The sequence below is a fragment of the Motacilla alba genome, chromosome 9, assembly GCF_015832195.1.
Source record: "Motacilla alba alba isolate MOTALB_02 chromosome 9, Motacilla_alba_V1.0_pri, whole genome shotgun sequence".
NCBI lineage: Eukaryota > Metazoa > Chordata > Aves > Passeriformes > Motacillidae > Motacilla > Motacilla alba.
The window spans coordinates 1,336,589-1,476,267 of record NC_052024.1 but is presented as its reverse complement, the minus strand read 5'-3'; the positions used below and the strand labels follow the sequence as shown (position 1 = coordinate 1,476,267).

General features: G+C 48.7%; 5 protein-coding genes across 11 annotated transcripts; 4 read left to right on the top strand and 1 right to left on the bottom strand.

The window, feature by feature from the left end:
* Positions 1–20,315: 20,315 nt before the first annotated feature.
* On the top strand, positions 20,316–63,326 carry ST6GAL1 (ST6 beta-galactoside alpha-2,6-sialyltransferase 1). 6 transcript variants are annotated; one of them, XM_038145600.1, is made up of 8 exons: positions 20,316–20,501; positions 34,742–34,908; positions 48,334–48,459; positions 49,565–50,230; positions 53,666–53,763; positions 58,589–58,690; positions 59,893–60,067; positions 61,872–63,326. In XM_038145600.1, the coding sequence occupies exons 4-8, from the start codon at positions 49,606–49,608 to the stop codon at positions 62,111–62,113; spliced, it is 1,242 nt and encodes a 413-aa protein (XP_038001528.1). In that variant the 5' UTR covers positions 20,316–20,501; positions 34,742–34,908; positions 48,334–48,459; positions 49,565–49,605; the 3' UTR covers positions 62,114–63,326. The 6 variants fall into 6 exon arrangements, with proteins under 6 accessions (XP_038001528.1, XP_038001525.1, XP_038001526.1 ...); XM_038145597.1 differs by having other exon boundaries at positions 20,316–20,554; XM_038145598.1 differs by having other exon boundaries at positions 20,316–20,554; positions 49,503–50,230.
* A 6,570-nt stretch (positions 63,327–69,896) lies between these two features.
* Positions 69,897–104,658, bottom strand: LOC119704399 (pinopsin-like). The gene is made up of 4 exons (XM_038145602.1): positions 104,206–104,658; positions 101,631–101,959; positions 84,994–85,227; positions 69,897–81,483 (listed from the first exon to the last, which is right to left on the bottom strand). Exons 1-4 carry the CDS (start codon positions 104,519–104,521, stop codon positions 81,301–81,303), a joined length of 1,062 nt encoding a protein of 353 aa, XP_038001530.1. The 5' UTR covers positions 104,522–104,658; the 3' UTR covers positions 69,897–81,300.
* Positions 104,659–104,732: 74 nt separating this feature from the next.
* On the top strand, positions 104,733–122,322 carry LOC119704600 (G-protein coupled receptor 35-like). The gene is made up of 2 exons (XM_038146079.1): positions 104,733–104,860; positions 121,206–122,322. The coding sequence occupies exons 1-2, from the start codon at positions 104,733–104,735 to the stop codon at positions 122,140–122,142; spliced, it is 1,065 nt and encodes a 354-aa protein (XP_038002007.1). The 3' UTR covers positions 122,143–122,322.
* A 2,615-nt stretch (positions 122,323–124,937) lies between these two features.
* Positions 124,938–129,318, top strand: LOC119704763 (G-protein coupled receptor 35-like). The gene is made up of 2 exons (XM_038146441.1): positions 124,938–125,267; positions 126,860–129,318. The coding sequence occupies exon 2, from the start codon at positions 126,872–126,874 to the stop codon at positions 127,811–127,813; it is 942 nt and encodes a 313-aa protein (XP_038002369.1). The 5' UTR covers positions 124,938–125,267; positions 126,860–126,871; the 3' UTR covers positions 127,814–129,318.
* Positions 129,319–132,891: 3,573 nt separating this feature from the next.
* On the top strand, positions 132,892–136,535 carry LOC119704764 (G-protein coupled receptor 35-like). Of its 2 annotated transcripts, none has more exons than XM_038146443.1 (2): positions 132,892–133,139; positions 134,376–136,535. In XM_038146443.1, exon 2 carries the CDS (start codon positions 134,514–134,516, stop codon positions 135,447–135,449), a length of 936 nt encoding a protein of 311 aa, XP_038002371.1. In that variant the 5' UTR covers positions 132,892–133,139; positions 134,376–134,513; the 3' UTR covers positions 135,450–136,535. The 2 variants fall into 2 exon arrangements, with proteins under 2 accessions (XP_038002371.1, XP_038002370.1); XM_038146442.1 differs by having other exon boundaries at positions 132,893–133,139; positions 134,488–136,535.
* The last annotated feature ends 3,144 nt before the right edge of the window (positions 136,536–139,679 follow it).

The following is a 139,679-nucleotide window of genomic DNA, read 5'->3' as shown; positions in this document are numbered from 1 at the left end:
GGTGCCCTGGTGTGCTGGGCTCAGATCCTGCCACCTTGGCATCACTGGAGTCTCCTCCTGAAAAAGCTGTAGAGCTAGACAGGCAGGTGGGAGTGAAAGTACTCCTATATAAAACACATTTTCTGGTACTCCTTTAGGGGTTTTTAATGTGATTCGTATGTCCCTGCCTGGCCCATTGCCCACGGCCAGACACTCCCCTCCCTCCTGCTCCTCACTGCAGTGTTTTCTGTGGATTGGGTTCAACTGGATAATTTCATCTCCTTTGTATTTATAATCCCTATGAGGGTGGTGTCTTTAACAAAGGCTATTCCTTCTCATTGCTTTGGCAAAGCAAGCAGCAGCTCCCTGCTGTGTCTCTGCTCAGATGACACAGAGGTTCTCTGAATAGCAAAGAGAAAACAAAAAGAAACAGCTTAAATGCTTTCTTTTTCCAGGCAGCTGCACATATCCACCTCATGATACCCATATCCACCTCATGGAAAATTCCCCCCAGTACTTTAGATTTTTCCTTTTCATGTGCCTGCATCCACAAGGCTCTGCCTGTGAAGCACACTGCTGGCTCATAGATGGAGGTGGGGACATCACAGAGAGTGTCTGACAGGAGGAGAGGAGCGAGAAAGGGCCTTTTCCCCCCACAGCTAAAGAGGAAAGAGTAAGGAAATTCAGAGAATCCAACTAAGGTGTGATATAGGTATTCTTCATGAGAAACATCCCAGGGCCTGCAGTCTAGGACTGCACTGGGCAAGTGGTTCAGCTAAAAAGTAATTTAATTCCTATAATGGCAAAAGCCATTCCTCCTTGATCAAGGCTGCAGACGGGAGGCAGAAATGGCATTGCCTCATTTTCCCCCAGCAGGACAGGGCACCGGTGCCCACTGACCCCAGGCCCTTTTCATCCCACTGGCTCTCTCAGCAGGGAAACCCTTGGGCAAACTTCCCACCAGTGTCTTTGGAGGGGACTGCTGGTGGCATGTGGGCACTGAGACCTCACCTGCCCTGTGTAGCTGTGCAGCTCTGATCTGCCTTCCCAAAATGCAGGTGTCACTTGCCCCAGACTTTGCCAGTGCCATCCCTGTCCCTGCTGGGTTTCTGGGGGCATGTGCAGCAGCATGGGGCAAAATCCAGCCCCTGAACCCCACTGCTGGCTTCTTTGTGTGTTGTGTCTTGGGTTTCTCTGCAAATATTTGTAAGCAGCTGAACCAGAAATAATTGCTCCCAGCTCTGCCATGGGGGTTTGTGATGAGCCTGCAAGTGCCAGCATGTGTGCCACAGATAACCTGGGTGCTTTTGTGCTCAGTGGCTCTGGCATCTCCCACTGCATTGCTTTTGTTTCTGGGTTCTTTTGTCTCCCACTCTCCCCTCAGTGCATGGTGCTTTCCTGATACCTCTGAAAATAACTGACTTCATGCCTTGGTCATTCTTCTGTATTTGTTTCTGAAAAGCAGGAAAGCAGCATCTCTGCGTGTGTCCCCCGGTGACTGCTGCTCACACAGCGTGTGTCTTTATGGTTCAATTAAAAACATTATTACATTTCCCCAGCAGACCCTGCCACCATCCTGGCAAAGCATTTGCTACCTCGATAGTATTTTCCAGTTTGTGAGTGTGAGGTATTATACCAGCCCTTCCCTCTGGGACAGCCCACTGTGGCTGCACTGCAATGACTCCAAAATGCAGTGTTTCTGATGCTCTGAAATAGACAAAACATAGCCCCAAGGATGCTGCCAAAGCATTTCTCCAAGAATGAGATTACCTGATTTTTGAAGAGGAGTAAGTACAATAAATTAACCACAAAGTTCTCTTCTTCTGCCAACAGACTTCCACCCCCTCACCTGGGACACAGCATTCTCCTTGGCTGTATATGTCCAAAGTTTTGGCTCTCCTGCCTCCCAGAGCAGCTTTGTCACCTGCAGAAAGGTTTCATACATGCTTTTCAAACAGGAGCATTGGCCATGTTGCATTGCCCAAAAGAAATATTCTTCTGTCCCTGACCTGATAACTTCACCCAGCTTCTCTCCATCACTTTGTTACTCTTGCTTCTGACACTGTTTGGCCAGTGTTCCAGTGTTTGCTTTTTCCTCACCTTCTGCACATTCAGTTTGTTATTTGCAACCAGTTCTGAGCATGCCATGAACTTGGCAGGACTGGAATAATATTTTCCATTGCTAGTGTCAGAAGGCAGCATAAACCAACCTGCATGGCCAATGACAGGGCTATGGTGGAGACCTTCTGCATGGTGAGATTTACTAGAGGTGGGTAAGGAAGCACTGATGGCAAGGGGCAGGAAAGGAGTGTGGGTGGGAGCCTGGCTCAGCTGCAGCTCCTCTCCACCTCTCAGCACAGCTGCAGCTGCAGCACGGTAGCAGCCTCAGGTACAGAAAGGCTCCGTGCTGCTGCTCCTCTCTGTAGTTCAGCCTGGTGAGTCAGCGGCAGCACAGAAACCTTTGCTGTGGTCTGCTCTCAGTATGGCTCAGCTCCCTTCTCCCCCTTGGGGCTGTCAGTTCTTCTGCAGCCTCGCATGCTGCTGCACTGGGAACGTGCTTCCCCCAGAGCCTCCCCTCTCCTTCATTCCGGGAAGGCAGAGAGCGAGCAGCTGCAGCAGACTGGGATGTTGCATTTCATGGCAAAACCTTCTCTTCCCAGTGAATCCGGTTTTGAAGGTGGAGGCCTCTGGCTGACTCTTGCAACTGATGGGACTTCATCCACAGTCATCACTCAGTTACTCTGTTCTCTAAGAAGGTTATTAATATGCTGCTGTTGGCTTTTAAACCAGAAGTGGTCTTTCAGAAGCCTCATGAGGTTTTGGTTGTGTTTTTCTATTGCTTATCAGCACATCAGTTTATTGGTATATTACCCTGAGGTTTATGGTGCCCCTCCTGCCTGTGGAAGGGCTGAGGCACAGGGTGCAGCCCAAATGGCTGTTTCCTAAAACAGCGCCTTCCTAAGAGCACAGAGAGATCTTAGAGTGGGATGAGGTTGGTTGTTTTTACCCCTGGAGGAAATCAGCTGAAGCCTCCAGTGTGGAAAAGCGTCTGCTGCCTGCCTCACCACAAATACAACTTTTCACACTAAGCATAGGGAAATGTCTGCTCTGCATACTTGTTTAGCTATCAACACAGGCAAGCATTGTCATCCTTTGATTTTTCATAGAAAAGGAGCCAACTCTGTTGTCTCTCAGACTTTTCTTTGAGATGATTATTTTAACCATTCCCTCAGGTTATATCTGCACCTTGCACACGTGGCAGCTCTGCTCCGAGGTTGGCCCTGCTCTGGCCTCTCTTTATTCCCACCATCTCCATGCTCCTTCTGACTGTCTCCTGCCTTTTTGCTTGGTGTGGAAGGAAGCATTTTTCAGGAAGCATTTCCTCAGAGCTCCTGTTTCTACCCCCTTTGGCACGTTCCTGAGGTTTCCACGCTGGTCTGCTGTGATACTGCTCTGCTTTCCCAGCCAGCCATGCAGCCCCACTCCTTCTTGTGCTGAGCACACTTCCCTGTTCCAGCTGTGGGTTTCTATATTTGAGGAGGAATATCCTGGCAATCTCTTCTTTTAAATTTCTGAGCCCATTGTACCCTGAGTGAAGAATTGCCCTGTCTTCCAGAAGAGAACATATAATTTGGTTGCTTTTGTGCTGTATATAAAAGCTTACAAATTTTTTGCTCCTGGTGTTTCTCTTAAAACCAACATTTTTCAAAGTTTGATCTACAAATGCAGTATCTTTGAAATCTATGTGGCACACTACAATAACCTGCTTATTCTTCTCCATTTAACTTTTGAGCAGAGCTCCTGCCTCTGATTTAGACATATTAAATAAAAAATGTGGCTTTTATTCATCTCCCCTTTCAGGCTCCCTTGCCTCCTTGAAAAGCTGAAGTTTATGCTTGAATCTTTTTCAACTGTCACAAGTATTTTGTGGAGGCTTGAAGGAACGCGTGGGTTTCGGGCTGTAAATCCCCCCGGCTAGCTTGGGATTTACGCCCGCACGGATCCTACATGGACGAAGTAAAGGACGAGAAGCGCTCTTTCTCCACGTGGTTCTGATGTCCTGTTTATTAGCTGGAAGGGGACATCTGCATCGTAGGGTTTCCAGGTGAAGAAGAGAGGCCGAAGCCCAACTCAAGGGACATTTATACCCGCGGAATGGGAGGCGGGGACGGAAGGCCACACCAGTGGGGAGGGGCAAAGGGAGGGGCTTCAAGGGACAAGACCACAGGTACAAGACCTCAGGTGTATCTGAGGGATACACCCTCTGAGGAAAGGGGGGAAACATTTGTATAACATAACACCCAGTGCAGAACATCTAAATACCTATACAGTGCATCACAACAGAGGCTGAGGTAGATTCGATTTTTTAGGTACTTTCTTCCACATTCCATACCTGCTATTCCCACCTGTTGCCGTGTTCTGTGATTAGAGCCTCACTTTTTGTCCCCTGCAGCATTGTGATCTCCAGGAAGGACTTTGCACTGTGATTTGGACAAGTCACTAATATAATGTAGGGAGAGATTTCTCTCAGTTTGAAAGGGAAGGTTGTAGAGAAAGGTTTGCAGCTGCTGAAATAACAGCAGCTGCTCTAAACCCAAACCCAACTGCTCTAAACCCAAACCACCTTCTGCCATTTGCAGTCCCAGCCCTTTTCAGATGGGGCTGCAAACCTCAGCCTCCTCCTGCAGCTCTGTGCCCAGGGATGTGTGCTGAGCCTGGCCCTGCCCCTGGCTCCTGGGGGTGAATATTCACATGTGACAGAATGGGGCCAGCAGCTGCAGGTGGCCCTCTGCCAACACACTCAAAGCAGCCTGGGAAAATCTTCACTTCTCCTCCAAGGAAGATGCTGTCCAGGCCAGCTCCCTCTTCCCAGCCAGACACACGGAGGGGGCTCTGGTGCTCGTCCTTCTGCTGCGTGGCAAAGGCTGGTGGCCACACATCTTCCCCTTGGGGACATTTGGCTTCACCAGCCCTGCAGTAAATCAGGGCCAAATCTGCTGCCAGAGGTCAGTGGGGGATGCACCCTGCCACCATGGAAACAGGAAAGGGTAAGAGGCAAAAGTTTTTTTTAGAGCTCAGTTGGCCATTGAGAAAGTGAAGGGTTATTTGTTGTTCTTATCTTACAGTGAGACTTTGCTTCCTGTGTTATTGTAGGTAATGCAGAAGTCATCTTCCTTTGTGAACCTCATTTCTGCAAGATCTTTTCTTAGTTCACAGCTTCCCCTTCTCACTCCACAGTGTAAAAGGTTCTCCAGTCACATCTGACTCTGAAGTTGTATTTGAAAAGAAGACATGCCAGAGATGTGGGCTGGGGGGTGCAAGGATAAACCCCATTCAGAGCTGTGGGGTTGGGGGATTTGCAGTCAGTGTCTTGTCTCTGCACAAACAGATGGAAGGATAAAGCTCCAGAAGAGGCAGAGAGCACCGTGCCTGGGAACAGTCTCAAGGGCATGGATGGGCACAGGGAGGGGCAGAGCCTGGGCTGGGGCAGCACATCTCAGGGTGCTGGCATCCAGGGAGTGGGTGGTGTGCACGCTGAAGGACAGGCCACTCCTGCACTGGGTCTGCTGCCTTTGCAGGTGAAAGGACACCCTGAAGGATACCCTTGGAGACTGGAATAACCAGGCTTGAGCTGAGCTTTTCTTTCATTCAGTGTTAAGAAACATCTATTTGATCATCTTCTCTGGTATGGGGAAATTCTAAGCAAATAGATTTGGTGACACTTAGAATTCTTAGGAAAAGTGATAAAGGGTGCAGGAGAGGGGAGGGCTGTCTTCCCTGTGTTCTGAGCTGGGCAGGCTGCAAGGGCAAATGCTCTGCACCCTTCTTTAATTAGACAGTTAATCACAACACCATCTTTGGAGGGCAAGCCTTGCCCCTGGGGGCCCTGTGCTCCTGCAGACATCCTGGGAGGATTGGGGGGGAACCTTTGTTCACTGAGCACTGCAAGTGTTCTGACATTTCCTGCAGCATTTTTCCATGGATCCACAGCACTGCTCACCTCCCTCCACCTTGTGGAGTCAGCAGCCACTGCCTGGCAGGAGATAAATCATCCTTAGAATGGCAGCCCCCAGATCAGGGTGAATTGCTGAGCAGATCTTGAAGGCACCACAGCCATGGGGGTGAGGGCTGTCATGGACTCCGTGCCACCCCTTCCCTTGCCTTGGGGCTGTCTCCACACAAGTCCCTGGGGAAGGCTGTGCTGCCCTTGCCCTTGAACAGGAGGAGAGGACTTGGCCTGAAGTTTGTGTACCTCCTCGTGTGCTGTACAGCTGTGGAAACAAAAAGGGCAGGAGCTCAGAGGATGCTGAGCTCCTGAGCTGGCCATGAAGTGCTCATGGCACTGCCTGAGCCTGGAGAGTCACCGCTTCCCACAGAGAGGGGCTTGGGCTTGGCTGTGCTGCTGACAGAAACTGTCAGGGATTCTGCCCATGCCTGGAAAAGATGGAAATGGGACTTCCTGAGGCTGAGATAGGCTAAGAGAAAGCAGGGAAGCCAGTCTGGCAGGGAAAGTATGGGAAAGAGGCTGCATGGGGCAGGGAAGGCATTGCTGAGGAGCCTGCAGCTCCAGAAATGCTTCAGAAAGCCATGATCACAGCCAGGCAGGCATAAAAATAACATGTGCGAAGGTTATGTGGCATGGACACAGGATCAAGTCACAAGAGTTCAGAATCTAATGGGAGCAAAAGAGCCCAAGTGTTGGAGATACAAGAAAGGCACTTTGCAAGAGAGTGTGGGCATGGGGGCTGAAGTGTTTCTTGTCAGAAGTGGGAAATAAGGGAAAAGAAAGAGGAGAAGGCTGCTGTAATACCTATTGGAACAAGGTGCTAAATGCATGAAAAACAAAATCTTCATGGCATTAAAAATAAAATATATCAGGAAAGCACGGGCCAAGCAGGCAGCACTTAAAACTTGTGAAAGAAAATAATTATAACATCTGCAAAAAAATATGATCCTACACACCCAAATGATGGTAGAGGAGTGGGGTTATTGTTGGCACTATAAAAAATCAAAGTAACTGGGGTCAGTCTTGCAGAAGCAGTGGATGATACAGAGACTGTTTTAAGAACAGGCTGAAGTTCCTCTGATACACCATTTGTGCTTCAGCAGCTAGAAAGGGAAACAGGGTAGGAAGTGAGCAGGGAATGGAAAATGTTTGCCATTTTCCTCAACTTTAGAAAGTTCCCTCTTAGTTTTGTGAGGAGGGAAAGCTGTGAATTTACAGTGAAAGCAGCAGCAGTCACCCAGACGTGTGCAGAGTGGGAGATTTCTGTATTCCTCATCAGGCTGGGAAGGAGGTGGCAGTTTTAAGTCAGTGCCAAGAGGAGACTGTTTTTTGTTTGTTTTTTTTTTTTTTTTTATTTTCCACACTGCATTTAAACCTCCTGCATCAGGCCATCCCTGCTGTGTCTGAAGAGGTGCAGCCATTCTGTGTGACAGCTGCTGAGGGGCACACAGGGCACATCCTCACCCTGCCACGGGTCTGGCAGAGCTGAGCTGGCAGAGTGAGGGGACAGGAGCAGAGGGGTGGAGCTTCCAAGCCAGGTGTGCTTTGCAGGCAGGCCAGCTGCAGGCAGGTAGCTGTGCTGGGCAGCACGGCAGCTGGGGGGCACCCAGGGTGTGCTCTGAGCACAACCCTCCGTGCCCAGGAACAGTCAGGGCTGTGGGCTGAACACCTCTTTGTATCAGGCACTTTGAACAGGTATCCACTAAGGCAGGCAGGTTGAGTATTCTGAGAGGGGTTAAGGTGGTTCTGTGTGGATGCTTGGGAGGCACCCCCACATCCTCACTTAAACACCTCCAAAGCAAACCAGAGCAAATGGCACAGGCAGGGTGGCCTTCGGAGGAGGGAGCGCTGCCCCCCAAATGCTTAGCTTGTGACTGTAGTCTTGCAGCTAAACGTACCAGTCAGTGTAAATCACTGTCTGAAATTCCTGAACATGCTTTATCAACCGGTGACATCTTTATTTGTCCTGACTCCTTATTTATCTGAAATCTCAAGGTCAGAGAAGAATCCTGCATGTTTTCCTTCAGCAGTATAAAATCACTTCTCTGCTGCCTCAGCTGCATGCTTCCCAGTGGGCTGTAGGTCCCCAGGGTAATTCTGGTGCTTTCTGGGGTACTGTGCTGTACCATAAGTGCTCTGGTGCTAGTGGGCATCCTGCAGGGCAGGGTTTGCCATCAGCAGCATTCCACAGCACCCCCCTGCAGCCAGAGCTCTCCTCTGCCCCTTGAATCCTGTACCAGCACAGGGAGCAGTCCCTCCTGGTGCCTGGAAGCACAAAGGACATGGCAGCACCAGGCACAGGTAGCCTGGCCAGCAGAGCCTGCACTTTGCAGGACAGTGGGAAGGGTTTTTTGGATCCTGGCCCACAGGTGTAATCTGTATAACTTAGAGTTCAAATATTTTATTTTGGTTACTTTGATGCCTAGAGAGGCTACCTGTAACAGAGGCAGTGTTCAAGGAGTAAAGTAGGGATTTATTTAAAGGTCTTCACAAGATACACCATGGGCAGTGCAAGAGCTGGCTGTGGCTACACCCAAGATGGGCCCTGGGTCATGAGTTTTCACACTTTTATAAGTTTTGGTCCATTTCCATATTGGGGTTAATTGTCCAATTCCAGCCCCAGGATATGCAGTCCCATCCTCCCAGTCTGATCTCCTCAATTCGCTGTTGTTTGCACTTTTTGAACCTGGAGCTGTAATGCTGTCCCTGGTTCTGGGGCTGGAAAAGGATCGTTTTGTCTGACTGAGCTGTGAACAGAAATTGCCAATACTTTATATAAAGTTCAGAGTTATATACTAATGCAGTACAGAATCTGGAAAATATGAAAGCTCAAACTTAAGGCATCAACTTTGACAAGTTTCGCTGCTGAAGTTTCATGAGGAAGTGCTGGCTCTGTCCTGCACCATGTGCACAGCATGAGTGGAGCCACACTTCTGACAGCAGGGCTAAAAATCTATCTGGATATGCTGCTTTTTCATTTTGTTTTTGCACCTCGTGAAAAACAGAGTTCACTCCTTGGAACTTTTAGAAGTTTAATTATAGGATAAAAAAAGACAATATTTCCAGTGCTGGGGTGCTTTTGACAAATGACCAAAGAGCACAGCAAAAGACTTAAAACCATGTTCTCTATTTACAGTTACATTGCTGGGATTACATGCATATTCATTAGCTTATACATTATTTCAACATTCCTGAGAGCTTTTGATGCAGGGGCTCTTGGTGTTTCGGTTTCCCATCCTGATTCATCTGCGTGACATCCTAAGATCAAGTCAATATATTTTATCCCTTCCTGTGATTTCATCCATGTTGTTTCCCACTTTTCTGATAAGAGGAGGTAAGGAGCATTTCCCCAGTCTCCTGGTGCTCTGTCTTGTGTCACTGTTATCACTTGGAGAGGTCAGTCCATGGCTGGCTTTATGTTTTTCTCTTACTTACACAAAAGCCTTTTCACAAGTTATGTTTTGCTAAAGTCTATAGTACAATTTGCTCGTCACCCCACTATTTCTGTAAGTGATACATAGATATCATGTTCATTACACTACTATTTCTATGAGCAATACAGGGCATAGTTAAACTGATGGATTATTTTATATTAACAAGCAGCTAAAAAAAGTTATCATTTGTACCATATCTAAATACTTATGAGCAATAACAACATGCAAAAGCTAATACGTAAATGCAAAAGCCAATATTAGCTGGTCATTTTTAACAACCTTCTCTTTCCTGTTTTTGAAATGAGAAACCAGAAGTCACCTGTGCTAGTGCTGCTGGGGGAGTCCACCAGAAGCATGGTGAAGAACAGCAATTTCTCTAAAACAAGCATGCATGCTGTGAATTTTAAAGGCAGAAAACTTTAATTATCCTTGTCATACAAGCGACAGTGGCCATGGAGTGGTCTGACACACAGGAGTCATGTGGTGGCCAGGCACTGGAGCAGTGACAGACTTTTCCCCTGAGAGTATTTTGGAAATCATCCCCCAAAAAGTGCATCTTGATATTAAATTATAGTAATAGACTGACAAGCTTTCCTGACAACCAACCTCCATGGTGTGCTTCTAGTAGAAGGAATTCTAGATATTTTATTAAATCATGAAGCTGTGGGGCTCAGGGTGAGCATGGTCCCAGTCCCCAGTTTGTCACATCAGGGCTCATGTGGAGCAAATTTTGCTGTGATGCTACCAATGCAACCAAGCTTCACAAGCATTGTCATTCCTGGAAAGTGCTTTTTCAGGCACTGCTGAAGCAGGTGCTGTGTGAGCGCTTTTTAGGCCTATTTTGGACACAGTTGAAAAAGTCAGCACACCAGATAGCTGCATCCTGTTGGATACCTTGCCTCCCCTTTTGTCTTTTCTCAAACAAGGATTCAAAGCATGGGCACAGGACATGCTGTAATCAGCATTTATGGCACCCTTACAATAACTTCCTCTTGCACTTCTTGAGGAAACCAACACCAAGACTGAACATGAAATGATTTTATTTGTTGATCTTAAAATTCCCTGAATAGGAGGCTCCAGAATCTGGAGGAAGTACACTTGAATTTCCAATGAAATGTCACAAAATGAGAAACAAAATACCTCTCACTACCCCGGACAATTCTCTGAAAATCTTAAAGTGCAGAATCTGCACATTGCTTGTTAAGCAACATCTTGCTGGGACTATGGGGTGGAGCCTCTGGCCCACAGAAGTGTGGATCAATGGGATAAGGGCTTTAAAATCTATCTCTGAACTTCCACATTTGTGACTTGAAAGTGCAGTTCTTTATTTTGCATACCTCAGGATGATGAGTTCAGCATCTGAAGGTATAGAGTGTATTAAGGATGCAGGTACATATATGATAATAAAACTATACCAGGAGAACCAAGGGGAAATTGAAAAGTTTTAATGTGAGTGACACATGGCAAAAATACCCTGCTGCCTCCCTGCTAGGGGTGGTGGAAAGCCTTACCCTTTCCAGCACAGGGTTGCTCAACATCAGGTAGCTGATCACTGCAGGAAGAAATGTTACGCTTCCATCAGTTCACAGCACAGTTCTGATTTACAGGAAAGGAGTGATGCAGTGTTTGTAGAAGCAGGCGGGAATGTGTGTATTTGGACATGAGCTGGCTCATCACGAGTTCACTAAAAGGGAAGGTAAGCAGTCATTTCTCAAATTTTGCCTAACACATGCTTTAATTTCAGCCCTGCTGTAGTGAGTCAGACAGCCCCATCAGCCAGATGAGAACAGCCTGCAGAAGTGTGCATGGAGCCTGTGCAAGGCCCCCATCACTGTCTCTTTGCCAGGGCCAGGCAGGAACTGTGAGAAGTGACACCCTCTGGTGAGCACAGCCCAAAATCTCTGGCCCAACCCAAAGCACTCCCTGCACAAGCTGGGATCACAGGGTGGGTACAAAAACACTCCACAGCCCAGAGGACACTGAAAATGGGTGTTTCTGCTGAGGCCACCTTTCTCTGTTCAGTGTATGCTGAGTTTTGATGCATCTTTAAAGGTTTCTTTGACTTACTGGGCTGAGTTCAGCTCAGATAAACTCCTAATTCTGCAGCTCCACACAATTATACAACAGATAGGGTATGAAACAGAGAGTCTGGACATGCTGTTTCTTAATTCTGACCTGGGCTAGAACATCTCTGTAGGAGAGGTTGCATCTATCCAGGATTCTGAGGAGTTGGATGTCCTGATGAGAGCTACTTTAAAATGTTTTCTTGAATTTATTTTTCCAATTAACTAACCTTTTGCTGGTTGTTTTGGGTGGAGTTTTTTTCCTAACAAATGTCAGAAAAATATTTTTATTAAATTCCATCAATAAAAGCACTTTAAATTGAGTGGTTTTCATGTTGGAGTTTCTGGTTTTCATTAAAATGTTCTGTTACCACTAATGGCAGGTGCTGACCAGAGTGGCTGAATTTTTTTTCAGGGTCTGACACTGGACTGCCTTGTAATGAAATGGTTTTTTGTGCACAGTCTAATTACTATAGGCTGACAATCAAACAGGATGACTCAGCCAGCCCCAGACCAAGCTCGTTGGATTTGTGAGCCATGTGGATTGTTTGCATTTCACAGGGGACAAAATTATAATATTCCTGTAAAAGCAACTTCTGGCTCAGAATATTCCTCTGGACAACAAAAGAAAGACCCTGCCCAACTTCAGGGCACTGTGACCTGTGATGGTTTGCAGCAGAGAAAGAAGAGGGGAGGAGAGGAGAGGGGTTTGGTGGGTTACTATTTCAGGACTGTGCAGATCACATTCACAGTGAAGGCAGTTGTGTCCCCAGTGACTCCTTTCCAAACCCCTACATTCCCAAAAAAAATTAAAATAGAAGTGCCAAAACAAAAACCCAAGCACTTCAGAAAACCCAGAGAGTGAGAGACCAGAGCCTGTGGAAGCTCTTCACTTAAGTGCAAAGTCAGGCAGATTTGGGTTGACTTTGCAGAGAAGCAAACTGCCACTCTCAGAGCTGGGCAAGGGGGATAATCCAGAGTTTAACTCTGGATTACCATGAATTAAGCAAAATTTTGGGACTGTCTTCAACCAAAGTCTGACTGGGGACAGTGATGGTGGTGTCTTGGCTGTGGCAGCTGCACTCTGCAGATGCAGGGGGAAGGGCAGCTCTTCTGCAGGCAGGAAATCTTTCAAGGATGGGCACTGGCCTCTGCTGACCCCCAGGAATGAACACTGACCATGGACTGACTGCAGTCAACTGCACTCTTCCTGCCAGCCCGAAAAAACAAACATCCAAGAGAAAGAAACCAGACTCTGCACAAGGGCTCCTCTTGCCCAAGAGCCTGGGCTGGGGAACTCTGTTCTTGTGCACGGAAATTTCTCTTGCTCATCTCTTGACCTCCCAGACTGTTGGCTGTGCTCCAAGGAAGACATCCTCCTCCTCTTCCAGAGCACTGCTGGGGCTGCAGCAGCCTCACTTCCAGGAAATGAGCTAGTGAAAAATTCCCAGTACTCCCAGTCCCCTTCTGCCTGTAACAGCTTCACCTGGGAAATCCCAGCTGCCTCCTGCTGCTTCCCCAGTAGGTTATGGCTCGCAGGGCAGGTGACATTGGACTTTCTTCCACAATTAGGACATTGCCTTAGATGTGTAGGCAGGAATTTAAAGATGTTTCAGTTACATTCTGAACTCAACCAGTCTACAAACTGGTCTTTGGAGGACAGCAGGTTCTGTGGCAATATGTGGTGGGTTCAGTGCTGGCCAATCACCAGTGCACTCACTAGAATGCACTCACCCATTTCTTGCTGTGAGGTAGGACCAGGATAAAGGCAAAGCAGGCTCAAAACTATAAAAGGGTATAAAGAAAAAAATTATTAACAGTAACTAAAAGAAACAGTAATAAGCATCAGAACAAAAAGTTCAGGACACTTCTCCTCTCCTTACAATCTTTTCTTCCCCAATGACAATGTAAATGAACAAAACCTAAAATTTCAGTCAGTTTATCACCTCCAGAATAGTCTTTCTTCAGTTCACTTAGGGAGAGAAGTCCCTCTTGTTAATGTTATGGAGACTTCTCCACAAGAAAACTGTTCTCTCATGGCTCTCTTCATGAATAGAAGCCACTTGGGGAAATCTGCAGTCGTGAAATCCCTCCCAAGCTTTTCCCACAGCTGTGTTTATGGGCCATGTCAACTTAGGGGTACTGTTTTAAAGATGAGCTGTTCAAAGACAAAGGTTCTCATTATCTATCTCTGAAATCATCTTCCTGGGGGCACAGGATTTTCATCACTCTTCTCTCCTTCTCTGATACAACTTCTCATAGCATCACAGCTACTTTAACATCTGCTTTACTTTGGCATGGAGGCCTTTGCTCAATATCAATTTAAACCCTTCATCTCCCTATGTGTTACAGGGAAACAGAGTCTGATGTATCAATTACATCGTTCTCCATAGATTTACAAGAGGATTTCAGCCCCAAGATCAAGACATCTCCTCATGCCTCCCATCTGGGACTTGACTTCACTTTCACTGACCTTGGTGTCTTCATGTTGCTCCTCTACATTGTTTGCATTCTTGTTCCTCCCCTCACTCGAGGGAGGATGGAAGCACTGAATGAGTTAATATCTCACCTGGGGCCTGCAGATGGTCGCCTGTCGCTGCCTGGGCTCGGTGCTTGGGCCAGATCTGTGGCCGAGGGCCGATGGTGTCTCCTCTCCCCTGCCCGGTGGTTGTGGGTGAACCCAACAGTGCTGGAATCTTGGCCGAGCCAGCCCGGCCTGGGGTTGTTCTTGGGGCCCAGTGGACCCAGCGCGGCCCCAGGCTGGCAGCAGGGCAGGGCTGAGCAGCAACAGGATGTCAGAGATTGAGCCCTGGCCCCATGGCACTGCCCTCTGAGCAGCAACAGGATGTCAGAGATTGAGCCCTGGCCCCATGGCACTGCCCTCTGAGCAGCAACAGGATGTCAGAGATTGAGCCATGGCCCCATGACATTCCCCTCTAGGCAGCAATAGGATGTCAGAGTTGGCAGCCACGGCCCGATGGCACTGCCCTCTGAGCAGCAATAGGATGTCAGAGATTGAGCCCTGGCCCCATGGCACTGCCCTCTAGGCAGCAATAGGATGTCAGAGATGGCAGCCATGGCCCCATGGCACTGCCCTCTGAGCAGCAATAGGATGTCAGAGATCTCAGCCATGGCCATGGCCCAGCACTCCCGTCTCCCTGCCCGGCAGCCGATGGGGGGACGCCCCAGGAAGGGGGCCCGGCCTGCAGCAGGGGCTGCCCAGCCCGGCCTGGCTGAGACAGGGGCTGAGCCAGCTGTGCTACCTGGTTGATGGCCCAAAGGGAAAGAGGAAGGTCCCATGTTTTTTATGTCTTTAACACGTGTTTTTCACAGAGGCGTGTACAGCTTTCCAGTGGCTGGAAGTGTTGTATCACTTCTGTAAATGATTCCTATGCAAAACCACCACACAATAGCAAGAGCCTCAAGTTTACCCGCTGATGTTGTGTAACCTCCTTGATCTGCAGAAAAGGATTTCCTTATTTTCTTTGTAGGAAGGCTAACATGTTGCCCCCTTTTCTTTTTTTCTAACTATGATCAAGATAATGTGCAGGGGTAAGAGGAAAAACGTCACTCGTAATCTGATTCTGCTAAGCTTAAAAGTATATGAGTTCCTTTCTTGCCTAAGTAACTCTCAGTGCCATTTTCTTCCCCACTTCACATCTCAAAGGGCTGAAGACATCAGTGATGTACATAATCATGGATGTTGGTTGCAGGAATCATTCTAGGTCTTCACTGTTGAGACTTCAATCTTCTCTACCATGTGAAGAAAACAAAGAAAATTCTACCTGCAGTTTATTTTTAGCTTGGCTGGAACATAACAGCAAAGGGAGTGGTGTGATTTTTCTCATTGGCATGTGTTGCTGTGCATCATGATCTGGCTTCAGAGCAACCTCCTCCAGTGCCAGCGTGGGAGGAGCTGGGAGGTGAGTGGGGCTGGGTTACCTGTGTCTGCATTTGCTGTTCTGCCCCACTGCTGTAAAATAATAATCACAGCCCTGGGAGGTTATAAAACAGCGTACATGGGGTTGTGCTGTGCCCAGAGCACAGCGTGGGGCCCCGGAGGCAGAGGAGCAATGTGGTCAGTCCCCGTGACCAGAAACCACATCTGAGAAAGCCCCAGCTTCCATGACCTGCCACACTGGGTTTCACTCATTCTGCAAAGATTCCAACACCCTGCCAGGCCTTGGATTGTGCAAAGAATCCAGCCCCCTGCCAGGGCCTGGTAAATGCAGTGCCTGGGCAGAGCAAAGAGTGACTGCTGTGTTTAATGTGTGCTGTGTACTTAACCTCACACCTTTCCCCCCTGCCCTGACCCTGCTGCTGTGCACAGAGGCAAACCTGGGCTGTGCTGACAGGGAGCTGAGCACAAAGGCATCCCTGGTGAGCCACATCCCAGCTCGGGGTCTAGCCTCCTCTCTCTCCTCTGACAGATGAAGGGATGATGAGCTGCTGTGCAATCCAAAACTCTGTGCTTGTGCTGGTAGAATTGGAGAAGAAACTGTGGCCCGCAGGCTGCTGGGATTTGTGGTGACCCGTTCATTTGCAGGCAGGATCCTAGCTCAGAGTGAGATATTGCTTTCTTCCATGGGAGGCAACTCAGTGACACAGAATTTTCCAGCCAGAAAGATGGGATCTGCCTTTTTTAGCTTGGGCTGTGTGTAGACTTGCATGTGTAACGTCTGCAACTGGGATCTGAGACAATTGAACCTGCCTAATTGTTGCTGTGTGTATGTATGCATTGCGTGTGTGCCAGCATGGATTATACATCCTCCGTTCCCCTTGCCCCTGCTGCCTGGGGTGTGCTGTTTCTGCCACAGTTAAATGTGTCATATTTTTATTGAATAGCAACGTCCCAACCGAAGAGATAAATACAACACAGGCACAATGAATCATGGGCTCTGTGGCCTTGCTCAGCCCCAGGAGGCTGGAGCAGGCCAAGGGATGAAACACTGTGGGCTAACTCTTGTTTTCTTCACTTTAGCCTGCAAAGTGCACCCGCGTGAATTCAGAAAACAATACTCATCCTGCCTGTGCAAGAATCCAAGGATCCTAAATGGGCCAGGAGGAAAAGCATGCGCAGGAGGCAAGAGGGCCAAGTGGCATAGTGCTCCTCTCTGCACAACATCCTCCTCTGAGGAGGGGTCCAGCTGCTGCTGCTGCCTGGGGAGCCTGGCCGGGGGCTGGAGGGCACTGATCTCACCAAAAAATCCTTGCTCAGGCTAAACATGAACCTCTAACGACACTCCCACGATGAGAAGAATGAATGAAATGAAGAATGCAAACAGCAGTGCACTTGGGCACACCGTGCAAGCCTTTCCCTCTGCTCACAGCAGGGCAGGCTTCAGGACAGATGTCAAAAGATAAAGCCTGACTGGGGAAGGACCAGAGGCAGGCAGCAAGGAAGAGTGGAGGACTTGGAAACATGACCTGTGAGGGCAGGAGGAATGACGTGGCATTGGTTAATCCAGAGGAAGGAGGACTGGGGAGATGAGTTAAGCCTTAAAGTGTATAAAGGACTACCACAGAATAAGGCAGTAAATCGGCCTCCCACTGGGGATAGGGGAAAATTACAATAATATTTTGGAAAAGACATTGAGAGAAACTTTCCAACTGCAGAATAAATAAGGACTGGAAAAGATATAGTTTGGCATATCTCCACCAACAGATGTTTTTAAGACCAGGTTAGACAAACCTCTGTCAAGAATGCAGGTTTTGGCAGCAAGGAAGGACAATGTGGGGTGTTAAGATTAATTTCAGGTTGGTGTTTTTTTTTTTTGTTAGCTGATTTCACTGTGCAGAAGCCAGAAGTTTCTGGAGAAAATTTCTGCCATTGCACAGGGTGGAAGTATTCATGCACATCCTGAACATGGTGGGACTTCCCTGCAACTGCTCTGTCCAGCATGTGTGGTTTCCCTGCAGTTCAAGGACAGTCAGGTCAGGCAATCGGGGAGGTGGCAACTTTTTATCATAAAGCTATTAGAGGTTTAAGCAAAGAGCTAAGAAATTGAAGATGCAGCAAAATATTTTTTATGTAAAAGCCACTCAAACCCACCTTTATGGGCCTCTCAGTAAAGGAAGGAGTCTTTGAGGAAGATTCCATTTAAAAGCCCCATAAAAGCATTATCTATTGTTCTCGACCTTCTAATATTAGCAGGCCCAGAGCATAAATATTAATCACTTCATTGAGCAGCTGAGTGCTGCTCTGTGATGTTTCTAGCACTGCACAGGTAAGTGTGCTCCTTCCCCACTGATTCAGTCATGACTGGAAGTCACACAAATGTAGCCCAGAAAATCAGTAGTGCTGGGACACAGCAGCAGCAGCTGCCAATGCTGGGGATGGTGCAGGAATCCCTGAGCTGGCCTGGGATGTGGCTGGGACAGGACAAGAGCAGGCTTGGACAAGAGCCACCTTTATATGCTGTTCTTCTTCTGACTCTGCCCATCTCTTTAGGGTGACAAATCCAGAGGGTGAATATGACACCCAGTACTTTTCCCCGAACTGCTCGTTCTGCAGCATAGGAAAAAATGACTTGGATGAAGATGCTGATGCCAGCTTTGTTCTCCAGAAAAAAAAGCTCCGCTGGAAGGTAGGAGTCATGAGCCTGAAAAAGCCAGCACAGCTCAGCACAGCCCTCTGGAATTTGGATGCTCTCCCTCACTCCCCCTGTGGTCTCCTGTTGCTGCTTGCCTGGGGGCATGGCAAGGTGAGTGGGTGAGGTTCATCCCCCGGAGGCTCCTGGGCTCCAGCACATTGCTTTTGGTTATATGCAGATTTTGTAAGTTTCCAAAGGTAGGGGAAGGGTTGTCTCCAGCATGGGTGGTCCCTGTTCAGGTACGCTCATGGTCTGAAACCTCATTACAGCAAGAAGGGAGGGGGTGAGCAGAGTGTGTGTGTGTGTGTGTGTGTGTGTGTGTGTGTGTGTTGGGGAAGTGTTACAGTGGTTTGGCCATTTCTGCACTGTCCAGGCAGGTGAAATTGTTAAATTGTGCTTCTTTCTGCAAGAAGCACAGCACAAGGGGAATCTGAGATGGAGTCAAGGGACAGTGAGGACTTCTGCGAGAGGGGAGTGGGAAGAGGGAAGAGACAGAAAGCAAGCCCTGTGTGTTCCTGACCTGAGGGGGAGAGCAGGGGGCTTTTGTGCAGCCCCTTGCACTGACAGTAGGTACCTACCTCCACACAGTTTAAGTACAAAAGAACTGAGAAGACGCTGAGTGAAGGATCTCAGCCCAGGCTAAGACCTTTCCGAGCAAACATCCACATAAACATACCCCAATTAGTGGTAAGTGTGGGCTGGCCAGCTGCCCATCTCACTTATGTCCCTACTCAAGAGAGCCACAGGAACTCATCTGCCTTCGGGTTCAGCACATATGTAAGGCTTAACTAGCTTTTAAAGGCCAGGAAGTTCCCTAAACCACTTTGCCTGTCCAGGAAAATGTCTGCCTGCTGTGAACCCCCAGCCTCAGTGCTCATGCTCCAAAAGCAGGGAGGGTGAAAACCCACCCAAGACCTGAGTCCTGCACCTTGTTCAGGCAAGCAGGCTCTGCCTCCCTGATTTTCCCGGGCAGTGCATCAAACTGCTTGCAGAGAACATCCCATCCAGCCCCTCTGCAGCCTCAGAGAGGCACCAGGAGACATGAAAGCCACAATTCTCCCGTCAGCTCTCCCTCCAGCACCAGACTCGTACCAGCCGTAAGGGGAGTACCTGGGGAGTGCACAGGGTTACAAAGTGAACCTGAATGCTGCAACAGCTCCGGGGGCTATTTATTTTCTGAGGGTTTATTTTGTAATACTTTATGTATCCTTGCAGGTGTTTCATGTTCTCTGATGTTGGAAATCCCTTGTGAAGACCTTGCTCCGTCCAGTCGGAGCAGAGAGGTACATTGTGTGAGGGAACATCATCTGCAGCCAGGGTGGGAGTAATGCACAGTGAGATGCTGATTCTGGATACAAACTAGTAGGATATAATCCCACACCAGATGCTGACCCCTTTTAAGTTGGAAAAACATGGATGAGCCCCCGAAACAGTTTGCTTGCTTTTTCCAGTTAGCATCGGAAGCACAGCAGCCAGGATAGGCACAGTGGTACCGTGTCCTGCAGCCCCAATGGGGACTGGCACTGATTTAAGCAGGGCATTTGTTCTGGCTTGCATGGCTCAGAGTCTGAGCTTTTATCGTCGCAATAATCAGGTTGCCTTGCCTGGACTCTGATTAGTACATGGCTTGGCAAAACGTGTTGCACGCACTGATCCCTGCTTGTGCTTTTGCTTGACAGAGAAGAGGCCAAAAGTAGTTTAAGGCAGTAGCCAACTGCAGGCAGGCAGTAGCCATGTGCCCCACTTCCCACACTTCGGGCATCCCAGGGGGTGCAGGGGGTGCCCTGAGGGAGCCGTGGCCCTGAGGGCTCTCCCTGGGCAGCACTGAAATAGGTGCTGGGAGAAGCTGCCTGCGGCTCGCTAGTGAACTATTGATGTATCTGCAGCGCACATTCGAAACGAGCCCACAGTGATGGAGTTAGATGGCAGCTCTGCCTGCGCGGGGCTCCGCCGAGTCCGTAACGGGGCACGATCGTTTTCTGAGCCTTTCCACACCGAGCTCCCCGAGGCAGGCGGGCAGGGCCGGCGCTGAGGCTCCCACCGAGGGTGCTGCAGGGTGCGCGGCACTGTCCCGGCCGTGTGCGGCACCGAGCCAGCCCCCTCGGCTGGGGCTGGGGCTGGGGCTGCGCTCCGCTGCCGCTCGCCGCTCCCCGGACCGAGGGAGCACCCGGGCTGGGCTCGGGGCTGTCGCTCCGGGCAGCCGCTCCTCCTCCCCGCAGCGGTGCCGTGAGGGGCGGAGGATGAGGAGGGCGAGGAGGATGCCCCGTGCCCGCCGAGCAGCCGGGCTGGCGGCGGCGCCTCCCCCGCGCGGCGGCCCCCGCCTCCCCCGCCTCAGCGCCTTAAATGCCTCGGCCGCGGCGGCAACAAAGGCGGGCGGCGGCTGTGAGTGAGGGGCCGGCCGAGGGTCGGCGAGGCGGGGCTGGCGGTGAGCGCCTTGAGGGTCGGTGGTGGCTGAGAGGCGGCGGGGCCGGCCTGGCGGTGAGCGACTGAGGGGCAGCGGGACCGGGCTGGCGGTGAAGGAGCCACCGAGGGTGGGCGGCGGGTGAGGGCTGAGGCGCCGCGGGGGTCGCAGGTGCCGCGGGAGGACGGCAGGGCCGTGCCCCGCCCGGCGCGGTCCCGCCGCCCTCGGGGGTCTCGGGGTGGCGTGAGGCGGCCCCCGGGTGTGAGTGGGCTCCGGTGGGCAGCGTGGGGCGGACGAGCGCCAGCTCCGCTGCGGCGTAACTTTTGTTATTTCTTGTTATTTATGTTCATAACCCCCTCAGTATAAACTTCTAAGAGCGGAGCGGCAGATGTGCATGGCGGCGGCTGCCCGGGCTGCCTGTCCGCCCTGCTCCTGCTGCTCTCCCCGCTCGCCGGCGCTTTGGCAGCACACAAGTCCCCGGTGGCTGCGGAGCCCGCCCGGTGGCGGCTCCGAGGAGAGGGCATGGGCGAGGGATGAGGCAGACCCCGGCCCCTGCCGGCCTCCGGCTTGTGCTCACCCTTGCCTGAATTTGACAGCTCCCTGCTGGCCTCGGTCAGCCCGCAGGGACCCGCCAGTCGTAGCAAGGGATTTAATCTGTGAGTAATTTTAGAAGTAGCTGCATTCATCTCTACTAGCGCACAGCAGGTCAGGCTGCAGAGAGAATAAATAATGTGTGTTTTTTGTGCTGCCGTGTACTAGTCTTTCAGGGCAAATCCCTGTTCCTGCATTTGTGAGCCCCCGGTAAATCAGGGCAATGGATGGGGAGCAGGGGCTGAAGGAGCGGGAGCTGCTGCTGCTTTATGCTGTTTCCATATCTGCTTGCTGCAACTGGATCTAATCACTGACAGTGTCAAAACAGAAATATCTGCAAGGGGAAAGGTGCCATGGCAGAGCAGCTGGATGTAGCAGATTTTCTTGGCTGTGAGGGAGTGAGAAACCAGAGCTGCCTATTAATGTGTGAGGAATGAGTCTAACTCTCTCTGTATGACTCTTCCTTTAGTGGCACACTCACAGAACTGCACTTGCCAAAAGACTGATAGCTAACCTGGAATACTTTTTCTGATAACTTTAAATAGATGGGAGTGCTGTGATGCAAGGCTGCATCATCCTCCTGCTCTCAGAGGGGAGTCAGTGGAAGAAGACCCCAACTAAATGGGGTAAATGTGCATAAGGTGTATTACTGAGGGGGAGAGGGACAGCTTTCTGTCCTCAGCTTGTGCTGCAAAAACTGAGTATTGTACTGACCTTGGTAGTGCATCTTGGAAAGTCCTCCTCATCTCCTGGTGTCCAGGACAAAATACAAACACTCATCCCTCGTGTTTCATCACAGTGCCCTGGGTCCCTGTGTCAGGGAGGGTTTAGGCGGAGCTCCAAAAGCCTGAGACACTCATATAGATATGAGTGATGCTAAACCTTCCCCAGGAGGAAGAATACTAGCAGGAAAAATCTTCCCCAAAAGGCCCCTGGGACAGAGGCCAAGAGTGTCTAATGAGGCAGACTTTTCCTGTTAGCTGCAGTTCTTGTGGAAGGGCGAGGGCCTGGGGGGTTGGAGTGAGCCATGTGGGGATGCCAGGGAGCGGGCAGCCCATCTCCAGGTCTGCTCTGCTCTGGGCACCTGATCACCTCAGCTGGGCATCAACCGCTGCTCTAGAGGTGATGCAGCTGCTGAGTTGAGACACATCATCTGTTTTCTTCTGGTTCAGCAAATAAATTGGTTTGGTGATGGTGCTGCAGGGATGAGCAGCTCTGTAGTGCCAAGGTGTGTGCCCTGTCAGTGTTGGGGACAGGACAGCTGTGCAAGGCTGCAGCTTGGCTCCAGATAAATCTATCCACTGCTTTTCTTCTCTCATTTAATGGTTGCTTCTCTTAGGTAAGATAAATACAATGGAAGGAGCTGTGTTTTGTGAGTGTAGTGGGAACATTGTGGGGTCCTCTGCCAAAATGTGTGCCTCTGGCAAAAGTGGTGCATGGCCTGAAAATGGAGATGCTCGCATTAGTGAGCTGCCCCATTATCCCTGGAGCTGCAGCGCTCAGCTGGGTGTGTGTGTGTCCCCTGCTGGCAGCAAATGTGAGGTTAGGTTTCAGAGAAGAGGAATATCTGATCATATCTACTTAATTCCTGGACACAAAAATATTTGTTGATGTGTCTTTGAGCAGGCTGCCCACTCTGGTGGCTGTTGTTTGTGTGCTCTGTAACTTGGTTAAAACCAAAGAGTGGAAATGCAGGTGTATCGTTGTTCATGGAGACCTAGTTTTCTAGGGACAAAATGGGTGAGTACTTAAACCTTGTTTTGCAGTGACTGCTGGCAGAGTCATCTCCTGCAGGAGCTGGGAATACATGAGAGAAATTAGAGGTGCCAGTATGAGGTGGGCAGGGGTGGTCTAACAAAGGGCAGAGCAGATGCAGCCAGTAATGTTCTGTGTCTTCATTGTCCTTGAGACATTGCTGTGAGAGGAGCTGCAGAGGAGCTGATTGCTGTGCATTCAGAGGTTCGTGTCCCTGTGGCTCGGTCAGAGGGCAGGCGGGTGCTGAAGGGAGCCCTGCACCCAGGGGTGTGTCCCCAACACCCACACAGGCACCTCAAGCACAGCACAGTCTCACGCAGCTCCTGTCCTGCTCCGGGCTGGGGGAGCCAGCCTGTGATGGTAACGGGCCAGATTGTGTTGCCCTTTGCTCTCAGGCTGACTGATGCAGAAGACACGATTGAACTCAAGTTCTTTGGCCTCCGGGACTTCTCCTCACAGCCTTACCCTGTTGCAGTGGCAGTTTATTGAAGGGCAGAAGTGCTGCTGCAGTCGTGATCCTCGTCCCTTTCCACAGGAGAGGTTCAGTGGTGCGCACAGCCCCCGGTGAAAATGTCATTTTCCTGTGCTCTACTCAACATTTGTAAAGATCACTGTAATAGGTCTGACAGAATTGTTTTGATGATCTTTTTCAGAGTATCCAGACCTTTTCCGTAGCACTCAGATTTTGGAAGAGGGATGTAAATCACAATTCTGCCTGGGATTAGCAATCGGAGAGCATTATGAATCAATCTGATACTTTGTCTTAGTCAGAGCCCTTCTTAGAACGCTGACCTACATGTTACAGCTTTCACTGTAACTGCTTCACCAAGGACGGGCTGTGTTCCCAGTGTAAGGTGGCCCAGTGGCTGGACATGCTTGTGTTTGAAGAACATTCCTGGTGGCTTCAGATGTGCTGCTTGACTGGGTAACTTGTCAATGAAGTGTGAAATACAAGTGGTTCCTTTGAGGGTTCTTTTAATTATAATTGTGCTGATAAAAAAACTAGAAGATGAAATGAGATGCTTTCTGTATAAAGTGCTCTTAGATGTCGAGCCAGCAGGGATCATTGTTATTAGATCCTCTAATCACTTGTGTGATTAAAAACCTTGGAAAAACTTACATTTTTGAGCCACTTGATTGTAAGTAAAAATGAAAGTTTATTACCTTTCTGAATGTGTGCTGTAGCTCAGCCTTTGGTGAGCTGTGAACCCCAAGCTTCTGTAAAATCCCTCCCTGTGGGTCACTGATGGCACTGAATATGAATGCACGTCTGCTGGTTCCACTTGCAGATGAGTTTTCCTGCTGATTCCCGGAGCGACGAGGTGAACGATGATGAAAAGGAGAGTCCAGAACAGTGTCTGCAAAGCAGTGACTTGGCTGATTTAAGGCAGCACTTAAGCCCATTTCTACCTGTCATTACGATTCCAGCTCTGCAGGGTAGATTCTTTGGTTTGAAGGATGCTGGGAAGCAATGAGAAATGCATGTACTGGTGTGTGTGTGTGCTTCCTAGCACGTACCAGTAGCATGGGCCATGGTGAAGATCCTGCTGGGTGGAGTGTGTGTACAGCAGCGTGTTCACGTGCAGATCTCGGGTATGGAGCATAATTTGGCTCTGTGGGTGTCCAGGAGCTCTTTTGTGAAACCAGAACAGAGGAGGTCTGCCTTGTTTTTTGTCTCAGCAGGTTCCAAGAGGTGCCTTTGCCTAGCTAGGGTTTGCTGGTCCCTCTGCAGCATTTGGAAGGCCATGCATTTGCATGGGATGCTTGGCTTGGAGTGGCTCTGAAATTAAGAACTCTGCCACCAAGTCATCCAGTGGTCTCCAGGGTTTGCTTGTGGTGTGTTACTCACAAGTTCCCACAACCTCAGTTCTCAAACAGAGGTTGGTGTTGAAAGCTGCAGCACAGCATCTTGCAGTTTCTTTTTCTATAAATAGCTAAAATAAAAAGGTCTGTTTGTGAGGTTGGAAACATTGCACATAATAGCTTACCTTCTAACAGCAGTATGCTGAAATTCAGGGAGGCCTCTGCTTTTCTACCTTGTCTCCTGTGCCCCAGACTCCTGTGCCTGGGGATGGTTTGTCTGTACAGGCAGAAGGGAGCTCTGTGCCAGACTGTGCTAACATTTCTCTGTGCTCCTGATGTGTCTTAGCTCTGGGAACTGGCAGCTACTGAAAATGAGCTGAGCAAAGCTGCTCCTGGTACCTCAGTGCTGCTGAGGCAGTGGAGAACCCGAATGCCCCCAGCACAAGATGCCAGTCTGTCTGTCTGTCTGTACATCCCACAATGATCCCTGGGCACTGGTGGGCATGTTTGTCACAGAGCCCAGCTTGTGCCCGGGACTCCTAGGGCTGGTGGAAACTGGAAACGAGCTCATGCTCCCTTCTTTAATGTTGCATCCATTCTGCTTACAGTGGCTGCAGCAGTTTGGATTTTCAGCTGTAAAATTTTGCAGAAAAAGAAGAGTTGTTGACAGCAGCGATTAATTTTTTAATATGTATTACAGCTTGCCCTTTGTGTCTTTGTGGTACAGTGTTTGATTAGGAAATCAGAGAGGTTCCAGTCAACCTGACTGTGTCCACTGGATTTTCTGCAAATACCCTATGTGTGCCAGCAGAGTCCCAAATGTGCGGGGAGCGTGTGATGACCCTCACTGGGATGGAATGACAATAGAAAATGCCGTGGCAGTTGTGCAGCAATCACAGCTTTCTAAAGTGGATCTCCTGGGGACTGAAAAACATCTGTGGTCCTGGTTTCCCCCTGGTAATCTCAAGGATCTGCTTTTACCTTGAAATAACATTTAATGTACAACATCAGAGTAATGAGGTTTTCGTCCTAAATTTGTTTGTAAGGCAGAATCTTTAGGAAAGGCTGCAAGCAGAGCTCTGTTGCCTGCTCTCTTCTGAAGGCTCAGAGCATCCCAGAAGCAATTAGTTTATATCTTAAACTAATAAATTAATAAAAAACTTCTCAGAGAAGATGTCTTCATGCTGTGAGCTGCATTGCCTTGCAAGACTGAAAATTTGGGTGTGATCCTTTGTTAACAAAGTTGGGTTAAAGTTTATTTATTTGGTTGGGTTTTGTTTTTATCTCTTTCACTCACAGTTCAGTTCTTCCTAAATTCTTGGTTTTACTTTGATCCAGGGATGGATGATCACTGATGATCACATAAGCAATTCTTGGTTATCCCTGTGACCTGACTGTGTTCCTGCCATTCTTTGTGCTTGCAAGGGGTCTTAAAAATTAAAAATTTAGATATAGAAGACAGTAATTGTTGGGATAAAATCTCCCAGTTAGTCTCATGAGACCTTACCTGGAGGGCTGCACCCACCTGGTCTGAGGTCCCTAGCACAGGAAGGACATTGGCGTCTTGGAGCAAGTCCAGAAGAGGTCACTGGGATTATCAGAGGGATGGAGCAGCTTTCCTGTGAGGAAAGGCTGAGAGAATTGGGATTGCTGAGCCTGGAGGAGAGCAGGGGTCAGGGTGACCTCATTGTGGCCTTCCAGTGCCTGAAGGGAGCCTGCAGGAAAGGGGGAGAGGGACTTTGTACAAGAGCCTGGAGGGACAGGACAAGGAGGAACGGCTTCAAACTGGCAGAGAGTGAGTTTGGACTGGGTATTAAACTGGCAGAGAGTGAGTTTGGACTGGGTATTAGGAGCTTCTTCCCTCTGAGGGTGGAGAGGCCCTGGCACAGGGTGCCCAGAGAAGCTGTGGGTGCCCCATCCCTGGAAGTGTCCCAGGCCAGGCTGAACAGGGCTTGGAGCAGCCTAGGATAGTGCAAGGTATCCCTGCCCATGGCAGGGGGGTGGAACAAGATGATCTTTAAGGTCTCTTCCAACCCAAAACCTTCTATGATACTTTATATTTTTGGGGTTGCTTACATTTTTTATAGCTTTATATTTGTCCTTCTCCAGCAGAGCTTCAGTGTAAATAATTGTCAGGGAGTTGGATACTTTTAAAGTGAGGTCCATTAGCAGAAATGTAGCAAAGATGGAAAAGTTGTGTTCTGGCTCCTCTGGGCTGGTATTTCACAGGCAGGTCTGATGAATACTTTATATGTTTTATGAGAGTCTGGAAGGTGCTGGATGGATTTTGCTCTCATCCAGATGATGGTGTCTGTGAATATGAAGCTTGTTATTAACGGCCATTCTTGCAATCTTGAAATCCACTTTTCACAAATGCTTATGTCCAAGAGAGTGTTGCTTTCTTGGGAAGATGATCAGAGTGACTGGTTAACAAATTCCTTCCAGAGCTTGATCATGTTTACTTTGTGAAGTCTGTAGCTGCCTAGGGATCTGCCTTGCACCTTTCTGAACAGAACCCATTGTGGAGGGAAACCTCCTCCCCAGGAAGGGATGTGTGATGACTTGCTTCCAACTAATGCTGCAGGGGCAGGTTTCACTTGGACAGCGGGATTCCCAAAGGCAAAAATGGAATTAGTAGAAATAAGTGTTGCTTGTGCCTGTGACATGAAAGGGTATTTTTAGAGATATAGGATCCCCAGTGAGACAGGAAGGAAGGAAGGGCAGTGGCTGGAATGCCTTGTGTGATGGGTCAGTCAGACTTTCTGCTAATGGGACAAAGTGAGGGATCACTGGCAGTTTTAGGCTCTTCAGATTTAATTCAATGCTTGTTTAAGGAACAGCTGTCTTGACTCCTGTGGACTGAGCCACTGCCTGTGGATTGAGTGGCATCTAAAGGTGATGGAGCCTTGGAGCTGGCAGTGGCTCCGGGTGCTGCGTGCAGGGACCACTGCCAGGCTGCCTGCTGTACCAGAGAGGACTGAGCAGAGCACAAAGGTGGGGGAACCGTGTGGATGCCATGTACCTTTCTGTGGCTTTATCTGCTGATTTTCAGAGCAGTTGTTACTTGTATCTTCTGTTTTATTTTCTTTTTTATAACATAGTGTGGGTGTGGAGCGGCAATTATTTTAGGTTCTGTGGATGTGGCTCAGCTATTTCAAATGTGGTTAGAAGCGTGTTTTTAAAAATTGATGTGAACTCCCTAAAGTCTGCACCTGGGGTAACAGTCATATTAATTTGTAAGTGTGATATTGCTCCCCTCTCCCTTTCCACTCTCAATCTTGGAAACTTCTTACCACTTTGTAAATCACTTTGCAAAAGACCTGTCTCTTTCAGATGAACTACACATTCCAAGGTTAAGAAGTTTGCCTCGTTATTAGGGGAGTGCAGTTGGGTAACTATTTATTAGATATTCATGGATGAATAGTTTAATTAGATAATTGCATGCTTGCAATCTAAGGAGAAAAATTCAGAGAGGTTAATTAAGGAATGGTGAGAAAATTTGATGTCAGAAATGGTGCTAAGTTTCAGCCTAGACCCTCTTAATTAAAATTAGTTTAGTTCTTGCTGGAAGTGAATGGAAATGAAGGAGATTTAAGCTTACCATGGCTACAGATGTGGGAGTGTACCAAGGTCACTAATGCATATTAACTCATACTTTTAAAATTAATTTCTGGCACTAGTTTGGCTTGATTTTTCCCATCTGTCTTCATGCAGACAATGCTCCGGAAGCCTCGCTTATTTGAGGTATTGCAGAAATACCTTTTTCCCCCCCGCTGTTCCTTTGCGACCTCTGAGCTGAAGTTTTACTGTGGGTGAGGACGGCGAGTCAAACCCTACAGGTGATGCTGCAGATGCTTAATTGCGCACCTAAACATTGTCTTGCTGCTGCCAGAGCTTGACATCTGTGAGGTGTTCTCAGGCGTGAAGGTCGTGTCCCGCCGCACGTGGGATGGGGACCAAGGACAGAAACACCCTGCCTCTGTGGGGTGTCTGCCTCCGAGGCTGCAGGGCAGGAAGGGGCCAGCTCTGTCCCTGTGTGTCGCGGCTTGTCTTGGCTCAGCCCTGCTGAGCCGAGCCTCACACCGCCTGTGTGCCAGAGCCGGTCTCAGCAGCTCGGCCGGCAGCGGGTCGGGGCTGAGCCCATCGAGCCATCGCTGCTGTCAGACCATCTCTGGTCTTCCTTCCCGCATTCTACCCACGTGGATTTCCCCTGCTTGCTGCAACTCCCTTATCTGGAGGAAAACAAACGCGGGGTGTGGTTAAACGCTACGCAGGACTCCCAGTAAGTGGGGGGAGCAGCTGTGAGTGTGTTGCCCGCCCCCCGCATTCCCCTGAGCGCTTGTGCTGTTCTTGACCAGCTAGTGCTGGAGACTGCAGGATGGTGGTGATGATTTTTGGAGAGCGTGGACCACCGTGGCTGCCCTAAGCCCACCTGCCAGGGTTTCAGTAATCACAGGCTGTGTTTGTGGCTTGCTTTTTCCAGCACTGGCTGTTTTTCTGAAGTGAGGAGCTCAGGCTGTGTGAGAAGGTGATCATATCCTGCTTCCCCTCCTCTGAGATTGCCCCAGAGGAGTGTTTTAATGCTGTGTCTTGCAGTCTTGAAGTTGTTTTGGAGCATTTCCTTTGGCCAAATTCCTGGCTGGCTGCATGCTCCTGGAAGCCTTCTCATCCTTCTGGTATTGTTCCTTGTAACCCCCTTCAGCTCCTGCCAGATTCCTAAGCAGCCATCTCTTAGAGAGCTTTCAGTCTCTCTGGTCCTTGAGCATCTTTTAGCCCTCCCACATCCTTGGCTTTTTCTCTTAGGTTTCATGAAAACAAACCCTTGGGGAAAAAAAAATCCCAAACCAAAACCAAAAATACCACTGTGAAAACCCCTACCCACTCTCCAAATGTCCAAATACATTCTGCCTCTTTTCTCTGTAGTTGCATGTATTATTTTTCACAAAACTGAATTTAGCTGTTGGTGTTATCAGTAGTTCTAATGAATTTTTTTTATAGCCAGTTACCAGGAGACTATTACATGTCTGTTTGTGTCAAAAAGTAGGTGTAATGGTTCAGAGCAGATGAGCTGCCAAAACTACCCCCTTTAAAAAAGCCTGTGGAGAAGCTAAGTTGGTGTTGCTCACTGGAGGAAGAGATTCTTTGTCTCTGGTTTGGGGAGGAGGCTCAAGGAAGTTCAGTTCATCTTGAGCAAGGTGGGTTTGAAATGGAAATATTGGTACTGCAGTCCCTGGGGAAAGCAGTGAGAAAGTTGGTAGGTGTGGGAAAAGGATCCTGCTGAGGCATTGCTGGGACGAGGCTGTGGCTGGGTGAGTTTGGCTCAGCCATAACTTGCACAGGTCATCTTTCTCCATGGCCGTGGCATGGCTCCTGCTTGAGCTGTGGCTGTGGGGCTTGGCAGTGTCCCTTTTGCTGCATCTTATCCTGGAGGCATGGGGGAGACCGAGCCCTGCTTCAGCTTGCCTTGCAACAGGTGAGTTTCTCTGTTCCTGGAATAAAGTCCAGCCACAAGGGATTTCCTCTCTAGGGATCTCAGTAATGTCCTGGTAACTGGGTCTGTGTTTCCCCGGGCCTGTGGCCAGCCTAGCAATCAGTAACTGGATTTTCAGTTCCTACCCCTGTTCTGGGTAGCAGGGGTTGAGGTCTGGCAGCAGTGATCACATCAGTCTCGGATCCCTGACTAAGGCACTGCCCGAGAGCCTTTGCTGCTCTCTGGGTTCTTGGTTCCCAGGCCTCTCTTCTGCAGAAGACATGGTTTGGGGTTTCTTGCGCTTCTGTGGTGCTGCTGAAGTTACAGTATTTGCGTAGAGCCAATTCCTCTCAGATGATGATCACTTTCTGTTTAAGCACAAGCTGCCAATTTCCACAATTAACTGCCAGTGGTCTGCAGTGGCCCTTGACTTGTCCTAGAACTTGCTTTAATAAAAGAGAATAGGTGTTTAATGAAAGTGGAAGGACTTTTGTATTTTCTCTGGAAATACAGAAGGGGTTGCAAAGCCAGGCTCTCAGAAGGCAGGACAGCTTTTAAGATATACAGCCCAAATCTGACCTCTGTGGACTGCAGGTTCTGATTGTGTGGTTCCACAGTTGCTGCTTGGCTTGATGCTGTCTTGCTCACTGTGCATCATTGATGTGTATTTGTAATCGTTAGGTGGGGTTTTCATTTTCGTTTTTGCAGCTCTGAGGTTGTGCTTTGTGTGCTTAAGCCCTGCCCCGAGAACAGAAACACAAGCTGTCCAATAGGCCCCTCTGTGGTGCTGCTCATAAATGTCTGAGCAGCTGCAGTTCATGGTGTGTTTGTGGGAAAGCAGCTCTGTAAAGGGAGAGCTGAGGCACGCACAGGGTACTCAGCCAGTTCTGGGTGCTCTTCAGGGAAGCTGCCAGGAATTCTCTCCTCTTAATTTCTGATGTCCATGAAGTGCAGTTCTGTGGCTGAGAGCTCAGCCCATGTGCAGAGTGATCATGGGTCTGTCCTCCTGCCAGGGTCTGGCAACTAAGGATGTGAGAAGTTTATTTTAAGGTTGGTTTGATTTCATAGCAACTGTAAAAGAAGCACAGCAGGAATCACTTTTTTGTCAACTTTGGTTTGCCTTTCCTGAGACTTTATCTGGCTTTTGTACCTTATTTACTACACCTTAAAAAAATCTGCTGGGGAAAAAAACCCACCCAGGGGAATGTTTTTTCAGCACTGTCATTCAGTGAGTGCTTCTGCTGTGTGAAAGGACTATGCTGTGACAAAATGAGGGGCAGGATTAGGTCCTTTTTTTGTGTGTTTTAATGGTGAGAGGAGTGGGCTGGGCTGTCCACCACACAGCTCATCCTGCTTGAATCGTCCCCAGGCAGAGCTAATGAAACATTGTCCTCCCTGTGGAACCTCGGTGGGGAGGCTAGGCTGTGCAGACAGGTTTGTTGGCTGGTTGACACCAGCGACCAGGGGTAGGAACCATGGGCTCTGCCAGTGGCTAGAGAGCAGGTATTTATTTTCTCCAGTCAATGCTTCTCTTCAAGCATGTTCCCAGCCTGCCTTCCAGTGCTTGCCTTGGTGGTCTTCATGGACCGGTCCTGGCCTGGAGCTCTTCAGCATCCCATTCCACTTCTGGTCTGTGATGTTGTCTGTGTTTCACATCCTGCTCCCCTGTGTGTGGCAGACCTGCTCCATCCTGGCTTCTTTGTTTCTCAGATTTTCTCCTCGGACTGATGTGACCAGAGGGTACTGCCGTCCCTGCCAGTGGTGGCATTGTTCGTGTCCCTGCTCCCCAGCCAGTGTCTGTGCTCTCCCAGCCGTGCTGGCCCCCATCTGAGCCTCTGTGCTGTGGGGCCTGGGGGCATTCCTGGCTGGTATCTGCTCTGCAGAGGCTTTAATGATTTTCCATTTAACTGTGATTAACCTGACAGGCAGGGCTTTGCTTATTGCATTCTGGAAGAGTTGTGGTGGCAAGATTTCTAGCTTTGGGATGAATCAGCATTAACAATGAAGCAGTAAACAAATACCATATCTTTTGCAAGACAACAGACAGCAGGATGTTTTCCTCTGCCAAAGCATCCATCAGGCTGTTGGTTAAGCTGTAGCTAGTTAGGTGGGAAGGAGAAATAATTCCTCACTCACAGAAAAAAAGATAAGTCATAAGTCTCTGTTGACTGCCAGTGGGAGGAATGCTGAATGACAGAGGAGGCTGTTGCCTCCTCCTCCTCCTGATCCCACAGTCTGGTGATTACTGGCTGTTGGTGCACAGACCTGTCACATTGGAGCCCGGATGCTACTAGAGTGTATTAAATCCCTTCAGGCAGACAAACTTTGGGCTGGTACTTAATTTACAGCACTCTCTGGGATCTTTCCATATAGATCCTCTGTCTTAGGAGGGAAGAAGAATTAATGATTGATGAATTAATGAAGACTTTTACATTGTTCTGAATTTGGGGGTAATTTTAGGCCCCTACTTAACCTTGTCATCTTTCAAGCTTTTGCCTCTTCTAGTAATTATCTGCTTGTATTCCTGATGGTTAAATTTGCCATGTAGAAATGTTGTGTTGATGAATTCCTCAAATTCTGGTTTGACCAGAAGGCAAGGAGGTCTGATCACTCTTGTGCTCACAGCTTTCAGAACTAGTGCTGAGAATTCAAGCTCTGGCAAGGGACACTGCCCACCCTGCAGCTGGTGGCTCTCAGCACCAGCCTAGGCTCTGTGCACATCTGGGAGGGGCTGGGCTCTCAGAGGTGCTCCTGAGCTGGCACTCTTGCCGTCGTGCTTTGCTCAGGGGCACATGTCCCCTTGGTCCTCTTGCCTCCCAGAGATGCTGGTGAATATTTTAAAGCATTTTGCTCTGTTAGCAGGAAGGAGTGGGTGGCTGGCTGGGAAGCTCCCTTGGCCACAGCCTGGCTGCTGTGCTTCCTCTGACAGCTCTGTGGCTGCCCAGGCTTTGCCACAGCAGAAGCTGCATTGCCTGTGGTGGCATCTTTGGACTGACTTTCCAGTCATCTATAAAGGCAAGACTTCAGCAGGGAGCAGGTAGCCAGGAGTGGGTATGTTTTTAAAACTGCTGCCTGGCTGAACAAGCAATGTGCTGGCCTTGTTCAGTTGTCTGTGCTTCTCTCCATCCCTTTTATCTCCCGTTTGCATCATTTTTCTCACTTAAATGCACCCTTTCTGCAGGCCACAAAGGCTGGTGTGAACACAGCCTGCAGCAAGGGGATCCTGCTGAGCTTGCAGGCTGGGGACTTCCTAGCCTGGCATGTGAAAGTGCTGGGGCTCTGGCTCACCATTACTCATCTGGCCTTCCTGGGCTGCCTTACAGCTGTCCTGAGGGTCTGCCTGTGCAAAGTTCCTCACTTGCTGTGATGGCTGATCCCTTGCTCAGTGAAGTGCTTCTCAAAGATGCAGCTATGCTGAGGTACTGCTGCAGGCTGGCAGACACCAAGAATGTTATTTTTCAGTCTAGCAGGTAGCTGTTTCTGGTTTTTTCCTGTTGACCTGACCTTGAAGTATCATTCTGGCTTCACACTCTCTTCACCTGGCAGGAAACTTCACCAGCCTGTGCTGGTGGGACCTCAGTGTTTGAGGTGGGGCATTGTGTGCCAATGTCTCTTTGCATGGGCAGCACCTCTCCTTTTAATATATTCCTCCTTTATTGCTTCTTACCTCTCTTTTCCCCATCTTCCTCCTCTTCATCACACAAAATGTGTAAAGCCTAAGCTTACCTTTTTCCCACTGCTTTGTCTCCCCTGCTGTGGTGTGCTGCTGTGGGTTAGGGTCCCTTGGATGGTTCCAGCTGGCAGCAAGTTGGGATATGGACGTACTGGGGCCTCTTACTCAGCTGTGAGTGCTTAGGGTTCCCTACTGAGAACAGAAAGCTGAGCTGCTGGACTTGAGGAGGAGCATATGCCAGGCCATGCACATACACTGGAAACATGCCCAGGGCAGGATAATTATGGGAGGCAGTGTTTTGTCAAGTGGACCGTGTGCTCTTGCTTGCTAAACAGTCTTGTGATTAATATCTTAGTTAAGAGGATTTTAGGACATGTGCTGCAGTTACACAGGGTTTCTTTCAGAAGTAGGGGAGGGGTTAGTAATATAAACTCTGTAAAGGCTCTTTTGTGTTTTCAACAAGGGTCACCAGGTAATTGCAGTGTATCCCTGCTCTGTTGTGTCAGAGTAGGCAGTAGGTTTTGTTATGGATAGCTCAGTGGGAGAGGGATCCTTGAAGGGCTTTGCACATGTTTTTGTACAGGCTGCATTCTTAAGATCTCCTTAGAGACCTGTAGCTCCAGCACTAAGGGCGAGTTCTTCTGCCCTGATGTCAGCATTACCGGCTTGTCCTGGCTCCTGGCATTAGACTCTGGTGAGTCAGCCAGCAGGTGTTCACCAGAAGGTTTTGCCTTCCAAACAAGGCTCTGTGTGGTGTTTTACTCAAGTAATGTTTCAAGGTGTCAGCAGCTTGATAGTTGGCCTTATCCAGGACACACAGTGTGGACACAGCACTATCTGCATGCTCTGGGTGTTTCTGTGCCACTGCTGATTTGCTGTGTGGTCTTGGCTGGTGGTTGTAGTCTCCTGTCCAGTGGTTTCTGATCAGTCCAATGTGGCTGTCTAACATCTTCACCCTAATTTCTTTCCTAGGTTAAAGAACTCAATTAAAAGGGACATGGGAGCATGAAGAATTGCATGGAGAGCACAGATGTGCTGCCCGTGGTCACATCTCCTACAGCTCGTACCTGGCAATGTGCTGCTGCCTGGAAGAGATTGACAGGAACCTCTGTGAATAGCCAAGGAACCTGGAGATGAAGGTGATGACCATGGCTCTTAATCTTTTTTTTCCTTGCCCCTTTTATCACTTCCACATGTCTGCAGCAAGAGCAGGGCTGCTGTCAGTGTGACAAGGCCACATACATTGAGGCATGGCTGTTTGCACTGGGTCTATGTCATGTTACTATCTGGAAGCATAGTAAAGAGAACGTGGAGGGTTCCCTGATACTCCCTTAGCAATTATCCTGTGTTTCCCTTTTAAAGCCAAATAAGACATTTATTCTGCTTCTTGTGGGAGCCCTTGTAGAAGTTGCTGTGTATTGGTTGTGCGCCAGAGATAAGAGTCTGATATCCAGTGTTTATTCTGACTCGCATAAAATGAATGGGATGGCTCATTTTGGTAAAGCTTTGCCTAGAAACCCTTTGGGGACATTGCCTTTGGCTCTAGGTTAGAGTAATTAGCTGCCTACTTACTCAGCTGACCTCTGCTGATCATGCCTGAAGTGCTGCTGTTGGTGGTGCCACTACTTTTCCTATCACTCCTTCCCACTGGCCTGCCCCTATCACACCCCAGTCCTTTGGCTGTTGCCCTCGAGGATGATGAGCATCATGTGAGCCATTGCAGTGACTGTTGCTGGTGCTGGGACCTCACTTTTTCTCTCGTGCATGGAAAAGCTAACTTGTTAGGAAACACTTTTAGAAGCAACTGTGAATGTAAGTATTGGGTTTATGGCTCTTTTCATGTATGAAGAAGGTTTGGGAGGACCTCATTGTATAGCTGCTTCTCTTCTTGCTGGCATCAAGAGTGCCAGCTGTTGCTCCTTACCTCCTCTTCTGCTGGAAACATGCTAATGTTTTCTCCTCCACTTAAAACCTGATCTTCAATATGGAAAGTCCACCACCCTTTCTTACTTTCTGGCTGAGTAACACTTCTCTCTCCCAGTGTTGTGTTACCTTTAGCATTGCAAACTGTAACACTTGGGCAAGGGTGGTGGAGCTCCAGCAGCCTGCTTGCCTTGGGCCTGCTGGACTTCTAATCCCAAAGAGGGCAGAGAGCAGCCAAAATCTGCACAGAGGTCAAGACAGAGCAGTATGGAGCCTGGGGAGCTTTGGCAGGACTGGGAATTCTCTGCTGGAGGCAGGTGAGTAGAAAAGAAAAAGCATAGCCCTTTGCCTTGGGTATCTCTGGCAGCTGTTCTTTTCATGGGCAAAGAAGAAAACTAAGCTGGAGACAGCTTGATTTCTGGTTAGATGGAATTTGGGTGGAGAATAAAGGATTAAAGAAGCAGGTCAGCCAATCCTCCACTGCAAAACTTCTTGTTTTGGTTACTGTACAGAAACAAAGAGTTCTTTAGTTCTGGTTTTCTTCCTTGTTCCTGTGTGGAAGTCTGCTTGCTGAACAAAGATGTGATTTGGGGTGTGATGCCAGGTGAGCTGGTGAGGTGGCTCTATCTCATGTGGACATGGGAGCAATCCTCTCTGAGGCTGTGCAGCACAGGGCACGTCCACATGTGTGTGCAAGGCACAGATAGGCAGCAGGGACTGGGACTGCAGGCCTTGTTTGGGTGCCTGCCTTAGGGACAGCTGAAACCCAAGGCCAAGCTGACTTTTCAAGCTCAGGAACACTTTTCATGTGGAGATATTCCTTCTCTTAATGAGCATTGGTAGCACTGAAGAGACACCTTCTGTTTGTGCCACAACAAAATCTTGAGCCCCTTTTGAAATGCTCAAAGTCTTCCTTGTCAAACAGTCAAACCCAGCCCTCTGTTACTGTGTCTGGTTTCAGACTAGGGAGGCCTGGTTAGGCCTGGCTTGCAAGATGGCAAGGCTGCTGGAGGAGATGGATATTTGAAAACCAGCCAAGTGATCTAATTGGTCTGTAATATCTGTATCTCTGTCCAGGCTCTTCTCAGCAGTTACGTTGTTTTATATGTTAATATCTGAAGTGGAAAAGGGACTTTCCTCTGCAATAGGGAAGTAAAAGCAAAAATAGGCACACACCCCCCTTCATGCCCCAGTGTTCCCTGTGGCTGTCTGGGAGCCTCTGAACCCCTCCTGCTTTAGAAAGGGGCAGAGCCTGCCTGTTGGAGCAGAGGGTTTGTTGTGTGTTGGACACAGATAGGCAGAGGAGAAGATGGGATGTGCTTCGGTGTGTTGTGTCCAGCTTTAGGAGTGGCTTTCCCAGGTGGATGTGCAGGCAAGTGGACACCAGCAACACAGCCTTTGACCATGTACTGAAATAGTTTCCCTTCAGCATGATGGGATGATGCACATGGAATGGTATTGTGTAAGATTAACAGCACAGTTAATTCTACTTGTGCTGAAGTGCAGTGCGAACCCATCTGCTTGGTTTGGCTGCAGTTTCATGTGTGCTTTAGAGGAGTCCCACCAGTGCTATCAGTTTTGGGCAGCTCTGTCAGGAGCTGGGTACTGGTGTATGGGGCTCTGTGACCTCTCTCCACACTGCTGCCCACTCTGTTTCTGTGTACTCGTGGCCTGTCCTCTCTCTGAGATCAGTGCTGTGGCAGGTGACACTCATCTCAGACACTGCTTTGCGCTTGAAGCATTTTATGGGACTTGGGCACAAGCTGTGAAATGCCTGGGTGAGCAGAGGCTATGAGCCCAGAACAGGCACTGCATTGCAGTGGATCTGGGAGAGATGGAGGAAAAGCTGACCAAAACTGAAGAAAAGGGAAGGACTTCCAAGAAGGAAGGTTAGTGGAGGGTGGAAAGAGCTGGTGATAGGATCTCACCAAGGCAGGAAGGCAACTTCTGGCTGCACTATGGGGAAAGGCCACAGAAATTAGGGCATCCCCTTGTGCTGTGTGGATGCTGGGAGAGATATGAGGGGCCTTAGGGGAAGATTTCCCAGGAGGAAGAAGAGAGTCCTGGAGATGCAGACAGTAGGAAAGCACCCAGTTTGCCGTGGGTAGCGCCTGCAGCCTCCCTCCCCTGCTGCACGCAGCGCTGTGCATCCCTGGACTCTGAACACAGCTCTTCACGAACCACCGTGCTTGGTGATGGGCGCTCAGCACCAGCGCCACTGCTCCACTGCCAGCCAGAGCAGAGCCTGGGATTTTCATCTGCCCTGGCAGCAGCAGCAGCAGCGCCGTGGCCACGTCCAAGGCTCTGGGGGAGCGGGCGCCTCCAGATGAGTGTGTGGGGAATTTCTGCTCTGCTCCCCCGCTCTCATGCAAATGATTTTCAGCTCTTTGGGCCATAATCTGCCAAGATTTCTGAAAGGGCTCTGATGTTCTGTCAGCTTTTAAAGACCTCCCAAAAATGGCATGGGAGGTTTGCTGCAAGTTTGTGAAGCACTGGTGCTTCCCCTGTTTGAGATGCCTCCAGATAATGGTGTACAGAGATCCAGACAAGATAAAGAACCTATGAACTAGGGCTGGCTTACAAAATTTAGCCTTGTACTTTAGGGAAAATACCCTTAAATTGCTGTTCTAGCAGACTTCAGAAAATATTCATTAGGCTGATGCATTTTAATCAGTGATTTCTATATTTGTTACTTCGGAGTGAGGAAGAAAAATTCAGAGCTAATGCCATGTGAAAGTAATTTCTCCTAACAACACACAACTCTGGCTCATATGTGTATTGGACAGCTTATGAAAAAGCTTTTATTTCTGAAATGTCACTGTATTGTGAATGCATTATTTCTTAACTCAAAAATAGAGGCGGCTATGTATGTAAATTGTAAGTACATGTATTCATTACAAATCTGAGAGAGAGTACATGTTTCAGTGGAACAGAACCACTTTAGCTGAATTGGCCTGATTCTTCAAAAATAATTAGAAAAAGGCCCCAAACCAAAAAAAAAAAAACCAAAAAAAACCACAAAATGACCAGTGAAATGCAAATTAAAAAATCCTAAAATAGTTTATGACAACTTTGCTAGGCTGCTCTGCTGTTTTTCTTTGCTTTAATATTAAAATGTCGTGGCTCTTCTTACATGAGGAGTTATCTAACCAGCATACCCAGGGCTTGAGGATTCTCTGCCAGTTTAGCCTCAGGGGATACAACATGACAGCCTGAGGAGGGAAAAAAAATTGTGTGCCTCTTGCCAGGAGATATCCAGGACTTTTTACCTTCAGATACCTGTGCAAGCTTAAAACACAGTATGGTAGCAGCCAAGTTCCCATCCTGTTAACCTGGAGGGGAGTTTGTGGAGAGGAGAGTAAGGTACATTGCTGTTGAGGATCCTTTTGGCAGGAAAAGGAAGGAGAGGGAAGATGAAGGGTCACCCAAGATCAGCTCCTGTGTGAGCTTCCCATCTGAAGTGCTTAAAAACTCCTCTCTTAGCAGGTACGCAGATTTGTTTAAATAAAATTAATGAGTAACTTTTAACCTGAAACTTGGTCTGCGCCAGATTAATTTGTTTAATGTTCGCTGAACTTTAAGCCTTGTGCTTTTCCATTTTGAGCTTGGATTGGATGTTCAGCAGCAACGAGAAATGGCCTTATGCTAGAGGTGGCATCAGATCCTCTCCCAGTCCGGAACTCCGTGGGATGTTGTGGCACTAAGTGAGATCACTGCTCTAAAGCAGTTAGGCACGGTGTCCCCCCAGGGTGTCCTGAGAGTCACCCCAGCAGCTGGCAGCCACCACCAGCGTGTGGAAAATCTCCGCTGGATTTCTGCGGCCTCCTTGTCTGCACTGGGGTGCATCCATTCCAGGAATGACAGGTGCCTGACTTCTGTGTCTGGGGAAAGTTCCCTTTATGAAAGAGGAAGTCTGGTGTCTCTGTGGCCAGGTGGCACTGGCTGGCCAGAGGGAACTGTGTGTGCTTGTGGGCAGGAGTCCAGCCCTCGGCAATAACATCCTCCTCCCATTCCTCCATGTATCATCTTTCCTCACATATCACATCCATCCTTCCAGCAAAGGGCTGGCTGGTTGTAGGAGAAGATGAGGACCTTTCATTGCTCTGGGAGGCTCAGAGGGCTTTTTTAAGTCTTACAGCCTATTTCTGAAACTGCAGAAATGTGTTGTACTAAAGGCAGTATGAGAACCAATATTGAATGGAGGAGATACTAAAAACGTCTGGTGCCTCCTTTACTGCTTTAGGGAGTAACTTCTGTTTTTGTTGGAATTATCTGTCTAGATCTCTCAAAGTCCCACGTACATAAAATGTCTTAAATGCCAGAAGGCAGAAAGCTGCCTGCTTCAAGGAGTGGGGGTTCAGATCCATGATGGATCCATCCACTTGTCATCTGCAAGCTCTCCTGCCAGACTTGGTTCTGAAGTGCTGGCTGTAGGAAGCGAGTGATGTGTTTGGGAGCAGGAGCTGGGTAGTGCTTTCCAGGCTTTACCCCTGGTTTTCTGGTGGTGAAGAAAGCAGGCTAAAAACACTGGGAGAAGGTGATAAAAGACATTAAAGTGGCGTTTATTGCCTTCTTGGCCTCTCAGAACCCCAGTAAGCTTTACATGTGTTTCAAGCATGGTGTTTTCCTCCCTCCAGCAACTGTGTAGACTGAAACTGTGTTACAGACCAATTCATGCCATGCCCATAGCAGCACTGATCTATTGCTGAGAGGCTGTCAGGGTGTGTAAGTGGGGAAAAAAAAAGGGAAGTCTTTGGCTGTGATGTACATGCACCATGGAGCTGCCAGATGGGTGGCATGCTCTTTTTGGGTGCTTACAGCTGAAGGTGGTGCTAGGCTTTGCCAGTCCTCCATCCCACCAGAGAGGCACCTATTTGTTCCTGCAAAGTGTTCTCCATGCTGGATCCTTAAGTGGAGGCCATAATCTTGGCTTTGGGTAGGAGGTACTGCTGAATCTGCTTTTCTTTCCTAAGCATCTGGGAGGATGCTGAGGGAAGAAAACAGCAAGGAGGTTTCAAATGTAGGCTTTCTCAGGAAGGTTGCATTAATGTTTCCTGTTCTTCTAAATAGGTACATGAAACTTTGAGGGTGGAGGAGTGTCTTAGGTTCTTTAAATGTCTTTTAATATGTCTAGGCACCCAGTTTTGTGCTATGCATTTGTATTGCCTATGATTTATAAACTGAATCATATTTAGGCAAGATTGCTTCCCTGGCAATATTTTTGGGGGCTTAATGACAGTAGGTGTATTTGAAATGCTGATACAGGGGCACAGTGTTCCCAGACAAATGTTTGAAAAACAGAGCAGCACTTGCTGTTACTACTGAAGTTCAGCCACGCCAAGAGCTCCCTGTGTGAGGAGGTGACTTGATGTGCCTTGGCAGAAGATATTTGACATCTGCTACTGCAGGTACTCTGACTTTTGAGAACCTGGCTGCTGCTTCAACAAAAAAATGCCACCCAGGATCGTGGGGTACACTGATTCCTCTGTGTTTGCTGCCTTGGCTGCTCTGCTGCAGCCTGACACTGAGCTTGGACCTGGGCCTTCTCAGCAACTTGAGTTGAGTTATACCTGGCTTTCCTCTGGTTGTTTCAGTCTCAGTTTAACCAGTGGAAATGGTGATGTGAGGCAGAAGTGGTACCAATTAAGCTCTTGCAGTTGCTGTGGTTATGGAGGCCAAAACCAAGTGGTTTTGATTTGTAGAAAAACATGGGGTTTTTTTCCTGCCTCCTTTCTTATCATAGACAAAATAATTAACTCTAATTTTGAAGTTTCCATTTGTCCTCCATGCCTCAATGTCCTCCATGTTCCTTTCCATGCAAGGAACTACTTTGATTTTTGCTGGATAAATAATTGAACTGCTTGTTACATGATTTTTTTACATTTTCTCTGGTAGTTATTTCCTTTACTGGGTTCTAGTGGGTGTCCTTTCTAGTGCTCTTTTAATTGCCTCTGGTTGCCTGTCTCTCAGGTCCTGCCTTTTTTTCAGCACCTGATACTTTTTGATAAACAGTCTTCACAGCTGTGGGTGTCTTTGCGTTATAAAATACTGATTTCTTAGTGAAAACCAATTTATTTGAAATGTAACACAGGAAGTGTTTTGCTTAACATAGAGTAATTTGACTAGGGCTTTCTGAAGTCAGTGGTGACATCTGACGCTTTGCTTCTTTATTCCAGTGTGGTAGAACACTGCTGTTTGTTGAGTGCCAGCCCTGCCTTCCCTAACAGGGATGAACTCTGGGTATGTAGAGAAGAATAAATCTTGCTAGTGCTATTGGACTGAAAACCAGCGTTGGTAGATCCAGACTTGAGCAAGTTTATTTCACTTGGTGAAGGACCAGGTCTGAAGTTAAATTGAATTAGAGTCTTCTTTGAGCAAGTTGTAAAGAGTTACTGCATTGTCCTTGAGTCATAAAGACGCTGTCTCCACCTGCAAAGGGCTGGTGTCAGATGTGTTATCCTGAGGGGTAGTGTCTGCAGCTGGCACACAGGGAATTTTATTGTCCTGGGGCCGCAGAACACCAGTGACATGTCTTGGCACGCAGCGATATTTGCAGAGGTGTTAGTGTTGACTGCCACACACTGTTAATTTCAAATAAAGAAGCATCCCCCGTTCATTTTGAAGGACGAACGTCATAGAGGAACACATGCTTGGGGGAGGGATGATTTGAAGGTGTAATGTTCCATGTAAAGTAAATAGCCACAAATGAGCAATTGCATCCTGGTCTTTAAAGCAGGGAAGGGTAGGGGAGTTTTTGCTGTTGGCTTCAGTGTGGGAATGGCTGTGATAAAGCTGACTAATGATGAAATCCTCACTTGTAAAGCCCTGACACTGGGGCTCTGGGTATGGAAGAAAAGGCAGCATTTTCAGGAGCTGGTGCTGTTCATGCATGTACTTTTCTCCAACTGAAGGTGAAACTGGCAGTTTTAGAAATGGAAAAGGTTTGTTGCTAAGAGGGGTCTCCAGATATCTTGCTGAGTGAGACACCCATGGGCGTGTGCCCATCAGGAAATGGCTCCTATGTTGAGCTGCCATGGTGGCCACCTGGCAACTGCCTCCAAGTGGGAGCATGCTGCAAGAGAGCAGAGCTGGCCCGGAGCATGGGGATACCCCATGCAGATGGGGTCTCGTTCCTGTCCATTGCTGTGAACAAGGAGTTTTCAGCAGCGTCTGTCTGTCTGTGGGGTAGGAAGGGGGGGTTTATAAGGGAGAAGTGCTGGTCCCACGAGCTGAGGGCTTGGTCCTGTTACGGAGTTCATAAACATGCTGTCCCTCTGGGTGAGTAACCCAGCAAAGAGGATGCTAAGCATGGTCCACTACATTCACTCTTTATTTGGCTCAGTATATTTCATAACTGGAATCCATAATATGAGCACTAGAAACACCCTCTATAGCAAGACTAAAACAGAAACCTTTAATTAGTTTAATTAGATGAAGCGCTGATAAATCTGATTTCCTGGATTTATGTGGTGTCCTGTGACTCAGAAAGCAGTTTTAATTTGTAAATATTATTATTATTGTTGTTTAGAATACTTTCATGGTAAAACTCGAATATATGTATACCACGGTTAAGGTACTAGATCCACAGAAAATACTTAGTATGTAACTATTATATATATAAAAGCTGCTGCCTGTTAATGAGGGCTGAAGGGGAGGCAGAGTGCTGCTAGGCACAGCCACCCTCCAAAACCAATATGGTACATAGAAAAGAGCAAGAATAAAGGGCTGACACAGTCAGAAATAAAGGCTTCTGACTTATATTAAATCCCAGTGCTTGTTGACATGTAAAACTGAAATGAAACATATGCTTAAGCTTTCCCCTGTGCCTCCCCCCAGAATTTGCCTCTCCTGTTCTCTTGGGAAGATTTTTTTCAGCTGTGACAGCAGCATATTTTCACTGGCACATGCAGAGGTTTTTAATGCAGGCAGGGCTAACTGAATGATTTATTTCATTACAAGTGACCTGTATAGCTCCTCAATGTGTCCCCTGAAATTTAACCATGTTTCTCATGTAAAATGCTTTTTTTCCCTTCAAATCTCTATGTAAAGTTTCCTCCTTTCGGTTTTGTTCTGTTTGGTGGCATTGGAAACGCCTAAATGTATGGCTCAACAGATGTTTTATTTTCACAGCACACTGATATTTTGGAAAGAAACCAAGAATTGCTAGAAGCAGACCTTCCCTGCTTATATATATACAAAATCATGATACACACAGTTGAATTAACAGGCTGGGCTAAATAAGATATCTGAAACTTGGCTCCAGAGGGACAGACCTTTAGCTTGGAAAGTGTTTTATCACCTTTCATCTCGTGTATCCAGCATGTGGAAAGTGTAGCTTCTTCCTTTGCAAAATGGCATGAGCATAGTTTTTTTATTACTATCAAGGGTCTTGATAAATATTTTTTTCCTCAGGATAGGAATAGGGGATTTTAAGAGCAGATACAGTTTTGAGGTTCCTTTTTGAATCCACATTTTTTCTCATCTTAGGTTTCCTTGAGTATGCTATTTTGAACAGAAGAATTCAAGCCATACATTTCCATGTCTTTCTTCTTTTCCACACACATGGGAACTCATTCACGCTCTGTTACCAGCCACTGCTCTTTTCAGAGATGCTCTACAGTGGCTGTTGGGTGGAGGAAAGGGTTAACATTGAGCATGTATCGAAAAAGAATAGGAAGGTGTAGTTAAGTATAAAGTTTTCATATAGGGCAGCATAAAAACATTCAAGAATACATCAGCAAAATTTGGGAACAAAGCTTTCCTACTTCGTGGGCAGGCACAGCATAATTGTGGGTGCAGATGGATATGCATAAATGAAGGAAATCTGGAAAGAAATGTAAATGCTCTGAGTTTAAATATGAAATATTTATCACATTATCTAAAAAAAGAAGATTGAGGAACAACTTGCCAAAGTAAAAAGCTTTTGTGTATCCATCAGAGAGAAGAAAACTGCAGCTGAATTATGCCTATGTATGAATGGCAGGACCAAGGAGAAGCATGGTAGACCAAGTAGATGTGATTCCTGCATTCCTGTAATCCCCAGGAGATTTAAATTAAATTAAAGGTGTTACTTGACATGGTTATGTTTGAGGCACTGTGGTAGGACCCATTGCTTCAGACTAGTAAACATTATAAAAATTACACCTGTAGAATATGTAAGAACTAATCAAGAAGTCTCATCATGTGTTTGCAGGAGGGTCACATTTCAAATCTATCTACGTATTTCCTCTTCTATCATTTTCAAAAGGTTGTGAACATGGAGAAAGGGAATCCTTGAATTTTCAAGGTTTTGGTGAGATTGCTCACCAGGAGCCTCAGAAAAAGCCACCCTAAGCTGTCGTGGGATGAGAGGGTTCCTGTCCTGGATTAGTGGCTGCCTAGCAGCTAGGAAAGCAAGAGGTCAAGTTTCACAACATCACAGAAGGCCTTCAGGGATTTTCTGGGATCCCCACTCGTGAATACTGATAAGGGATCTGCAGAGGAGAGGAGGAAGGGCTGAGTTCTGAGCTTGTCTGTCACCAGAGGGGCTGCTGGAACCGGGGGAAGAGAGGGCTCTGGTGATCCTGGGCGGCTGGGCAGCGCAGGGGCAAAGGGAGCTTCTGCTAGCAGGGGTAAGATAATGCTCTTTCAGGTGGATTTGTTCCTGCCCTGCACTTAGGGGCAGCTTGCAAAATAACCTGAGGTCATTGCAGACTGTGTAGAGATCAGGGCTCCGAAGTGGTCAGGAGGGGAAATAATGGAAGGAAGTTTCACAAGGAGAACACGTCAGCCCCATTGTTGTGTTGCTGCTGGACCATGTGGTGAGAGCGTGCTCAGCGGCGGTGGCCGGCGTGCCTGCCCCGAGGGACGGTCACGCCCTGCTGATGGTGCCGGGAGGCTGACCGAGAGCATCTGAAGTGCGGAAAAGGTGCTGTGCAAGGAGGACTTGGAACAAGTGGGACAGAGCGTGGAAAAGCAGAGAGAGGCGTGGTTGTCTGTGCCCTGTGTGCAGCTGCAGAGTTCATTGCCTCAGGCTGTTAGGGAAATGTGAGTTGTTTCAGGAGCCAATGGAACAGATGGGCAGAGGATGGGCATTGGTACAGCTGATGACACAACTTTGGGGAAGCTGTGTGCATTTCCTGGAAGAAACATATTCATACCTTTGTCCATACTCGTGTGGTTTGTCTGGGCACCGGCTGGTGGGCGCAATAGGAGACGGGTACAGGCTGTTTGAGGTGAGGATACTTGTTAGTGTTTTTAGGGTAAATCTGCTGTGGGATGTGGAAATCAGGATTGCTGGATGTTCTCTGCTGTGGCATTCCTGGCTGCAGCTCCCTGGGCAGACAGCCTCTGGGACACCAGATTTTCACACTCTTGTGTACTTTGCTGGTTAAGACCTGAGACCAGTGAGATAATTGGACAATAAAGGTTAAGTATTGGAGCGTGTGGACAGAATGTGACTGCCTTGAAGATATCGCATCCCTCACTTGTTCTCTGCGCAGGATTAACTGATCCTCTGAGGACTGGCTGTGTGGGCTTAACATGCCAGCCAGTGCTGTACCCTACAGCTGTGTCAGGTTCTGGGTTTCAGGGTGACAGCTGTTTGTTTAATTTGTTTTATTTGTATTTTTCTAGGTTTGGGGGATTTTTTTTTTTTTGTCCTTTCTTTCCTCATACTCTTGGCTGACACCTTGTGTTTTGTGTATGTGGCAAGCTTCCAACAGTTTTGGAAAAGTACCTTTGTACTGACCACTGCCAGACAGAAGTGCACACAAGTAGCCACTTGTGGGCTATCCTACTTAGCCAGGATTCTTCTCTGCAACAGAGGTTTGGTGGCAGAATGCTTGAGAGGGACCCCATCTTAGGGCACTGCTTGTGCAAATAAAATAATTAAGCTGAACTGCCAAGTATCCATGGGGAACGGAAGGTATCTTGAAATGTTGTGGCTCTGCTAAAACATGTTTGCAGAGCCTACTCTGCCAGCTTAAAAATCAAAGAAAACTAACTGTTCACATTGCAGCAGCGTGTACAGTCAAAGGTGGGGATAATTTGTGCAGATGAATTCTCCAGGTGCCCTTGAGTGGCCTGAAAAGGAGAGGAGTTGTTGTGACTTGCTGGGCATCCTGAGCTGTGCACCACCACAAGGAGTGTCTCAGCAGGAACTTGCAGAAAGCTGTAAAGTTGTTTTACTGTAATGAACCTGCCACCCTTCTAGATGATTCAAGCGTAAGAAGCGAAAGCTGATGGTTACTGAGATGTGCCTGCCATCACCTCCACCTGGAACCTCCTCAGGAGACGTTTTTGAAGTCAAAAGCAGGGCAGAGTCCTTCAGGGCCTGGAGCAAGGAGCTCTGCTGTGCAGGGTGGAAGGCTGCTGGGCACCCCCAGCAGTGCTGAAGCTCTGTCCCCCCTGTACAGAAGGTCTTAGCTGGGTGTTCTGGAAGCCAGATCCTTGCCTCTTGAAAAGGGATCCAGCGTGGATAAAGTCAGGCTGGGGCTGTGTGAAGCTCAGAGGGAGGTGTCTCAGTTTGGCACTGAGCTGACACTGGACAGCTCTGCTTTGGTGTTCCTCTGGATTTGGAAAGCATTGCTGTGTGTGGTTTGCCAGCAGAGCAAGGAGGCTGTGGAGGCTGACTCAGCTCTGCTTTCCCCATCAGCACATGGCTTTGCAGTCAGCTGCCTTCACATGGTGCTTTTTGCTCTCTGTGGCACCGGGCAGGGCACTTCGGTGTGCCCTTCTAGTGCATTTGTACTTAAGGAAATGAAAATTTATGCAGTCTGTCAAGGCAGAGCAAATACCTTCAGTAAAAGCTGGAACTACTTGTGTTTCTTGAATTTTTTTGTTTCTGTTGTTTAAGAACTGAAACACAGCAATATTTGCTTTTTCATTGTGGAGTGCTCTATAAAAATAATTTTGCTCCTTAATAAAGTTAAAATATAAGTTTTCAGGATTAGGATGCTTTAATAATTTAGTATTTAGTCTTGTAAAGCGTTTGTAATTTAGCTCATGTGGCAGTGTATTGACTCAGACTTCCTGTAAAAGCAAGCTGCTTTCTTGATTTCTCAGCTAATACTGTCAGATCTCCCTTTCTCTTGCTGCATTTCCTTGGCAGAGTGAAACTTTGAAGTCTAAACCACATTTATCTATTTTGTGAAGACTTATGGATTAAGATATGTTGGTTTTTTTTAAAGCAGCTTTCCATGTGTCTTGTTCCAAAAGAACAGGGAGTCTTCTCTGCAGAAGTGCCTGAATTACTCAAAGATAGGCAGTGAGATAGTTCCCTGGGAAAAGTTAGCTTTTTCTTTTCCCTGTTCGCTGTGTTAAGTACCAGCATCAGGTTATTTCTCTCACTGTATTTTGGGTGTATCCCGTGCTCAGGGTGGATTTGGTTGCTCTGGTGGTACCAGAGAGCAGGCAGCCTGTGAGTCTGCTCTAGCTGGAAGCAGATTTCAGACAAAGAAGGACGATGTCCATTTGGAGTGGGCATTTAGACATTTAAAATGCTTATGTGATGTTAATGTGGTGTTAATGTATTTGCTGCTGTCCTTCCCGGCCTTGGTAACAGCTTCGTTGGGACCACAGGGTTTATCTGAGGCAATACTTGCTCATCCCTAGAACTTACAGGTTTTTCCTTAATGTTTTTTTTTTTCTTCTTTTTGCAGGTATTTCTTGAACTCTTCAGCACATCACAGAACTGTTGTTTTGGGATATCCTGCTTAAACCCTCGGAGGAAAATCTGCCCACAGCCAAAAATGACTTGAGTGGGCGAGCTGCTGCTTTATCCCCAGGTAGTGTTTGCAGCTCAGTAACCTCTCAGCAGCCCAGCATTGCAGTGTTTGCTTTCAGCAGGTTACTCAGGGAGGAAGTTGTTGCTTTTCCCTCTCTGGGAACGGCTGTGATCTGCATGTGGTAGTCTCCTGACTCCTGAGGACACCTGGAGCCTCCATACTGTTCACATGCTTTTGGACACATCTGGAGCAGCCATGTAGGGAAATGAGCAGCTGCTGCCCTGTCTTCTGTGGTCCTGTGTGCTGCTTGTGAGGGGCTTATGCATCAGTGTATATTTTATACACCAGCCCCCCCCATAAATCAGCCTGCTTTGAGCTGCTTTTTGGGCAGTCATCCTATTGGATTCCCACTTTTCTGACATGATGGGAGCTGGAGGTATCTGCTAGTGTGAGGCAGTGCAAAGGAGGACAAGCAGTGCTGTACAACAGCAGCTGGCTTTGCTTTCTCCAGAGTTAACTTACCTGGAGTAATGTTCATCCAAGTGCGTTTAGGAGCCCAAACATGCCCCAAACCTTACTGGGGCTTCACTGGCTTCCAGCAGGTGTTCAGTGAGGTTTGATGTTGACAGTGCACTCAGCCCACTGCAGACTTGCAGCAGTTCCCTGCAAAGTCACCAAGGATCCAGGCTGGCGCTCATGAACTCAGAGCTTTTTTTTTTTTTTTTTTTTTTTTTTTCCAGTTCTCTGCTTTATCATGTTCTTCATTAGTGGTAAAGTAAGAACTCACTTCTGGAAGTGCATTTGTTGGCATTTGGATGTTGACTGTCAGGGATGGGAGATGAAGCAAAGCAATGTGGAGACTTACCCTGCTTGCTGGTATGATACTGGCAGTGTTAAATTTGGCTGTCACTTGTGGAAGGGAGTAGAAAAAATGTTTGAGTGGCAGTGGCCTCAGGTCACCTTACACAGCGTGTGATGGCTGGTAGCCAGCTCAGGTCTTTCTTTTGGTGTTTGAGGTGGTAGACTTTGAAAAGAGCTCTTTGAACAGCCTGAAATTTTAGAATTACCCTGATGCTGTCTCTCTCCCCTCCCACTGCATACAGGTCTCCATGATTTTACCTGTGCATGTGCCTGCAGCCCTGACTGAGCTGTTTCCTTTTCCCAGGGCCAGCTTCCAGTGTCCCATCTGGGGATGCGCCGTGCACTATGGTTCACATCAATGTGTTGAAAAAGTTCATGTGTGTCCTTGTGGTGGTCCTGGTAGCACTGACAGTTTGCCTATGGAGAGAAACGAGAAGAAGCTTCTACGATCCTTTGAAGACCAGGAATGATGATTTGCAGGGGCACAGGAGTTTGGAGAAATGGAACGCTGTTAAATCACAAGGCCTTTTCCAGGAAGCAGCCGGTGAACTGGGGCAGGTATCCAAAATGTGGCTTGGTACCCAAAACAGAGTAAAAGGCAGCATCTCTGAAACAGCTGAAAAGTCCAAGAAAGCAGCCTTTGGGAAGGTATGGGATAAGGACAGCTCATCCAGAAATCTCATACCCAGGCTGCAGAAGGTCAGGAAAAACTACCTGGCCATGAACAAGTACAATGTGACTTACAATGGGAAGAGGAATGCTAAGCTCAGCCCAGAGAAGTTGCTGTGTCAGCTACGGGACAGAGTCAACGTGACCATGATCCAGAGGTCTGATGGTCCTTTTGGTACCTCTGAGTGGCAGCAATACCTGCCAGGGAAAAGTCTCAGTGAAGCAGTGGGACACCTGGGTCGCTGTGCTGTTGTGTCCTCAGCAGGGTCTCTGAAGTCATCTCGCCTGGGACAAGAGATAGGTTGGTATCTTTCAGTTTGCGTGAAGTCAAATATCATTGTTTATAACTTGGGCTGAGTAGAAGTCAGTATTGCTGTCATGCATTTACTGATGTCTCTTGTGGTCAAAAGGTGCTTAAAACAAGTGGAAACGTTAAACTTCAAAAGTCAGTAACGATTTCAGCCTATCTGGAGATGGGAGTAATAGGTAGCTCTATTCCAGCAAGTCCTTTTGATTTTTGTGGATCACATGAATATTGGATACCAGAGAGCAGTCTTGGTTCCTCTGGTGCTTGTTTCTTGAGAGGGCTTGGGGTGGGTGTGTAATGCTTATTGCACAGTCAGAAAAAATTTCATACTGGAAGATATTTTCAGAGAAGAAATTGAAGAAAATGGTAAAGAGGAAAAACCCTTCTGGACATAGCCCTGAGCAGTGTGTTGAGCTGAGGGCTTGGCGCAGACGATCTTCAGAGGTCCCTTCCAGCCTCAGTGATTCTGTAATTCTTGCTCAAGGCTTTCCAAAAGTGGTGCTTCTTCATTCTGAGCTGTAAGGCAGCTGGCTGAATTTGAGTGGCCTAGAAGACCATCAAAAGGCTTTACAGGGATTTATCTCTTTGTACAAAGTTTGGTGATGTTTTGCAGTCTCATCTGACCATATTTGTCTGAAGTTAATGTATTAATTAATAACTGCTGAAGCTTTGGTCTTTTACTGTGAATTATAAAGAAGCATGTTTTGATATCAAAGTGTTTTGTGTCTTTACAAAAGCAGCATGCTGGGGAAACCAACTCTTCAGTCAGCTCAGGATTTTGTACCAGGCAGAAAATTCTCCAGAGCTCCCTCAGCTTGCTTCATTTTTTGGTGTTTGGAGCTCAGTTAAAGTTCACGCTTTGCTGAACTGTAGCTTCACTGAAGGAGAAGTTTTAAAGTCTGGGAGTTTTCTCTCAAGTGGAAATTGTTTGCAGGCTTTGGTGTATTCATAAGTTGTCTGTTGGATCAGTTCCCTTTGGCCTGCACTAAGCTCTAAGTAGCCTTCATCTTCTGAAACAGGTAGATGGATAGATTTTAATGCATCATTCATGGACAACTTTGGCAAAGCCTTCAGAATCATAGTCCCTCATGGGAGACTGTGTTGAGTACTTGCTCAGAAGTTCTCTCCCAGATGCCTCTGTGTCCACAGGCAGGTGAGCAGGGGCTAGAGTGAGGTTGAGCAGTTGGGAGTGTGTTAAAATGCTATGAAATATGCAGTGAAGAACAGCATTGCCTCCTGGGTCAAACTGCAGGTGGGAGTTGGTTGATGTAATTGTTTCTGCCTCTTAGGAGTGTTTGAAGTGAGATGGGTCAAGACTTGGGAAAGCAGTTCTTCCTTTTCCTCAAGTACCTCTCTCAGGTTGTTTGGGTGCCTCTTGGAGCTCAGAGCTAAAGGTTTGCACAGAAGAGACCTTCTGTTGAACAGCCTCCCCAGCTCAGCTGTTAGGCTCCAGCATTACTGCCAGTGCTTGTTCCTCTGGAAGGAGACCCTCACAGGAGTGGGAGGTGATGTCCTGGAGTGTTGGAATGCAGTCCCTGCGCCTCTGCGTTGGGTATGGGAGCAGCTAAGTGGGATGGGCTGTGCTTTGGCACAGATGTCAGACAGGCAAAGCCCTTTCATTGTTCCCACAGCCACTCTCTGAGCTCTCCCCACACTGAAGCACTGGTTTGTTCCAGATCACAAGGGATGGTTGCTGGGGAGGTCACTGTGTAGTGTGCCCGAGGCAAATGCCATTAACCCCTGCTGGTGTCCCTGCCCTGTGTTTCTTGTGCCTGGGTCACAAACTTTCACCCTTCTGCTCAAGCAGTTATCTCTGCTGGTGCTTGTGCCGAGTTTGAGCACTTGCAGCCTTGAGCTAGGCAGGGGGGAGTATTAAGGATTCAGGAGCATTCAGTGCATTTCTGTACAGTTTTCCCCACTTTTTCCATGTAGGAAATGTTGTGGTGGTGTTGGAGGAAGTTATTTAAAAGGTACTAAATGAAGCTTAAAATGAAGTAGTTGTGTAAATGAACACAATGGATTGCTGAGTTATTACTCCATGAAATATTTGTTTTATCTAATCATGTTGAGATAGCAAATGAGCAATTAGGTAAAGTAAGGGAGGCTGGCAGAGCAGCACAGGGTTGTAAACAACCACCTTTACTGGGCTCTTGGTATTACTGAAAGCTATAAATTGCCACTGAAAAATCTGATGTGAGAGATGCTGAGTATAGCACAGCCACCTGGAGACAGAGAGCCCGCTCTCTGCCTAAGCAGTCTAACACCCTTTTAATGTGCAAACTGGGGGCATAGGAATGCTTGGTGTCTGCCTGAAGTTACAGATGGGGAAATCATAACCCTGTATTGCACTAGTGCAAGGCACGATGTGGAGCTAAGGGTCTGGAGTGGAAACTGCAGAGACACTTTTTTCCAGAAACATCACCTTCCTTGGTTTTGGATGGTGCTTTGGAAGGGCTCTTAAGAAGCACCACTTGTCCAGGAGAATAAAATTGAGAAATCAGTCTTTGCTGCCAGGGATTACTAATCCTCCAGCATTGCCTGTTAGAACACTCCCATTTTCAAGAAAATGATCTCACAAAGACCCAGTTCTGGACCAGGTGGGTCCTTCTGCATGGAACTTGGCAGTTCCCACAGACCCTGCTGCAGGTGCTGTGTGTTGCAGTCATGTGGCCTCAGTGTGAATGCAGGAAAGATCACCCTGCTTCCTTAACTCAGCCCCTCTGATCACAGGGAACGTTTCTTACCCAAATGCAGCCACAAGGCAGGGAGGAGCCAGGGTGACAAGCACAACCTCCCTTCGTGTCACAGCAGCAGCCTGACTTCTGGATGTTACAGTGGCCTGGCTGGCTGTGCCAAGGCAGAGGAGGGTGCTGGAGGAGTGCTGTGCTATCTTAAGAGATGATGCCAGCGGAGGAAAATGCAGTGAATCCCAAGGCATGTAAGAAGCTGCGTATGTTGAAGGCACAGTGGGAGGCATGCTGGCAGGCTGAGGACAGCTTGGCTTTCCACTGTGGTTGGTGTACATGTTTCTGGAGCTGGTCAACCTCCAGGCAGGAAGAGAAGATGCTGGCTTGCTACTGCTTCCTAGTTTCTTGGTTTGCAGTCAGCCATGTGGTAAATTAATTGTGTATTGGTCTATCTCCTGGTAAAGTGTTTGGAAGGAGGAAGAGGGAGAGCAAATGCTAGGGTTGTGCTCTCAACCTGGCAGTTGGTTGTAGTTTTAAAAAGTAGATTTCTAAAAGTGTATTGATCGTAAACTTTGAGCCCCACCTTCCTCCAAAGAATCTGACTTGCTGCTTCTAGATGTTAGGTTGAAAGCCAGGGATTTACCAGACTGTATTAGAAGTGCAGGTGAATAATGTCACTTGTTTGTGGTATCACTCAAACCCAGTTGCTGGCTCACACATTTTCCGTCTGTTTGGCTTTCAGACAGCCACGATGCCGTCCTGCGGTTCAATGGGGCTCCTGTCAGGGGCTTTCAAGATGATGTGGGGCAGAAGACAACAATTCGTCTTGTGAATTCCCAGGTAGGTCTGTGGAGTGTGCACCAAGCAGACCAAGCATGGCAGAGCTATGTAGCTGCACCGTCTGGGAGCTGGGAAGAGCAGGGCTGTCCATCTGATTTCTCCAGTCCCCAGCACATGGCCGTAGGATGGGAATATCTTTCCTTGGAATGGGGACAGTTGGTAAATCTGAGGTGACTGCAGTGGCACTGGCATGCACTTGCAAACTTGCAGTAGCCTGCTTGTGATTTACAGCAAGCACAAGGTAATGTGTGTTTTGTCTTTGCTCAAAGGCTCTGTGTAGGCACAAGAAGGCCAGCTCCGTGCTGCTGCTATGTCTTTGGAGTGAGAGGCAGGAACAGCTCAGCCAATGCAGGTCAGCAAGGAGAGGTGTGCCAAGGGATGAGTTGTGCCTGTATGAAGAACGTTTATGTGGCTTTGAATAAAAGAGCAGTGTTTCTTTACTGCCCAGCAAGGCTGCAGACTCTGTCGGTAACACATTAACCAGGGCTGCTACATGGCTGAAGACACTTAACAAAAGACCCACCTGTAAAGCTGTAGCCTGTGCACAGCTAGGAGGACAGGGATGGGCTCTGGTGGGTCCAGGACCTCATTGCAGAGCATGGCAAAAAGTGCCTTTATTGCAAGGCCTTGCTCAGAGAGTTAAATCTTCCCTGCCTCTGAGAGCTCCATGTAGGTACCATGGTGTCCCTTTGCTGATTCCCTTTGGCCAAACTCTCCAGGGTTAGAGCCATGTGCCACAGTGCATTAGCAGAGTCAGTCTGCCACTTGTCCAGCAATAGAGTGAGACCCTTGCTCTTGTAGGCACATCTCAGAGTGCTTGCACCTTTCCTCCACAGACCTGTTACCCTTCATGGTTGTCCTTTCTGGGGGGAGGAATCTTCAAGTGTAGACCTGCAGATAAAAGAGGAAATCACAGCAGGATGTGCTGGTAAAAGAATGGAGGAGGACTGAACAGGCTAGGAGTCATTTGGTTAAAAGACCTGGTGCAGCACTGAGTGCAAGCGTCTCCACACCCCACAAGAGGAATTGTAGGCACATGAAGGCTGAGGAACTGAGTGAGGGAGAGATGAGTGGCTGAAGTGTAGCTTTTGTAAGCCTGAACCAAAAAGGCAGTTTCTTTTCCTTTCCCCAAAGCTAAGATTTGTAGGCTTGCAGTTTACTCACCTGCCTCTGTGTGAGGAGCGCATGGATGCTGCTGTGTAACAAGGTTTGAAGTTTCTCAAAACAGCAGCAGGAGGTTGACCATCCTCTTCAAAGGCAAGACACAGAGCTAAGGTGTAACCAGCTTGCCTCCTTCATTTTGTGTGTCTTTTAAAAGATATTCTTACTTCTTGTGTGAATGCTGTTGCTACCTCTTTCAGCTCTTGGGTCACTCTTCACTTGCTGCCGTGCTCTTTGCTGTTGCTTGCTGCATCTCAGTTCCCCAGCATTAAACTCTCAGTCAGAAGGGTGACAGTTTGTCCTTTCTGAACCAGTCTGGTTTGAGCAGACAGATCTGGCTGCTGACTTCTGTGCCGTGTTTGACATTTTCCTTTTTTTTTTTTTTTTTTCATCTTTCCTATCTCTGTGTATTTTTCTGATGTCAGGTAGGTGTTATCACTTAAGCAAACTTTCTCTGGAGGATGTGCTCATGGCCAAGCTTACAGCGCTATGAAGAGAAAATACGTGCCTGACCTATGTGCTGTCAGTGTTACCTGCTCAGGGAGGAGGGTAACTGTGTGGTTGTACAGCTATGATAGGACTCTCCATGTGGCTTCTCCGACTTTGGACCGAGTTACAGCCACATTGTTATAGTGATTCTGTTCTCCATGCAGATCAGCCTGCAGTCATGGGTGATGTTCCCTCTGAATGGAGACCTCAGCTTAGGAAACTTCAGTTACAGGGAGAACAATATTGCTGCAGTTTTTAGAGGCTGAAGTTGACTCGAAAGGCAGCATTGATCTGGCTGCTGACCAGGGAAGAAGATGTTTTCCATGTGTGTAGTGCAGGAGTCTCTCATCTGGGTTTTCTAAACTGAGCAGCTCTGACTGCAGTCTGTTCACTTCAGAGACCATTGGATTGGAAGCCTGGTTTTCTTACATGTTTTTATTTGCACTTTGAATGGTTCAGTGCTGTTTTCAGTCTTGGTGACATCATTTAAACCTTCTTGTTAGTGGGGTGGCCTGATCACATTATCCTTTTAGCTTTCTGCAGGAGCTGTGCCTTATCTTGCCTTGCCCAGAGCTCTTACAAACATCAGGTATTGGACAAGCTGCCATTTGTTCTTGTTCTGGGCTGGCTTTTCTTGTGTTATAACTGGGAAAAGGAATGTGTTTGGGGCTTGGCTGCTTTTATTTTGGCTCTTACTGCTGATCAACCTCAGTCTGTTGCCAAAGTGAAGGAAACGGGATCTCCTGAATCTGACCTGTCGAAGCTAGTCTGTATTGAGTAATATCCCTTTGGCACACATGGCCAGTGGCCCTGAGTTTCTTAATAATTATTTTTAGATAATTTTCTGGCCAATCTCTGGGACATACATGAGGGTGGATGTTTTTAACAGTAGAGTGGAGTATCTTGTACATCTGTGTGCATAGAGAAAGATTAATGGATTGGTACTGACAGGAAGGCAAGACATTTGGGAACTCCAGATCTGAGAATATGCTTGTAGGCCTGCAAGCTTCATAGTCATTCTAAATGAAGAATTTATTTAATGTTGCCTCATTTATTTTCTCAGGCCTTGACTGGTTCATCATTACTGCTGCTTTTTTATGGCATGTTTTCCTGCAGTCTGACACAAGGCATTGATTTGCCCTGGGAAAGCAGTGACATCTTGCAAAAGCAAGGGCAGAAGTACGTGTGAGGGTGTGCTAATGTCATGCTGGAGGACACAGCTCCTTTCTGCAGAGCTGGCCAGAGTACCTTGTTCCTCCCAGCCCTTGTTTCCAGTTCTCCTGGGCTGGCTTCTTGCTGTCACAGAGAACACTCTGCTTTGGCTGCCTTTGCTGTTATTGGCACTAACAGTCTGCAGGGAGGAAGAGAAAGGAGATAGCACATCAGTGGAATGGAGGAAGGCTGTGGTGGGAAAGGAGAGCATGTTTAGATTGCAGGATGTTGACTGCTGGTAGCAGGAAAGAAGGAAATCATTGTGATATGGCAAATAAATGTACTAAGAGGATAGGGACTGTATGAACAAGATACTGTTACAGTCAGCTGGCTAAAGAAGAAATCAGGAAACCAATAGATCACTTGACTAATTAGGATCAAAACTCTGCACAAGACAAGTCAGTCATGTAGTAATTTAAATGAATTTTGCTATTTAGAAGGAATCAGTTGCTATTAAAATGAGCACTGAGGGTAAATGGGGAGCCAGATTCCTTCAGCAGACAGGTTAAGTGGCTGATAGCTAGCAGGCAGTGCCCAGAGCCAGCTCCAGTGGGTGGGAGGATACAGCCAACAGTGGCTGTGGAGGTGCTCCCCGCCTGGTTTCTTGTCCCTTTGCTTTTGTGCCTGTCACAGCTCTCTCGGGGTTCGTGTGCTTCTGCCAACACGCATGGCTATGGAAACAATGACATGAAAATAAAGTGCACGTGCTCCTCTCCATATCCCTGCCCCTTTGCAGTGCTCCATCCCACCTGTGCCCAGCTGAGGGGGTGGCTGGTGCCAGCTGCTGTGCCCCTTTTTGCACCTGGTGTCCACAGGCTGCAGGCAGATACTCACACCTGCAGCACGGCACACTCCAGCTGTCAGTGACCTAGATATTTTAGCTACTGTAAGGAAATTAAACCAGGCAGTGCATGTGGTCAAGGCCAAGGCCTAATCCCATAGAGTTAAGAACAGATGTGAGGAAACTTTTTGCTTTTGGAATAATTCCCACCTGGGCTGGCTGCAGCCTCCTTGTACTCTGGTTATTGGGGACAGCCATGCAGGCAGCCAGCTGCTGAGGCATCCAGGATGCTCAAGGACTAATTGGCTAGCTCATGATTAGATCTGTGGAGAAAATCAGGACAAATGGGAGCTGATTTATATGATTTATGATTTCAGTGTTTACAAGCTGTGCCTGTATGGGTTATGGCTTTGGGTGGGTGGGGAGGACGGGACTGTTTGATTAGGATTGTTTTCTTTCCACTGCAAACCTGGGTTACCCTTGGGTGTCCCAAGCAGTGGTGGTTACATCTCTCTATGTATAGAGAGAACTCTGTTTGAAGCTTTCCTTCTCATTGCTGCTCTCAGGAGATTCCAACCTCCCCTGCCTGAGCCATCCCCTCTCTGCTCTACAGAGGCAATGAGGGGCTTGGCTTGAGGCAGGATTGGCTGGGGATGCTGTAGTCTCTCATCTCTTGCACTGATGGTCTCAGCACTCTGAGCTGTGGCTGCCAGGGTTCCTGTTGCTGAGGAGAGACCACCCACCTGCAGGCCTTTTTTTGGGTTAAATGAAGGTTCTTGATCGATCCAGCTGTGTATTTGCATTAGGCTCTGCCTGGACTGTCCTGGTGACTGCTGGCAGCAGCTGGTGTTCCTTCTTCTGGTGTTGTAGTGCTGGGATCCTCACACAGGCTGGGTCACTCTGCAGCTCCTGTCCTTAGTGTTACTGGAGACGGATGGCAAACCTGGGAAAGCATTATGGCAGCTTCTCTTGTGACTCTCCACAAAGCCCTTTGCTGCTGGGCAGGACTAGCTTGGGTTGGAAGGGCATTTTTTGGGCTGTGTCCTTGCTGCACGCAGCAGGCCATGCTCAGTAACCAGCAGTGGGGTGGCTCTGGCCATTTGCAGGTGTGTTTTATTGCTTGGCTGCCTGCTAATTCGGATAATATACTGCATGTCATTGTATCTGTTGTTGTTTTCCAAGCTTGTAACTGTTGAAGAGCAGCAGTTCCTGAGGGAACCATTATATAACACTGGAATCTTAATTGTCTGGGATCCAGCACCATATCATGCAGAAATTCATGAGGTAAGGCTGAGTTTTTTGTAAATAAAATCAGATTCACATGCTTTGAAGTGCTTCTGTTAAACCACTTCCTCCTAGTGTGGGCCATCGCTCATTCCAAGGCCTTTCTTGTTTGCCTTTTTGTTTTATGGATATATCTGTGTGTACTTCTGTGAGTATCCCATGCATGAGTGCTTCTAAGAAAACACTTGCCTGCTTCTGATCCCTGTGAAGGGCCTCAGGCCAAGGATAATGGGTCACCACCTTTACTTTCCCATGGGCTGATGGCACAGGGAGGAGGTTACTGCTGGCTGCAGCAGTTGTCTCTTTATAGGATGATTTCCTCTCTGACAGTTAATCTAAGATTTGCTGATGGCTGATGCATGGATATTTCAGGCAGCAGTCAGCCATGGGATATACTTGATGCATTATGAATGGATTGGGAAACGCTCTGAAGGTCTGTGTCAGCTTTCACCTGTGGGTGTGCAATCCCCCTGGCAATTCACTTTTGATTTTGAATATAAAAAAGCATTGTTTGATATGTGATGAGCTCTGGAGGCTCACAGTGAAAGCAGGTAGGAGTGAATACTCCATTCTTTACTTTTATTTTAAATTCTGGCTGTAACTGAGAGGTCTTTGCATTCTTTCTTTGGCCTGCATTTCCTATTTTCTCACTGATATTTATTTCTGTGCCTGGTCCCACGGCTCCAGGAGGCCTAAGGGGCTATGGACAGCATGTTTAAGAGTCAGTAAAACCAGGATGGGCTATTTATAACATAGGCAAAAAAATCTCAAAATTACTTTAGGAAAACGTAAACCATTCCTAGTTTTTACTGGAAGGGGAAATGTAGGGATGCAAATCAGCTCAGCCTGGTTCAGGAAGCTGAGCTGGGAACACTTGCCTGCAGAATGTGCTGCTTGGTGTTGCAATGTGGAGAAGGATCTGAGTCTGGAGCATTTAAGGCAGAGTTCTCGACATTTTCTGCTGTTGGGGAGTGCAAAATGAAATTGCAAAATTGAATTACCATTTCCTTCGTTGAGGTTTGGGGTTTCCCTGCTCTGTTTACTGAGTCAGCTCATCACAGTGACCCAAGGGGGCAGTTAGTGAGGGTGTGCAGCAGGATCTGCTTCCCCAGCAGCAGCAGGTTCACTCATCCTTGTTTCCTGTTGGTTACAGTAGAGTGGGCCAGAAATAAAGAATCTGATCTCCTGTTTCTGTTTTGCAGTGGTACAGAAAACCAGATTACAACTTTTTTGAAAGCTATAAGGCGTATCGTAGAACACATCCAGAGCAGCCCTTCTATATCCTGAATCCCAAAATGCAGTGGCAACTCTGGGATATTCTGCAGGAGAATTCCCTGGAGCATATTCAGCCTAATCCACCATCATCAGGAATGCTTGGTAAGATAATTGCCCTCTAAACTTCTGGTTCAGTTTGCAGGCAGGAACTCTCCAAGATGCCTTCTTTCAAAGACAACTACAAATTTATGGTGCTTATCAGAATTATTTTTACAGTGTTTGTCCTGTGCCAAAATTTAAGCTTCCTGTCTTCAGAGCAGCAGCTCAGTTGTATTAAGTGCTTTTGCAGCACCCCTCTGAAACAGCAGTCAGAAACATGGTCCATTTCCAGGTGGAAACAGGAAAGCAGGCTGCAACACTGGGATGCTTTCTAGGATTTGTAGCTTCTAGTGCTAGAGCGCTTCCCACAGGGTGCATGAGGAAGGATGTGTCTCCTGCAGGCTCAGATCTGGTCAGGCAAATAAATCTGATTACTGTAAATGAATTCTAAGGGCGTGCCTGTTTCTTTTCCATATATTATTTATATATAAATATGTGTGTTTATGTGTATAAAGACTTACTGGGGGTGTGTGGAAGATCAGACTGAATAGTTGCCCTGAAAAGGTCAGTGATATGCTCTCCTCAGCAAAAGAACTCCTTTTTACATTCTGCTGTTGCAAAACAGTGGAGAGCAGCTCTCATGACCAGCTGAATGAAAAGGAGTGGCCCTCTGGACCCTCTGCCATGTGTTTGAAATCACAGCATTGATGTAGAGTCTTGTTTGCCACAGACTGTCCAACTGCTGTGCTTCCGCCCTTTGTCTGCTCCCACCTCTGTTCATTGCTGCTGGGGCACAGGCACTTTCTGTCTCTGTGTAAACAAAGTTGCTTCATGATTTTGCCAGGCCCGGCACCTATTAAATCATTGTATCATTGCTTGGATATGTGTAGAGCAGCTGTGTTACAGCACAGTCAATGACTTCAGCAGCAGAATTGTTAACTGGAGTTACGGGCTTGAAGACGCACATGTCAAACAGCAGTTCCTCCAGGCCTTAACTTTGGGCCAAGTCCTCTTGCTTTTTGCTTTGTAAAACAAATCACCTTGCCAAATTCAAGGGCATAGAAGAGTTCCAGTTTCCACCTCTGTGTTCCCTGGAAGCCCTGAGTGTGATCAGGATTTTTCATTTGAAAAAGTGGATGAAGACATGTTTAAAATATACTTTAGGTTCTTTCAATGTCTTACAGTTCCTCACGGTCCCTGCTGTCTCAGATACTGCATGAATTTTCTGTGATGTTACACACTGATTCAGTTTCTCTGGTATATTCTTGCTGTTTCTTGCACTTAGAAGAAAAGTAGCTGGTAACTATGGCTTCCATCTGATCTGGCTGTGCCCAGCACTGCCTGGTGTGATGTCCTTGGGTGAGAAGACACAGGAGGGCAGCACTGCTCTGCTCCGGGGAGCCTGAAGAGCTCTCAGGCTGCTCAGTCTCCTTGAGCATCTCCCAGCACTGGCCCTTCCATGTTCCCTGCACTCATGAGAGGCAGCTGGGACAAATGTGAAGGTCTCATCTCTGCTTATCCAGGCAGGTTTGAGATGTTCGGATCAGCTAATTGCAGTGCACGCTTGGCAGACACCCAAGTTTCCATGAAGGTCACAGATAATGGTTGCACTCTTAAAAATTGTCCTTTTGGCATGGCTGTCAGTGTAAACAATCTGCTGAAATCACGTTGATCACACGCTTGGCAAGGGAGGGCTTCAGAAAAGAGCCCTGTCTGGCCAGACTTGTTCTCTGCCCCTCTGCTCTGAACATTAATAATGGAAACCCTTGCCCTTGGAGCTGCCTGCTCCTTGCTGGCTGCCTGTCCCTCTGGAATGTTTAGTGCTGTCTCTGGTGTGACTGGGGTGCCTGCTCTCTGTCCCCCACAGGCATCGTGCTCATGATGACACTGTGTGACCAAGTGGACGTGTACGAATTCCTCCCTTCCAAGCGGCAGACCGACATCTGCCACTATTACCAGAAGTTCCACGACCACGCCTGCACCATGGGAGCCTACCACCCCCTCCTGTTTGAGAAGAACTTGGTGAAGCACATGAACCAGGGCACAGATGAGGACATCTACACTCACGGCAAAGTCACCCTGCCTGGCTTCCGAAAAGTGCAGTGCTGACAGATTGGTTTTACTGTGTTTAGTTTTCCTTGACTTTCAAAGCACTTTTTAAATCAGGGTTTGTCAGATATGTTAGGTCTAAGCACTGGTGTGTTTTGACAGCTCTTCCATGTAGCAAGGCTTGCTCTTAGGACTTTGTTGACCAACTCTGAGCTGTAAGGCTCACTGTGGTACAGCCACTGACCTGCATGAGTCACTGCAATAAATGGACTCGCAGTGAAGCCAGGCTCTTGCAGCACGTGGATACCTCTGGCTTCATCTCAGCCGATGACGGGGTAGGGGAGGCACAGCAGAGGCTTTCTAAGCAGAGATTGCACAAGTCAGGATCATACAATGAACATAGTTTGGTTTGCTTCAAAGGGGCTGTGACAACCAAAACCCTGGGCCATTGGGAAACATGAAAAATCGTTTAAAATTTGTTCCCATAGTCAGGGGCTCTTCAGATTAGGGATGATTTATGGAAATGCTGTCAAGCTGTGTAATGATAAGTGACACTTCTAATCCAAAATATTTGATTTTATAAACAGTCTGTGAACTTCCTTCCAAATTGTAAGACTTCTGAAACCACTCAGGTGACATTTTTGGCAAAGGAAGAGGAAAGCAATTTATAATCCAGTGAATCTTGCAAGACTTTTTAATCTTCTTACTTTTTTTTAATAATTTAAAATAAATTTCAGTAATCATTTACTTTTCCAGTACAGTGCTTGGCTTGGTACAGAAGAACCCTTATGATCAGAAAGGTTTTGGGAAGATGCTCCAAGGCACAAATGGGAGAACGCACTGAAGTCGGTGCCTTTGTCCAGCTCTCTGCTGCTCTACCTTTGCAATTGTTGAATTACTTGCTGTACCCATTAACACAAACACCACAGAGCTGCTGCTAGATGACTTCCAGCCCTCTGCACACCAACAGAGGGGATCTCTTGACTGCTGTGTGCTTTTCTGCATAGGTGGGGAGCAGGTTTGCCACTTCCATGCTTCAGGAATGGTGGGGAGTGAGAGCATGCTCTGCTTCTCATGCTGAAACACAGAGCTGAGAAGGGCAGCTTCTTCTGTTCCAGGGACTCCTGTGGCAGCAAGGTGGAAGGGGGGTAGCTCTGCAATCTCAGGGTGTTGGTGAGAACACCTTCCCCATCTTCTGTACTTGTGTGTTTCATCAGGTCTGTAAAGAAAACTTTCTCCTGTTTTGAATAAATTCTGTGAAGTCATTGGCCTGGTTTTGGTGAGTGGTAAATGTCTCGTCCCATGGCCCTGGGGATTTGTACCAGCCTTGTGCCATTGCAGGCACGGCTGCTCCCTGCTCTTTCAGGGAGCCCTCAGCTTCTGCCCTGCTGCTCCTCCAGCTTGGGGCTGCCTTTCTGCGCCCCCGTCTCTTGGGATGGACTGGATCTGTCAGTGTTCACAAATTTCATACAGGCACAAAGGTCCAGGTCCTTGCACCACTCTCAGGAGCACCACATTTCCACTAGGACAGGAGTGCAAGGAAGGCAGCTTGGAAAGCATTCCTTTTCACTGTCGGGGGAGGAGGGAGCTTACAGAGGAAAAGCCATGAGGGGTTGCTTGGGAGAGCCGCAGTAATCCTTGCCCCGTCTCCACTCTTGGGTTTTGACAGCCCTACCTCTCTGTTCCTTGGATCTGCCACAGCAATTTGCCTTCTTACTGTGTTTACTTGAGATTCAAATAACTTCTGACTTTTTTTCATAGGCTGTTTCATCTGTTAATTCTCACAACATTATTTTCCCCCAACTCCCCCACTGTGGTGACCAGCCCAGCCACCCTCCCTGGCTTGGACTGTGGGATGGAAGGATGGGATGTGGCTTCTGGGAAGCCAGCACAGTCTGCCTGCTGCTCACCCTGGCTCCCAAACCCACCTGCTCGCCTGCAGGGCTCCTACAAGGAGACAAAATGCCCAACAGCTTCCCCAGATCTCTCAGAACCCTCGGTTACTTAGGGGTAATAGTCTTGCACTGAGCTTGGAATTTCAGATGTTATGCTAACAGTTTTAGCTACAATCCAACATGGGATTCATTTACAGTCTAAACAGTTTTACAGGAGTTATGACAGAGCTTAAAATAAGCCAGTGGTAACCATCTTTCTTTTCCTTTTTTTCTCTGCCTAGATTGAAATCTAGTATAAAGTGCAAGTGATGACAGATCTGGTATTGAGAAGAGCCAGGTGTAAGCTAGTGGGCAGTAATAGCTAGATTGTAACAAAATCTTGTCTGCCTGTAGTCTTCACCACTTCCAGAGTGAACAGCTTTCTGTCCATGTAGAAAGGGAGACAGGAGCAACACTGCCCTTTCCAGTTAGCCCCTGAAGGACTAAGGACTGGGAAGGATGCTCTGTAATTACATGGGAAAGCTGGAAAATATTTCCAGCTGGAACCTGCTTTTACCCCTCTTTGGCTTTGCATTTTTAGAGAGCCATGGACATAGGTCGGAAGAGATTGTCTGGCCAGACCAGAGGCCAGAGGAGGTGAGTGCCACTGTCAGCAGTTGGGGGCTGGACAAGGAAGTGTTTGGGTGATGCAGAAGGAATGACCGTATGTTACTGGCAGGGGAACGCTGGACTTCGTTGTCATTAAAGATTTTTCATTGTCTGGGCTGACAAAGCTGCCTGTGGGTTTTTGAGGTTTGCATTCACTAAAGAAAAGAGGGAGAAGTCCCAGAAATTTGAACAGTATGCACCTGAGCCAACACACCCATCCTAGGTGCTCTAAGAAGAATGGAGTGGGTGAGTGGGAACTCGACCTGACAACACACAGTAAATCAGCAGTGATGGTTAAAGAGATACATGTGGTACTCCCTGAAAAGAAACAGGAGCTGCCCCAGCCTTTGTTTCTGTGCTTGCAGGCAGCTGAAGGTGTGGGCACAGGCACAATGGCTCATCCTCCTCTGCTCCTGCCCAGGGCTGTGGGTGTCTGATTTCACTTGTGAATTGTACCAACCTGGCAGGGAAACTGCAGCACTTGCAGCGGGTGATGATACAAGGCACAGTATGGAAGCATCAGGCTTCACTTTGGAGCAGATAATTGGTGTGCCTGGCTATCCATACCTTAGTTCCTCTCCCTGTGCATTGATAGGAGAGGTGAAAGTTGGAGTTTTGGGGTTACCTGGTTCAGCAGGCCATCCCCTGCAGCTTGTCAGCTCCCTGGGAAATGCTGGGAGCAAGCTGAGACTCAGCTGGCTTTGTGCCCCACTCCAGAAGGAGCTACAGATCCTTTTTGAAGACAGAACTTGAAAGGAAAAGGATGTGCTTATTTCTAGCTTGGTTTTGGAAGTGCAGATGAAGGTGAAAGTGTGTCTCTCTCAGCTCTAAGCAAACTGCTGCTTCTCTTTTGGTCCTAAACTCAGTGAGCTGCTAAACAGCCTTGTCTTGTGAAAGGTCTGGAAAATGGCCTCAATGCACAGGAGCACTGCAGGGGGATCTGGTGTCTAATGCTGTGGCTGTGTTCCAGGGGTCCCAGGACGAGGGAAGAGATGAGAATCTTGACTCCAAGTTTCAGAAGGCTGATGTATTATATTATGATAAATATTATATTAAAAATGCCACACTAAAACTATACTAAAAGGATAGAGAGAAAGGATTCATCAGAAGGAAAGAATAGAAAGAAATGAATGGCAAAGGCTCGTGATTCTCAAGGAGTCTGACCCAGCTGCATTTTTGATTGGTCATTAATTAGAAACAACCAGCATGTGCCAATCAAAGATGCACCTGTTGCATTCCACAGCAGCAGATAATTATTGTTTTTCTTTTCCTCTGAGGCTTCTCAGCTTCTCAGGAGAAAAAATCCTGGCAAAGGGATTTTTCAGAAAATATCATGGCGACATAATGCTTGGATCCTGTCAGGCTCACCTTCTGGGCTGTTTTGGCCGTGGTGTGCAAGGCTTCTTTCAGGGGATTGTTCTGGAGGGTTGCCAACATAGCACCCTCCCACTGAGAGGGGAAGGAGCCCTTCCAGGGGCCAGCCTTGGCACCTCTCACCTTCCACACAAGTCCTGTGAAATACTTCCCTCTGTAGGTAGGTGGCTCCTGCAGCTCCTCATCCTCCAGGATGTCACTTCTGCAGGGGTTTGTGTCTCCAAGTTTTGCAAGGGTTTGCATCTGTGTGTTCATTTGGTTGCAGTTAGCTTGTAGCTTCACGTGTGATAAAGGGAGCAGGTAATTTAAAGTGCATCTTTTGACAGCCAGGTGGACGTGAAGCTTCATGCTCTTCAACTAACTTGTGTTCAGTGTACAATGAAGAAGACTAACTTAGGGAGAAAATTTAAGCAGTGAGTATTTGGAAAAAATAAAAAACTCCTCAGTTCAAGATATGTTTTAGGAAGATACATGGATGCTTGCAAAAGCAGAATGGAAGATGAGCAGGGAAAATCAGGCATGACAGACAGTTTGAAAAAGTGTTTGTTTAGTGCAATTTGTTCCAAATAAGTCTCTTAAAGCCAGAGAAGGGCAGGAGCAGAGGGAGTGGACTGAAAGTGGTTGGGAGTGAGTGACTTCTGGCAGAAGTTGGATCTCTTGGAGCAGAAACAGACACTTCCCAAACCCCAGTGAGTTTAGCTTGCTGCTTCCGTCCAGGTCTGAGTGTGCTGCTGGTTTTGGATGTCAGTGTGCATGGAAAGCTGTGCCCGTGGGAACAAAACCAACTTGGAATGTCTTTATTTCCATTCCTGCAAATACTTTGCAGTGTTTTTCCTGCCGGCCCTGGCATCCTTTACAAAAACAACAGCGAGGTGCTTCCATGGACAGCACTGGCTCTAACCTGTGACAAACAAAAGGGTCCTTGTAACAGGGGGATTAAATCTGCCAAACCTTGGCTAATCCTGCTCCAGGACAGCTCTGCTGGGTGTTATCTCCTGTTCCAACTCCTTGCAGTTCTCACAGAGCCCTCCACTGGTGCTTACCTCATACCACTCAGGTGATGCTGAAATGCCCTGGGTCATTTCAGGTCTATAAATGTCACTTGTCAAAATGGAGAATAGCTGATCTTTCTCTGGGAGTTAAAGACAAATGGCATGCAGGTGGAACTATGGTGGAAGTGGTACCAGCATTTGTAGCACTCATTTCATTTCCCAAAAGAAAATAAAAATGACTAATATGTGTGAAAGTAGGCTGTATTTCATTAAAAGCCATTTTCAGGTATATCCAGCAGCATAAAAATAGGAAAACAGAATTGCAGGCTCGGTGTGTAGTTTATATACTACAAAATCACTGTTATTTATGGTGCCTGAAGTATTAGATAAACACTAATTTTAACCAGTATACAGAGGGGGAACTGCCTTAGTTTTCTCCTGCTCAGCTGAGTGCTCCACACCCATTCAGAAAGACAAATGGCTGTATTACCATGTAAAATACTCCTAAAAAATTGGAAGCTGATCTTTAACTGGGATAAGGCACTTAAGTGTCCTCCCATCAAGGAAGCTATAAATCATTGTCATTAATTGAGAATCTGTCTCCCCTCTCAGCTGCCTGTTTTTTCCTTGGGTATTAAGGAAGACATTATCCTACTTGACTCGTTCTTGGTTTACCAAAGATACATTAAAGGCACACATTCCTTAAGTAAGTATGTGGGAGGGGGCATTTGCACTGGAATTTAGGAAAAAGGCTGAGCAAATGATTAAGGCTGGACCTCCAGTGCCTGGGACAAAGTGCAGAGCAGCTTCTTGCTAGGGAAACAGGGTTTTATAGGGAATTTGGAAGATGCTGTCTTGTCCCAGGTGCCAGTTTAAGGCTGTTTGTTTGGGATGTGTGAACCAGGACTGACGCCAAAGAGTTTCTCAAGAGAAACAGCAAAGAAAAATTGTTTTGTTAGAACTGAGATGCTCAAAGCAGTTTTGACAAGAAGCAACTTAATCTTGTTGAACTGTCCTGGCAGATAATTTGAGTCTGACCAGGCTTATTGTGACCCATAGGTTAGATAAACTCTTTTCTTATTTTTAATAAGAGTTATAATTTGCATAAATAAGATATGCAATCTCTTATTTGTTTTTCTTTCCTGCTTCCAGTTCTAGACCTTGTTTATGCAGGGAGATTGGTGAGTGACTGGGACAAGGAGATGGAGATTTGGCTGTGACACAAGGTAATTGTGTGGGTAAGTTGTGTATCCTGGCAGCAGCCTGAGCTCCCTGTGTCCAGCTGGGTTCTGGAGGTGCCACACGTGTGGGGTGCTGTAAGTGCCCCATCATTTCAAAACCACTGCAGCCTTGCTCAATTGGCTTTGAAGGCTGAGCTCTCCCAGAGAGCCTGAGCTGTTTTTGAGCTCACCTCACAGATGAGTTGTTGCCTCTGAGCTTCTCTACTGGTCTCGTGTGGAGGTCAGAGGTGTCCCTGTGCCCCACAGTGCCCCTGCTCTGGGTCATTCTACCCCCAGATGGAGGTGACACAGCTGTAGCTGGCAGTGGCTGCTTTGCGTTCCACCATCTGACTGCCCTGCTGGTGAGGGATGCAAAAGAAGAGCCATAAAACGAGTATGTTTCCATAAACTGAGCCCACACAGTCATTGCTGGATGGACTTGTCACTGCTGGGACCCTGGGGTGAGGTGGGGTGCTCTGGGCAAACCTGCCCTGCAGCAATGCCAGCCTCTGTGTTTCTCACTAGCATGGAACTCAGAAACTTTCCCTGCGTGACAGAGCAATGAAACCATCTCCTCCCTGGCTGTGTCCTCCAAGGAAGGAAGGAGGTCTCTGCAGACCTCAGCTCTTGACATGTGTAATGGAAAATTCTGATTGTCTCCAGCTTAACTTTACACTTTTAGTTGATAAAGAAATATAATGATGGTGCTATAATGCAGCACTGTCATATGTGGCAGAGAATGGAAAACATAGCAAGTGAGTAGCCTAGCAGTGGTGGTATGTGTCAACATGGAAGTGGTGCGTGAAGAAATCAGATATTTTTACCACTGTTTGCCATAAAATGAGCAGTACAGGAAATAGTTTTAAGCTTGGTTAATTTTCAGTTCTCTTGAATAACTATTAATATTAAAGCTTGTGTTGCCCCCTGCTCCCCCCTTTCTGTCCAGCCCTGTCACCCCAGGGGTGGCAATGGCCATGCTGGCACCCAGATTCCTGCTCCATGGAGGAGCTGTGTCCCCCCACTGCACCTTCCCCTGCCCCAGAAAGTCTCCAAGGGCTGGAAAGGGACTGTGGTGGCTGTGGGTTTCTCCTTTATGAAACCTCTGTGCTTCTCCTTTCTGCAAGCTGCATGTACCTGTGGTCTGATCCCATCCCTGTTCTCTCTCCATCCCTTCCTGGGAGCAGATGGTTTCTGCAGAGCTGTGCTTGATATTTCCATAGCCTCAGCATGACATGGGTGCTTTCATTCACTAATCTGCCAGTGTAAGCAGTAAAGCATCTTTGGAAAGGCTGATGCACAGATTAAAAGCAGCTGAGCTATCCCATCACCTGAAGTCATGCTTTGTTTTTCTGCAAAGTGAGATTTGTCAGCAGGCTTAAATTCCCTCTGTGCCCAGCTGTCACTGTGTGTGTATGGGGGGGTGGCATTCTTACAGGGGAGCTGCTTAGAGAAAAAACAATAAACACAGAAAAGTTCAGCCTTGTGGTTTGCTGCAGCTGAGGGTGTAATCAGCGAGAAACTCATTGAAGGTGAGGAGAGGGCTGCAGCCATAAAGGAGTTTTACAGTACTGAGGAGGAGACACCAGCATTGTACCAAGAGTGTGTGGGAGCTGAGCACCACGCTGCTTTCAGCACAAGGACACTCGAAGGGCAGAGATTTTGCATCCCTGGTACAAACCACATGGAGGTGGATACAGCTGGTTTTGTGCTGGTTTTGTAACAAGTGTTTTGTTACAAAATCCCTGGACTGCAAAGCTTGGCTTAATCCCTCCAAACTCCCCAAAGCCCTTGGGAGCACCTGGGTATCTAGCTTGAGGTTTTCAGTTGTGATGAAGTTGCACTTCAAAGCTCTTCCATGGATCAGCAAATGCCAGAAACACTTTATAATTTCCTTTCAATCAGGGCTGAGCCTCCAGGGACTGCTCAGTGCAAGCCTGAGAATTGCAGTGCTTATGAAAACACGTAGAGTTGGTGACATCTGTCTGACCGGGTCCAGTTAAAAATTTGCTCTCTGTTTGTTTGCTAATGTACCTTTTGCTTTGATTCATAAAGATAGTGATCTGGCAGAACTGAGTGCAGAATTTCCAAGAACACAGCTCTTAAAAACAGCTCTTCCTTTCAAGCCCGAAGGTGATTATTCTACCAAGAGCAGCACTTGATGCTTATTCATGGTTAAACAATAACAAAACTTACTAATCATCAGGGAAAGTAACCAGGAAATGGCACGTTGGGTGAGAATGGGAAAAGTTGTGCAATCGGTTTCAGGAAATTCTATTTAATAAACAAAACAAAAGCCCCAAACTGACCTTACCAGCAACATACAGTAAATATGGCAAAGTACTTGACAGGCACCTTCCCACTTGGCAGTCACGAGTGTCCTGAGTCAATGGGATTTTGCTGCATTATTAATATTTTAAGCTCCTTTTCTGAACCAACTCACAGGCACCCGTAAGAAATCCTGCAATGCCCCAGCAACTTTGCATTTGCAAATGTGAACAGCTCCTTGCCTGGTGCAGAACTGGAGCATCTCCCCCGGGGTTTTTGAGTGAGGAGCCTGCAGGGAGGGGCTTTGTGCTGCAGTGCTGGGCTCCTTCCCACTTTGCCAGAGCTTGGCTACTCAGTGGGATTTGAGCTCTTTGTGCACTCTTGGGACCCTGCTGCCTTTCCACGAGATGTGTGTGTGTGCACATCAGGGGAAGAAGCACAAAACTGCAGAGTGAAGCAGGGGTGTTTTCAGCGAGAATGGCAGCGAGGGGCATTCCTGGCTTTTCCAGTATTCAGGATTCCTAAAAGTTTTGAGGATGGGGCACAGGTTGGGATTTGGGTAGTGGAGACATTTGCACGTGCTTCAAAACGTGAGCAGGTGTAACCAGCAGGGATCTTCACACTTCAGCTAAAGGCCATGCGTAAATGAAAATGAGTTTCTTTCATTCAGCTGCTCTTTAATGAACTTTGCCTGCCTTAATTGAGTTCCCAAGGTCGGTGCTTCCAGTCCATTCAGGTTGTCATAGGTTGGTCAGTGCTTTCACTGCCACTCTTTGGCTGTTTAGTTTTGTAATATTTGGGGATGTTAGAGCCACTAGTATAGTCTAAACCCAGCTTTGTAATGCCTGCTGCCGCAGCTACTCCTCAGTTTCTCTCTCAAGTTTCTCTCTCAAGACTGGTAATCTGATTCTTTTAGATATCTGGCTGGAAGAAAAGAACTCAGGAAAACAAAAAGGCTTGAATATATCAAATGGGATAAAATCACAACCTCCTCCCTCCAGCTGCAGTAGGTACTTCCCACAGTAAAGTACACACTTAAATTAAAGCAGACTTTGGTACAAGTTATAAAAACTCGCACAATTGCAACTGTCTTATGACAAAGCTAAGCAATTGAGTATTTAAAATTGAATTGTTTGAGGAAAAATACCAGGAGCCTCATAGTTTTCTCATGTGAAGCAATTTATTGTCACCTCAGAACAGCAATTGTCCATGTTTGGGGAGTTTCCTATCCCCATTTCATTAGTTTCTGCTCAAACTCTGAAGTGCTCCTGCCCCTGAATACCTTGAGGTGTGTGGAGTCAGCCCAGGGGTGGGACTGCACTGCTGGGTGAGCTGGGCCATGGAATGTGGGGAAAAGCAACACATGATGGATTCTTCCATGGTCTCTTGGGGACTTGCAGAGGAAAAGGGAGAACAGCTGGGAATGTGCTGCCTCTGGGCAGGGGACAGGGCAGCTGCTGGGGCAGCAGGGACAGTGGTTCCAGCTGCCAGCAGGCTCTCAGGGCAGGAGAGCTCCCTCCTCCATGGGAGATTCTCTGTTGTACAGGGTCAGGACACTCATGTCTCTGTTTTCAATAAATTGGGAAAACAAATTCTACCCTTCTATCTCAACCATTTAAGTATGTGCCTGTGGCTTTTCCTCTCTTGCACCTTTTTTTCTAATAATTTTCTGACATACTTCCTGGAAGCCAGAGTTATTTATATTTATCCTCCCAGGACTGCATGCCTCTGCTCAGCTCTGAGTCACCCTTCCAATTGCAAATTAATTTATCCACTATTGCTCTTTGCTGGGAGGAGCAGCAAAGAGCAGTGCACCAGTCTCAGACTGAAATTGGCTGAAGGGAAGAAGTGCCATGTCTGAGGTGTGTCTCTGGGGCTCAGCTTCCTGAGAGGTGCATGGCAACAGGCTGAATGTTTGGGGAAGCACTAGGGGCAGTGTGATGGCTGATTTACCCTAAGGAGTTTTACAGTGTGCAGGTGGGAACAGCCCACAGTGCAAGGGAGCTCCCCATGGCTTTTCCCCCTCACCTGCCCTCCCTGACTCTTGGGGCACCAGCTTTTAAATCAGCCTTGCCTTGCTCCCTGCTGCAGTGCTCAGGAGTGGATTGCTGAAGGCATCTTAGTGCTCCAATTTGCAGACCAACAGCAACTTGCAAAAGAAGGGTTTGTTGAAGTGGGTAGCTTAAGACCACTCCTCCCCGGTTTTGGAAAAAGATGCAGATACTTGGCTGTTTGTCCTTCCAAATGGAAAAAGCTGTTTTAAGGATTCCTATAGGATATAGGTGGTGGGAAATGACTGAAAAGCTTTTAGATGTTTCAACCACAGTGAAATCAGCAGTGGCTGTAGCCCAAACTTTGGACTGACTGGTGAGAATCCCTGTTGGAATAGAGGGGAGTCACAGCCAGTCATCCTGGGAAATTTCTGCCTGAAATGTAGGAAATGGCATTTGCTTTGGGATATCTGCCAAGACAGAGAGCTGTCCTGGTCAGTAAGCCAATATCTGGAGGGCATCAGCATGAGAACCTGCTGTGCATTTGTTATCAGTGAAAAGGCAAAAGCTAAAATCCCCTTGGGCTCACCTGAACTGCATCCAGGGCATCCCCTTGCACGGCTGCACATCACCCAAAGGCAGAACCCACCCCTGACCTGGGGAGCTGCTCATCAAAACCAGCTCTCTGGAGGCTGCAGTGTCACCTGCCTGGGTCTGACAGTGATTCTGTAAATAAACCTCTGCCTTGACAGATGGGGCAGGTCAGAACCCCAACTTGGGGGTTTGGGGTTCCTGCCTTGGGTTGCACCCACTCAAGAGCAGCACAGCCTGGCCAAGCACATCCATTTCTGTAATCCCCTCACTTGGCTGGTCACTTCCAGCAGGTCTAGGTGGATTTCTTCTGTCCCCTTTGTCTTAATTATTTTATTGTTACCAGAAAGCAAATTCAGAGAAGTGCCCCTAAAACAAACATGCCCTCTCTTTTCTTGGAAACACAGATCCCTGTTTGTTAGACATGCCTGTGACCTCCCAGGTTAATTGAGCAACTTCCCAATGCAGCGTGGGGTGAACCTCTCCTCTGCTTCGGGGTCAGATGGAAAATTCAGGAGGGGGAGGCATTTCCTGCTGAGTGGGCCTTGGAAATGTGCAGTGATGAGCATGGGGCAGCTGTGTGAAACAAGTGCCCCTCTCCCGGAGCAGGGAATTGTTGATGTCAATGATGGATCCTGACAGATCAGATCAGACCAGACCAAATCTGGAGCCAGGGCTTCTGGTTCCATCAGCAGTTTCAGACTCAGCTGAAGATGCTTTAGCACTGGAAAGCCTGTCTGATTAATCTTATTCTCATTGATTTACCACTGTGCCATTGTCTGGTTTTTAATGCAAAGTGGTGGGGGGTTTTAGGCAAATTATATTCAAAACCTCAATATGTAGAATTAAGATTGAATGAAGCTCTTTCTGTTGCTAATCAATCTTCCTTTATGCCATAAATACATTTTTATCCTATCATCATCATTTTGGATTGAAGGGAACACTTTTGTTATTTACCATATTTATAAGTTGTTGGAACCCTGGCTGCTGAGAATTTCAGCCTTTCTGTGCTGACAGGCTCTGACCCCCAGGGGAACACTGCATTGACCTGAGGTCCTGGAGAAGGCTTCCAAAATGGAATGACAGAACTGGGATTGTGGGTGTGGAGTTTGAGTAGAAGTGTGTGATATCACAGGGTGGAAAACTTATAGTTTAAGGTTTAAGAACATAGCAATATATATAAAGCAAGATGGAGGTTGAAGTCAGAGGCTGCTCCTTCTTCTTTGCTTGTGGAGTTATCTTGATTTTTTTCTTTTGTTTTCCTCTCCCTTATTTATATCTCAGTTGTAAGATCTGTTTTCATCTTTCAGAGTGAAAACCATGACTGCTGTTGGGGTTTAGAGGTAGAAAACCCTGCTGTGACTGGAGGGTGCCCCCTGGATACGAGGGGTCACCTGGTCCTTGGCACGTCCTGTCCCCAGCTGAGCTGGGCACGGGGTGCTGGTGATGGAGGTGCCCTGGCAGGGTCTGCTGGGGGAGCTCAGCCCTGCTCGGGGAGCTCAGCCCTGCTGGGGATAGGGCTCTCCGTGCAGCACACGCACAGAGGTCACCCTCGGGCTCCCACGCAAAGAGCTTTTGTTATTCTGCCGAGATACTTGAGATCTCAGTGGTTTTCATGCTAATTTTAAACTTGTAAGATGTTTCTCATGGGCTGTGTATAGGCTGGTTGGCTCTTCAAAGGCCCAGAGGGACTTTTTCTGTGGAGCAAGCCTGAGAACTTCACTCAGGGAGACCAGCCAGGAACCCAAGTCTTTCATTTATTATACTCAGAGGCACAGCTCACTGAAGAGGGTGAATCCTGCAGGCTTAATGCAGCTTCTCATCTTGGACTGACCACCCTGATGCTCAGGGAACTGCTCAAAATACTTCAAATAAAGGCTTGAATGGAGGTGTGTGGGGCTGGGGTCAAAGAGACTCCAGTACCCCAAAATCTGCACCTTTTGAAAACCAGGCTGCTGAAGATCTCCAGCTGCTGTGCTCCTGAAGAGTTAGGAGACCACAGACATCCTCACCAAGGACAGCTGATTTTGGAGAAGGCAGTTTCACACCTGACTGGCTCAGGATGCAGTAGTTTCCTACCTGGTTTCTGCTATGCTGAAAAACTTGCAGCCTGACTGGATTCATTGCTTTGGAGCTTAAGGGGAGAGTTAAATCCCTCTTCTGCTCAGTAGTGCACATGTAGAGGTTTCTTCCTGAAAGCAAACCCCTCTGTAGTGAGGATTAAGCATTGATGTGCAGAAACAAAGCCAAAGAAACAAACAGTCCTCTCTGAGGTCGGTATAGAAGGCACTGTGCAATAATACCTCAAATTACTGTCTGTATTTGGGTTATGTAAATGGACAAGATAGGATCTTTTCCCTGTGTTTCCTCAAATTCCAATTTGATGGGAATGACTTGTTAAACTCAGGCAGTTCAACAAAGCAAAGGCAGGTAATTGGTCATCTAATGCTTGTATAAGTCTGTTTCCAGTTCTTGTGATGGAACAGGGTTGTGAGCACTTTGACTTTACTAATCTTCTTTTATTTTCCATCTTTCTTTAAACAGATGCTGAAATTCCTTCTCCATTGTTCATCAGTTAGGGCTGTGTAACTGTGTCAGTTGCTAATTGGGAACCAGTGGAACAGGAGCCTCTCTGTTCATTCCTCCCAGGTCTCCTTTCAAAGGGTGTTTTTCTTCTTGGATCACAGCAACTTCTGCTGAAGTATTTGTGGCTGGCACTTAGTGCATTTTTACTACATTTAGATCATAAGGGTGACTTTTTCGTGAACCCCTATCACTGGAGATTTTTTCAGCATCTTTGCCTCGAAAAGGCACTCCCAGCTTTTAAATCTCATCCCTGGGGGGTTCTAAGGGTTCATTGGGTGTGAGCAGCAGGCTTTGAGCTGTTTGATGGAAACATGTTTGTGGTGTGTGAGGCTGGCTGCTGTGGGACTGCAAGCCATGAGAAATGTGTTCTGTTAGCAGCACCAAGGGTGGCATGGCAAATGTGCTGTCACTGGAGTGCAGCAGGAGGCCTCCTGTGAGCTTGTCAAGGTCTTTGGATTCGTTTTCATCTTTGATTTTTGCTGTGGCTCAGAGTGCTGCAGGCATGCAGCTGGATCACTCTGTCCTGTGGCCATCAGCAAATTAGTGCTGGTGCTGATGCCTTGGGGTGGCTACCTTGAACAGAGGCTAGACAAGATGCAGAGAATAAATTGGGTATTTATTAAAGGTCACCTTGGGCAGCCAAAGCCTCCCAGAGGCTACACCCAAGCTGGACAATGGGCACCAGTTTTCCAGACAGTTATAAGTTTGGTCCATTTACATTCCAGGGGTTAATCCTCCAGTTACAGCTTCACTAATGAAGTCATTTACCCCCAGTTTGTTCCCCCCAGTTCACTTTTTGTTTGTTCTTTTTGTGGCCTGAGGCTGCAGGGTGTCCTTGGATCTCAGGCCCTGAGGGATTGTTTTGTCTGACCAAAATGTGAAGACAGTAACTCACACTCTGTGTGGAGTTTGGAGTTAGGCACTAATGTAGTACAGGATCTGAAAAATGTGAAAGCTAAAATCCTAAGGCATCAGTGCCTCATAAAAACCCTTGTGGGCTGGGGCATCTCCAGTGTCCAGGGCAGCCCTGTGCAGGAGCTGCTCCCCAGCCTGGGATGGTGTGGGTGGGCTGGGCAGAGCTCTGGGAAGGAGCTCTCTGCTCACAGCATCCCTGCCTCCAGTCTGCTGCTGCAGCTCTGCCTCTGCTGAGTGACCAAACACAACCACTGCAGGGGTGTTCACCTCATGGGGAGCATGGAAAGGGATGGCAGGAGCTTTCTGTGCCTTTGGACAGCCTTTGATGTGTCCAGAGCTGTGGTGACCTTTAATCTTGCAGATTAAAGAGTGCAGGGTCAGGGCCAGCTGATGGCATTAGAAGGAACTGACTCTGCTGAGGCCCCAGGGTTTGCCCTTTGGAGGACTTCTGGCTGTGTGAGGATGTGGACGGTTGACCTGAATGAACATTTAAAAAAAAAAAAAAGACCATTCTAATTGGTTAAACCTTCCTGTGGGCTTGGATTTCAAATAGTGTTGCTCTACTATCAGGTACTTCAGATTAATTATATCTGAAAGTAGAGTAAGGACCACTAACTCAGAATCAAAGCAACTTAATGCAGATCAACCAATTAAATTTAAATCCACACCCCAAAGTTAACTCCAGTCAACTTCCCCCTGTGTCCCAGTGCAGGCAGGTCCAGGGCCCCAGTGCTCTCCAGAGTGGTTCTTCTCTCCCAAGCAGAAGCAGCTTCTAAGTAAAGGAATTTGATGGCCTAAAATTGCCTCATCCTTCCATTTTCCCTCCTTGGAAACAGCCTCTCTCTGCTGAGGAGCAAACATTGTAACATTACAATTAATGCCAGCTTTTAATGAAGAGCTGCCTGGAAGACACTCTCTGCTCCACTTCCAACTGGAACATCTCATGGAAGGACCTGGAAAAGCTCTCAGTCTCTGTTACCTCAGTGACAGATTTCCCTGGCAGTCCCAACACTGCTGCTAAATCAGTGTTTTTGTGTTTCAGTCACAACTGATAAGTGACACTCTTTGCGAGAGAAGGAGTTCCCACTTGGCTGAGTGCTGCCTTCCAGCCTTCTGGCAAAGTTAAACCAGTAACACTTTCAAGAGTAAAACTGCATGCAAGCACATGTATGATGATCTAGAGCTGGAGAATTGGATGCTGCCTCCTCTCTCCTGCTGAGAAAAGGTGCTCAAAGGCCTTCTGCAAGAAAACCTGTGGGGGGAAAATGAAAGGCGCTCTGCAAAAGTTGTTCATGAACTGCAAATTCAACTGGCCCTACCAGCAGGACTTGCTGGTGCTCAGGGAAAACAAGAAAACCAAGGAATCAGGAAAAGGATACGGGCTGCCTGGTATTAATCTCTCTGCTTGGGTTGCCAAAACATCATGAAAGTGTTGCACAATCCTTTGTTATTGGCTGCTGAAACTGCTGGTGTCATTCTGGTGTAATTCATCTGTTATTGAACTTGCTTGTAGTTTGATGGGAAAACCCAATAAACATAAAAGCACTTTCTGGGGGCTGGATGTTATTTCACTTGTCAGTGGTGTGACTGGTGTTGCCCACTTTTTTTGGCAATATTCTCTAAGGCTTAGGGGAGAAAAAGCCATCTAGCCTATGTGGCAGGCAAATAGAATCAGTCACTATAGCAACTGCAGTGAGTGTTAATCACACTAAGTTTAGCTCTCCCCTGGTCCTGTGCTGTGTGAAAATAGCATGTGTGTCAGCTTCCTACCTGTCTGGGGGTTGTCTTGGACACAGACCTGACAGAAACTCTGCAGGGTAACTGCAGAATGAGTGCTGGCTGTCCCCATGTGGCCAGTAACCCCAAATTCCTTGGGGTTTGGCTCCCTCCAGCTCCAGAGCGTGTTCCTCTGGCTCCTGCAGGACTTGGGTTTGTTCTGTTCTAGCCTGGGACCTTGGCCTTTTACAGCTGAGCTGGTACTTCTGTTCAATGCAAGGTGAGGCAGAGGGCCACTGAGAACTGATTTGCTTTAAATTAAGTTTCAGACTGTGGGCCTGAAGCTCTCTTTCAGTGGTGAGAAAACTTCCATTGCCTGAAGAGACTTTTCCTCATTCCTTCCTGGAAGGGGGCCACCACAATCCAGATAGAAAAGGAAAGAGCTCTTGAAAGCTTTTCCTCTGATCAGTACAAGGGGGTCTGTGCCTCTGGGAGGTGACATCTGATGTCCCAAGGGACGTTGCAGGGATCCCTCCTCCCTGTGAGTGTGGTGTTTGTGCCCTCACCATCCTCTGTTCCTGCTGCCCGACGCTGAGAAGGGAGAGTCTGAAGGAGATGGGGCTGTTTGAACTGTTTAATGTTCACTTCCTTGCTGGGATCAGTTTCGCTTGACTGTAAACCCAGTTCTTGTGGTTGTATCTGAAAACTCAGCAAAGTCTCTCTTGGGGTATCCTAGGGGCTCTCTGGGGATTGGGTCTGCATGCAGTGAAATGCATTCATTCAAAGCCAAATAGCTTTTCCTTATCACAAAAAAAAAAAAAAAAAAAAAAAAAAAAAGGATGCAAAGTAGTGCAAGAGGTGAATTTCAGTCATTTAGCTAATTTTTCATATATTGAAGGTGCTGAAAAACAGGTAAGGGAAGGTTTGACTGCTTGCTGAACTCACTGTGGTACTGCTGGTTACACAGCCACGGTGCTTTGTTTAAAAAAATCTGGATAAATGGTTATGAAGTGATCATCTCTTAATGGCAGCAAACCTGCCTGCTGAAATGAAATTACAATCTGCTCATAAACCTCAGAAAGCAGAGAGCTGTACCTCCCTTTCAAGTAAAGATGTAAATTGAAATCTGGGGAATTTGGTGTTGTTTTGCTTGTGCTGGTGTTGTGTATGGCCTTTTCTGTGTGCTTTTCATAAAGTTGGTGTCACCTGCATGGTATTATCCAGCAAATTGGCCAGAGGAGCTGTGGGGCAGCACGAGCCAGGTGCAGCTGCTGTCTCTTTGGTGCCAAATGTGGGAATTGGGTGAGGGCTGTGGTAGTGAGCTGTTCAGGAGATGAGGCTGGTGAGGTACCACAGGAGAATATTTTTATTTACAGCTACAACATCCTGCATGTTTCCAAGCAGGGCAGTTACAAGCTGCTCTCAGGTGGTGTTTGCTGCAGGTTACAGGGTTAACGGAACAGAAACCAGCAATTTGTGTTGAAACATACATTTTTATCACAAACCATGAAGTATTTAAAGCCGCCAAGACACTTACCAACACCAGATTTGTATGCTCTAAGAACAAATCCCCCCATGTACAAAACCCACCAGTCACAGAGCTGCAATACTATTGTTAATGTAGAAATTCATGCTGGAATTAAACAATCCACCTAGAGACAATATCAAGGGTAAAGATGAACTGAAAATTTCCTGGCATGCTTTCTAATCTGAAAATAACAAACTACTCTTTAAAAATATGTGCTTGGGAATAAATAATTGATTAGCATTGCTTAGCAGTAAGTGCATCTGTTGCTTAGATTTCATGCACTAATATCACCTCAATAAAAACCTCCATTCATGGCTTCTGCTTCTTTATTTTAAAACATTTGGTGTTATTTAGGTTATTAGAACAATTGTGGTTTAGGGATAAAAAAAAAAATAGGTTGTGAAATAATGTTGTGACTACAAGGGAGCTTTTGTTAATATTGCAAAATAAAAATAAACCCACATCCCTGGAAGAAAAAGACAGCTTTGATAATCTGAAAAATCAAAAATATCCTTTTGGAACAGGTACCCTGGTAATGATATGCACAGTGTTCACTCCCCCAGACCCCTGTGTTGGCTAACTATGGTAATTACAGCACTGTGGTACAAGTTTTTGACAGCTGTGTTGGCAGGGCTGTGGATTTGCTTCTGTGTGAAACTCCTCTGAAAGAAGGCATTCCCATGTAGTTTGGGATTTGAAAAGTAATTTTCCACAGAATGGTGCCACTTCATGTTTTCCTTCCAATTTGGGATGCAAATATTGTCAAAACATTGAGATTGTGCTCACAGTTGATGAGGGAGAAGGTTGTTCCCTCTTTGTTTGTTTGTTTGTTTATAATTCTTCCTCCAGTTGCACTTCTGGGGCTTTCCAAGGCTTTTCTGTCTGTCGGAGGCAGCACCTGTCCCTCCATCCCCAGAGATGCCCAGGAGGAAGATCCTGCAGAAGGTTCCCCAGCTTCCCTGGGGGGTCCCAGGGACAGCTCAGGGTGAAAGCAGAGCTGTTTCCCAGCTCTGTTCCCAGGGCTGCCCTGCAGCTCTCAGCCTCCCTGGCTGGCCTGGCCCCACAGATGCCCTGAGAGCCACCCTGCCCAAAGGGCTGGGATCACTCTGGTTTGTTCCTAATGCTTCCAAAGTGGCATTTCCCAGAGATTCCCAGAGACAGGGGCTTTACCCAGCTGAGTGCTGTGCATTCAGAGCTGCTTCTTCACTGAGTGCTGGGAGGAAGTTATCTTTTGGTGCACTAACTTTGTAAGCTGACAATTAAAAAGAAAAGTCCCTAAAATACTTATTTTCCTAAGCTTCAACTGCAATTTCTAAAGTTTGAAACATAACCGATACATGCACTTTAAATTTTAGTAGAGCTTTTTTATGTACAGCTTTTTCATGCTGCATAGTTTGTCATGATCTGTTCAGGTTTGTATTGAAAAGCAACACGAGACTTTCTGGAGGAGCATAATCCAAAGCAGGGAGAGAGGGACCATCTGCAGGCTGACCATTCCCTCCTGGAGAGCCTTTTGCCTCCTCTCCTCACATGCAGCTTGTTTCTTGGAGCCCTCCTACAGCACCACGCTCTGGATCTCTCCTTTGGGCTTGGCTGGGCTTTGGCAGGAGCTCTTCAGAGCCTGGGTTTTGTTGTTGCTTTTTCAGCCTGGGCAAGGAGCTCTGGGGGGATTTGTTGCACCTCAGGAGCTCCACAAAGCACCTGTAAAACTGTCACACAAAGAGAACAGCAAGTCAGCAGGAGTTTGATTCAGCTCAGGTTTTACAAGCCAGGCTTTATCTCACGTTTTGGTATTAATTAAGTTCCTGGGATGGCTCTGGAACAGCATGGGTGTGATAATACTTGGTACTGGAGGTTGAAATGTTTTGTCAAATAAAACATCTATCGAGTGCAGGGAGTGATTGGCATCTGACTCCATGATTCAGAATGCTGGACAATCACTTCATTAAGCTGTGCTATATGACATTCAGACTATGTTATATCTATGCTAAAGAGATACTATGCTATACAAAAGATCCTAAAGAATACTGAAGAAAAACCTGTGACTGTCTGAGACAGCCAGGACAGAGCTTTGAGCCAATTGGCCAAGGAAACGAAACAACCTCAGCAGAAATGCCCTCTGGTAAACAATCTCCCTAACACATTCCACATGTGCAAAAACAGGAGCAGAGAATACAGATAAGAATTGTTTTCTCTTCTTCTCTCTGTGCTTCTCCAGGAAAAATCCTGAGAGAGAGAATTCTGTCTCTCTCTGTTCAGAGAATGTGAATGCCACATATGTCCTTGTGCCAAGAGACCTTGAGCTGAGCAGTACAGAGGGGAGAGAGCCTTGAACAAAATTCTGGGACAGGTTACGGGCTCTAACAGCTGTCCTGTGTTTTTATTGATCACAAATATTACTGACTTGGTGAAAATGCAGAGAATAGAAGGGATTAAACCTTCTCCAGCCTGTGGGATCTGTCACCTGACTGAGCTGTGGCACAGGGGTTTTGGGGAGCTGACAGTCACTCCTGCTGGCTGCACTCAGGGTATGGGTGCATCCCATTGCTCCAAGTGTGGCATGGATTGAATTAATTGAATTACCAATAAATTGATGCTGGCTGCTTTGATTTGGGTTTGACCAGGGAAGAGATGAGAACTTGCTTTAAGCTCTCAGGAGGGGTTGGTTCAATTTCCATAACTGGAGGGATTTTTTCAGTTGCATGGCAGAACATTCTGTGTATCTGAGAGCAGAGGGAATGTGCAAAGCATGAAGACAAGGAAACTGCCTGTAGCTGAAAAAATAGGTATTTTAGGTGGTGTGGATTGTGAGCGTGGCCTCCCTAAAGCTGCAGGGTCAAAGGCTGGTAACTGATCTCTACACTCAAGTGTCCAAAACAACATTGCTGGTAATTCTTTGTACAACACAGCTGCTAGCAACGAGCTCTGACAACTCTTGTTATCAACAGCCAAGTGAAAAATCATGCTGGTTTTTCAGCAGCAGCATTGCTTGCTGGGGAAAGTGGCTTTTTTAAAGTTTTACACATTTTTTGCATCAGCTGAGGTTCCTTTTTTCCATGAGAAACTGCATTTTCTCAGGATTAAAAACTTTCTTTGTAATAATCAGATTTTTTTCATCAGCTTCTCACCACTGAGCATGGAAATATTAAGCAGCTTCAAAACTCATGGGCAGTACTGTCTATTTTCTAGTTTTTGCTTTGCCCCCTGGCCTCATGGTCAAGCTCACACGGCTCTTCCCAGGTACCTTTCTGCAGCTGTTCAGTCCCCAGTGAATTGCTGTTACACTGGAGAGTCTCCTCCACCTGTTTAACCTTCACCTGGCCCTTGCCTGGATGCATCTCCTTCATGTGAATGTTATTTTATCTGGCCCGTTCTCAGATTTTATCCAGCCAGATCAGAGGTTTCTGAGCATTTACCAGAGCAGGGGGGGAGCCTGGACACAGAATTGTTTTAGGAATAGCCCAGAATTAGAGGGCAGTGTCAGCTGTGTGAGCTGTCAAGGCATCTCCTACAGATTTCCACAGCCTCAGGAATGCTGTTGGTGTTGAATGTGGTTTTCTGGGTGACCAACACCTCCTGCTTTCCCTTGCCTGGCACTTCTGGGTGGCTGCAGCATCTTCTGGCCCGAGGTTCTCTCCTGAGTGCAGGAAAACCCAGACTGTTGGCTTCTCATTCTGCACTGAGTATAGAACCCTGAGCACTGATTGCTGCTAAAATACCAACTGAGCAATGGAAACCAAGTGGAATTGAAGAAAAATCCCAAAACCACCACAAAAACCCCTCCCCAAACAAAATTAAGTGTGTATGGAGCAAGAGGAGTAAAAGTTCATGGTGAACTTCAGGAGTCTGACATGGATAAACCCAGTTTAATTTGTGTCTAGCTGCTATTGTCAGCAAGCTATTTCGTAAAAAGATTCATTTAGAATTGTCTGTAGAAAACTCCTCTGCACAGTCTGTGTTGTTTTGGAGTGCTCTTTCCAGCCATGCACACCCTCAGATCAGCCCGGGGTTTCTGAACTGCCTCTCTGGATGTGAGCAGGGCTGGGTGTGTTTGGAGTGAGGCAGAGTTACCCTTTGTGTGTTGGGCTTTTCCCTGGCAGGGGATGGCTACAGCTCTCCAACATTGCAGGAGGTTTCATCAGAGAGTTTATTCAAAAGCTAAATTAGAGAGGAGAAGGGAAAGAAGGGCTCCTATCCCAGGGAAGATGTCAGGGAATTCTGCAGAGAAGGGACTGCACCCCGTGGGCTGTCTGTGGCACTGAGAGGAGCTGATGGATGCTGAGGAGATGATGGATGCTGAGCAGATGATGGATGGTGTCATGGAAACTTTCACTCCCTGGCAATTTCTCATGTCCGAGGAAAACACCCACAGCTAATTAAAGCCAGACTTAAATCAATCTTTTACCATCATCATTTGTATCCAGGAGAGAGTGAGCTGTGCTTCCTAACACCTTCCAAAAATCATTTCAAGTGGAGGACTTGCTGGACTCAGAAGCAAATGATCCACCTGCTGTAATCCCAGCAATGCAAAGATCAGTGGAATGTGCCTGAGCTCATGGGCCGGTGGAGCTGGACCTGGCTGAGGGACTGGAGGAGCTCTGATGCTCTCTGTTTTTCTCTGTAGATCTCTGCTCATCTTCACTTTTATTCTCTGTCCCTGTGCCTGGGGCTAGCCCAGCTCCTGCCTGCTCCAGCTCCTCTGGCACTGCCTTCTGGCAGATCCTCACCAGCTCTGAGGAGGGGAGAGCAGGAGCAAAGAGTGACTGAAGGATTTGAGGGGGGTTAAAAGAGTAAATCAGGGACTTATCAGAGAGCTGCTGTTGTGAGGAGGAGTTGCTGTGGGCAATGTGCTGTGCCAGGGCTGGGTGTGGGGCAGCAAGGGCTCACGTCCTCACAAGACTTCACGTATCTGAGTCACCTCAGACAACTTCTGGTGCTTTCACTCTTGCCAGAACATGGATTTCTTCTCTTTTTGCTGAATTGGGCAGTGGAAAGGAAGGACCTATCATTTCCTATTTGCACATGTGGGGAGCTGTTTGTCCAACTGCCAAAAGCACAGATTTGTTGAATAGATTTGCTGCTTGGAGCCCTTTTTCAGAGCTTCCCTCTCATGGATCTGAGTGCTGTCACTGATGCTCTCTTTATCTCCCCACACTATTTTGTCACTCCTTGCACAGATGGATTCCAGATGGATGAAGGAAGGAGAGCATTTCACTGACCTGTTTGTTCATGAACACGTAGATGATGGGGTTGTAGACAGTGCTGCTCTTGGCCAGGATGGCTGGGATGATGCTGGCTGCAGGGGTGATGAGCCCAGGCTGCCCAAAGGTGGCCAGGAGTGCCACAGCAGCATAGGGCAGCCAGCAGAGGAGGAAGCACAGCACCATCACCATCACCATCAGCAGCACGCGCTGCTCCCGGCCCCGGCCCGGCCCCCGGGGCATGCTGCTCACCTGGGGGACAGAGCACAGGGGGGATCAGCCCTGCTGCCACTGGGGACAGGGAGGGTGCCCGGGGTGTTGGTTGGTTATGTCACCAACAGGACAGCGCTGCTGGGGCACCTGCCTTGAGCTTTGTTGCAGCATCAGCCTCATGACACGGTTGAGACAGTGGGAAGATGGCAAAGCTCAGGTACAGCCAGCAGCAGCCAAAGATGTCATTGTTACAGAGCATCTTAAAAACTTTCTAGCCAATGGCACGTTGCTAAAGCTTACAGACAGTTGTTTTAGCTAATTACTAAAAGCACATGCACACCTGCTTCACACAATGTTTGCTTGTCTTCTTTCTATTCACAATATACAGTACACCATTATTAAGTTTAAAACCTTCTACCATCTTGCTAAGCACATTTTCCTGCAGTCTTAAGGTCCATCTTAGCAAAGCCTAAGACACAAGCTCTTGTTTCATGTCCTTGCTTGCTGTACCATTGTAACATTTTCTACGTCCAGACTTTGCAGCTGCAGCTGATTCCAAGTTTCTCTGCTCTTTTTCCTTCTAAGATTTTCTTTCCCAGCTTTCTCAAAATCTTGCTTTTACTATTTCCCACAGCTGGGAGCTCCTGGGGTGGCTGCACTAAGGGCAGGGCTGGCAATGTCACCTGAACAGTTCTGGCTGCCGAGGAGCTGGGCAGGGCTGGGGTGGTGAGTGCTGAGTGTGTCCCTGACAGCTGGGGCTGTGACACCTTCTGGGGCTACCTAAAACCAGAGGCCAGACAAAATTAGGGGAATAAAAAGCATTTATATTTATTGAAGGGCCTTCAGGTACATTTCAGGCAGATGAAGCCCCCCAGGGGCTACACCCAAAAATGGACCACAGGTCAGGGGTTTCACACTTTTATAAATTTGGTCCATTTGAATATTGGAGGTTAATCTTCCAAGTACAGCTTCAGGTAATGAAGCCATGTACCCCAAGTTTGCTCCCCACAACTCACTTTTGTTTCCATCTCTGGGGGCCTGAGGCAGTGAGGTGTCCCTGATTCTCAGGCCTGGAGAGGAATTGTTGTGTCTGCCCAAAATGGGAAAGCAGCAGCTCACACTGTGTGTGGAGTTCAGAGTTAGACACTGAAGAACTGCAGGATTACAAATATATGAAAAATACACAAGCTAAAATCCTAAGGCATCAGCAGGACCAGCAAAAGTGCTCTGCATTTACAACAGCCTCCTCCAGCTTACTGCAAACCCCAGCTTCTAATGGGAGTATCCTGGGCAGGAGGCAAGGAGGGGGAATGTGCCCTGGTGTGAGCAGAGGGCAGCAGCTCCCAGAGCCCCCAGAGCCACTGCCCCAGTCCTGCCAGGAGAGATCCCCCAGCCAGGATGAGCTGTGCCTGTACCCACAGGCACTGGGGCAGTGGGTGACAGGGGGCTGAGAGAACTCCCTTCCCTGGACCCATGGCAAAAGGCAGCACTTGAATTAAGTGATTTACAGCAGGCTCTGGGCTCTGGGCTCACACACAGCTGAGAGTAAATCCCACTGCACGAAGCGCTGCTGGCCTGTGCCTCAGCCTGCTTTGCTGGCTGCCAGTGTGTTTTGAAAACCAGGCCTTTCAGTGGCTGCTGTGTCCTGCCTGCGCTGAGAAGTGCTGCAGTGAGCACCAGGAACTAATTATTACAAGCAGTTTTATGGGGAATCCGTGGGGATGTATTTGAGTGTCGGAAGTCACCTTGAGACTAATTAAAAAACCTAACCAAAGCTGTTCAAAAAATAGAACATATCTGTAATTGCCTGCTGAGGGAACTCAAATACCAAGTACTTTATAAATATCTTGTTAATGTGCAAATGAAATCTTTTGTGACACTTGTCTGTGATTTAAAAGGAAAAAAAGTGGTATTTGCCACTAGGCAAATAAAGTTGTTAATCAAAATATTTCCATTAGCAAGAAGTGAATGTTTCAATCAGAGCCACCCACAGGCATCAGTAGCTCAGATTTATTCACAGCCATCTCAGACAGAAAGCTCACATTTATCTTCTTCCATTGTATCTCGTGGAGCTGATAAGAATTTTGCACTGCACATTCCCTGGGTGTGGATTTTTTGAGAGTCTGCCACACCTCGCTATCAGACTTCACTCAGGCTGTGTGATGAAGTCCAGACAGCTGGACTGGGCTGGAGCAAGGCTGGAGAGCAGAGAGGGGCTGCATTTTGCACCATGTGTGCTTGGTCTTTGAGGCTCCTGACGAGAGGCACTGGAAGGCACCAGCACCAGCTGCCAGGGCTCTGCATCCCCACACAAATCCCAGCTCCTTTGTGCCTCCCTGAGGCCTCCTGTCCACCCCCGTGCCAGGAGACACCTGGGAGGTGGTGGGTGATGGAGCACCTCAGGGTGGACCTGTGGAGCACCTCAGAGAAAACCAAAAGCTCTGTTTGATTCTATTGATTTCCATCAATTCCAGAAAAGGAAACCCAACCACCTCTTCCTCCTGGTAAGGCCAGAGAGGGCAAATGTGTTACTGATGTCTTCCAGTTGGAAGTCAGGCTGGTGTGAGGCTGGGCATGGGAGGAGGGCTCTGGAGGAATTCCCTTGAATAGCCCCGAGCAGGGCTGGGTCCCAGGGAGCTGAGCAGTGCTCTGCACATTTGCAGACCCTTCTGCACAGGGAGGAGCAGCTGCTTTGGGCCACTGCTTCAGCTCAGAGCCCCTGGGGCACTGCTGCTGCTGCCTGTTCCAGCTGGGCACTGCTCCCTGCTCAGGGAACTCCACCAGGTATCGCTCTCTCCATGTTTGAAGTGTTTTATCCTTTCCTAAACAAAAGAGAAAAGCTTTCAGCTTTCAGACTGCTGATGGCAGGGAATGGCTTCGTGGGTAAGCAAGGAAAGGTTTCCATTTCCTTGCCAGCAGCAGGATATTCTTATGTTCATCCTGTGAGGCCAGAAATTTTGAATACCCTCCCACTCCTGTAACTCTCCTTGAAGCATTTTTTGCTTTTGACTACAAATCTCCCCTAGTCAGTCAAGGAAACCTGAGATATTCATATCTGGCACACATGCAGAAAACTTCCCTCAAAACTAAATCAAACCCATCACCCTTGAAATGTTGCTGCCCCCCATCAGCAGATGGTGACTTGGCTGTATCCTGTAGCTGTGGGCTGTGCCTGCCATCAGATCACCCTCTGGAGCTGGGCAAAGAGCTCTGTAAAAGTGATGCTGCTGAATGGTGCTGTGGGCTTTTGGTTTAATTTTGTCTTTATTATTATCACTGCATTAATTAAAGGGGTGGGACCATTGTTGGGCTGAGAACGATTTATTGCTCAGATAAACATCAGGCTCAGAGGCTGTGAGATTTTAGAGGAGCAAGCAGTCAGCCATAGCTCAAAGTAGCCACAAGTTCTTCATTACAAGGCAATCTAGAACCTTTGGATCAATGGACAGTTGCCACAGGGTTTATTTTGCTTTTCTAACCTATCACCTTTACTTAATTTTGCTGCACTGTGGACACTTTTATCCAACGAGCCATTATCACACATACACATGAAGGCTTCTATTATAACATCTAAACTCTTAGCTTATTCCATAAAACCACACCCTACATTATAAACCCTTCACATCTTATCAATACAATTTTTTACTTACTTAAGCCATATTCTTGCTTACAACTACAGAAACAGAAGTTTATGATTTTCCTGCCTAATGTCTGTGTATCGTGTTTTTACATCAATCCAAGCTTCTCCCAAGAAGATCAAACCCTCCTGTGTCTGTGGAAGTTTCTACCTTTCCATTTCCCGCAGTGTCAGTGACCTCCAGGGAAGCTGGGAGCACAGGTCTGGTCCGTGCTTGCCTTTGGCTGCTGGCCCCTGGAGGTTGGGATTCAGTCCCGGCTGCTCCTGGCTCAGCAGCAGCAGCAGGAGTTCAGCACAGGGGAGCCCTGGCCTGCCCTGACCTGCTGTGCACTGTCCCCTGCTTCTGGCTTGCTCAAAAATCTAAACTTCAATCTGCTGTGCAAGAAATTTGTCTTTAAAATCTCGCTGTTCCTGTAGGTTTTGATATAGAACACAGCCATGGAAAGTGTGCTTTTATAGCCCTCGTACTTTCTTCACTGGAAATTGAGTCTCTGCTCCTTCTAAAACGATGTTTTCTATTTCCTAAAATTCATTTTGCCTGTGTAGCACGCCTTCTACACTGAATGTGTGTCCCAGTGTACTGAGTTAGCAGGACTGGGGAGCTGCAAGCCCTGGCCCCATCCTTGCTCTTACAATGGTTTTTTCCTCTTGCTTCCCATGGCTGTTGATTTTTTACTGGCTAAGTTTCTTTGTGTTTTCTCCTGCAGAGAAGCACCTCAGGGTGGTGATTCAGCCTGCAGAAGTGATTGATTTGCCTTTTAAAAAAAATTTCACTGACCATAATTGGGTCATAATTGGGATTGTACACAGCCATACCCATAACTGGGGTTGTACCCAGCCATCCTCCCAGGGCAGGAGCAGAAATGCTCACAAACAGCGTGTGTGGAGTGGCATGGGGTGTCACAGACAGAAGGCTGTGGATGAGGGACCAATGCAGCAAACAATAAGGACAGCTTTAAACAGGGATCACTGTGGACACAGCAAATCCCTGCTCGGTGTTGCTGACACTGTGCAGAAAGAACAGAGTCATCACTTCACCAGGAAAGCAAAATCTGTGTTTTCAGCAATGGAAACATTGCTCAGCCACATCCAGGCCTGGAGAGCACAGCTGAGCCACCTGGGGGGCTCAGCCATTGAACCCCACCCCGTGAAGAACTCCTGGATCCCCAGGGTCACCTGGGAATCTCAGCTGAGTGCCTGACTGTGTCTTCTCTTGCCTTTTTGTGAAACCACCTTACTCTTTAGAGCTTGGAGAACTGAATCGTCAGAATAAGGGAGATAAAAGGGAAAAAAACCTCAACCAAAGTGTGCATGTGGTGCCCTGAATGTGCCAGCTGAGCCCTGTGGGCAAAGCAGAGCCAGAAGGGGCAGCACGGGCAGCCCTGGGCTGTGGCTGCAGCTGAGCACCCTCAGGCCTCGCTGCCTGCTCATCAGAAGGAGCCCAAGAGCTCTGAAATCAGACACACTCTGCCCTGGAGAATCCATGGCTGGGGTTGTTTGAACAGGGACTGAGGAACCAGGCTGTGACCCAGGGGAGGTGGAATTGAACTGCACAGCCTGGGCACTCTGGTTTCTTCTGAGGAGGATGTGACAACTCCTGGTGCTCCCTGCCCATCAGCACGTACCTGGCTTCTAAGAATGGAGAAATGTAGGTAGCTAAATTGGATGCTTCAGAGGAAACCCTTAACCCTTTGGGGTTGGGATTAGAGGATCTTTGAGATCCCTTCAAACCCAACACAACCCATTCAATGATTATCGAGAATTTCTTTGAAGCTCTGAAGCAGTGGGCAGCCATTCAGTGCTGGTTTAACAATATCTCATGATCTGTCCTAATACTAATCTTAAAAAGTTTTGCTTGGAGAATAAATAAATGGCTGACACTCCCATGCAGAAATGCTGCAAGAACAAGTTAGATTTTATTTTTAAGGAAGTTTTTTCTATCCCTGCTAAGATTCAAGCCTTTGAATTATGTTAAAAGCCTCTAAGTACAGTCATAAAAGGGAGAAACTCCTTACCTGCACTCACAGTGAAGCACTGCCTTTCTCAAAGTCCCATCCATTCCGTGCCTTGCCATGCAGATGAGAGTGGGGAAAGCCAGTGCCAGCTCTGTTCCGTGTCTGTTCTAATGCTTTCTGTGAGAGGAGAGCTCTGCTCCTGACAGACCTGGGGCTCTCACCCCACAAAACAGTGCTGGAACAGCCTTGAGGCAGCAGAGCAGTCTGCAGGACAGCACGGGGACAGATGGGGAAGAGCAAAGCTGGAGACCCAAAGTGACACCAGGCAAAAAGCAGCTGCACTGCTGGTGTGTCACTGGGGAGCTTCTGCCTCCCAGATCCCCAGCGTGCTGATTGCCTGCACCAGCTCTGGGAAACTGACATATCATCAGGCTAAGCTTCATCCTTGATGGCAAAACCCAAATTCCTTTGTCTGAGTGAAAGACAAACCTTTTGTAGTGCCCTTTGTGCAACACCAGCTAAGCCCTGTCCCTCCTGGTTGTGGCCCAGGCTTTTCCTATGTGGAAGAGGACAATTAGAAGCCCCTCTGATTTATTTATAGATAAATATTGCTGCATGTTTTGGGGGAAATGGGGGAACGTGAGGTGGGGGTGGTGTTTTGTCAAAGATGTGGAATGGAAAGGGTTTATCAGTCCTCTGGAAGTCACAGAAAATGCAGCACCTTTTCCTGCAGGGGCAGAGGAGCTTCCTGCTCTGCCTTGGCTGCACACCCAGCAAAGCTGAGCTGGGGGCAGAGTGGAGATGGAAACTGATTTAAACCAGTGGGTGTTAGGGTCAAGGGCAACCCCCCACAATTATTCTCAGGGCTGGGAATCCTTGCTCAGGAGGAGAAGCAAGTCTGTCTGTGGAGAGCCTTGCGCCTTCCTTCCAACCCCAACCACAGCATTCCTGACTCTTGGTTCCTTGCCTGGCACTAAGGATATTTTTATGGATAATGGAACACCTTATGCACACGAAGGAATGAAACATCTGTAAGAAATTCCTTTTGCCTCCAGCTGCTGAATATTTTCAACCAGAATTCCATCCTCCTTTTGCAGAAGAGGGGTTGGGCTGGGGGAGCTGAGCCTGGAGTTCGGCTGCACTCAGGAGGTGCTCTGCTCTGCTCTGCTTTTGCTCTGCTCTGCTTTTGCTCTGCTCTCCCTTTGGCTCTGCTCTGCTTTTGCTCTGCTCTGCTTTTGCTCTGCTCTCCCTTTGGCTCTGCTCTGCTTTTGCTCTGCTCTCCCTTTGGCTCTGCTCTGCTTTTGCTCTGCTCTGCTTTTGCTCTGCTCTCCCTTTGGCTCTGCTCTCCCTGCTGAGGTTTCTGGGCTCCCCTGCCCTGCCCTGTGCCCAAGCAGAGATTCAAGAGCAGATGTCTGTGACCTGCACAGCTGGGAGGTGGCCCCCTCTCTTCTGAGGGCTGCGGAAAGGCAGAGGAATCCTCAGCCACATCAGGACATTTGTATCACTCAGGCTTGACAAGTCCACACAAGTTACTGATTTTTCTAGTCACACATTTCCTTTCCCCTGCCTTTTTCCTGTGCTGTTTTACCTTTGTCTCCCTCAGTTACGGAGGCACAGTTTGGGTTACCCTGAGCATCTCCTTGCTTTTGGAAGGCTGTGGAGAGCTCCATCCCACTTGGCTGTGCTGTGAAAGGGAACCAGATGACAAAAGTGACCATTCATGGTGTACAAAACGTGCTCCAAATCCCACTGATGCTTCTGCCTCAGCTTCAAACCTACACCCAGGCTGTGTTCATGTGCCTTAATGAGCTGGGTTTGCACCAAAGCATCCCAAGTTTGCCTGCTCATACAAAGAGGACACCCACCAGTTTGGGGGGTCCAAACAAAACTTCTGACCCTGGGGCTGTGCTCCTGGTGCTGCCCAGCACTGAGAGCTGGGGGAGGATTTGCCTCTGCAAATCATCTTTTCTTTTCCTGTAAAGGAAGGCTGTGGAAAATCTCTTGTGGTAAGTGAATTAACAAGATTGGTGCTGTGGAAATTTGGCCAAAAAGCACTTAAAGCTGGCTCTAGGCAAGGGCAGGTGGTCTCAGGCTGGCAGGGGATCACACAGCCCGAGCAGGGACCATCCACTCCTGGTGGCTCTCGGGCAGCTGCTGTTTCCAGCATTAACACAGACCTCTGCCAGAGCTTATGGGGAGGTGAGAGGAGGGAGAAGAAATCCATTTCCATCTGCTGTGCCGATGTCTTTCACCTCTGCAGCAGTAATTTTTCTCATTTCTGAGAGGGCCTGGCTAGAGGAGTCAGTGAGGGCCTTGTGGGGTGCCAGGGAGGAGCTCTCTGGCTCAGATACCCTCTGAGGTGCTCACAGCATCCTCTCACACCCACCTCTGTCCTCTCAAGGGTGAACCTCATGATTTAAAATCAAAATTTAAATTTCAATTCAGTCCCTCAGTTGCTGTTATAGACATAGAGGGCTGTAAGGAGAGGTCTTGTAATCACTGAAGGGGGTTAATGGTTAATTTCAAATGCCAGAATATTAAAATAATTCATCCTGGTTGTTGTTTGCAAAAGCTTGAGCACCAAGTGTGGGCGCCATGCAGCACTGCTGGGTTCTGTGTGTGGCCTCATTCTGCTCCCTGTGGCCCTATGTGAGGCTGGAAAATGCAATTTGTAGCTGGGGGTGTGTTCTATCCCCATCTGTCAGAGCTGGGGCAGTTCTCTGCAGTTCAGGGCAGTTTTCTTTCTCTCTCCCACAGCCAACCCTCCCTCCAGGAGATCTCTGCTGTCCATGGCCACTGAGTGTCCCTGCATGGCTGATCAAATTCCATCATCCCATGGGAGATGCTGCACCCAGGGCAGGAGCCAAGCATTCCTACCTGGATCCAATCTGAGCCTGGAACAGCACAGCAGCCTTTGCCCCCTGCATTCCCAGAGGAGCAGCTTTCTTCTCCCTGCATTCCCAGAGGAAGAGCAGGCCCATCTCCAGCAGCCCTGGAGCTGCAGAGGAAAACTCCAGCCTTGTCCAGGATCCCTGCTCCAGCAGAAGCACAGCTGGCACTGCAGGAGGGCTGAGCCACCATGGAATGGCACTGCTGCCACCACCCTGACCCACAGGGGGTCAGGGCATGCTCTGACCCTGTCAGTGTTGCTTTGTATCACAACATTTTTATTTTTATATTTTCTTTTTTTTTTTCTAATAAAGAACTGTTATTCCTATTCCCATATCTTTGCCTGAAAGTCCTTTAATTTCAAAATTATAATAATTTGTAGGGAGGGGGATTACATTTCCCATTTCAGGGGAGGCTCCTGCCCTCCTTAGCAGACACCTGTCTGTTCAAACCCAGACACCCTGAGTTCCCTGTAACAGAGCCAGGGGCTTCCAGGCTTGGGGGCTCCCTGTGCAGGGATGTCCTTTGGGGTTCTGAATCTGCACAGCCCATCTGTCAGGGAGAATGGTCATTACAACACCTCAGCATCACTGATGCTCTCACTGGTTTGGTTCCCCTCCTTCTGCACCTTGCACGGATTCTTTAATCAGTAATGACTGTGGTGAGAGTGTGTTCTTCTCACTGAGGGTGGAGTTCTCAGTTTTTGTCATCTGGGACACACATGGAGCACCAGGGAGAGCCAGGGGCGGAGGGCAGTGGAGCTCAGCCTGCAGGGCATGGCTGCTCCTGCTGTCCCTGCCAGGCTCTGCCTCCCTCCCTGCCTGTGCTCGACCCTTCCGAGGTTTGGAAGCACCTGCAGAAAAATATTGGCACTGCAGGAGAAAAAGAAAAAATCACAGCTGCCTTGTTTTCAACTAGAAAAATCCTCAATGTGCTCATCAGGTGGGTGAGTGCTGTGGGACAAATGATGCTGTGGCACACCCAGCACGAGGTTATCTCCCCTCCAGCTCTCTGGACGGGCAGTGCCCCTCGTTGAGCAAATCCTCCAGGGAATCCCAGTATCCCAAAGGGGGGAAGTGTCGCCCGTTGTTCCAGAGGCAGCACCTGGGCTCTGGCCCTCCTTGCACATGTGCTTTGTATCCACGTGATGCCTTAGGATTTTAGGGGCTGTGTATTTTTCATATATTTGTAATCCTGCAGTTCTTCAGTGTCTAACTCTAAACTCCACACACAGTGTGAGCTGCTGCTTTACCATTCTGGGCAGACACAACAATTCCTCTCCAGGCCTGGGAATCAGGGACACCTCACTGCCTCAGGCCCCAGAGATGGAAACAAAAGTGAGTTGGGGGGAGCAAACTTGGGGTACATGGCTTCATTACCTGAAGCTGTAATTGGAAGATGAACCCCAATATGCAAATGGACCAAACTTATAAAAGTGTGAAAACCCGTGAGCCATGGTCCATTTTTGGGTGTAGTCCCTGGGGGGCTTCATCTGCCCAAAATGCATCTGAAGGCCCTTCAATAAATAGAACTGCTTTTTATTCCCTTAACTTTGTCTGGCCCCCGTTTTCAGGTAGCCCCAAAGGCATCACACGTAGGGATGAGATCTGTGCCCACGGAAGGAGGAGTCCTTCCTGCAGCTCTGGGCAGGGGCGGCTGCAGCGGAGATAACCACGAGCATCCTGAATGGGCAGAGCTCCTGCTGCCGTCCGAGAGGGGAAATGCAGAAACATCCCCGCCGCATTTCACTGGGACCGAGCTCGGGAACCGGCTGACCTGCAGCCAGGAAAGCCAATTCCTTGTTTTTCCTGTGTGTGGGTGGAGTGGCCCGAGGTGATTTCCCTCTTCCATCACTGACCCGCATGGCCTCTGCAGCTCTCTGGGCTCAGCTGTCTCAAGACTGATTTTCTCTTCCCTGGTGGCTGCGGTGTTCCCGTGCTTCAGCTGTCATGATTCCTGCCTCTGGGAATGTGTCTGTCTCACACTGTCCCATGAGGCCCAGCTCAGCCTCAGCTCATGGTGGCTATTCAGGCTGTCCAGAGGAATGCTGAAGGAGCAGTGTAATCACCCTTTCCCCTTCCTGCCAGGGAGGGAATTGCTGAACACAGAGCTGTTCTCCCCCAGTTTTTCCTACCCATGCTGGACGAAGCTGTTTCCTGCACTGGGAACTGCTGCACTTGCTAATTGACATGAGGAAATGAACATGGAACACATCAAAGGCCTCCTTGCTGCACTTTTTTTTTCTTTTCCATAACACATGAGAGACCAAGGGGGCAGAGGGCTGGTGGAAACCATGCCAAGGTGTTGGCTTTTCCTGCCCTGCCTGTGACTGCTGCTCGAGCTAGATTTACCCTGATGTGACTCAACCCAGGGCAGGAGTCTGTGCAGAAAAGCAGAATATTGAGCCTTGCACTGATCTGCTTGGATGAATAATTTGAAGGCAGGCCTCCAGATTCATTCATCAAGGAGATAATAGAAGAGTAGGTTGTCTGTGAATTAAAGGGAAAAATCCCCAGCCACAGTGTAATACAGTGACACAAAAGCTGGGATCAATTGTATTTGCATTGTGACAAGTCATGTGAGAGGACTCAGCCAGCCTTGTCAATGACTCTGACTAATGACTGTCTAACCCCTGTGCTCACAAAATGATTTATCTGTTGCCAGCGAGCATTTTTAAGGTTGCACATGCTGTTCCAAAGCTGGAGCAGAACGGCTGTCTGCTGCAGGATTCATGGATTCTGCCTGTGTGCTGCTCTCAGTGAGCTGGCTGTTTCCAGCTGCACTCTGGGGTGCTGGTCGTGTTTGACCAGGGGGTTTGCCCAGACAGCTATGGGGCACACAAGACAGAGGATGCACTTTGGTCCTGGTTAGCACAAGAGATTTGATAGCAGGATGCCTTGGCAAGAGCAAACAGAACTTTGAGGTTTAAACAAGATTGCAAGAAGATTCCATCAGACTGGTTTACTGGCAAAAGAAAATTACATCAGACTTCTGCAAGCAAGAGATGTTTAAAATGCCTACGTTTGTTAATGTGATTTTTAACCCAGTCATTGTAGCAAAACATTACTAGCCTCCCTAAAATGGTATATAAGCAGTTGTACTTCACAATAAATTCGGATTTTTTGACCATCACCCTGAGTCCCCATGTCTCTCTCTTCATTGCCAGTGGACAGGTCCTTACTGGGCATCTTTGCACACCACTGCTGGGGCTGTGCAAAGTGCTGGAACACAGGAAGGGCCAGGGAGAGCCCTTCCTTCTTCTTCCTTCTTCTTCCTTCACCTGAGCTCGGGGTGAGCCCAGTGCTGGCCATCAAGTCCTGCCACTAGAAGAAATTCTAAGCTACTGTTTCTTGGCAGCCCCTTGGTTGTTTGCATTGCCAAAGCTGTCTTTGAGGGTCCCTGTGCACTGTTTCTGCTGCCTGGGGGGTTTGCAGAAGTTACAGACACGACCAAGCTTCTGACAGCAGCAGGAGGCTTTGGGTGAGGATGAATCCAGCCTCCCTGCCCACACCTGCCTGTCCCAGAGGGTTTGCCCTGCTGCAAGCAGCACTGGAACAGGTTACCCCGACAGCCTCTGCCCCTGCTCTGGCTGCCAGGCCCTCCAAGGGCTCTGGGCTCTGCAGAGCAAGGGGCAGATTTGCTGTTCTGCTCCTCACAGCTTGCTCTGCCTGGCCTGCCAGGCTCTGCTTCACTTCTGTCGTTTCCAAACCTTGATGGGTTCTGTCACCCTCCTGCAGCGATCTGAGCTGAGGGATGCAGCTCCTCTGCTGGGGCAGGGAGCACGGCGCTGTGAGCTCCTCTGGAGCAGCAACACGCTCTCCAGGCCCTGCTGACAAAACCCAGGCCATCCTAAAGCATCCCTGCTCTCTGCAGATTGCTCCCTGCAGCAAAGCCAGCGGGCAGATTCCTGCCTTTCAGGAATGGGACTGGGCATGGGGGGCACAGCCACCTCCTGCCATGCCTGGGGCACTGTGCTGAAGCCAAGGAAGCAGAGAGGAGCCCCCTCACCCAGCACTGTGCCCTGGCTTCCCCAGGAAAGCTGCAGCCTTCTTTTGGCTTCTGCCTGGGCCCTGCACAGTCCTTCCCAGGAGAGCTGTGAAACCTGGTCAAAGCAAAGAGACTTCTCAGAAATGAGATAATGAAGACTAAGGCTCAGTGTGATTAGAAACCTAGATAGCCCTCATTTTCTAATGGTTGTTTTCAGAATTCAGATTCATTGTTGGCAGCGCACAGATCCCAGCTCCTGTGGTATTCACTTTAAACTGCTCAGAGCAAGCCCTTCCCTCTGGCCATTCCCTGCCAGCCTCAAACAAGACATGGGAGGAAAAGCAGATCTGCTCTTAGTGGTGAAAATTCTCTTTAAACTTAAGGAAGCTGTGACCTTGAAGCAATACAGTGGGAATGGGAGCCTGGACTGATTTCCCAGAGTTCAGGCATCCCTGCAAATCTCCCGTGGTGACAATCAGGTCAGAAATCAGAGCATGAAAATACAAATGTCAAGCGAAAGGATACAATTTTTCATGCCTGGCTGAAACCAAACACCCTGATCTCCCAGCACAGTTTTACTCCTGCAAGTGGTGCAGATAATCTCACTTACAGGCAGATATCCACGGCAGGAGCTGAAAGCACCATTAAAGGCTTACACGGTGTTGCCTATAATTTAGGATCCACTAAAAGCACAAACATCTGTTGTTCAGTTCCTTAAATATTAAGCTGGCATGTGAAGCTTATTTTTGTTCATTTTTTTTTTCCTCTCTCTTTCTCTCACACACCAGGGATTTTGCTGCTTCTGCACCTCGCTGCCCTGGGGGATCCTGGGCAGCAGCACAAGCAGCTGGGAGCAGCCTGGGTCAGGAGCAGGCATGGCACTGGGCATGGGAGGCAGCAGAGAGGCTCTGGAGCTTCTGCCCCGGCACCTCCCCTCCCTCCTGGCTTCCCAAACGAGCCCAGGTGCATCCACAGGACCACCCAGTTCTGACTTTTCCTCTTTGTGGAAAATCCCCCTTCCTGAAAGGATCATTTTGATCCAGACTGAGCAATTTTCAAATTATTTTCCCTTGTTTTGGGGTTTCTGCATGACCAGGGAGCACAGGAAAGACAGCTCCTGACCTTTAGAGCTGTCACCCATCTGACAGGGAGGGTGACAGCCCCTGCCACCACCCTGTCCCTCCTCCAGGCCACTGTGGTCCCTGGTGGAGCAGTTCCCTTCTCTGCAGGGATCCCATTGCTCACTGCAGTCACCGAGGGCTCTGCTGCTCTCACTCACCCTGCTCCACGTCCACAGCTGTCCTGAGGACAGGCAACTCTCCTGGGCCCAAATGCAGCATTTCATGTGATGGCAGCATCAGTGGGAAGAGTATTTACTGCACCAACTCCCCCTGCAGTGCTGCTGCACAGGGGCAGCTGCAGCACAAGCAGAGGCTGGCCCTGGAGAGGGCAGAGGCAGCAGAGCTTGTCCCAGCTCTGGGGATCACTCTGACACTTCAGACAGCACAACCTTCACAGCAAGGCGGGTTTGCTTGCTGTTTCTTGCCCTTGGAGGAACTTTGGAGAGGAAGAGTCTCTTGCAGGCAGGACCTGCTCCAGCCCCAGCTGCTGTGAATCCCTTGCAACAGGCAGCACCTCTAAAACAGTATTTTTAGCCTTAAAGGATGGAAAAACACTGAAGTCCTGTGAAATCCAGCCCTTGCCTGTGCTCAGGAGACTGGTCCATGGTGGTGCAGGAGAAGCAGCTGCTCCCAGCACAAGGTGGCCAGAGAGGACTGAGCTGGCTTTCGTGGGGAATTAAAGGTGTTTGTAACAACAGGCTGGGGGTGTATGAGGATTAATTTAAACATCTCCACAGGTTTAATTTCCTTCTGCCCAAAGCCCCTGAGCAATAATAAGCTTAAATTAAATGTTTACATCTGCAAATGGCTCACAGAATGATCTTTATCTTATTCCCTCCTATCGTTCAGGTGCTCACTGCATGAGGTGAGCCCAAGCCAGGCCTGGGAACACTGATGGAGCTGGAGCCAGCCTGGGGCGGCTCCCAGGGTGCAGGAACGCAGGGTGGAGGGTTTTAGGGGGTGAATGATCCCTTTGTGCTGGGAGAGTCCTTGCCTGTCCCCAGACTGGTCCCCAAGGGGGGCTGCCATGCTCTCCAGTCTCTCCCAGCATCCCCGTGCCACGAGCAGCCAGTGCTGGTCCATCACTCGTGGCTAAAGGCAGATTTCTTCACACAGCAGGAAAAACCTCTGCACTGGCACTTCCAGCTGCCTGACAGTGCTGCCCTGATGGTGGTTGGTACCAAATGTTCCACTGGGGTAGCAAGATTTAGAGCTACTGATCCTTATCTTGGCAAAAAAGCTCATGGTCTGCTGGAACCCTGGCTGCTGAGAATTTCAGCCTTTCTGTGCTGACAGGCACTGACCCCCAGGAGAACACTGCATTGACCTGAGGCCTGGAGAAGGCTTCCAAAATGGAATGACAGCACTGGGATTGTGGGTGTGGAGTTTGAGTAGAAGTGTGTGATATCACAGGGTGGAAAACTTAAAATGTAAGGGTTTAGAATATAGCAATAAATATAAGGCAAGGTAGAGGTTTTAGGGCAGAGGCTGCTCCTTTTTCTTCACCTTCTATTTCATGGGTTTGGGTGGTTTTGTGTAATTGGATAAAAAAATCCACATTGCAGGCACAGGTGGTTGGATATTGGATTAAAAGTAAAAATAATTTAGGTGTCATTTCTTAATTGGTCAGTTTATTCTTAAAAGGCCTTGTAGAGAGAGAGATAGGGCTCCATTTTTAGTTTGTTAGAGTGCTATAGAACTCACAGTTTGTGAGACTGGAACATAGATAAGAACTAATAAACATCTGAGTCCCAACAAGACATTCCATCTCACACATCTCCTGACCCTGGCAGAAAGAAGTTAAGACTCAACGATGGTCATTTATGGACTGGCTTTGCTTTGTGGCCAGGGTTTTCTGCCTCATGTCAGGGTCTGTCTTGCAGTTCATATTTATTAAGTTCCATCTGCCTGCTCTGCCTCATCCCACCAGGAGCTTTGTTATATGTGACTATTTTCTTAGCAGCCTTTTTTTGCAGGGTTCACTTTCCTGCTCTCAGAAGAGAAGCACTGATCTTCAGAAATCACTGCTCCCACACTCTCCACTGACCATCAGCTGCTGGACCTGCTGATAATGCTCTCCTCTCTCCACAGCATTCCTGCAGATTTAAATCCTGGGACCAATCTCATCAAGGTAGGTAAATCTTTCCTAGTTTTAATTAGGGGTAATTTGAAGTATCTAGAGTGCTCTGGCAACCTTCCCTCATCTGTATTGCTGTCATAGGGACCTTGGATGCCTTAGGATTTTAGCTTTTATATTTTTCAGATCCTGTACTGCATTAGTGCCTAACTCCAAGCTCCATACAGAGTGTGAGTTACTGTCTTCACATTTTGGTCACACAAAGCAATCCCTCTGGGCTGGGATCCAAGGACACCCTGCAGCCTCAGGCAACAAAAAGAACAAACAAAAGTGAACTGGGGGCAGCAAACTGGGAATAAATGACTTCATTAGTGAAGCTGTAACTGGAGAATTAACCCCTGGAATGTAAATGGACCAAACTTATAACTGTCTGGAAAACTGGTGCCCATTGTCCAGCTTGGGTGTAGCCTCTGGGAGGCTTCTGACTGCCCAGGGTGTGGCTGTTGAAGGCCTTCAATAAACACCCACTTTATTCTCTTGTCTAGCCTCTGTTCAAGGTAGCCCCTCCAAGGCATCTCCTCCAGCTGTGCACACCTGAGTACGACTTTCAAAGCCCTGGTAGGCTGGAGCCTGTCAGCAGCACAGCCACAGGAGAGGCATTTCCAGGGGTGGCAGCACGTCTGACAGCAGAGGAGTTCTAAAGGTGGAAAATGGGGATCATGGGCTTCTGCCTGGTTTGGGGTCAGAGTCAAAAGGCAGCTGAGGAATCAACTTACCTGTCTGACAGCACAGAGCAGCTTGCCATAGGAATAGACAATGATGGCAAACGGGATTACGAGGCAAAAGATGAAAAGACAGATGATGTAGGATGTGTTGTTGGCATCCTTGGAATGCCAGTTCACAGAGCAGGTTATCCCTGCTCCTTCTGGCCCATAGCTGCTCCAGCCAAGAAGTGGGGGAACAGTCCAGAGCAGGGAGTATGTCCAGGACAGGATGATGCCTGTCCATGCTTTCCTGTAGTTGGTGGTGTCAGGCTCTGCTGTCCTCGTCATGGTGCAGCAACGCTCGTACGAGAGCACAGCCAGGGAGATGAGAGAGATGATGCCTGTTTCAAACCAGACCCTTGTGTCAGCAAAAAATGAATGAGTGAGGGCTTTGCTCTGCCTCCCAAAAAAATATTTCAAGCTATGGATGAGACTGATGGCACTGGCTTTGGAAACAAGGTGGGCAAGGACTGGGACTGGAGGTGTTCCCCTAAGGGCGAGAGGTGCCGAGAGCCTGACCCCACTGACCAAGAGCTGGGGGTGTTTAAACACGTGTCCAGCCAAAGCCTGTCAGTTATAAATGCTCATCAATAATTAAGCACACCTGTCTGAATGGATACGTGTGTGTGTGTGTGAGTGTGTGTGTGTGTGACCTGCAGCAAAATCCTGCCTTCTCCATCACATTTGGTTCTTGCTGCACCTATAAAATTCAAGATTAATATCTAGGCTTGCACAAAGTGTGGAGCTGAGCTGGTGCTCCTCTGCCAGCTCTGAAGTGTAGCCTTCTTGGGGAAGTGCAGCCCCACAGGGTTTGATAAGGATTTCATGCTGTGCATAAGGAAGAGCTGTAGATTAAACCCGCTGTGCCAGCAAGTGCCCCCCTCGGGGAGCAGGCAGCTCGTGAGCCTTTGCAGAGACAGTGATGGGTCTCCTGCAACTGGGGTACTGCCAGCAGACACCAAGGGGGCAATAAAACCACCAGCAGCAAATCAAAGGCTTCTTTTTCTTTAGCATGCAGAAATGCTGGAGGGGAGGTAATTTCTAAAGCTGATATAAGAGTTTTCAATTTCCCTCCATGCACACCTCCCGGGCTGCATTGTGGAAGCGATGCTGGCAGGTACAAGGGGATGTTGCTGGATGCTGACACTCCTGCTAAACTTTCCTTGCCAAGTCAAGGTTTTACATGCACAAATTTGGCTTTTTACCCTGTGTAACTTCATAAGGGAAAGAGATGGCAGCAAACAGCTGCTGCAAATATCTCTTTAGAGTGTGCATAAGCAGTGTCAGTGTCTCCTAAGTGGCTGTGGGAAGCCTGGATGCCAGGCTAAGCTGTGTTCCTGGGGGGGTTCAGGTCTGTTCTGACAGGCAGAGGGATGCTCTGCTGGTAAAGCCTCTGCTCCATGTGAATGCTGGCTGGGGGAGAGCCCCACTGATGTGTGCCAGTGTCTGCAGTGGTACAGCAGGCTAGAAGAGGTTGTCAGCACTGGGAAGCCTGAAACCACAAGCTGTTGTTCTGTATAACATGATAGACATTGTACCTGCTGGCCCCACAGCCCCCCTGTGCTGTGCAGAGCTCTCCCTCTGCGTGCCTGGCTGGCAGCTGAGGACAGGGCTGGCTAAAGATGCCCAGGGCTGCTCTTTTCTGCCGGCCTGTCCTGCCCAGTGGGATCTGGGGGCAGGGCTGGAAGCCACCAGATTTCCAAAAAACCGCGGCTGTGGGGGCTCAGGGCTGCCCGCGCTGAGACGGGGCACTCAGGGACAGGGTTACTGGGGGGGCTGGCAGTGCTGCGGCAGTAATTGAACTCGGTGAGCTTAAAGGTCTTTTATAACCTAAACGAGGCTGATCCTATTCCCGTTTTCATCCTTTAAAGTGTGTAGAGCTCTTCCTCAGCCGCTAGAAACACGCAGTGGAGCCTGAATGAGGACTCACACCGAGCGCTGCCTGGGCTTTTCCCAGCAGAACAGCCACCAAAGCTGGGAAAGTTTCCCCCCAGCCCTGTGCTCCTGGCGTGCCCGGTGTCCCCTCCCCAGGCGCAGCCCGAGCTCCATCGCTCCCCCGGACACGAACCCACCGCACCTGCGGCTGCACCCGCTGCGGGCTGGCGCTGCCCTCCCCTGTCCCCCCGGAGCTGCCGAGACTGTCCCGTTCTCTCCCCGGAGCTGCCGGCGCTGTCCCATCCCCTCCCGGAGCTGCCGGGGCTATCCCGTTCTCTCCCCAGAGCTGCCGGGGCTATCCTATTCTCTCCCCAGAGCTGCCGGGGCTATCCTATTCTTTCCCCAGAGCTGCCGGCGCTGTCCATTCCCTCCCGGAGCTGCCGGGGCTGTCCCATTCCCTCCCGGAGCTGCTGGGGCTGTCCCATTCCCTCCCGGAGCTGCCGGCGCTGTCCCGTCCCCTCCCGGAGCTGCCGGGGCTGTCCCGTCCCGTCCCGGAGCTGCCGGGGCTGTCCCGTCCCGTCCCGGAGCTGCCGGGGCTGTCCCCTCCCGGAGCTGCCGGGGCTGTCCCGTCCCCTCCCGGAGCTGCCGGCGCTGTCCCGTCCCGTCCCTCCCGGCGGGCAGAGCCGTGCCCCGCAGCCCCGTTCCCACTCACCGCAGAGGGCGGTGGCGAAGCCGTGCCAGGCGCAGGCGGCCCCCGGAGCGGCGGCGCCCGCGGCCAGCCCGAGCGGGGTGCCCAGGGCGCAGCCCAGCAGGTCGCTGAGCGCGATGTTGAGCAGCAGCAGGTTGATGGGGGAGCGCAGCGCCGGGAAGCGCCAGAAGAGCAGCAGCACCAGCAGGTTGCTGCAGAAGCCCAGGCTGCCCACGGCGCCCAGGCACACGGCGGCCGCCAGCCGCCCCGCGGGGCCCAGGCACCGCTCGGCCTCGTCCCGGCCGTTCCCGCAGGCGGCAGCGGCGCCGGGCGCCGGCATCCCCGCGCCGGCTCCGCGCCCGCCCCGCCCGGGCCGGCACCGCCGCACCTGAGCGCCGGTGAGCGGCAGCGCCCAGCCCGCTGCCCCCGGCGCCTTGCGGGCCGGGCTGCGGGGGCTCGCTGTGGAGCCGGGGGCGCGGCCGCGGAGCCGCGGGGAGCGGTAAATCCGGGCCGGAACCCAGCGCGGGCTGTGCGCGGGCACCGCCTGAGCGATGCGCGAGTCTCAGCTCGGCCCGCAGAGCTGCCGGAGTAAAGCTGAGAACGGCACGGGCGGACCCACAGCGCTTTCCCAGAGTGCAGGGAAGGTGAAGCTTGAGCTGCCGACCAGCTACAGAGCAAAGTATTTCTTATCCATTGAAGTTTCTTAAAATCTAAGTTCTGGTCATATCCCACCCTTCAGTAAGGAGAGCACTCGCAAACATTTTAATGTATTGATGTGCTGACCCAAGGGGAGAAAAAAACCCACCCCCACTGTTGTACTCATAAAGGAATTTTTCTTTGTGTTTGCAAATAAAAAGTGAATTTGTCCAATTTCCTGCAGCTTGGTTGTTATGAGCAATTGGTGCTGAAAAGGAGAGTGTGAAACCTGGTAACCCCCGGGGGTTTTTTTGTCCTCTTTTTATCAGTTGTTCATTATGGGGAGGAGGCAGTTCAGAGTATTTCTGCTTGTAATGACCTTCAAGTTTTTTGGTGGTTTTTTTGGTTTGTTTTTTTTTTTTTTTGGTTTTTTTTGGGTTTTTTTGGTTTGTTTTTTTTTTAAACAAAACCCCTGCACCTTTGGGAAAGCTTGCTGCTTCTTGCCTTCCATCTGGGCTGCTAAGGGGATGGACAGGGTCCAGCATGATGCTGTTATTTATCAGCATTCCTGAAGGCTAAGAATGTAACTGGGCAGGGTAGCTCAAGAGGTCAGTCACCTGAAACTCTGCACTGTAGATAAAAAATAAGGATGGAAAAACAGACCCTTCACCAACTTTGTTACCCTCCTCTGGACATGCCAGTCTTTCATGGAGTGATGTGCCCAGAACTGGGCACAGGATTTAGTGAGGGGCCCAGAATTGGGCACAGGATTTGAGGGGCATCCATCCAGGTAGATTTTAATGCAGTAAAGATTGTGACTGTCCAAACTGTGGGCTGTCAGTTTCCCCAGGAGAATGCTGTGGGACATTTCAGACCATTCACTGAAAATGTGTCAAGAAGTCGTTTTGATAATGCAAAATTGGTTTGATCACCTGGAAAATCGTATCATTTACTATTCATTGTGGCAAAAGGACTTGCCGACTCATTTGGGGGAAAGGTGCTACGGTGCAGCACGTCTGTCTCCTTGATCATCTAGGAACATGGCTGGAATTGCACAGCTGCTGGTGAAACTGGCTTCTCCTCTGAAAAGAAGGATAGGAATTACCTAAACCCAAATGTGGAATCCGAAGCGATTTAGTCACGTTTCCCTCGATTTCAGCAACGGCCACAAGATGGCACAGGGCGGCTCCGAGTAGGATGGGACTTGGATCCCTGGGGAAAAGTGTTTTCCAAGGCGCCTGGAGCAATGGCTTGGCTGAGCGCTGGAAATGAGCGGCGGGCACACGACGCCCCCAAGCCACGTGTGCGACAGCCGGACCGAGAGTGACCCGCACCCGCGTGGCCTTGGCACTGCCAGAGCAGCTCGGTGCCGGGGCTCCGGGAGAAGGCGATCTCCAGATAAATGAACGCCTTGTCCAAAGGCTCTGGTTTGGGTGGATTCCCTGGCGGGCTGGGAGCTGCCCGTGGCTGTCCTGGGGGTGACCGCAGCGCAGGGACCGGACAGGCGGGGCCCGGGGCAGGGCTGGGGCGGCAGCAGCACGGGCGATGCCCGGGCTTTGTGGCGGGGCCCGGGGCAGGGTTGATGCGGCAGCAGCTCGGGCGATGCCCGGGCTTTGTGGCGGGGCCCGGGGCAGGGTTGATGCGGCAGCAGCACGGGCGATGCCCGGGCTTTGTGGCGGGGCCCGGGGCAGGGTTGATGCGGCAGCAGCTCGGGCGATGCCCGGGCTTTGTGGCGGGGCCCGGGGCAGGGTTGATGCGGCAGCAGTTCGGGCGATGCCCGGGCTTTGTGGCGGGGCCCGGGGCAGGGTTGATGCGGCAGCAGCTCGGGCGATGCTCAGCTTTGTGGCGGAGCCCGGGGCAGGGTGTCGGCCGCACCGGAGGTGGCGTTGCCGGCGGTGGCAGCGCTAAACGCGGGGTCCGCAGCGGGACGCGGCGCCGGCAGCTTTGCTGCTGTGCCTCTCTGCTGGCTATCGGGTGTCAGCGTCCAGCCAGCGCCCAAACTCATTTCCCGCACAAATATTTCGATAATGGCTGGAAAGGCGCAGGAAAGAGACGCGGATAATTCCCCCTGGCTCGCAGCACTCTATGGGGCGTGCTGTCCTGTAAATCCCTCGTCCCGATGTGGAGATCCCACCAGCCACAGCCACCAATGACACTGAAGTCGACACCGTTGTGGCAAATTATCTTTTCTCTCTTACTAATGATAAGAGAAGCAATAATCCTCCTACAGGACTAATTACAGCCACAGAAATTGTGGTAATGAAAAGAACTCCCTTTGCCAGCATTCGAAAAGTTACGATTTACATGAACTAAGAGGCTTATGTAAATAATGATTATTATTTTGTACATGGCTCTCTGTGGCCCCATCTATTCTGATCTCAGTAAATCAGGGTGTAATTAATCACAGAGGATTAAATGTTGCAGGATAAAGACTGGAAAATTCAGTTGAAGCAAAACTCTGGTTTGTTTTGACTCAAAATAAGTTTGGGTTACTTGTCCCAAAGGACGTGGCAGCTCTGCTTCCCACTGCCAGCTCCTCTTGCTGCTCTCAGAAATCAGTTGTTTCGAGTTTTGGGGTTGTGTTTTTTCTTTCTTAAAGATTCTTAAAAATATAAATTAAAAAAAAAAAAAAGAAAGAAAAAGAAAAAGAAAAGAAAGAGATCTTTATAAATCATCACGTCCTTGTAGGGCTGTAAGCCCCAGAGTGTCTCAGAGATGTACTGGCCCTGAGCTGCAGGCTTGGTCTCCCAGCCTGGATCACACTGCTGACACAGGGATTCAGATCTCTCTGTTGTTCTTGTGGTGTTAATTAGTGCAACCTGGGGTCTGTGCTCCTCTCCAGCCTTTCAGCTTTCCCAAAAGATGGGGCATGGTGGAGCAGGTGGGCACAGCACTGTGGTCCTTGTGGAGCCAGGAGACCTGAGGGGGAACATGGTCCTGCATGCCAGGGGAGAGGTCTGTGTGTCTCAGAGAACCTGGAAATTAAATAAAATGGGCATCAAACTGTAAAAAAAGATTTTAATTTAGCACCGGGGGCAAATGGACACCGAAAAGGCAAAGAAAGAGCAAAATAAAAGTATTGCTTGGGATGTTGACATCAGTAATGTCTGTGTGAAAGACAGCCTGGTACTGAAACTGGGCATTCCCTGTGTGAAAATCTCCAGAGCAATAAGGGAAGGGCTTTGGCCAGTTGGAGTCATCACTGGCCTCTTCCCTCTCCCTGTGGCCCAGGTAGGTGGGTGCATGGCAGATAAAGCTCCTGAAGCAGAGCTCAAAGACTACAGAGGTGTTCTGAAGCACAGCCTCTGCTCACAGCAGAGAAGAAAAACAAACAAACAAACAAAAATCAGGAGAAAATAAGATTTAACTCTTTTAACCTTTGAGACAACCACAATTCTGAACAGATGTGTCAGTGACCAATTTCCTAGGATACATTTCTCACAGCAGGAGCTGTGAGGCATAAGCACTACTTGGCCTATGCTGAATCACAAAAGAGGCTCAAAGAAGGTAGCTAATAAGCTCTGGAAACAAGGAAAGAGCTTAATGACTTTTTCTCATCTCTCTTTTCAAGGCCTGTTAAGGCTCCTGGGATGTACCAAAAGCCAGAGACTCCCTGTGCTCTGCATGTTAACAGACACTCCGAGAATTTTCCTTTTTTTTTTTTTTTCCAGAACTGGGCAAGGGAAAATACAGGGGGAGTCTCTCAGCCACCAGAAGCTGCCCTGCTGCCACAGCTGTGGGTGCCCTGGTGCCCTGAGAGCAGCACAGCTGGTTGCTGGCCACTGCCTGTGGAGTGACTCCCTAAAAATCCTCCCAGCTGCCAGCTGCACAAGGTTTAGTAGGTTACCAGACCCCCACTCACCTCTCTGCCCTCCTGGCTGCAAAACCCAGGTGAACAAGCTGAGCCTGGTGTCAGCTGCCCCCGTCCCCTCTGAAGGGTTCACAAGTGCCCCGGCAAAGACCACGAGGGAGGGGATGAACAACCAGGGAGTCCTGGGGCACTCAGCTGCACACAGCCAGACCCCCAGAATAATTCTGGACCTCCTCAATTATTCAGCTTTGTTTTGTCCAGCTGCAAGTACTTAAAATGTCCTCAGCAGCTCTGGGTAAGTGATGTCCCAGTCCCAGGTCCCTGTTCCACCTTCGGTCCTGCCGTCACCAGAGCCGCCTGAATTTGAGATGTCACCCCTGCTGCTCTCTAAATAACCAGCTCAAATGGTCAAAATAGAAGCCTGAATTACGTCACAGCCTGGTGTTATTCACACCTGATCCTTGGTATTGAGGGGCCATCTACCAGACAGACCTTAACACCACAAATGAACCTATTTCCTCTCTTTGGCTGCATTAAAATAATTTGAGCATCAGTTTTCCCCTGCCAAATTTAGCACTGGTGTCAGCAAAGCACTTTAACTGAAAGTACCAAAGCTGAGGTTCAGCAGGGACCCAGCCCAGCAGACACCACACAGCTCACAGGGGGCTGCTTGGGCTGTGTTTTGACTTACCTTGGTGATGCCAGTGTCTTCAGAAGTTGTTTCAGGCAGGAATTACTTTTACTATGTAGGTGGAACAGCTAAAAGCAGCCTGGACCATGTTTAGGACCCTGTGAGGTGCTCCTGCACTGGAACAGGGGCCTGCCTCCCTCGCAGGGATGGAATCTTTCCCTGGATGGAGGCTTGAGGCTGTGAGACCTGCAAGTGCTCAAATGTCAAGAGGAAATATCACTGTCACGAAGATCTGCCCACACAATGTGGGGCTAATCTGAATTTTGGAGCGCAAACTCTTGCACTTCTGAACTACATTATCTGGAAATGATGCTACAAAGTTAAAAAATGACCTTTAGACACCTAGTTCAGACACCATTTCCCCCCATGACTATAACCTTCTGCTCACCTCGGGTGTTATAGCATCCAGCAGGGTGATAAGAAAAATAGTATTAAGTCCTGGCAGAGCCACTGCAAATTGGCTGTGAGCAAAATGCAGATTGATCTCTGTTTAGAAGAAAAGCAGCACAGTGATCTGCTCTCAGGAAAGCAAATCAAGCAGAGATTTCCTGAGATAAAAGGCTTGCAGTGAAATTGATGTAACTGAATGGAAGAGAAAGGAGGAACCACGACTGGTTTCATTAAACACGTAAGCAAGGTGAGCAAATAATTTCTTCCTTGCTCCCTGTTTCTTTCCCTGAGAAGACGGGGTTTTGCTTGGATTTTCCAGTCCTGGGTATTTCTATTTAAGGATCTACATCTGTCTGGCTGATAAATTGTCGCTGAGGGTTTATGTTGGCGTGAAGGAACCAGAACACAGCCATGGGGCAGCGGCTCTCAGAGGTGGGGGTGTGAGGGCAGGAAGGCTTGGGGCAGGGTAGGTGCTGGGAGTGCCTGGCCCAGCTCCCCGTCCTGCTGTGCCCAGAGCACCCCTCTATCCTCAGCCAGGTTTATTCACTGCTCCAGCCCCTCAGCACAGCAGACAGGAAGGAAATTCCCCCTGCGTGCTGGTGGGGATCTCCCTGGACACACACAGGGCTGAAGTGGGCAGCTGTGTGCTCACAGCATGCAGGATCAGCATCCTCCTTCCTGTGGCACTGAAGGGTTAATGGAAACGGTGTTTAGGCACCCCGGAACTTCAACAAAGCAACAGAGAGCTCTGTCACCTTGTAGCAAACTGGGAAATTGCTTTCAAATGTAATGGAAGTCATGGAAGGTTACTGCCTGTGCCTGCAAGTTTTTTAAACCTAGGGGTCCAGGAGGCAAAAAATAAACATCACATCTCAGTTGTGTCCTATGCCTTCTGGTAGTGCCAGCAGAAGAGGCTGATTTTCCCCTGACCTTTTACTTCAGAGAAGAAAGGAGAACTATCAGGTGAGAGGTTTCCTCTGTGTGTGGGACACACCGCACTGTGCTCAAGGCCACGGTGAGGAGAGTCACTGACATCTCAGTTGAAATGCCAGAAAGATACTGATGCAGTGAGAGAAATCATGCCCATTTTAGGGGCTACTGGGATGAAGCAATAGCCTGAAGTCGCATAAGCAACTTAGAGCAGCACACGTGTCCCCAGAGGCTCCTGCCCAGCGTGGCCCAAGGGGTCACAGCCTGCTCTCATTGCATTGGGGGGTGACTTTGGGCAGTGCATTTCAGGCAGCACCAGCAGCAGATTCACTTAGGAGCCTCAGGGTCCAGGTGGGGCTTTCTCAGAGCCTGCTCTGTGTGCAGCAGTGGTGCCATGCACAGCAGATGGAGACTCCCAGCAAGTAACCCCAAAACATTTTCACTCAGGTGGGGAGCACTGGTGTGCTGGGAGAGGGGCTTGTGGGAGGTGGAAAGGTAGAAACTTCCACAGACACAGGAGGGTTTGATCTGCAGCTTTGGAAGAAGCTTGGATTGATGTAAAAATAAAGTACACTGACATTAAGCAGAAAAATCATAAGTTTATGTTTCTATAGTTGTAAGCAAGAATATGCCTTAAGTAAGTGAGAAACTGCATTGATAAATGGTGAAGGGTTTATAGTGTAGTAATGTAATTGTATAGAGCAAGAGTTTAGATGTTATAATAGAAGCCTTCATGTGTATGTGTGATAATGGCTCGTTGGATAAAAGTGTCCACAGTGCAGCAAAATTAAGTAAAGGTGATAGGTTAGAAAAGCAAAATAAACCCTGTGGCAACGGTCCATTGATCCAAAGGTTCTAGATTGCCTTGTAATGAAGAACTTGTGGCTACTTTGAGCTATGGATGACTGCTTGCTCCTCTAAAATCTCACAGCCTCTGAGCCTGATGTTTATCTGAGCAATAAATCGTTCTCAGCCCAACAATGGTCCCACCCCTTCATTAAAAAGCAGCCACAATGACAGGGGCTCAGTGCTCTAACCCATCCCAGGGCTCTGGAAGCAGCTGCACAAGTTGGTCCCATCACTGTGCTCGTGTTCTGCTGGACAAGCAGGTCAGGAGATATCTGTGCTGCTTCTTAAGGACAACCTCCCACAGGAGGTCTTTTCTTCTCCAAAACAACCAACACTGCAAAATATGAGTATTTTAAAGCATTGAAAGTATTTCAGCCATTGAAGCTAGGGAGAGGTAAAGGGCAGGGACCCAGATAAGGGTAAAGAGGCTGCTGTCACTATTGCAGCCACAAAGCTTGGGCAGGTTTAGGTGTCCCTGACCAGCACCAAGGGAAACCCTGCCCTAAACAGGCACGAGAAGGTGCAGGGTTGTTTATGTGCAGGCTCAGGGGCCTTATCAGTGACACCTGGAGTCTGCACTGCAGTCAGTATTTGCACAAAGGGGCTGTGGGGAAATTTGCTGCCTGCTGGGTCACAGGCTGTGGTGATAAAGGCTGTCACACAGGAGAAAAGTACTGGAGCAGAGCAGACACAGACTCAGCCACCAAGTGAACTTGGCAGTGAAATGGGATCCAGCACAGCTTTATGGGGCTCTTGTTTTCCCATCCTCCTGTGCTCCCTGATGAGCTCACTGCTCTGCACAGCCCTTGCTCACTCACTGCTGGGAAGGGGAGCAGCCACTGCCACCACATGGGGTCTTTTTGGGCCAATTTTCCCACCCAATTTTTGGTTTTTTATTTTCCTAGACAGCAGGGAGGTCTGGAAGCAGGAGGCCCATGGGAAGCCTGTGTTTGCTGGCAGAGCTGTCAGTGTTGTCAGGTTCTGGGCAAAAGGGTGTGTCTGGCACGAGCCAGGGGGGTGGAGGTGTCCTGCTATGTTGATTTCTTACCTTTGATGAGTGGTTGGATAGCAGAGTGAGTAAGTAAGAGTGAAAATGCCTTGGTGTAAATCAGTAGCTCTCCATGGGTGCACAACATCACACGTGTTTTATCTGTGAGAAGCTGAAAGCCAAGACTTCCAAGCTCAAAATTAAATTCCGGTATCAGAGGCTGGAGCTGACCTTACCAAACCACATTTTCCCTGCTTCCTGTCTGTTCAAGTGAGAAATATGCACATCTCACAAACGTGTTCTTCACCCAAGTTCATGTTCTTTGCTCTTCTGTTTTATTCTCTGAGCACAGTGTGTCAGCACAGCCCTGCAAAGGGGAAAGGTTAAGATAGATATATTTTTATAGATATTTATAGACATGCTGATATGCCTCCCTGGCCTGAAAAGCAAAGCAAACATGACCAACTTACTGCTTTGCTCCACAAGGCAGCCCTGCAAAGGTTACCACTCCATCCCATCACTGACACTTTACATTTTCTACAATTGCACAGGCAGATCCGTGGCTCACACCACCCAGCAGGATCAGGGTGGTGTCATTGCTTTCAGCCCTGTCACTGCAATGGCCCAATGTTATTATGCTGATGCTCTGTAGCTTGCACAGAAAGGCAAAACCCATTTGTCATCATCAGCTGGTTGCCCCCTGTCCCCAGTGCTGTGGTACTATTGACAGATCTTGTCAAAATCACTATTCCTAAATTTCCATTTATTAAAGTTATTATTAAACTGTATTTCTAAATTTGCATTCAGTTTCAGGAAACGGAAACAGTCTGATGTAACAGGGAATTTTTGGTACAGACTCATCATCACCTTTCCAAATGAAGTGAGACCAACTTGAATCTAATTTATCACCTCTCCTTTGCCAGGTTATTTCTAGTTCTTAGCTGATGGGGTAATTTTCCTTCTGCAAAGTGGATGTTTATGGAGCACTCTCCCTCCCCATACCCTCTGATGGCTGTCCTGCCTCCTGCTGCAAAAGTTTCCCAGTTTAAAAACCTCTGAGCTAAACTGCTCATTCTCATCCACATGTATGAACAACCAAATGGAACGGGGTTTAGAAGGCAAGTGGAAAAATAAGCAGGAGGAAGAAGGGTGATGAATCCAGTGAGTTTTAGGAACACTTTCATTTCAGGAAACCAGCATACGCACATTTCAGCCTAGCCTGTGCTAGTAATGCTTAGAAGACTGAGAGCAAAGCACTTCTACAGGCAAAGTCCAAAAGTATAGGCAAAAGCCTCTAACACTCATAAGTACTACATTGCAGGAGAGATGCTTCTCCAGGCTGAAAGTGCCTCTGTCCAAATGCAGAAATGGGGAGGATAACTACAGGCAAATTACAGACTTCTGGTGAAAGCCAAGGATAAATTGATTTGCTCTTCTGGGACTAGACAGGGTCAGAGCATGGGTTACAATTACCAGACCTACTTCCACTCTCCTCTGTTGCTTCCCATTAGCAAACCCCATTTTTTTCTTTTTATTTTTTTTTTTTCTTGAGTGTTTTGTGGCTGAGGGAGAGTGATGGAAAAAATCTGGTGGAGCTCTTGAAGCATTAGAGGTCTCCACTCAAACACAGGGCACTCAGAAACAAAATGATTCTTAGAGAGGGAGAGAGAGAGAAAGAGAGAGAGCAAAAGGGAGTTCTTCATCTCAGGAAATCAATGATGAGAGTCTTTAGCACCAACATAACGAGTCTAGATTGGCTGGAGTGCAGCCTGAAGAGCACTGAGGATTTGGTCCATTATGGCCTGGTCATATATAAAATAATTCCAAGCCTGTGAGATGTATTTGTACAGCATTGTACAGGGGGGTGTTGCTGCAGCCCCCCCTGAATAAAGCATGGCTGGCTGTGCAAACCCTGCCATCCTTAGCCCATCTTTATTTTCCTCCTTCTTGGACATATGAACGTAAACTGTAAATAAATTAAGCTTTGAATTTGGAATATTAATGAAGGTGAAGTCTTTCCAAACCCAAAGGATATGAAGTGACCTTTCAAACTGATTGTACAGGAAAGAGATGTTCATGACTGAGGGAGGGGAAGGGGAAAAAAACCCAAACCAAGTTTAAGAGTGTTTTTGCCTTGCTGTCATGGCAAAGGGGGTGCCTTCAAAGGTTGCCCAGGCTGGCTTGTGAAGGTTTGCAGCATCCCATGTAGGTGTTGCCCGTGTTTCACACCACAACCAAACCCTCTTTGTTCAGTCCTGCTTAGTATACTGTATTTTAGCAAACGCAAACAGATGTAATCTGTACCAGTTCAGCATCGTCCAGCACTGAGATCTGGTAGAGGAGAGGTAAAAAATGCCAGGTGCTCAGGCAGGCCCAGCATGAGCAGCCTTCTGCTGCCTTCCATGGGGGACTGAATCCTTCTCTCCAGGCTAGACACTGCTGCAGGCAGGTGCCATAGCCACAGCCTGACTTTCCCCAGTGCTGCTTGGCTGCCACCACCCCAGAGGTCCTCTGCTCCACGTCTCTGTGTTCCCTGGCCCCTTCCAGTGGTGGAGCTCCTCAATGCAGACAGTTTGGCCAGCCTGTATCCATCCCTGTCCCACATCCATGGTCTTCTCTCCCCAGCCACCTCACCCTCCTGGTTTACACCCCTCTTTGGGGCTCTTTCTTAGATCACCACCTCCAAATCATCTGGAACTCCACAGGATGAGTTCCATCTCCTTCTGACACTGGCAGTTTTTAGTCCTCACCATCAACTGCAGCCTCTGCAGACCGTGGTGGCACAAAGTAATTTTCCATCTCCTCACTTTTTACAGCCAGGCCTGCAGTGAGCTGACACTCATGGTGTGCTCTTCCCTGCTGTGTCCCTCAAATGTCACCCTCCAGGAAAGGCAGGAAAGAACATCCAGAGAGCTGCAGGACAGTCAGTCCCTGTGATTCCTTCAGCTGAGAAGGAATGACTCCATATCCCTGGGCAGGCTGGGGCTGACCCCCTGGAAAGCAGCCTGGCAGAGGAGAGCCTGGGCTCCAGGAGGAAATGAAGCTGATGGAGAGCCAGCAGTGTGCCATGGCAGCAGGGAGAGGGACCAGCAGCTGGGGCTGCCTGGGAATGAGCAGTGCCAGCAGCTCAGGGGAGGTGAATCCTGCCCCTCTGCCCAGCAATGGTGAGACTATACCCAGTACAAGAAAGACCCAGGCCTACTGGACCACGTCTGGGGAAAGGTCACAAAGATGATTAAGGGACTGGAATATCTCTTGTATAAGGAGAGGCTGAAAGAGCTGGGACTATGCAGCCTGGAGAAGTCTCTCAAGGATCTGATCCATGTGTATAAACACCCAGTGGCAAGGAGTAAACTTTTTTGTGTTTAAACAGACATTCCTATATTTCAGTTTGTGCCTTTTGCCTCCTGCCCTCTCCCTGACACTGCTGAGAGGGCAAGAGGCAAAAGGCACGGGCTGAAATATAGGAAAGTCTGTTAAAACATAAAAAAGTTTAGTCTCAGAATGATCAAGCACTAGAACAGGTTGCCCAGAGAATGTGTGGAAATATCCTTCAAACTATTCAAAACCAAACTGGACATGGCATCAGACAATGGTTCTGAGCAAAGGGTTGGTGGAAACCTCCTTTTGGTGAAAGGAGGTTCCTTCCAGCCCCAGTGGTTGTGAACAAGGCCATCACCATGGGCTCTAACTCAAAAATAACTCATAGCATCAGCCTCTCTGGGGAATGCAGCTGCAGCCACCACAGGCAAACATCTCCCACCACCTTTGCTTTGTGGCTCTCTTCACACAGGTCTTTCCTGTCCCTGAACATCTGCAGTGACACTCATGTCCCTCTTTCACACTGTGACCCAAAGAGCCACTGCAGCATTTCATGTCACCCCGCTTCCCTGCCCCCCTCCTCCACAGCACCTAACAAATGCCAGATGCTATCCAAGGATCTTATCAGCCTGTGGTTCTGAGATATCTGACGTGGCTCCTGCCTTGCACACTGGCTGTTCCTCCTGTGACAGGCACACCCAGGACTTTGGATGCCTGTTTGCCTCCTGAGGGCTGTGATCAGCACGCACATCTCTGTGGTTATGGGATGGCTGTGAGCTGCAGAAGCCTCGTGGTGGGGCAGAGCGAGTGGGCCTTATCTTCAGGATCCTGTGCCTGAAGCTCTGCCCTGCACAGCCCCGTTTGACAGCTGTGCTGCAGCGCTTCCTTTGCCTGGTGCCACCCAGTGCTCCTGAGCCAGGGACCTGTGGGCATCCTGCCACCCTTCACTAATCTTGGCAGTGCCCGAGAGCCCAAGCTCCAGCCAGCTTCTTCCTTTCTCTCACAGCTCCTCCGGCCAGGACAGCACCCATCGTGCTGATTGAAGAGCAGCCAACCACCAGTGCATCCCCCAGCAGTGCAGCAGCTGGCCAGGTGCCAAGGCTGAGTGTGCAGTGAGGCAGTCCCCACTAGCAGCTGATTACTGACACCAATTAATGGCCCATTACCGAGCCCTTTGGGGCTTACAGCTCTGCCTGCCCCCTCCACTTCTGTTAATGCAGAGTTTGACAAGCGAGGCTCTTTGCCGCCCACGTGAGATGCTGAGGCCTTGGTTTAGGTGCCAGCTGAAGCTCCCCGATGGTTTGGCTGTACCTGTGCTCAAACAGGGCTGTGGGCCAGAGCCCTAATGCTGCCCCATCGTGACCCTCTCCTGCTTCATCTGTGCCCCAGGCACCAAACCCAACCCAAGGCATCATTTGAGTGCAGCATTTGAGGAGGGCGGGGGGGCTTTCCTACGCTACATGCCAAGCTGCTCCCTGTGCCCACCCCCACGTCCAGAGCTGTGCAAGCACAACTCAACCCAACACTCAGGCGTACCATGAGCTGCACGGGACCATCCAGACCAGGTATTGCACCTTCCTGGCTTTACTTAGTTTAGACTTCAGCACTAGTGGGCATTTCAAATCCTCACTTGCTGAACATCTCTGTTAGCCATGGAACACACCCTTTCAGAAACTGCTGAGTGGTGAGGCACCAGAGCTCACTGTTAAGTAGTGCCATCGTTGATTTGGCCAGAAGGCTGGCATTCGAAACCTAACTGATGTGAAATCTGTTCTTACGCAGGAGGAGGAGGTGCTTTGGAAACCCTCAAGTACCAGGGAGCTGCTGGTGCCAGGCCCCTGCCCTGCACAGGCAGCCCGTGCCCAGCCCTGCTCACCCTGCCTGGGTTGTGTGACTGCACAGAGCCCACGTGCCCTGCCTCGAGTGGCACCTGCTGCTGACTTTGGCACCTTAAATCTGCAGGTAACATCACTTTGTTTCCTCCTCTCTTGCTGGCTGAGAACTGTTGAGCAGGGTCCTGCTGTGCCTGGAGGGAGGCAGAGGAGGCTTTGAGAGTGCTTTCTGCTGGGCAGCAAGGGCCCTGCGAGACAGGAGTCCCTGGGGTGGGGTGTGATCTCTGAGCCTTCCAGTTTCTGTTCTTATTCCAAGGTATTCTTGGGGTACTTTACCTGGAATATCACAGCAGCTGAGAAGTGGAAGTTAATTCATCCCAATATGGGAAATGAGTGATTCTAAAGAGATTTTTTTTGGTCTAAGAGAACTCCTTCCAGCATCTATCAAAGCAGATCAGAAGCCTGTAATGTGGTTAGGGTGACCACATTACAGTTTTTAAGGGATGCAGTGATAGATGAGCCTGAAAGAACACAAGTTTCAAAAAAGAAGAGAACAAACTCCTGTGCCTTAGATCCTTGCATTTGAGAGAGGTGTGAACAACAGCAGCAAGGGTTGAGCAGGTGGATTGCAGATTTCTTTATGCTATTTGGAAACAGAGAGGAAAAGCTCCTCACTTCAGTACCATGGCAGGGCCCTTAGCTGGGTCTCCTCTGCCATGGGGAGAGTTTGCTGCTCACTCTTTCTGGCCACGCTTCCCCCCAGCCCAGCTCCTGCCCAGGGCAGTCCAGCAGTGCTGTGGGTACATTAAAACCTCTGGGGGGTACTGCCCTGCCCAGGCCTGTTCTCACACCTGTGCTGCATCTTCATTGAGTATTTGCTGAGAGCCACCTGTTCTATTTGTAGGACTGTTGGTGACAGTCAGGGCTGTTGCCATGGAGGTGGCAGGTCTGAGGGCAGCTCATGCACAAGATGCTGTTCTGTACCTGACTCCACCTCCATTTTCCTTCTTGCTCCCCCTCTGCTCAGTTCCAGGTTCCTTCCCTCACCCACCAAGGCTCCCATGCTGCTCCCTCACCCACCATATTCACCCTTTATTTCACCCACCATATTCACCCTCCAGCCATTGGTGCCTGCCCACTTTTGAGCTCTCCCAGAAGGAAGGAGAAGAATTTTCCATGCAAGACTCCCCCTTCAGTACAGCTGCTTTCTTGCTGGAAAAACATTGGAAGCAGCCACCACAGTGCTGCTGCCACATCCCCTGCGCCTTCAGCCTCTGCCTTGCATCTCTTCTTCCAGCCTCCTCTCTGTTCAGGGTCTGGCAGAAGCCTCCTGCTTCTTGAGCTGCTGGAAACAAGCCCAGCCCGAGCCTTCCTCCCCAGATGGTCACCAGCTTCTGGGCTGGGGGACAGCTGCTGACCAGCTCTCCCCAGCCTATGGTGGGGACAGCAGGACACCCTGCACAGCACTGGTGACCTTGTCTGTTGAGCCCCAGCCTATTGCTGGTCTTCCAGCAGCAGCAAGTGATGTTTCACAGCTGTCTCCATGCTTTTGTCACAGCTGTAAGTTGCTGCCTAGCCCCTATGATGCTGCAGGCATTTCATCTACCCCACATGAAGCATTTACAGCAGCCACAGGATATGCTAGCTAGTCAAGCTAAACCTCTTTAAAGATTTTTTTTTTTGCTCATTCCTACCCTATCAGTGCTTTTTGGACTGCTTTAAACCCTCTACTCATTTCCTCCATCCTCCTCCCAGCCTCTGGACTGCCCTGTGTCGTGGAGCACTTGTGAGCCCTGCTGCTGGGAACTGCACTGGGCCAGGTCTCCAGCTCCAAAGGCAGGGCTGGCCAGAGACCTTTGATGCTGCAGAGCCCAGCAGTGTGCTTTGCCTGTGCTGCACCTCTGCAGAGGCTGCTGCAGGCACTGCAGGCACTGCAGACCATGGCAGTGAAAAGAAACCTGGGCACCAGTGCAGCTGTCAGACTTCTGCCTCGTGCCATAGCCAGTGACAGCTCCCTGCTGCTACTGTCCATAGTGCAGAGAGGTTTTCCTCAGGGGACAAGTGTCCCCTTCCCTGCAGGGTACAGGCAGTGAGCAGCAAGCCTCTGTTGGGAAAGCCAGGCCTGAGCATACAAGAACTGTGCAGCAGTCACATTAGTGTCTGCTATTGCAAGACACTCACACATCCCTCCAGAAACTGAGTTACCTGTGTATTTTTCAGTCACTTCAGGACTGAATTCTGATTTGCAGGCTGTGCCCTCACCCACTGGCCACAAGGTCTGCATTGCTGGTGAGGGCGCATAACTGCTTAACCAGGCAAAGGTGATGTCCCTTTCCAGGCCTCTGAAACCTGCAGATTTCACCAGATCCCTCCCCACTCCACTCTGTAAAAAATTTATTTTACATTGAAAGAGGTTTGTTTGGTTGTTTTTTTCTGAAGTGAATTTAGATGCAAGCAGAAGTGACAGATACTGAGAATCACTGGTTCAGAGAATTTTTCCATGTGCTTGTCACATGAAACCACCTTGCACAGGAAGGGGTCTGCTGAAAGATGATTTTTATCAGCCCATGAACTCACACTCTTCACACAACTAATACTCTTGCAAAGCATCTTGCAGCTAGTGTGACAGAGGCTCAACAGCTACTACTCACAACATGGATGTCTGAGGGTGGCTGGCTGCCTGCCTGGAGCAGGAGCCATCTAATTCAGCCCTTAACAGCAAGCTCCTTGTTCTGCAGTGGTGTTCCCTCTTCCTGATGTGGCCTTCTGCTTTGCATCTGCAGACTCCTACTCTCTCCTGGAATGAATGGGCTTAAAATCAGGTTAATATCAGGTTAATCCTTCCATCTCCCATTCCCCTCCTGGTGGAGGTGAAGAGCAGCATACCTCACTCTCTCCTTTAGGCCTTCCTTGGGAGAGCAGGAATGCAGATTCAGCTGCTTTCCTCAGCTTGGAGGAGGAGCTCCAGGTTCACAAGGTGGTGCAAAGGCTCAGAAACCTTCCCAGCTAGAGCCAGAGCATGAGGATTTCTATCAAGTGACATTTGCTATGCACTCCCACCCCTTCACCCCTAATCTGAATCCAAAACCAACAGAACTGACGGAAGAGCTTTTACTCATGGGTTGTGCTGGGCTTTAGTTTCCATTGCTGCAAACCCTCCCTAGCTCAACACCAAGCTAAGGGTAATTTTACATCATCTGCACAGCCTGGCTTAAGGAATTTGTGTTCACATTGTCACAGGATGTGCCCACTACCTGTGGGGGCTCTTCTGACTGCCATGTTCCTCCTGCCCAAACACACTTCAAGATCTCCCTATTTAATAAAGCTGTCTGCCATGTCCTCCTGGAAATGTACCCTGAGACACTCACAAACTGAGTGGAGGTAAACAAAGCTTGACAAAGGATGCCGAAGGATGACACAGGCTGACTGAGAAAGACAGCTCAGTAAAGCTCAAATTCATATTTTTAACGAAGGACATATGTACTTACCTGTGCTTTTTTTTACAGCTACTAAGAGATCTTACCATGTCTTTTCCTATTTCAGGTCTCAGAACATCATACAACATCTGTAACTCAGGACAATGAATGTGTCCAACAACTGCAGCACCACAAATCTAGAACTGCATCCCCATGTTCGCCTCATTGAATTTGCTCTGTATAGCCTCATTTTCTTTTTTGGGGCACTATTTAATGTCCTCGCCTTCTGGGTGTTCTCCTGCAAGATGAAGAAGTGGACAGAAACCAGGGTGTATGTAATGAATTTAGTCTTTGCAGATTTCTCTGTCATCTGCACCTTGCCTTCCATGGTTTATTTGCTCTGGAATAAGTCAGCCCGAGGGGAGCTCTGCCAGTTTACAGAGACCATGTATTTTATCAACATGTTAGTGAGCATCTACATCATTTCATTCATCTCCTTTGATCGATACATTGCCATAAAGCACCCTTTGAAAGCCAGGGCCTTCAGGTCCCCATCAAAGGCTGCCCTCCTCTGTGGGCTCCTGTGGGTCTCGGTGATAGTCAGTGCCACCATCCAGCTCTGGCACAAACAAGCAGCTCTCTGCTTCCAGACCTACACCCCCACGCCTGCTGTTCTCAGTCTGCTGGCCATTTTCTTCGTTTTCACTCTCCCATTAGCAATCTTGACCTTCTGCTCCACAGAAGTCATCAGGAACCTCAAGAAACATCTGAACACGAATTTGCCGGAAGAGAAATCAATCCAGAAAGCTGTACACATTATTTATGCAAATCTGATTGTATTTCTGATATGTTTTCTGCCTGCCTACCTCGGGCTGCTTGCCAGGTTCATCATGGAGAGCGTTGGAGCTACCTGTTTCCAGCTCTGTGTCATGAAGAACTTCTCCTCCCTGATGAGGTGCATTGCCACGTCCAACTGCTGCCTCGATAGTGTCTGCTACTACTTTGTCACCAGGGAGTTCCAGGAAGCCTTTCTACAGCCCAAAGCCAGCACTCAACAACCAGAGGCAACCCATCCCTTGCAGATACAGACTTGCTAAAGGAAAAAGGGGAACAAACCCCAACATCTGCAACATAAAGAGGAAATACAGCTTCAGGGCTATTGGAATAAGTATTGCTATTTTTCTCTAGCAAGTTCTTTGTTAGGTTTAGAAATTTATACTCTATGTTTCCATTAAAGAAATAGGTCACAGTAAAAGTGTGTATGTAAACGTGTGTATGTAATCAGTTGCTGTCAACATGCCTCCATTCCACCCTCCAGCACCTCCTTGTTACTGTTACAGGAAGACAGGTGAGCCATGTACCTCTTTTAGTTCCATCTGCAGCTAAAATCTACTGATCCTTCTTGCCAACATGTACAATGTATATATCGTATTGTACCTCATTGTGTATTTCAGGTTGTTTGCATTATTAAACTAATTCAGTTTATATTTATCCCATTCCTTTGGCAGCCTGGGTTGGGTGGCTGTTCAGATGGTTCTGGCATATTATTAAGCACATGTCCCTACAAAACAGCCTAGGCTGTCCTGACCTCCTTCCCCTTCAACTCAACAGGTCAGACAGGTGTGAAGGAACACTTCTGGGATGAAAGCAACACTTGTCCAATGCCATAAAGGCACAAAGTGCAGATTTCAGAGTCGAGTCCTCCTGCCAGCTGCCTCCAGCTGCCCTGCTGAGCCCTGGCCCCGAGACAGCTCCTCAGAGCAGCCATCCCTGCAGGGCTGTTCCTGCCACACACTGAAGGCCTTTCACTGCTGCCCTAGCATTTGCTGCTCTCGCACTGCCCTGCCCTGGTTTGTGCTGTGGCACCAGGCTGACCCCAGGGCCGCCACAGCTCGGGCTCAGGGTACCCCCCCCCCTCATGCTGGGTTTCCACAGCCTGCCCACACTGACACCACTAACACTTCCATCACGGAAGTGTGTTTTTCCACCAGTCAGCAGCCTAGAAAAGTCAGGGGAGAGAGGAAGTGGATACATGCTGCCCAGAACTGGGCTTTTTTTCTTTCTGAATGCTAAAAAAACTCCCAAAATGGTGCTGAGCTCTGCCCAGCAATACTCAGAGTGTTCTGTTAGACAGTGTGGGGGAGTCCTTCCTGCCCACAAACACATCTTCCCCTGTGACCTACACCTGCCCTCAGTCAGCCACAGCTGATGCCCCATCTGCTGCTGTCACCTTTGAGAGCATGAGCTCCTGTGTTGGGTTTGCTCAGCCTGGTTTTTGGTAGCAGGGGGTCCACTGAGGTGGCTCCTGTGAGAAGCTGCTGGAAGCTTCCACTGTGTCTGGCAGAGCCAGTCCCTGAGGGCTCTGAGGATGGACGTGCTGCTGGCCAAGGCTGGGCCAATGAGAGAGGTTGGAAACACCTCTGTGGTAACAGACTTAAGAAGAATATCAAAATAAAGGGGGGCACAGCTTTTTCTAGCCAGAGAAGAGAAGAAGGCGAGAACATGTGAGGGAAATAATGTGGAGACACCAAGATCAGTGGAGAAGGAGGGGCAGGAGGTGCTCCAGGGACCAGAGCTGAGATTCCTGTGCAGCCATGGTGAGAGCATGGTGAGAGCATGGTGAGACAGCTGTGCCCCTGCAGCCTTGGGGATCCACAGGGGATGCAGAGATCCACCCACAGCCCCTGGGATCCACGGGGGATACAGAGATCCACCTACAGCCCATGAGAATCCACAGGGGATGCAGAGATCCACCCACAGCCCCTGGGATCCAGGGGAGATGCAGAGATCCACCCACAGCCCATGAGGAAGGTGCCCATGCTGGAGTGGGCGGATGCCTGAAGGAGGCTGTGATCCAGTGGAAGATTCAGTGGAGAGGGGGTCCTGCTCCCAGGCTGGAGCAGCCTGTCTTTGGAGGACTGCACCCCATGGATGAGTGACCCACACTGCAGCAGTTTTGGGAGGACTGTCTCCCGTGGGAGGGACTCACATAGCAGGAATTTTGGGAGAACTGCTGCTCACGAGAGTGGACCCAACTCTGGAGAAGTTCACAGAGAACTGTCTCTCCCATGGTCTCACAGGGACTCCTCTCCCAGAGCAGCAGCAGAAAACCTCGGTGATGAACTGACCAAAACCCCCATGCCCTGTCTCCCTGTGCTGTCAGTGGGAAGGAGGGAGGGGTTGGGAGAAGAAAAGGTGTTTTAAGGGCTTACTTTACTTCTTATTCTCCTCCTCTGATTTTGTTAGTAATAAACTCACTTTGTATCTCTAAGATGAGCCTGTTTTGCCTTTAGCGTGTTTTCTCCCAGTCCATATTTCAGCTTAGGAACCCTTTGTTAAACGTTCCTCTCCTCTGCCCAGCTGTGGCAGGGGAGGGCGAGTGAGCAGCTCTCGTGGGTGCCTGGCATTTGGCCAGTGTCAAACCATGACAGCTCCAAAGACAAGAATTAATGGGACAAATCCTGAGGGAGTCAGTCTGGCTCCTGTCAGCTGGCTCACAGAGATGGGATTGCAACTGCTCTAGCCAGTGGGCAGCAAAAACTGTCCAAATGTCTGTGAAACACCACTGGGCAGCTTCTAACCCTGCTCCCAAAGGCCCCAGCACCCCAGTGCCACACTGGTGGCAGTGACTGCCATGACCTGGCTTCCCCGCGGTGCTGATGGGCAGAGTTACGCTCCTGGCTGCTGTGCAGAGGGTGAGCCAGCCCATACGATCTGTCCCCGTGCAGGTGACAGCGGCACTCTGCGTCCCTGGGCCCGCTGTCCCCGGGGGCACAGTGACTGTCCCCGCGGGAAGGTCCCTGTCCCGCCCGGGCCTCCCTCCGCCCCCGCCGCACGGGCTGCCCAGCCTCCCTGGGGAGCCTTCTGCTGCCAGACGGGCAATTTGCAACCATTACGGGTTTTATCTCAGAAACTGTTTTCCCACGACTGGAAAGATGAAATTTTAATCGCCGGGCTGTGTGAGGCGAGGCGGGCGAGCGGAAGGACCGACGGCGGAGCTTTCAGCCGCCGGCAGCGGGACAACAGAGGGCACCAGAGGCTCCAGCCCGAGGAAGCCAGGGCATAAATGAAGAGCTGGTGTTCGCACGAGTTCACTGCTGGGTTCAGCACTGCCGGGCTGTGACAGCCCCGGGACAGCACCGACAGCCCGGCCAGCACGGATCCCCTTCCCTGCCGAGACGCCGCGGCCTCTGTGCGGACCAGCCCGCCTGACGCGGAGCAGGTAAAGGCTCTTCCCTGCCCCGCCGCCTGCCCGCCCGGCCCCTCACGGTGCGCTTCTCGCCCTGCTCGCCAGCAGCCAGTGCCGCCGCCCGGCTTTCCTGCTGCTTCCACCGCTGCTCTGCCTCTGTTCGGCAGCCACATCCCGCTCAGGGGGTCTCTGCCCCTCGCCGCATGTCCCATTCCTGCTCCCTCAGGTGTGGGGACGGCTGGCCCAGGCACACGGCCTTGGAGCTGCCACCAGCTCTGTGCTTGCGTGGGGGCTCGGTGCGGCTGGCATGTCCAGCCCAGGGGGCTCAGCTGTTCCTCAGACCGCTGATACGCAGGCAGAGTGGCTTTTTCACTGCAAGGTGACCACAACAGGCTGCCAGGGAACAGCTGAAACCACAGAGGGGCCAAAACCTATGAGGCTGAAAGCCCAAGAGCACTAGGACACTGGCTGTATGTTAGCTCCTCCTTGAATTCCACCCTAAAAATGACTGTACGCCTGGGGTTCAGTACTGCCGTACCAGTTCTGGTGCTAGGGCAGGTGTTGTGCTTTCCTCTGGGGCTGCCAGATCTGTCTCCCAGTCTTGGGACACTAGAAACAGTTCACTTAGTTAATGCAATCATCTGTTTTCACTACAATTTGCATGTTGATGTTTAGAAGCTGCTGGCTTATAAGGCAATGAATTGGTAAGAGATTGTGGGAATCTGGGCACTTTCTGTGCCTGGCTCATTGCAAACACTTCCTATATGAGCTGCAGACAAAGTCTGATTCATCTTCTTTGCTGGTGGCAAATGCCCTGAGATATTTAAAGGAAGAGCAGGAGATAAGTTCTCAGATTCATGTTTTCTGCCCTAGCAAAATTTTTGCTTCCTACCTTTGAAGGCTGAGATCAGACACATGTGCTCATTTACTTACTTTGCCTCCTTTCTCTGGAGGCCCGTTATCTGCTAGGGCTGCTGGTACCCCTGCTGAGCTGTTCCTCCCCACCAGAGGAATGGATTTGTGTTTGGGGGCACAAATCCTGCCCACAGCAGGCACCCACCCACCCAGCAGCCCGCAGCAGCATTCCCGCTGCCCCTGGGAGCAAAGCCACTGGGCTGGAAGGGCTCAAGCCCTGAGGATGTTCTCAGGTCTGGCAAGACCCAGAGCAAACCCATGGGGTGGCTTCAGCAGCAAACCAAGGGCCGTGGAGGGCAAATGGGGAATACTGCCCAGGGCAAACAGGGAGTGCTGCCCAGGAAAAATGGGGAATGCTGCCCAGGGCAAAGGGGGAATGCTGCCCAGCTCTGGTGGTGTGGGCTGTCCTAAAGCCAGTGGCTCTGACAACTGCAGCAGAGCAAAGGTAACAACAAAAAATATTATTCTGCTTTGCTGTGACCCAGACTGTTCATACCAGGACTGGAGGGATGGTGAGGCAGGCTTAACTGTGCACCAGCAGCAAGAGAGAGCAGTCTCGGTAGTTTTGTGGACTGAACAAAAACCAGTTCAGGTTTTTGAGGCTGCCCACATGAGCAGGGATACAAGGAGCTGCAAGGCCATGAGAGGGGGGCACAGCTGCAGGACACTGCCAGTGAGCTCAGTCTCATGCCTGCACTCTTTCCTTGCAGAGACAGCCCAACATGGAGAACTGCACTGAGAGAGATGCACGTGGTAGCATTGTGGTGCTTCAGCTGGTTGTGTACACCCCAGTGCTCGCTCTGGGCATCCCACTGAATGCAATTGCCTTCTGGGTCTTCTGCTGCAAAATCAAGAGGTGGACTGAGACCAAGGTGTACATGATCAACCTCATCGTGGCAGACACTTCCCTGCTCTTCACCCTACCTTTCCTGCTGTATTTTACCAAGTACAAACATCCCATAGACCAGCTGTGTCTAGCCATACAAAACATCTATTTTACAAACATGCCTATGAGCGTCTTTATCATCACCCTGATTGCGATTGATCGATACATAGCAATCAAGTTCCCTCTAAAAGCAAAGGTCCTTCGATCCCCACTGAAATCGGCTTCTGTCTGTGGCTTTCTTTGGATAGCAGTGATAATTTGTTCCAGTTGGCATCGCACACGTCACAGTGGCCAGGAAGGTTTTTGCTTTCAGAAACAATCTCTTCTATCTAGGTATTCCTCTTTATTCTACAGCATCTGTGGGTATTTTATTCCCTTAGGGATTGTGATGTTTTGCTCAGTACAAGTCATCAGATGTCTAAAAAAGAAGATGGCCACAGGCCCTCATGAGACAAAATTATTCCAGAAGGCCGTGAAGATAGTTTCTGTGAATTTGTGTGTGTTTGCCATCTGTTTCTTACCTTTCCACATCTCACTGCTCTTGCGGTTTGCAGTGGAAGGTGCTGGAGCTCATTCTCTGATGCCGGGAGTTAAAACCTATATTCAGGTCTCTGCATGCTTAGCAAATTGTAACTGCTGTCTGGATGCATTTTGCTATTATTTTGCAGCCAAGGAATTTCCAGAATTTTCTTCCATGTTCCCCAAGTGTGTATTTATCAGGTCCAAGATGAACCAAAGCGAGGAGTCACAGCCACCCACGGATCAAGTGATGGTATGAACAAGGTGTAGCGCACGGAAGGTGTTGAGTGCCACAAAGCTGCTCAGGTTTTGAGGCACAGGCAATGGAACCACATACAGCGTTTGCAATCATTGTAGGCATAGGCATATGGACAAAAAAGGGCAAACCCCTCCAAAGGGTCTGATGTTGATTTGAATTTTGTCCTGCTGTCCTCAGTGACTTGACTCCAGCTCTGACTACTGTCTTGTATCGTTTCATCACAGCTCCAGGCACCTCCTGCTGACAGCTTGTCTTGGTTGGCTTCATGGTCCTTCACTTTCAGTGTCTTCTGACTTGTAAACCTCTAAAAAATTTCCTCCTGGGACTGAAAGCTTATATTCTGCTGATGTAAACTTAGAGGCAGTTAACTTCCTTAGTGACAACTGACATATAGTTCCCCACAAGTCTGTCACCACGCAGTAGTGACACTGGTTCAGACCACAGTCTGAAACCGCTGACTAGACCTTGGTGAAATAAACACGCAAAGGACTGTTCCCAGCACGGAAAGTGTCCCGTATCCAAGCATTAGATCCACCTGCTTTGTGTCAATTCTTGGGCAGACAATACAGCAGAAGCTACAGTGAGCAACGGCGCCGTAAAAACAGATGAAACTACTCAGGTCATTCAGCTGATAACTCATGTCCCCGTTTTCTTCACTGGTGTATTTTCTAATGTTCTGGCATTACTGGTATTTCACTGCAAGCAGAGCAAGTAGCCTGTGTGTGTATGTGACCAGTTTAACCACTGCACACCGTTCAGTCCTCATTCTGCCTTCCAAATGATCTTTTCAAAGACAGGAAAAGATATGGGAGACAAATAGTGCCCGATCTTATCAACCATCTATTGCTTAAGGAGGTGTGTGAGTGCTGTCCCCCATCAACAAATATGCTGCAATTAACTACCCTCAGAAAGCAAGAGGCTTCTTGACAGACATCTCTTACAATCCAGACAAGTGGTGTTCAGCAAGGAAAAACACTGCTACTTCAGGGACAGCACAGAGGGCCTTCAAAAACATTTTTGGACCTAGGATTCCCTTCTGAGACCTTGCATCTCATTGCTTATAATGAGTGCCTGCTCCAAAAAGATTATGATGATTTTTTTATTATTATTTTGAAAAAAAGAGATGAAGATTCATATCAACCTGTTCACCTGCTGTTAATACAGAAAGCAAACAACTTGCTTATTTTTGCAGTCATGCTGCTGTTTTCTGCTAGTTAACATGGAGAATTTGTTCAATTTCCAATGGGCTCCAAATAGGTCATCTACCCTGAAATACAGCAATGCTTTTTATACATGTGGCCTCACATATAGGTCTCGTAAGTGTTCCTTTTTCTCATTGTAAAGGGGAAATTAGTTGACTTCACAATCTCTGACATCATTAAGATGTTTTTGCTGTTTCCACTGAATGCGATGAAAACAGAAAAAAATCCATATTTTTGCAAGTGAAAATAAAGATGTGTCAGAGTAACATATCTGTAAATAAATATTAATTTATTACCATTATACATCAGAGTCCTCTACTCTTAATGCTAAACCTCTACTGGAGATTGGGAGAAAAGCCTTTGCTACCGAGGTATAAGATCTACCTTACAGCAGGGTATTTAACAGTGAAACCCAAAGATGAGCAAGGAACTTTGTGATTATCTGAAGATATATATTCTGCCTTGGACAAAAATTATTATCTGGTTTATATGTCAAGTTTAGGATGGGTTTCTGGCATCCTCCTTCAGTCTGAACAAAGCCTCAGCTCCCTGAGTAAATGGAACAGATGAGTTATCAGATCCTGGGCCACAACAAACTGCTGGCCACCATCCAGCTCTGCAATAGCAATCCAGGAGGATGGTGACACTCTTAACCCCAAATCTTTTCCATTTCCTAGCCCAAGAGTCTGGGAAATGGTAGTGGGGACCAGCCACAGCTGCCAGAGTACATCAGCTGCCCCAAACAGCAAGGCTGAACCGCTGCATTTTACCAGCATTTCTGCAAGATATAACCTTCCTGTCCCTTAAAAGAAAAAAAAAAAAATGCTAATAATGGTTTCCACTTCAGGCTTGTGAGAATAAAAAAACAAACAACAAACAACAGAAGGTTCAGAATCTTGCTTTTATGTGAGTGAGTGAGTAGCCATCGGATAAAGCATTTTTGGCCCTCCTATGCATGGAGGGCAGGGCTGGCATTAGACAGTATTTTGATGTTTGGTGGCATTTGGGCAGCCTACTGTGGAGCTGTGGGCTGGGTGCTGCTTTCAGGTGCTGGAGGCATCTCTGATTTTGTTTCCTAGGCACAGCACAGCTGTTCCAGGGGTGAGTGCAGCCTGGCAGCCTCCAGGGAACTCCACAAGCCCTGAAGCAGCATCAGGCTCTTGGGAAACAGGCTTTTCCATGCCCTGCCCAGTGTGTGGGCACAGATACTCAGCTGGTCCCTGGTGCTGATGATGCCTTAGAACTTTAGCTTTTGTGTTTTTCATGTATTTGTGATCCTGAAGTTCTTCAGTGTATAACTCTAAACTCCATGTATAGTGTGAGCTCTGCCTTCACATTTTGGTCAGGCACAATTCCTCTCCAGGCCTGGCAATCAAGGACACCTCACTGCCCCAGGCCATGAGAAATATAAAAAAAAGTGAGTTGGGGGGAGCAGACTTGGGGTGCATGGCTTCATTACCTGAAGCTGTACTTGGAAGATGAACCCCCAATATGCAAATGGACCAAACTTACAAGAGTGTGAAAACCCGTGACCCATCATCCATTTTTGGGTGCAGCCCCTGGGGGGAGCTTCATCTGCCTGAAATGTAGCTGAAGGCCCTTCAATAAATACTTTATTCCCTTAATTTTGTCTGGCCTCTGGTTTTAGGTAGCCCCAAAAGGCATCACTGCAGGAGCGTGGGGAGGGTTGCAGCACAGGAGCCCCAACAGCATTTCCTGCCACAGGCAATTCTGTGTGGTGCTGGGGAAGGGAAAAGGGGAAACAACCCCAACAGCCGGGGCTGGTCATTGTGTGGGGTTGCTGCACTTAGCCTCAACCTGCCATTTGATGTGCTAAAAATAAGACTGATGCGTTTTGCTCTCAACCCTACAGTTCTCTTTTGGTCAAGATCTGCTGTTGCACCATCCCTTCTGGCCGTGAGAAAAGCAGGAAAGAAACCCTGCGGGGCAGAGGCACTGCAGGGCAGCCCAGAGCCCTGTGTCCCTCTCCGTGCGTGGAGACGGTACCAGCACCCCTCCCATCCTGCCAGAGGCTCTGCCCCACTCCGACATTCCAGCAGCCAGCAGGACACAGGGATGCAGGGGAAAGGGAGATTTTCCCTGGCAGGGCAAGGAGGCTGGAGCCCATCAATCTGTCTGACAGCAGGCCATACCAGTGGTTCTTTACCTTGCAGGAATATTTTGTCCCACTGGCTACTTTCATTAAGAAAATCACTTTTCCAGGCACAATGTGATGGATGCTGGTGTCAGTGCAAGGTTCTGCAGGGACAGTCACCAGTGCTCTGCAGTGCTGCTGGGCCCTGGAATACCCTGCCCGACAGCTGCCAGCACGGACACAGCACAAGTGTCACCTCCACTGCGCCACACGGGGACAGCACTCACAGGACTGAGACAGGCCGGGAGCTGCAGAGGCAGGGGAAATACCAAGTGAGCGTCAGTGGTCCATGGCAGGGGTGATAAAACCTGTGACTGCGTGGAAGGAGGGGACTGTGAGCAGCTGCAGACGATGGTGGCTGATGGGGAGACAAGGTGCAGAGAAGAGGATGGGGATCCTGATGCTGCCGTGGCCAGGAATCGGGCACAGACCCAAGAGCCTCAGCAGGAGCCATGTAAGTTCTCTGCAGACAGCACTTTATCCTAGCTTTGCCTGCTGGTAGCTGGTGTTGAGTTTGCTTTGACAGGTGCTGGTGAACCTGCTGCTCACAGCCAGGTGCTTTGTGCCCAGTGACGTGTCTTCTCTCTGTCTTGAGACCTCACTGGGCTGATGAGACCACGTCTGGCAACCACAGCGCCAAGCTGTGGATGGGAACATCACACTGGAGAAGCTCCATGAGCTGAGCCCCTCCAGGCATGACTTTCAGTGCTCATGGTTTATACCACTAGTGATTTCCTGGAAACAGACAAGAGGAGGCTGTGAACAACACCTGAGTGCAAAGTTTTCTATACAGTGATGAAACTATCACAGTCCAAAAGCTGGATGACTTTGAAGACTAAAGTACCAACAAGGACCATGACATAAAAATGTTGTTGGTTGGGGATCAATGAGCTGGGCACACTAACATGTCAGTAACTACTTGTAAGCATCCACCAAGAGCAGGCCCAACAAAGGCAAAAGCAGTCCCTGGAAATTTAGAAGTTTGTAATATATTCTGACTGTACACTGGCATGGAATTATTTTCAAGGGCTGGCTTGTGACGTGCAGACAGACAATGCAGAAATACTCCAGAAGCTGCTCTAAGGTGACCTTAGAGCAAAGTGGAAAGGGGAAAAATGTTTGCCCAAGACAGCAATTCAAGGCGCTAATATCAGCACCTTTAAGCTCATTGATCAACTTGTCTGAGCTTTTCTGGTAAATAGGCTGTCATGGGGAGCCCAAGAGCAGCCCTGGGATGCAGGCACCTGCAACCACCAAGCAGTCACAGAGCCAGCAGGTCACAGGGTCACAGTGCCACGTTTTCTCGGAACTGCTGGCTGAGAAGAGCTATGGAAGACAAGAGAACTACTATGATTCAGAGTGAAACACTTTATAATAATCACAAAACTGCCTGCAAACCACTGCCCTCACCTCTCTAACAGCTGCAGCACTGTTGGGGCTGTTCTGTCCCAGGGCTCAGGCAGTGTGACAACAGAAGCCACTCCTGCTCCAATCCCAGCAGGGGTGGCATTCTGGAAGGCAGAGAGAAGACCTCAGGACATTCCAGGGCGATGGGTCCCCTCCAAGCACAGCCTGTCAGGCGAGGAGGGTCAACAGGCCCAGTGAGACATCAGGCAATGGAAGGTAAAGCAAAGGAAAAAGCCAAAGCTATTCCACTTCCCGAGGAACTGCTGCAGGGATGCAGGGCGGACAAGCCTTTCACCTACTGCAGGCTCCTCAGTCAGCAGGAGGTGGTACAAGCCACACCAATGGTGATGACAGAGGAAGCTCTGCCCTTTGTTCAGGAGGAGTGCGGGTGCTTTCTTGGCCGGCGTTGCTGCTCTCACAGCCACCAGAAATTGTGATCAGAGGACACCTCACTGGTCATGTGCAAGGAGCACTGCTCGTCGTGCCTGCACAGCACTCCACAGGAAGGAGGAACTGGAGGAACTGGAGGAACTCACTCTCTCCAAGGACAGCAAGAGAACAGGTAATTTCTCCTGGCTGTTTACTGACACGGTTATTTGCACTCTGCAAGGCTTTGCCTTTCCCTAGCAGTGGTGGGACACCAAAAGAGAGATGGAGAAAGAGAGGGCTGGAGCCAATATATTTTCAAATGTTCATTTTGCTACTGACCACATCTGACACATTTTTGGGTGCTTGAGGGCTGTCTCAGCCTTTGCTAGATCTTTTCTAGGTCTCCCTGTCATGATCTTCCCTTATACCTTATGGGCTCGTAACGCATTTCTCATGTCCAGAGGACAGAGCTGCTCCAGATATCTGCTCTACCACATTCCCTCACCTCTTCAGAGGTCTCTTGGCGTGATTCCTCTGCTGCAGGAATTTCAAAGCTAACCAAGACCCACAGATGCACATAAATGCTGCAGCACTGCCTTACGGTTTGCTCGCTGGGGATGCTTTTGAGACCCATGAACCTTCCTCCATGGAGCCACGTTCCCCCTGCAGGGAAAACCCAAGGACATGTCAGACATCCTGGGTCTTTTCTGTCCATGAACATTTGCACCTGGAATGTGCTTCTGCATTAACTCCTCCAAAGCTGGAGGGCAAACAGCAATATTGCCCGTAAATCCATGGTGACAAAACCACCCACTAGACCAAACATAGCTCACCTCTTCCATATCACATTCCTGCCATGGCATAGGTGAGTTCCTTTTGTCTTGGAATTGTGGCAGTTTGCTGTAATGCTTCTGAGATAAAGAGCAGCTTTGACAATCCTTGAAAGGCAGCGAGCAGACGCAGTACTCAGATTCTCAGTGCAGCCCTCTGAGTACAGAATTTGATGGCAGCTGAAACCAGCGAGAGATACACTAACAAGAGATACACTAATAATTGCTCGAGTCACTAAGGAGAAGTGATGCAGAGACATCTCAGGACTGAGGGAAAGGACATCTGTCCTTCTGCTGCACATCTGGGACATTTTAAGCTGTGAGGTCACTGGCTGGCTTCCACTGAGCTCTGCTATAAGGGAAGGGATGAGAGCTGGGTTCAGGGATCCCCTTCCCACTATCAAATGTTTGCACTAGCTCACATAACTCCTTGCTGCAGGATATCTGCTGCTGCCTGATCCGCCAAAACAGGGGCCCAAGCCCTTTTCCCTGCCACCCTCCAGGAGCAGTCTTCCCGCACAGGGCCCAGGGAGAATCTAAGTTTTTCTCTCCTTCACAACTGATCAGGCTTGTGTCCCTGTCCCTCTTCTTCCCATTAGGTACCCTACATCAGGTTTTCATGGCTGGCAAAGCCCCGAACTCTTTCAATTAGAATGAATCACTGATTCAGCCCAGAACGTCCCTTGTAAAAGGCTTAATTTGCTTTTGCAGGAACTGTACGTTTTGATACTCCCAAAATGAACCACAGCAGCTGCAATATCACAGCCTATGAAATATTTTCAGTTTTCCAGCTGTGTGTTTACATCCCAGTTTTGGTTCTGGGCATCGTGCTGAACGTGTTGGCGCTGTGGGTGTTCTGTTGCAAACTTGGCAAATGGACAGAAACCAGAGTATACATGGTTAACTTGGCTGTGGCTGACTGCTTGCTGCTCTTCACCTTGCCGTTCAAAACTCTGTCCCAGTTCCAGCACCTGAAGGTGGACGGGTGGTGCCTGGTTCTGGAAGGTGGCTATTTCACAAACCGCTATATGAGCATCGGTATCATCACCCTCATTGCTGCTGACAGGTACCTTGCAATCAAGTACCCTCTGAGATCCAAGGCACTCAGGTCACCGCTGAAGGCAGCTTTTGCCTCTGGATTCCTTTGGATAGTCATCATCTGTGAAACTTCCCTTATTAAAAGCTTTGAGGACCGAAGAGAGGATGATTTTTGCTTTGAAAAATCTTCTGTGACACCCTCGGTGATCACGCTGTGTGCCATTATTACAGGGTTTTTCATACCGCTGCTCATCTTGAGTTACTGCTCCATACAAATCATTGCAGAGCTCAGGAGAAAGAAGATTGACAGCTGTTGCAACGAAATGCTGACCAGGAAAGCTGTCTACATTGTGTCTGCAAACATGGCTGTGTTCATCATCTGCTTTTTACCTCTTTATCTCGGGCATCTCCTCCGCTTTGTCCTGGACTCCATCAGCTCCGACTGCTCGGCAATACAGAGCATCAACAACTTCGTTCACTTCGCCTCCATCCTCGCCAACACAAACTGCTGCCTGGATGCCATTTGTTACTACTTTGTCAACAAGGAATTTAAGGAAGCATCTTCCAAGCTAGCAAAGTCTAAATCTGAGGCCAGTGAAGAAGCTGAAATTCAGCTCCCACATGTAGCACATTAACACAGAACACATACAGCACGCATTTTGCATTTGCTGTGTTCAACTGGGGCTCACAAGCAGGGTTTCACATTTGCTTTTTATACAAGTGGGATGGAGGGACATTCTGCTAATGGGAAACATTCAGATACATGATTCAGCTCTGAATCAGACAACCACAGCAGTCCAGGTTCTGATCTAATGATCTAGATTGCCGCTGACAATTCTCTGCCTTAACGCAAATTTGTGTAAAATGGTAGATTTCCCCTGCCAAAAACCCCCATCCTTCATTTTCCCATGAAACCCAAAAGAAACACAGGCACTGGTAAAGGATTGGGTTTTGTCTCTCATCCCCACCTTGGATCAGTGTTTGTGCAGCTGTGACAAAGAAACGGGCTATTCCAAACGTCAACAAATTTTTAAAAAATCAGAGTGAAAGCATGCGGAAAAAGAAAGGATGGTGTTTCTGCAAGTCACAGTCTTACTGGGTTTTAGTTGCCAATAATGCCCAATCCCATAACAGGCATATTTAGCTTGCTTTAAAGAACTTTACAGCAATGTGACAGCAACAAATGGTCGTCATTACAACACAAGGTCAGAAGAAATTGCAATTGCTTGCACTGGGGAAAAACTTGTGTGAGTCAAAATGTTTGAGTCAAATGGCATTAAAATGAAATAAAAGAGTTGGTGCAGGGCAGTGGGAACAAGGACTCTGTATTAGGATTCTATTCAATCTTATAATGTAAAGGACTGTCTAAAGTGGTAGCAAAGCTGTTCCAAAGAAATCAACCTAAATAAACTTGTGTCTCTAGCATGGAATTCAGTTTCTTAATGAGTTAGGTGGAAAAGGGGGGAGATGGGGTTGTAGAGGACCTGCTGTGCTGCCTGTCCAGGAGGGACAGCTCCCGGTTGTCCAAGCCAGGGGCAGTGGGTACGAGCTCTAACTGGGACTGGGATTTTTTAAGGCAGAGCAGAGTGTCCCACCCTGTGGTAATTTTACCACAAACACCTAAAAAGTTGTTGAAACTACTCAGCAGCTTCAGACCACACACCCTGAGCTGGGCTGTACCGTGCACGCACCTCCACTCACACCTCCTAACCCCAGGCTGAGCCGGTGGATTTGCTTTGGTTTAGGGCAAATTTGGGATGAAACTTCCAATGGGGTTTTTCTAGAAAGCAGATTTAAGTGGTTCTTTTCCCAGCTGGTTCAGGAAAATATTTCTTTGGAGAAAAGTGGAAAAACCTGCTTATTTCACCAGGAAAGCATTCTCAAGTATGAAAAAAAATTACACAATAAAATTTCTCATTGTTTTGAAGAGATGGCACATTCAGAGAGTTTTTTTGGTGAGGTGTAACTCAGCTCACTCTGTCTCTTATCAGTCCCTTCTGTGCTGGAAATGCAGTGTCCCAGGCCCGGTGGGCCACAGGCGTGAGCTCCCTATGTTCTTCTGGGTTTGCAGTCCAGAGCAGGCTGATCAGTTTCAAGAAAAAGAAAAGTCAGTCTGGGGAATTTCTCTGCTTCAGTTAACTAAAAAAAACCTAACTAAAAAGCAGAGGAGGGTTCTTTCTTTCTGTCTGTGCTGCAGACAACAGTCTGTGAGAAGGAATGCAGAGCAGCAAGTGCAGTTTCTGAAAACAAGCTGCATGCTTTTTTTATTCCCCTTCACTTTCAGAACCAGTCTTAAAGATGCAGAACTTAGTATCCAGCCTAAACAGGACAAATGACTGGGGATACAAGCATCAAAAAGTCACCCTAGGACAGCTGCTGTCCACCTGCATGTGCAGGGCCCAACCCTGCTGCCACAAAAACATCCCTGCAATTCTCACACGCAGCCCTGCCTTTGTGTCTCCTCCTGTTCAAGGCAGTGCCAAGAGGAGGAACCCCCTGATGCAGACAATGGTTGAGCAGAGCCCTCCCTCCACCTGGGCAGTGGCTGTTCAGTGCAGAGGACAGCAGCAAAACCCTGCCAGCTTCCCAGGGGATGCAGGCTTCTCAGCATGCTTCCAGAGATTCACACTGAAATGGGGCTCTGTAATCACCAAAATCTGAAAGCAGAACCTTTCCTTTGCTTACTATACATTGGGGAGGGAAAGGAAGAGAGGCTCTGGCTGCAAAGACCTCCTGAGGAGGTTGGTTCATCTCCCCTTTTCTACACTTGCATTTTCTTTGAACAGATCAAAGCAGCGACGAGGGGTGCAGTGCATGCAGAGATGGATTATCTGCTGCTGGCTCAGCCCAAGGGTCACACCCTGCTTCCCCAGCCCTGCTGCTGCTAATGACTCTCCTGCATTGCTGAATGACATCCGCACCTCTGTGGCCTGATGGATTGTTCCCCAGTAAAGCTAAGAGATCTTTAATATTCGCTCCCAGTACAGGATCTGTGGGGTGAGAGCACGGTGATTTGAGAGATCACCTGATTGCCAGTGTGTTTTTTCTATACCTCTGGTCTCACCAGCATGGATGAGAGCTCCTCAGATGCGAAAGCTCTGCACAAACCAAACTGCTGTTTAAGATGGGCAAGAAAAAAACCACTTCTACTCCACCAACCGCTGACAAAAAGGGTGGGGGAGATGCAAAACAGCCTGTAAACAAAGCACTTCCGAGCACGCTCTGCTCAGCCACCTAACTTCCAGCGACACCTCTTCCTCTGGCAGCCCAGAGACACACACCATGAGCGCCTGGCCTGAGGCAGCCAAGCTTCCTCCCTGCAGAGCCTCCAAAATTTCTGTTCTTCACCATTCAGGCTGAGCAGTCAGGGATCCAGGAGTGCTGGGGCTGAAATGCAGCACAAGGACCAAGAAAGCCCCTCAAGTTCCCCAGCTAGAAAACTGGTTTCTACTCTTCTGTTTATTCACTGTCTTTTGCTTTTGCCATCTGCAGCTTTCAGGATGATTTAGTGGAAAGTGTCTCCTCACAATTCATGACCCACCTGGCCAAGCTCTCCCGCCCATGCAGAGAAGAGGCAAGAGAATTTAGAGGTGAGGAGGCAGCAGTGATGTACAGGTGTTTCAGTGATCTACAGGTGTTTCAGTGATACACAGGTGTTTCAGTTATATACAAGTATTTCAGTGTTGTACAGGTGTTTCAGTGTTGTACAGGTGTTTCAGTGTTGTACAGGTATTTCAGTGATGTACAGGTATTTCAGTGATGTACATGTGTTTCAGTGATACACAGGTGTTTCAGTGATATACAGGTGTTTCAGTGATATACAGGTGTTTCAGTGATACACAGGTATTTCAGTGTTGTACAGGTATTTCAGTGATGTACATGTGTTTCAGTGATATACAGGTATTTCAGTGATATACAGGTATTTCAGTGATATACAGGTATTTCTGGTGGGCTCAGCAGCCTCTGGGAGACAAGGGGGATCCGAGCACTTGCCAACAAGGTACTGATTGTTCCACCACTGCCTGGAAGGCAGACCATAACTATCCAGGCAGTGCAGGCCTTGCCTGGCTTACTTTTATCTTGCTGCAAAAACCTCTCACCACATCCGCCAGCTTTCGAGTATGTGCAATTTAACCTTCATAGCATAGGATGCACTCTGCCTGTCCTTTCTCTGGAGCCAAGGCTGGACAACACCAACACTGTGCTTGCCAGGTGAGGAGGGCACAGTGTGAGAAGGGCTGGAACCTCCACCTCTCAGACTCCCAGCTGGCAGGCTTCACCCTGCCCTGGTCAGGCCATGCCACCCCCCAGCAGCTGCAGGATACAGGCAGCACAAACATCTTGCACTGGCAGCTCCTACATTATAATAATTCCATGGTTCTGTGAATTGATGACAAAGCTGGATGCAGCCAGTGTCATGCCTGTCAAAAGCCCCGAATGGATATGTTACACAACCAGGTGGAAGGAGAGCAGCTGCAGCACTGGAGGTGGCTGCACAGGGAGGACACACACGCAGGGTGCAGGTACACATCCAAACCTCCCTCTGGCTTTCATGTTGGTGCTCACAAATGTCTGCTAGCATCTCATACCAGGTTTCTTGCTTGGGGCTTTCCATTTGCTTTTGTTGTCACATTTTAACAACGAACCCTGTGTCAACCAGGGCGGCTGACTAAAAAATGAGAGTTCAGCTGAATGTCAGGTGTGGGGGGAAAGTGTGAAAGCTGCTACCAAAAAGCTGTGACATACTTCAAAAACATTTTAATCTAAGACAGAAAAAGAGGGCACTGCTGGGGAAGTGAAAACTGGGGTGGCTCATCATCGTTAGCTTGAAGCAGAAGCAATCTCTCAGTTTCTGAGTGAAGCTC

What these genes read in the sequence shown, in the direction of transcription:
- LOC119704764 (XM_038146443.1), top strand. Translation starts at nt 134,514, where the DNA reads ATGAACCACAGCAGCTGCAATATCACAGCCTATGAAATATTTTCAGTT.
- ST6GAL1 (XM_038145596.1), top strand. Translation starts at nt 49,251, where the DNA reads ATGTGGAGACTTACCCTGCTTGCTG. An exon ending in TTCGTCTTGTGAATTCCCAG is followed by an intron (nt 53,764 to 58,588) that starts GTAGGTCTGTGG and finishes TTGTTTTCCAAG; the next exon opens with CTTGTAACTGTTGAAGAGCA. An exon ending in ATCATGCAGAAATTCATGAG is followed by an intron (nt 58,691 to 59,892) that starts GTAAGGCTGAGT and finishes TCTGTTTTGCAG; the next exon opens with TGGTACAGAAAACCAGATTA.
- LOC119704763 (XM_038146441.1), top strand. Translation starts at nt 126,872, where the DNA reads ATGGAGAACTGCACTGAGAGAGATGCACGTGGTAGCATTGTGGTGCTT.
- LOC119704399 (XM_038145602.1), bottom strand. Translation starts at nt 104,521, where the DNA reads ATGCCGGCGCCCGGCGCCGCTGCCGCCTGCGGGAACGGCCGGGACGAG. An exon ending in CTTCGCCACCGCCCTCTGCG is followed by an intron (nt 101,960 to 104,205) that starts GTGAGTGGGAAC and finishes GGTTTGAAACAG; the next exon opens with GCATCATCTCTCTCATCTCC. An exon ending in TGCTCTGTGCTGTCAGACAG is followed by an intron (nt 85,228 to 101,630) that starts GTAAGTTGATTC and finishes TCTGTCCCCCAG; the next exon opens with GTGAGCAGCATGCCCCGGGG.
- LOC119704600 (XM_038146079.1), top strand. Translation starts at nt 104,733, where the DNA reads ATGCGCGAGTCTCAGCTCGGCCCGCAGAGCTGCCGGAGTAAAGCTGAG. An exon ending in CCGACCAGCTACAGAGCAAA is followed by an intron (nt 104,861 to 121,205) that starts GTATTTCTTATC and finishes TCTGTAACTCAG; the next exon opens with GACAATGAATGTGTCCAACA.